Source organism: Mchenga conophoros, linkage group LG11 (assembly GCF_057382185.1).
Source record: "Mchenga conophoros isolate Kocher_MC1m ecotype Shallow Benthic linkage group LG11, M_conophoros_male_GT1.1, whole genome shotgun sequence".
NCBI classification, from domain to species: domain Eukaryota; kingdom Metazoa; phylum Chordata; class Actinopteri; order Cichliformes; family Cichlidae; genus Mchenga; species Mchenga conophoros.
Window position 1 is genome coordinate 8971131 of NC_140536.1, and position 142572 is coordinate 9113702.

A 142572-nucleotide genomic window follows, 5' to 3' on the forward strand; every position below is an offset into this window, starting at 1 on the left:
TTTATATGCTAAGTTATCGCTAAGCTAAGCTAAGATTGGCGAGGCCAAGCTAAGTTTTGGCTAAGCCAGTGTGGGCATTCTCAGTCTACGTAGGGTTGCCAACCGTCCCTTAAAAAACGGAATCGTCCCGTATTTCGAAACAAAAGTACACGTCCCGTATTGAGCTAATAAGGGACGCACTTTGTCCCGTAATACAGTGAGAATCAAAAGTAGTCTATAACTTTTAATGGAATTAACGCTTTGTTTGAAAACATAATTCCCAGCCCCTCTCCTGCTTTGTGACCAATGAGCTGACAGCACACTTTGACAATTCGAGTATGACAATTCAGATTACCGCTCATCTCATTGGTCGAGGAAAGGTCGCTTACGGAGAAAATACTGGAAGACAACAGATGACCACAACAAGAAGCATGGCCAACAGGGAAACAAACGCAGACACTGCGGTGCAAGTCTCGGATGACAGTACACCTAAAGCTGGGCAAACACTGTGCGATTTTTTTCAGTCACGTTATTCAGCTCCTGCTCAAACTGCACGATTGACTCGCAGGGGTTAGAAGTTGGTAGGTCACGATGCAGGTCTCACACTATACGACCCGATGCTCTGATGTGACCTGAGTGCTCACACTGTGCCTCCATAAAATGAAGGTTATTGTCATGTATTGATATGGCTATGTCTTAAGGTGATGACCTTTGAACCGGATGTTATTGTCCGGAGGAAGCCCCGTTAAGTGGCCAGTTGTAAGATGGACAGTGTTCAATAAAGCAACATAAAGACATTATGTCCTGATTCAATTCGGAGTGCTCTGCCTAATTTAGTAATAAGGTGGGCACACAACAGTTATAACAGAAAATCTGTCGCTCGCTCTCCCTCTCTGTCTTTCACTCACACAGACACACCACCACCATCAACTTTGCTAAATTGCTAATGAAAAACATTAATCAGGCAGCTGTGATTGAGCAGCAATGTAAATCCAACTATTTTCACGGTTGTTGTGGTCGTGATAATTTTGTGATGCCACATCGAAAAGGCTCGGATGAGCTTTCCAAAGTTCTACAAGTTGTGCCTCCATCGCTTGTGTCCAGATCACAGGCTGCACAGCTGTGCTGCTCCATCTTTTTCACCGACGTTTACGTGTTTGTGCGTGAGCAGTGTGAGCACCTGTGGTGACACCCTCACGAGCGATTGATGATCAGGAGCTGGTTGTGAGGTGTTAATCGCTTCTCGTTACCCCACGTATACTACACGATGCACGATGAAGGCCAAAATCGGGCCGATCACCAAATCGGTCGCACGACTCAAAGATCGTCTCAAAATGGGCCAAAAATCGCACAGTGTAAGCCCAGCATTAGAGCAGCAATGTTTGTTCCCCTCAGAGAAAGAAAAATAGGCTGCAAAAGTACAGGGAGGAATGGGAAAAGGAAAACACCTGGCTGGAAAAGTGCACGATAACACCTATAAAGCGCACTGCACTGTGTGCCGGCGCACTTTTTCCATAGGCATGCTTCTAATGGTGGGCACATGAAGAACATGAGGGGCGTGAAAGCTCGGGGAACCCTTAACCAATTTTTTGTCCACCAGGCCACGGCAGAAGCAGATATGGTATGTAAACACTGGTTTATTTTTTTTAAACCCTCTGGTTAAGGTTAATATGGGCATGTGCGGTGAATATCAGCGCTATGTGGCCAGAAGTGTGATAATATAATTTATTTTGTGTAATAAACAACTGCAAGGATAGGTGATTACAACAAATAGACGACTAATACATAAAAGTAATACATAGATGAATAATGATGATGAGTTATGATGCGTAATCATGCACAGCAAATCCAGCATGTCCAAATTAACACTGTCAGATTTGATTTCAACACTATTAAAGTGTCTATATGGGTCCACACCAGAGAGTGTTAATTTAACTCTTTTTGGAGAGTTGGTACGTTAACTCTGATTTAGTGTTAAACACCAAATCTGTCTGGAGTTGATAATTTAACACTTGGTGTTAAGAGTTTATATATTAACTCTCAAAGAGTATTTTAGTTTAACTACGTAAGAGTTATCTTCTAATTCATTCTAAAAAGTGGGAATTTTACTGTTCTGAACTTCTAGAAATTTCTTTTGGAAATAAACATTTACTAAAAAGATGCAATGGTTTTTGAAAAACATTTATTCTGAACTGTGCACCACAATTTCAAAACATTTTCTGAAAGACGTAACAGTGTACATGTTCTCACTTTCATTAGAATTTTGTTTATCAAAAGGTCTGAGCTGGTAAATGCAAATAACAGCATTCTCATCACTTATTTCTTCAATACAATATGCATGTCCTTCATTCATCCCTTTGTGGAACTTCAGCGCACTTCTGCTCTCCCCCATATTCCATCTTCACAAGCATATCCTGTGCAGAGATTGAATAAAAATTAGTTGACACTAATTAATGGCACAAATAATCCAGTAAACAATTGCAGCACAGTAAAAAAAAAAAAGGAATCCTCTTTGAGCCATTACTTGTGTAAAGTATTTTCCCAAAAGACAAGGACACAGGCAACAGGTAATACTGAACTAAATGTAAAACCTCAACCTTTTTCATTTTTACCTAAACCGTGTGCACAAAACTCTGGAGGGATCTATGCTAACGTAGAATCGAGTCAGGACGTCTGCTACTGCTGTTTGCTCGCTTTTTGTTTGTTTTTTTATGGGCGATCGTTTTCAGGCTTCAAGTAGCACCATTATACCAACATTTCACATTCTAGACATTGTTTTAGGTGTATTTGACCAAAAGTTTGACTGAAAATTCACATGCAAGCTTTTTTCAAGGCTGTGGTATTTGCCCGCAAACAATACCTTTCAGCTAGCTAAAACAGAATATTATGCTATCAGCGAGCAACATGGCTAATGCCTTTCACACAGCTTTGTCTCAACTCCAAAGAGCCACAGAAGTAAAAGCTCATAATAATAATTGAAACAATCTTTGAAAAAATGACTTACCAAGCACGGCAAACAACTCAAATATGTAGAGCAAAATGTTCTGAAACGGCTTCACTTCAGCTTCGATTGGAGCCGTGCTGGGGGCGGAGTCTGTGAATTTACTCTGTTGGTGTCATAGCCCCTGTGGGAGTTCAGAGTTAAGAGGTCAAGAGTTAATGTTTCCATTGTAACACCTCCAGATTTGACATAGAAACACTCATTTTTAACACTCGATTTTAACTACTATCATTTTACACCTCAGAGTTACATTAAAAAAATGTGACTCTACTTAGAGTAAAATTAACTCTACTTTTGCAAGGAGACTATTAACACCAAAAAATTTAACACTTTTGAATTTGCTGTGTGGGAACAAGCGGGTTTACAAACAGGAGCAGCTGATTAGCATTAGAAAAGCTGAAATAATATCTCAACTGAAGCCAATTGTACTAAATGCACTATATGTGCACTGTTACAAGAATATTTTTGTTCTATTGCTTTCTATTAATTTATATAATTTTAAGTTAAGCAGGACAGAGTTCTTTTAAAGAAAGATTTACTTATATTCTCAAAGTTAAGCATGACAGGCTTCTGTTTAAGAAAGAGACCTGTTTTACTGTGTTAATGTTGTCATTTTGAGCTAAAAATAAATGGCTAAATGATCATCACACCTGAATCACATGATTAGTTCATTACCAGGCCTCTGGAGAACTTCAGGACATGTTGAGGAGCTAATTTATCCATTTAAATCAGCTGTGTTGGTTTGAGGACACATCTAAAACCTACAGGGACACCAGCCCTCATGGACTGAGATTGCCCACCCCTGGGCTAGACTAAGCTAAGTTTTAGTTTGAGTTGGTGATTTTTATCATGTTTATTTGCCTCATTTTACTTTATTTAACATCATAAGTAATGGAAAGATGATTACATCTTTCCATTTCCATCCTACTACAAGCAAAGGCCATCAGCGTAGTAATAAGGTCCATAATAGAAGTATGTGGCTGTAATATGTTATGTAGCCTACTAACGTGATTATTGGTGTTTACATTAGATTGTAATCTGTGTTGTTTTCTTCATTCTGTTTTGTAGAACCACACACACATACACTCACACACATTGTCGGCGTGCTGACGCCTCTACCGATCCTTTGAATCTGACCTGGTGAAAGACCACAACGACTGACTCAACAAACGACTCGAGACAGACTCCTTCAATTCATCAACTTCTTTATTTCAACCCCTGCGCAGGAGGGAATCAGCTCAGCATGAAGCATCTTGCAGATTCGAAGGGCAGTTCTTCGAACCTTATTTACCTCCCACCTTTCCTGTTATTCTGTTATCACGTTCACCTATACGTCATGCACAGTTTCGATCAAAACAACTTCTTCCTCATCTCTCATCTTCTACCTTTTCTTTTAAGGTCTTGCCCTATCTTTAACCCCTTTCTTAATTGCATATCTTAATTGTGCATGTGTGTGTGTGATGTACATGTCTCTGCCTGCAATGTGTGTGTGTTCCTGTCTGTACTGTGGGAGTGTGTGTGGGTCATGTCAGTGTGCGATTCGTAGGTGTCAAGTGTGTGTTGCGCCAGGGGTTTATGCTCTCCTCCTTAGTTCTGCTTTTCTAGTCTATACTTATCCAAGGTGTTAAACTGTTCTTCACACTGCCCTTTTGCCCCCCTCTTGTCTACAACTTTTGTACTATAAGTATCCCGTCTGTGCATCTTGTTCCTGTAATGTTGCTTCAACTATTCTTGCTCCTAAGGTCACACAGAGGCCTGCTTAAACGTATAATGCTGAAAAGTATAATGCTAAAAAGCTATATAATGCTATATAATTCCACAACATACACACACATATGCCCACGTATGCAAGTGTTCCACTAAATCTGACAATTAAAGCAATGGAAGATCATCACCTGGCTTTGTCATTTGCTTTGAGGGTCATACTGGCATTTAACCAGTGTGATCACCACCACAGGAAACTGAGCTCTAGCATCAGAAATCAACATAACGGGATTATTTTCAAAATCAAGTACTTTCTTCTTAAAAATTTATTTTGGAATACTTTTTGAATTAGGGTTTGTAAAACAAATTGAATTAACCAGTATGTATTTTCTGTCTGAAAACTGAATTTTGACAGTGTAAGACTCAACAAATGAAGAAGACATTGAGAGACAGTACACATAGTCACAGAAAAATACCATTCGTGTTTTTTCAAAAAAAAAAGTTGAGAATACCGCCTGCAGAAAAAAACATTATATATCTACATCAGTAAATATCAAAACACTAATGCCATCATTCAAAGTACTATGCAGAGTTGCAGTGCAGCAAACCACATGATACCAGACCAGCTCAAATGCCCCGCAGCTTTAGATATGATTTTGATAAGATGGGTGCTGCAAAAATGAAGGCTGTTGGTCTGTCTAATAACAGAGCTGCAAGGAAGTATAGAGGAAGTATAAGAGGGCAGAGAGTTGAGGGTTTGCCTCCCTTTTCCATATCCTATCTCTGTGACATACAATTTTGTGCTGTTTATGTCATTGAAGTCTATATCAGTAAAGATATAGACTGAACATTAAATATGATGTGAAAGTGCCAGTATAAAGCTGCAAGCTGTTTAGTTTGTCTCTGATTTTTGAAAGAGCGCTAATGAATCAATCAAGCATGTAAAATGTCAAAAAAAAAGTTTTGGGGAAGTCACAAGTGTTTATTTGGACAACAAAAAAGTTACTGAAAAAATTAATGTTAATCAGTTTGATGTTATTTTAGTGAAGTTAAACCTAGGCTATTTCTGATTCATTGGTGTAGAGGCAAAAGAGAAACTGACTCAGGACACAGCCCTAAAATCTAGTTATAAATAGTTCTAATAATAAGTAGCTATAAAAACTTTTACAAGAATTTTGCCCATGTGTTCGATTTATGTTACTAAGCAGGACATCACAACTGTGGTCTGAAACAGGAAATGGTTTTCAGTTTGCAAAGTAAACAGTACATTTGCATTATGACTGAAACTAGCACTGGCACAAAACAGACATCTCGACACAGTATAGACTCGACTATAAATACACTAAGAGTTTTCTGTGGAGAACAAGCACAACAAACAAAAGGTGAAAACATTGACACTGACATTAAAAAAATTAAAAATTAAAACAGAAAAAAAAAAGAGAGAAACCCAGGACGTCAGAGATATTGTAAACGACACTAAGATGTCAAGATGTTGATACAGAAATTAAACAAAAAGAGGCACAAACAGGAACACTTAGGTGACTATTGCTGGGAATAATAACACCTGACGTAAACCAAAGCAAGAAATATCATAAAAATTAAGATACAACACTAGAATAACGATAAAATAGACACACAGGAATCAAAGCTTACAATCAAAACAAGAATATTAACATTTCAAATGGAAAAACAAAACAACAAAACGCCAATTATGAGGTATAAGCTATCTAAATACAAGCTATATAACGAAGAAGTCAAGACAATCTGAATTGCCCATGGTATCGATTCAAATTGTCCTCTGGCACAGTTATAGGTATTAGTTGCTACTAAAAACAAATAAAGCAGTTGGAAGCAACGGGCTGAACCATTTTTAAATTAAGTGCGGGGGGGGGGGGGGGTATTATGCAATATATTAGAAAGATTATTTTATGACGACACATGCCACCACAGTAGATCCTCCCCTGATTAGTCTGAGTTATATTAACCAGTCAGTTTGATCAGTCATTTTTCTGTATTCATCAACAGCCAAACAGGAGCACTTCACCAAAGGTATGCAATCTTGTTATTTTGTACAACCATAAAATCCATGGTTATTTTCTATTCAGGAAAACACTAATCTTGTAAAATAAGCTAATTAACTAATATTGGGTAAATTAGCTAAACTGCTTGAGAGCACTGATGTGAGGACTTCACTGTTTTTTTCTGTCATAAATACAACTTGTCTAAAAAGCCTCAGACAGTGGCAGTGCGGTATGTACTTGCTGTAAAACTCCAGATATTATCTGTTATGGTGCATTTAAACCAAATTTAGAAAGTGGTTTTAGTTACATACTATGTCTACCTAATGAGGAGAATTTATGCAAAATCGTGGTGAGTGAAATAAATATAAGCGAATGTTTGTATTAAAATAGTTCAGCTTTTGTTTAAAAAAATTGTTTGGGCTGTAACATCAAAAATGTCTGTCTGTTTTTATGTGAATTAAGCGCATACAATGCAAAGGTCCAAAATGACCAAGGTATTGCGCTTCTTCAAAGACTACAATGTACCTCCTCTACCATTTAAGGTGTCTTTATATTTTGAGATTAGGATGTAGTTTTTTGTTTTGTTTTAATTTTTTTAAGTAGTCTGTCAGGCTTCGTTGAAACACAGGTGTGTCAAACGAACTGCAAGCCGGCTATATACAATTACATCTGTAATGATAACAGCAAAGTATCATGTTTTATGTTGTTAATACTCCTAGACTGTAGGGGGAGCTAGAGAGCTAGAGGGAGTTACCTCTGGGCAGAATGTGATGGCAAAGCGTTGTTTTACATTTACAAATACCTTCTCTTCAAGTAATGGTGTCATTCTTGAGAACCCCCAACAACATAAAGAAACAAGACAGCATCCAGCCCATGAGATTATTTCATGTCAATTATTAATGGCCAGTTTGTATGTGGGACTGCTGAAACCATGCAGGCAGGGACGGGTATTTATTTTGATAAGCAAATCATGCAACCATTCACATACAAAGACAGAACAGACTCATACCATTTTGTGAAAAAAGGCAGGAAGGCAGACATTCCAAAGACAAGTGTAGTGGTACAGGCCAGGTACACAGAGAGAAGGGAATTTTTTTAAATCCAAGCACATCTGGAAAAAGTGAATATGCAGGACTGTGTGCATGTAGCATAGAGCCATGGCTCAGTGTCTGGGTGTCTGGCTTCTAAAAGGCCTGAATGAGCACTTGAAGCCATTTATAGTATTGACTTGTTTGAATACAGTTTAAAAAAAACCAAAAACAACAACAACAACTGGACAGTATGGGTAATGAGTTTTAGTTTTAGATTCCTCAGCTCAAGCTAGTGGTAGTGGCTACTTGAAGGGAAATTGATAGCCCTATATATAGTCAGTCTCTGATTCAGAGGAGGAAGGAAAGGTAAGCTGTGTCACTGAATCCATGTGCGTTTGATTTTTGTTAATTGAGTTAATTATGAAGGGTTTTAGCAAGTTTCACATGTGATGGAGGTCACTGTAAATATATTGCTCATTCCACTTTCCTTATCACTCGAGTCAGACTATCTTACATAGAATTGGGTACTAATAAAGTACTGCATTTCTTTCATAGTTATAACTTGTCTACAAACTCTCAGAGAGTGACAGTGTATGTTTTTCTGCCTAATAGTTGAAAAAATGCAGGTGTACCGTTTAAGGTGTATTCAAACCAAACACAAAGGTCATTACAGTTCATTACAAGAACAGATGGTGATTCATTTGTGTCATGCTGCTTCATGAAAATCCATCATCTATGGATTTTTGTTTATTTACACCACTGATTATTTTCCTGCACCTTTTATTGATAACTTGAGTTAAAAACAAGCATGTCCCAGTCATCCCCATTACTTTTTTTTTGTAAGCCCTGTATCATAATTATAATTTAGTTTGAGATATGCAATCTTATAACAAATTGCTAATAATAAATTAGTTGGTATACCTCTTTTTTTCATGACTGCTCTTAAATTTCTTCAATTACTTCTTGGCTCACCTGAAATCTAGACCTTAATCTGCCTTAACGTTTAAATCTGTAAGTGAATTCATTACTGTTTATGTTGATTTAACTCTAAGGTCTGATATGGACAGTCTTCATTTGTGTCATAACTTCAGCTGTACTAGACTCAAGCAGAAATTTAAAACACACTTGTTCACTTGTTTTGTTTTTGTTCTGTTGCTGCAGGTCTCAAAGCAATGATTGCAATGACCCCAGAAAATTTCAGTCCAAGCAATACAAGTGCCGCACCTGATGTAGATGAGTCTTTGGATAACTTGCGTCAGTCTTTCAACATCATATCTATCGCTGTTTTCTCCCTGGTCTCTCTCCTCGGTCTGCTCGGGAATGGACTGGTTATCTGGGTGACCGGGTTCAGGATGAAGAAAACTGTTAACACAGTTTGGTACCTCAACCTTGCTGTGGCTGACTTCATCTTTGCAGCATTTCTGCCCTTTAGTGTAACATTCCTGGCTTTGCGGTTTCACTGGCCTTTCGGTAATTTCATGTGCAAGCTGGACGCCACTACAATCTCTCTGAACATGTTTGCCAGTGTCTACATTCTGGTGGTGATCAGTGTGGACAGGTGCATGTCTGTGGTGTGTCCTGTCTGGACTCAGAACCACCGAAATGTACGCAACGCATTCTATGTGAGTCTGTGTGTTTGGGTGTTGGCTTTGTTTGTCAACATTCAATTTTTTTTTTTCATGCACACAGAGGAAGTGTCTAAAAACACAACTTACTGCTTCAGCAGTGTTGAGGATTTTAAATATGCAACACCATCTGTCTTTCATACCATTTCAATCACCCACTTCCTTTTAGGATTTGCAGTCCCCTTCACTGTCATTGTCGCTTGTTATGCTGTCATCATCCATCGTCTCAGGACAAACCGCAACCTGGCCAGCCAATCAAGTCGCCCCTTTAAAGTTATTGCTTCCATTATCGTCACTTTTTTTCTGTGCTGGGGGCCCTATTACATCATTGATCTAATTCAGCTGGTGGTATTTATTCCACCAAATGAAACATTTCACTATGCCTTCCGAATTGTGTTGTATGTCTCCGAGAATTTGGTCATTCTTCACTGCTGCTTGAATCCACTGCTGTATGTCTTCTTGAGACAAGATTTTAAGGCTGAAATACGAAAATCCATCCTGAATGTGCTGGAGAGTGCCTTCCAAGAAGAGGAGACACGCTCTCCCAGTGACATGAAGTCAGTGAACACCAGGCAGAGCAGAGAGAAGTCAGATTTGATTACTGAGGTATAAGGCTGTATATGATGTATTTTGGTTACTGTATTCTGTACTACTTATCCAGCCCTGGAAAAGTGGATGAAGATGGATGGATTCTTTTACTTTAACTAACTCACAAAGTCTACCATTCATTTCTAGTTATTAATAATCATTTTGTTTTGTTAATATCTTATTATGAGCTCACCACTGAGTTCTTACCAATATTATGTAAACATTTACATTTTATATTAAATATTTGGCATTTCTACAGTTCACTCTATTCATTATTATTATATGTGAATGTTATATAATTATCATGATGTTACTATGCTAAACAGTCTCTCTAATAGTTTCTTTCTGTCTTTCAACTTTTTTAGGAATGTCAATAAATAATGACAGTAGTGATCATTCTTGCTCATATAATCACTGTTCTTGTGTTGTGTTATAAATATACTTTGATATGTGTATCAGTAGTATTAAATGAACACACAAAGCATTGGATAATAATAACAATATTTAATCATATGCAAACAGCTAAAAGACATTACAATTATAATTTGTGATATATTGAGAATAGGAGACACATCAACAACACACCTCTTCCAATTAATGGCTAATTAATATTATGCTGAACACAGTCCAAAAGATTCAATAAGCCACATCTCAGTGGCTACTGTCAGTTTACTGTTTTACTATGATAGCCAAGTGGCTAAAGGTAAACAGAAATTTATCACTATCCCTACTAATGAATATTCTCTTGTTTCAGGATGCATAATAAGTGCCATTATCCAATGACACATCTGCTTAACTCTATCTTTTGCTCGTTTTTCCTCCTCTTCTTTTCTTTTTTTCTAAACTGAGGACCTGCTGGCTTTGACCTTTTCTTGTCCATCTTCCATTTGAATATTATGAATGAAATGTGCTCTATTTGGAAGCAGCCCGCCCCCTCCCCTTTTGGCAGGTTGTGTGTGAGACTTAAGCACAGCAGTAGCAAGAAGGCGCACCGAGGGATCTCACATTTACTTTTCGCGTATATGTGTGTGATAGAATTTAGAAAACACATCGGTGCCAATTATAAGTCTATATCATAATGTCTGTTATTTTTGTATTTGGTGGTTTGTTTTTATTTCCTTTTATTTTGCAAGCTGGTTTTTAGATGCCACTTCGGCCACCCAGAGAATCCCTGGCCGCTTCGCCCCTCTCCTCCCTGCACGGCAAGAGCTCCTCGCAAATGGAGGGAGCTCTTATTAGAAAACCGATCGGTGCCTATGCAATCCCCAAAATGCGCTGGCTTGATGTCAAGGCAGCATGGGTGCGAGCAACTTGTTTTGTTAATGCCCACCATGATGCCACCTTGATCAATAACCCATGTCGCCCATATCAAAAACTGCCACTGCATGAAGTAAGCCATAGTGAAGGGAGCAGTAAACAGTCTAGCGCAACCTAGAAGTGCAAGTGCCTGTTCGATTCTAATGAGAGGGCTAATCAGAAAAAGACCTGAGATGATACACAACAGCTAAAAGTAGGGCCTTTTAGACAAATAACTATAAGACGGTAATCATAGACTGCTAATCCAACTAAAATAAGAGCAGTGGATACACTTCGAAAGGGAAACAAAGACTTATGTTTGAATGAAGGTGTTGAATCTTTCCAGCCAATTGCTTCACCAAAGGGCAGATCACATGAAGCCCGGTTCAACAGCACAGTACTGACACCTGCTGCTCATTCGATTTACAGCAGCCCTGCTCTGATAATACATGTGGACTCGAGTGGATATGTAATGATGTATCACTTGTAGAATACCCATATGTGTATGTTTAATATAAATACACAAACAGACACACACACACACACATCTACCCATCCTCTCTGAGAATGATTAATGTTATTAGTAGGCGATAGCATGTCAAAATGTTCCTTAACTGCTGACATTATCCACCTTTTTGGTTAGAAGTAGAAATAAAAGGAACTAAGCCATGCTAGACACACTAAAAGGATAAAGAGAAGCACTGTTAAAGGACTGAGTGGGCTTATACACACACACACACACACACACACACACACTGAAGAATGGTGCACACAATTCAAATAGCAGGTGACAAAGTAAATACCAAACACAGGAGACAACTAACTAGCAAACTAAAACAGGAAATGAATGGCAATAATTAAACAGGGAACTTGGATAAAAAAGTAAACATAACATGAGGAAATGGCATTGAAAGAAACAACAAAACCTTAAAAGTGGGAAAATACAGGGGAGAAAGGATATCACAAAACTCGTGGAATTAGGTACAAAATGAAACTAGACAGCAAAAAGGGACAGAATTTAAAAGAAAACCCATCTATATAAACATGGTGAACCAAACAGGGAATATCAACTAGAAAACAAAACACCATAAACACCAAACAATCAGCAACAATTCAAAACTTAGGCATAAAACCTAGTGCCCATGACAGACTCACTCTCCACCTGCATTTCTGCATTTCAGTTTTCCCCTTTTAAACTGTTGTATAAATGGTGTATAAAAGCACTGCTATTTATACACTGTTAGATGTATAAATAGCTGGGGGGGAAATGGCAGATATGCGTTCAAACGTTCTGTTCAGGCCAAACAGAAGAAAGTTATGAACTGGGAGTCTACTCCAAAAAGGATATTAAGAAAGCAGCAGTAAACGAGCAGAGTAGGTACATTTTATGTTTACATCAGTCACAGAGACCAACTTCAGAAAGGACTATTAGACCTCAGATTCTACAGGGACACATGTGAACACGTGTGAACAGGTAATAACGGAGAGCAGACATTAGTTTATATTGCAGACCCTTTGCGATTACTCAAAATACCAAACAACTCACTGTGTTACAGGGGCCACAGTTCTTTAACTTGATGCCAGTCCACACTCAGGACTTTGAGAGAAAAAGAAAGCGAGAGAGAGAGAGAGAGCGAGAGAGAGAGATCATGTGACAAATGACTGAGCCTAGCTTGCTGAATTGCGATGTGAGACAAACCCACACACACCGAGCCGGGCTTAATCGCATAAACACACCGTATCTTATGACTGCTGGTAGCAAAGCCTGAACATCAGGCGGGCGGGGAAAGATCCAGATCCAGTGCTGTGCTGATTGACTGGCTGCTGCTGCTGCTGCTGTTACCTGGGGAGACAAGAGGGAAGCATCGATGCCTCCGGGTCAGTACTCGCTCATGAGACTGGACCTGTTCTCGCCATCGGGCCTCCTGCACTGAGATAATGAAAGGATGGATGGACGACGATGCGGCGGGGACAACAGAGGGCTGAAGGATGCTGCTGCAGCGACTCGCCGGGATGAGGAGCAGCATCACAACACGATGAACTCGCCGGAAGAAGCGGGAGCGGATGATCTGTCTCTGGAGGAGATACTGAGGCTTTATAACCAGCCCATCAACGAGGAACAGGCATGGGCGGTGTGCTACCAGTGCTGTAGAACACTGGCGACGGAGCACCGGGGCGCTGCCGCCACCGGAGCATCATCAGCGGCTACACCGAGGAGGATATCCGGACCGGGGGGTGTTAGGATACAGAAGGACGGGTCTGTGAGGGTGGACCACCAGGGCTGTGAAGGTAAAATATTATTGTGCCTAGAGCTACTCAGATCTAGGCCAAACCATCACTGGTCTTTTAAATAATATACGTGTGTTGTTCCAACACGTTCTAGTATAATGTTAACAATAAACCTAAAAGAAAGGGCCCCAGTGAGACTATTATAGAGGTGCGATGCAAAAATATCCTGTAAATAGCTCCGCACATGTTTTTGAGCTCACACGTGAAAGATTCATAAGTGTGTGTGTGTGTGTGTGTGTGTGTGTGTGTGTGTGTGTGTGTGTGTGTGTGTGTGTGTGTGTGTGTGTGTGTTTCCTGACCAGGTGCTCAGTTTGCATGTCAGGATTAGTCCACAATCTGCATCATGTAGCACCAAAACAACCAGTACTTAAGGCTCCATGACCTGATCTCATCTGCACAAAGACATACCATCACAAACCCCCGCCGCTCTCTCCCTCACGTGGCTTCATGCGTCTCCGCTCATTTTCACTGTTTCCTCCTCAGCAAACACACGTGTGTGGGCATCATGTGGTTTCATCTCTTTTATTTATTTATTTTTATGAAGAGCCCGTCAGCCTGTTTTGTCACCTCGTATCAGATCAGTCTGTTCATCCCGCTTCATCTGATTAAAGCATGTGATTACGAGCCGAAATGCGGGCACTGATCAGATCAAGGCGTGGACTGTTGCCCTGCTTGTGCCTGAACAGAACAGGGACCATTAGTGATACATCACCCTTGTTTTTTTCATTTAGGTCTTGGTTATATTTAGTTGTTACTTCTACCTGTGGGAGCCACATTCATTGGCTACAATTAATGAGAGGCAATAAAACAAAAAGAGCTAGTTAGAGTTAAAGCAGTGTTAGTGCCATGCTGGAAATATAACAGAGTCAGAGAGAGAGTAGTAGCAGTGTGCCAACTGAAAAACCGCTGTAATATTCTCAAGCTACCCCTACGGGCCTTTAAAGTGTGTCTATAGTGTTGTAATCCTGATGTTATTGTACTTTATGGTGGGTCATGTGTAACATGAGGCAGAGTTAGTGTTTGTGGATATTTTTTCTAGCACGGTCGAGCTTTTAAATTGAGGGATAAGCCTGGAATCCAACCAAAACAAAACAGGTGACACTGCATGCTATGTGATATTTGTATTGCCTTATTCTGTGGGTGCGTCTGTGAACATTTGCTTAAACTAAGCACCTGATGTTGTTAGACTAAGAGCTGGTGTGTTCATGTTCGTCTATATTTACATTTGCCCAAAGAGTGCAGAGCAGACTGACTTAATGCCTATCCATCTCTGTCTTTGTAATTGACTACCTGAGGGCCTGAGGGAAGTGCTCTCAACTCAGCTCCGACGTACACACACTGTTACACAACCCTGCTGAGTCAGTGTTATGGCCTTTGATTCAATACATTTCACATCCTGCTTTGTCTTTGAGCAAATCTGAGAGGCTCAGCTGTGATGCTCGTGCTGGTTTTGGCCTGTATGTCTATATGGTTATAGAATGAATGGGTTATTTTTAGGAACATGGATGCAACCACTGGAGAGGGGAGTCATCCTAGCCTTTATTCCTCTGTTGCCTGTGTACTGTGACATCATGCTGCAAATAGTGGCTGCATATCAATATGTTTTTTGGATTTGTTTGTTCTTGTACTATTTTTTAAGTTTGTCAGAGAAAAGTAGAGGGTTATTTTTTTTAAATATATACCCCTATGGTTCTTCAGATGATCCCCAGACTGCTTTATTGGCTCCGCCTACATACATAACACACCAAATGCTTTCATATGAACGGATTTTGAACTTATCGAGTGCAATCGCATAAATATTATTATGTAACAGTTGTTAAACGGTTTTAAATGGTTAATGTAGGCTATACAGTATTCAGCATTCTACTTCTACTCAACTTCTACTGTTTGGAGTCATAGTTGGGATTTTCATTCAGTTATCCATTATATTCTGTAATTTTGAGAATGTGTTTGCATGTTTATTGATTAATAGAGCTAAACTGTTTTACTAAGTGCTGTGCTTTTGTCTTCCTAATGCACAAGCTTAATAATCAAAGCAATTCATGTAAATAATGAGATAAATGTGTGGTAAAGGTTTTAAAGGTTAAGGACTTTTGAAGCTATCATCTGCTAACATGGGTTCAAGTTAAATCCTAACACAGTTTGTTTTAGACTCTGTTGCCGTTTAACCCACATCATGTCTGCTATGTAATACAGCATTTAACCAGGCCACCTGACACTTTTTATTACATCTCAATGACTGTAAATGTTTTTGCTCATGCCTGTTAGAAATAGATGGAATTTCATGCCAGTACTCTCCTTGACTGATTCATCTTGAAGGCACATTTGATTGTCTGCTCATTTTAGATGCAGTTGACACATCTTCAACTCAGCAGCACGGCATTCAAATCTACTGATGCGAGTTAAAGTTGTGGGCTGATGTCAGTGGTGCCATGATGTTGCATTCCTGCGTATTACAATACAAAACAGGGGTTTGTTTAGAGGGTCATCTGTTTACAGGCTGTTTACTCATGATGTAAAAGCTCTGCTGATGTAGCCGGGAGAAATGCTACATTCTTCCTTTTGAAGGGAGCGCATTCATCCAACGCGGGTTCTCGACTGGAGAATTTTGTCGTCACTGGTCATGATACTCAAAGTGATAAATAAGTTACAGCTTAGAGATTTTGTTGAAATTGATTCCAGCTTGCATAATGATGGCAAGAACAAAGAGGGCCAAAATCAGTTTATTGAGAAATCAAACTTGTTATCACTGATAAATAGGAGTTGCTTGACCACAGAGGAACTGCATATAAGTCCCAAGTGCTACATATTAAAAATCCTGTGATGATACTTTACTCTACTGTAAAATGTGACATCTGAAACAATAACACTGGTGATTATTATGCCCCAAATCTATACAACAAATAAGAGTAAGACAGATGAATTAATATTATTGTCAAGCAGACTAACATCTCATCTCACCTGATGCTTGGACAGTTTGCCAGTCCATAGGGATGGAGAAAACTGTAATGCACGTATCTAATCAGTCAATCACTGGTCAGCAATCTAAAGTATTTAGACATGTAGATATGGTCAAGACAGCCTGCTGAAGTTCAAACTAAGCATCAGAATGTGGAAGATCACGGATACAAGCGGCGGAAATGAGCTTCCTCCAAAGGGTGGATGGCCTCTCCCTTAGAGATAGGGTGAGAAGTTCTGCCATCCGGGAAGAGCTCAGAATAGAGCTGCTGCTCCTCCACATCGAAAGGAGCTAGCTGAGGTAGTTTGTGGCATCTGACAAGGATGCCTCCTGGGTGAGGTGTTCCGGACATGTCCCACCGGGAGGAGGCCCTGGGGCAAACCCAGGACACGCTGGAGAGATTATATCTCTCGGCTGGCCTGGGAATGCCTTGGTGTTCCCCCGGATAAGCTAGAGGAGGTAGCTGGGGAGAGGGAGGTCTGGGCTTCTCTGCTTAGGCTGCTGCCCCCGCGACCCGGCCCCGGATAAAGTGGAAGAAGATGGATGGATGGATGGATGGATGGATGGATGGATGGATGGATGGATGGATGGATGGATTGATGGATGGATGGATGGATGGATGGATGGATGGATGGATGGATGATGGATGGATGGATGGATGAATGGATGGATGGATGGATGGATGGATGGATGATGGATGGCTGGATGGATGGATGGATGGATGGATAGATGGATGGATGAAGCACTGTGAGATAAGAGCACTAACAACTACACCACTGCACCAGTAATATTATGTTCTCTGAGAATTTCTCATCCTTGATATTAAAGACGTAAATCAGTTTTCGTAGTTGGTTGGAAGTCCTGTCAGTGCTGTTTTATTCCTAGAAAAAGAACTTTTGTAGCTGAACCGGGATTTGTAGCTGAATAATATGCTACCTTTCATTTATGCATCAAAGTTCGAGTACCTCATGCTTCTTTGCTGCTCATGATAACAGTGCTTTCTTTTTTTAATCTGCAGGTAAATACAGCCCTTGCACAACAACAGAGGTGAGTAACTGCACTCTAATACTGCTGTTGTTGTTTTTATTTCATCATCACACACTTGCACATGTTTTGTATGTGGATGTATTTACTTGTTTATAGAGTAGCAGGTGAATAGAATTTGGTATCTATTTTTTTATTTGGTATTTATATATGTTGTGGAATCCGCTTGTTGAGTGGAAATAAATGATAAATAAATTAAATTTCAAACGTGTTTTAAATGAGCGTACTCACACAAAGTGATTACTTTGGGTGGAGTTAGTTTGTGAATATTGTTTGCAGTTGATTAAATCTGAGACTTGAGCAAATGCAGATTTTCTGGAACACAACCAATCATTCAATTAGCGAGTTACTTATGAAGAGAAATATGTGGCTGTACGTACAAATAATGGCTTCTTGTCCACAATAATGACATGATAATCTTTTTAAATATTTACTCTTTGTGAATGGTTTCATTAGCTACTTACAGTAAGCTAGCAGTCAGTCACAACAACAGAGATATCATTCAGATTACAGTGCGGACACCCTGTAGGATTATTTCAAGTGTCAGATAGTGCTATGGTTGAAACTGTCGTAAGCCCTGGGTGTGTGTTAATCCTAATGTTTGCACTGCCACTGCTCTGGCTCCCCTGCCTCTAAAACTAATACCTTTAACAAATGAAACAAGTTCAAAATGTGCTTTCATTTTCTCAGTAAGGAATGGATTTCACTTTAGGCTTTACAAAGACCTGAACAGTCCAACAAAGCAAATACCAGACTGTCTCCAGTCTGAGGTATTTACACATTTTTTGCATGTTCAGCAGCGAAATTGTGGTTAGTGTCCTGATGTCATGACAACCGCTGACAGCTGGGCATTTTTTGATACAGGAATGAGATGTGCTTTTTAATACCTTGAAGTAATTTCAGATTTACAAAACTATTTAAATTTTGAGAAGAATTCATACGGAAAAAAACGCACTGCGAAAAAAATGGAGTCGACATCATGCTATGATGAGCCGGTCCTGATAGAAAAAGGATGAAACTAAGATTCTGGGTTTATCCACTTGTCACGAGCAGGGAGAGTTTCGTGGTTTGTTGTTAGTTTATGAGAAATTAAGGAGAAAACTTCTGTGTTTCATTTGCATTTAATATCTCTGCTTCTAGGTATGTGACTGCAGAATTATTAAGGGTGGTCAAATCATCTTTTTCATTGTTAAAAAATCTATATAAACTTGTGAGGCCCAGTAACGCCATAAGCCCTGAAGGACAACTAAAGACTAAAGTAGATAGAAGAGCAGTGCTCTGTCCTAGAGAGAGAAATCAGATCATCATTGGTCTACCTTAGGGTGCAAACCACAGGTAACACTGAAAAAATAGTAGCCAGGTGGTGAAAACATAAACTAGGGTGTTGATCTTGGCCAGTGATGTTCTCTCCAAGTGTCCTTGTAGCTGATGATGAGACCTCAGCTCGAGGTATCAGGATGAACTCTTAATCGTATAGGTCCTTACTTTCTGTTCTTACTTTCTGTCAGTTGTTGAAAAGGCGTGCTGGACATGACATCACAGTACAGATGGATAATGAGCCTTGATCGCTGGTATTAAGAGGCAAAGTAATGAATTATGAACCAAGCGAACAGTTATCATCAGTTCTGATGTGGAGGAAAAACTGAACATTCCTCTAAATTAACCTTCAAGCAAAAGGAAACTGTAGTATTTCTTTAAACTTTAAAGTAAACTTTGTAGTATTTCTGTAAGGTATTACTCGACAAATGTACCATTACATAAATCTAGGTTTATTACAATGAAATAAAGAAACAAAAGCTAAAATAGCTTGATTTTTAGTCGCTATAGGTAAAGCTTGTGTAGCCTCACTGCTGCCTCACAAACTCCTGTAATTTTCCAAACTCTGGGGTCTGTGTACAGTTTTTTGTTCTAAATCTGCAGCCGTTAATCCAAAGCCAGGGGTTATTTTCTCAGGAACTGAAAATCTCCTGAAGATCGACAGGACATTTTACAGAACTGTTTTCACAGGCTGAGCAAGACTTACCGTGATGAGTCTTCCAAAGCTGATATGTAAACTGACCGTTTGAAACACAGAGCGGCTGTAGCAGTTATTCTGTTTTGGTTACTTTTACAGTTCATGCCAACAGCAGTTTGACTGTCAAATATGCACACATGATAAATACCTACAAACAAATGCATGTATATATATCATTCCCACTGCACTTAATGTACATGTAAAAAAAATATCTCTGTGACATGTCTTCCAGTGTATCATACTATGTGAAGTCAAATTTGTACACAGTAAAAATTACTATTATATAGTATTTTATTGATTCTGCATTTTTAGCAGTTTGGGGTTTTTATTACTTTATTTTTCTTACTTACTTTTTTATTTTATTATTTTCTAATATATCACTAATTCTCTTTTCCTTTCCTTTCCTTGTGCTGCTGTAATAAATTGAATATGGGATTAATAAAGTCTGTATCTACTGTATGTCTGTCTATTCTACCAACCTATTTCCTCTTTCGGCTGCAGAGTTCCCAGCTGGCTACTCTGATTGACTAGTTAAAATGTCACCCAGCAAGGCCTCCTCCTTTGATGAGCGCTCTGGGAGAATGTTCACCCTTAATTAAATGTCTTTGTAAAACTGACAGTGTGCACTCTCACTGCACTATTATCAGCTGCTCTTAATGATCGTGATAATAGCTTCTGGAAATGTCTTACAGTACGGAGGGGTTGGCGTCTCTGCTATTTAGTTTTAGGAACTGTTTTGTCACTGCAGTTACCACACTTTTTCGTCCCAGTTTATTAGAGATAGCGCGCAGTAGCTTTCAAGGCGTTGAGGACTTGGATTGCCGTGTAATAGAGCTGCAATAACAGATGGACTGTCAGGAAATAACCCGAGCACATACACATGCAGTCCGCTGTAGAAGCAGTGAATGGGAAACTGTATAGACAAATCCCCGCTAAGCAGCTTTGCACCACAAATGAGTTCTCACAATGCAGTGTGTGGCAGAATGGATCAGAAAGCTACTGCAAGTTGGTGGAGCTGCTTGATGCTTGACAGGACTGAAGGCGTTCTGCTATAGCATGCAGTGTGGAATTAGCCCAGAGCTAGCTGAACAAGAGCATATGTGTGATGAGCATTATCTGCACACGGCTTCAAACAGCAGGAACTCTTGCAAATGATCTGGCTGTGAATGTCAGATGATTTGCTTCTCTTCATAGCCAGTGAACTGGATTCACCGACACGGCATAAGGCAGCCTAACGCTGTTTGCCTGATAATCAGAATAGATGAGTTCACTAAAAATGGATCATTTTTTGTTTTGGAGTTGCAGATATTTTGACATAAATATGATGATTATGTGCGCCAGCTTTAGCAAAAAGGCTGTTGTTGACTCCTCAGTGGAGCATCCTAGTCCTGTGACTCTGTGTAACCTCAGGCATTTGTGGATTATGCTTCATCACATTCCCCTCTGCCAAAGTTTAACCGTGCATACCTTGTGCTCTTTCAAGTCCTGAGCTTTAACGCCATGAAAGGGATTAGAGTTTAACATCACATCCAGTGTTTAATGTAAACAGAAAATTCAGTCAGATGTTATGTGTCTTTTCTCTGCGAGTTTAATGTTCATTTGCATTTACTCTCCCATTAAGGCTTGTGCTGCCATGAAAGAAGAGAAACAGACAGCATAAAAGTAGAGGCAAACTACTAAGGGGGAAAGAATGTTGTGTGGTTCAAAGGTTTTCTCTGTTCTATATGTGAACTCACTGGGTTCTACATCTCCAAGAAAACCAAGGTAATTGTTCCCAGTCATATGATAGTCAGAGCCCAGAGCAGCGTGGCCAGGAAACTGGATAAAAATTATGCCTAAGAGGAAAAAGCCTATGCTTCGACATATGACGTTTTGTCATCTGCACTATTTCTTATTACTCAACTTTTATGTAATCATGTGAATTTCACTGAATTCACTTGTTTTAAAATAGGTTCGATGTAGAGAACTGCACTGACATATATTATTATTATTATGTTGGTCAGTATCAGAAGCAAAAAAAAGTTCAGATTTCTGTTGTCAGACTTTGCAGGTGTGGCAGACATGCTGCTGTGGTACAGCTTGGACATGCCACCTACAAACTAACAGTTTTAGTTTTCATCTGATTTCAGCCATGCCAATATATAATGTGTTTTACACATTATATATTTTGTGTTACTTTTTTGAAGTAATCTAGTTTGTTACTTAATTACTCACTGGAGAAAGTAATTTGTTACACTTTGCATCACGTTACTTTTGTGTTTGAATTACCTGAAACAAATTGTTAGTTAACAATATAAACCTTAGACTTCAGTTCCACATGCCAACACAAATCCTTATCCTGATGAGGACACATATATGATCTTTTGCTTTTAAATTTCTGTAATACGTAGATAAAGGTGAAAACAAGCCCAAGGAGACTGAAGTGATCGCCACTGCCACTGCTTTTGTTACCTGCTGAATTTGAGTGATGGCTGCTGCTTAAGTGTCTTACTCAGCTTAATAACAAGCTAGCTTTTTAAAAATCGATTTGCTAAGTGTGCAAATAACTGAAGAATGAATGTAGTACAGTAGTTACATTAGTCTGTTACTGAAAAATGTAAGGTGACCCAACACCGGTCTTGGAAGACCCGCAAGTGGTCTGAAAAGAAATAGAGGGATGTAACATCATTCAGTGAACCACTCATATTAAAACTGAAATACTCGATGACTATTGAAAAGGTTGCCATGGTCTGGCATGTTGATTTCCCTCGTATAATGAAGTATTACTATTTGGTTTCCCTCTGACCTTTTAAAACTAATATTAATAAAATAGATTAGACACATATTTTTCTTTCTGACAGCAGAAAGGATATTCCACTCAGCCCCGACTCTATATCACTAGCATGTCACTGGCATGTTGATGTTAGCAAGTTGCTCAAAATGTAGCCATTAAGAAAGGCGTTGTTGGCATCAAAATCATGATAAGTATATTTTTTCCAAAGAATGAGTAAAACATGTAAGCTTTAACATTTGATGTGCTATCTTAAGGCTTTTTAGGTGACACAGTTCCCTAACTTAGAAGGAAAACAGGACACTACAGCACAAAGCACCTGTTATCTTTGCATTTTGTGCTGTTCAGCAATTGTAATAATTCAGCAGCCAATAATAAAGGTAAACTCCTAAGAAAAAGACCCAAAATAAAGACACTCTCTTTTCCCCAACTTAAATATACAGTCTTCACTTGTGAAGTAGAAGTTGGTGCACATTGTGCATAGCATAACTTTATGAGGGAGTGATTAATGAGAGAAATGTTCGATTAGAAAATGAAATAGTGGACCCTATAGGAGATATGCCAGTAGGATGGGTAGAAGCCTCAGCTGAGGCTGTAGCTAATGTGAGCTAGCCCTGAGATCAGCTGGTGTGACTGTGACTTCCTGGCCTGGAACTAATGCTATACTTGATTTCAGTCATGACGATTATAACCAAAAGGAGACTGTTGTCTTTATTTGCAGTTATTTATTATTGAATGGTTTAGGTCTTTTTTGAAATGTTGTTGCTATTTCGCACTCATATGTGGGCCCTATGTTTGAAACCCTTGCCCTAAGAACACCATACCAGGCAAACCCACGATGGCTTTGTAAAATAAAATGACACCAGGTGGACTGTCACTGATCCTAAATTCCACCTGTCGTTGTCAAAAAGGTATATGAAATAAGCTTTTATGGTACAATTCCTAACACAATATTCTGAAAACACTGAAATCGACCGTAGTGCTAGTAATTAGTTTTTAAAAATAAAGGATTCCCAGTTCTTGTTTCCTGTTTACTGCCACAGACATGACCTAATTTCTCTGCTCCCTCTAATTAAGAAATCCTCCAAATTTCAAAGGCTTTACTAGGTAATTAGACTATGGCCCTTTGCTGAGTGCTTTTGCATATTAGAGAGCAGAGCTCGCACATTTCAGCCGTTGTTCAATTTGTAAAGCTGGAACTGGTGTTTGGCCACCCAAAGCCAAATATCTCAAGCTAGTGTGAGTCACTGTCTCTTACAGCTGGTATTCATTGCCACATTCATAGGCATTGTTACCGCCAGCCTCCTCTCCATCTGTGGTCCTTCCTAGCCTTCCTCAGTCAGACACTGTTGTCTTGAGTTTGTTTTTACCTGAACTGGTTATTCACACATACATGTCTAACTAAATTTGCTACATATTAATAAAATGGATTGAATTGTGTGTATTGATATATGGTGCTGAAAATATTAATTGGCTAAGTGGACTGTTAGTTAACTTTATTTTATCTCCAGATAGGAGATGTATGTTAACAAAAAGGAGTCATATTTCTAACAGAGACACAGATCATAGAAATGTAAGCAACTTTAACAAGTTAAGCTGTGATATACTGGACTCCAGACTGCAGGAACCTTTATGTTAAAACAGTGAAGAAGTGGCAGCAGAAACCTGGTCATATTCACAGACATACATCAATAATGTACTTAATTAGGACAGAGGCTAAATGTTTCATGATCCATGTAAATATAAGGGTCTGTGCTCGCATCATATCCTGCTAGATGTTTGGTGCTTGTATCTGAGGTCAGGTTCTATACAAAGCTGTAGCATTACTCCCCCTGCTTCCTCCTTTCCATCTCATCATTCCGCTTGGTCGCCCGAAAGCCTGGGAACCATTCAGGGAGACTTTAAAGTAGAATGGAGACATGTTTGCTTTAGCCTCACAGTCACAGGGACAGCTCAGGTTTGTCCATTAGTCGCAATTTGTAGTTTATTATTTGTCAAGAACGTGTTAGTCTCCTTTACCTTAAATGATGAGCTCATTTTGAAAGTTTTGTTTTTCAAGTTGCAATTCAAGGAAAAGTTCGAGAGAAATTACATAAATTTATAAACATATTATTTTTAATAAAGAGGATTGTAAAATACTGGAATATCTGTTTGCTCTGTAATGCCAATTTTATGCCAAGGATTGTTTAGATTATTTGTCATAATTCTCTGTAACCAAACTTCATTGCCTGGTTTTCTTACAGCCTATAAAGATGAGCCTTTTGTTCTTTAAATGAGCACCATTCTGGTCCTGATGCTGGTTTAAACTAAACACCCACTCCAGCAAAATACAGAATAATATATCTCAATGTGAGTCCCTCGATGCTCTTAATCTTTGCTGTGAAGAAAAAAGTGTGATTGAATCCGCTGTAGTCCGTCTTGTTCCATTTAATCTCATTTTGCAGATCAAATGCTGTTTCAGACCTTGACTGAATACTTTAAGGCGTGGCTTTTTATGATGGAGGAGGAGGAGATAAGAAACAGGAGCCTAAAAATCCACAAACTGAACACGTACTGTTAAAACATTATTGAGTAAAACATACTGTGGGGTGAACTATGCATTGATAATTGGTTAAATCGGGGTGTGGGGTGTGTTCATCCTGGGTTGAATATGTCTCATCTGTCAGTGGGTGTGGGCCCAGGTGGAGCTGAGACAAAGAGGTCGCATTCATTTCCCCCTGAGAAAACTCAGCCATTACCCACTGATGGGGGGGGGATGTCTCATATGACTCCTCCTTCCATGAGCAATCATTGATTTGCCCTTGATCTTCATGTCTACACACACACACACTTGATCCTTGTGCCTGACCTTTCTACTGCCCCCTTTGACCTCTCAACATATCATTTTCTGTTTTTTTATCTGTTTTTTTCCTCTTTTCCTGTCTCCTGATATTTGACCTCCCCTTATTCCCTCTGATTTCATCCCATGTCTTTCTTGCTGTCTTTTCTCTCAGTGTTTTGCTTTGGTTTTTGCCCCTCTCAGTCTTGTCTAAGTGCTCAGGGCTGCAGAATAATCCTCTCTGTGATTTCTCACTCTTTTATCTTGGCTTTGGCAATGTCTGCTTTATCCACCATGACTCCCCAATTCCAGGAAAACTCAAGCGCACCATCTCCTGACCTACATGCATCAGCCTGAGAAAAAGAAAATAATATATGATTTTTTAAAGTAATTTTCTGTGATTTTTTAAGCTTTTGCTGCTGTTGCCACTGTTGGTCTGACAAAAGCTATTCACCTAGTAAGAATTTTTTGTTTAATTTTGTTTAAACACTCTAATGTTTATCCTTTTTGTCAAGTGTGTATTATTGTTGAATGAGGTAAGGTCACAACAGGCTGATTCTTGCTAAACCTGTTAAATATTAATGTGTGTTTATTGCTTGTGTTTACAACCCAAACATGTGATGAAGCCACAGAAAGTAGTATAGTGTCTTAAAAGTGTTTTGATTGGTTTGCATACAGCTGCATAAAGGTTATTGCTCTCTCATTCACAGAAACGTTCACGTAAATGACCAGCTGAAACTGCTCGAATCATTAATTTTACACTAATATACAATTATTGTACATAAAAGGTGTAACTCTTTATGAAAAAAGACAATTTATTGTTCTCGCTGACGTGGAGTATTTTACAGTCATTTCCAGCCAATAGAGATGGCTGTTTAAAGGAGATGAAGCCACTTTATGCTACACACACAAGACATGGTAAGAGGCAAGCAAGCAGCTAGTTACAGTCTTAGTGACTGATCATATATCATCTGCCTGACAAACATGAGGTACTGCAGGTTAAAATGGGAGGAGCTTAAAAAGTAGCCACACCCTAAATAAAGCCTGCTTTACTGTTCTTTTTCTTTACATGGGACCAGACTGGGACCTGACTGTATGCATATGATATTGATTGTGCATATGATCTTCATGAGGGAGTGTTTGTGTGGTGACAGAGGAAGCTGTCTCTGCAAAGAGCCGTGCAGTCAACACATCACACGTGTTCCGCTCAGGCCTGATACACTAGAGGGGATCATGTTGAATAACAAAGGGACAAATCTATATTTGTTTTTATTATGTGACAAATAGTTAACAGTTATAAAGAGTAAATGTATAATAAAGAGTATCATTTTTATTATGATCTTTATTATCAGATACAACATATTTATAGATGAATTTTATTTTAAATGATCGAGGCATGTTAGATATACAAATGTTACATTTTATTTATTAATGAAAACAGATGATTCTAATAAACATATAGACATGAGTTAGTAATAGCATATAAACTAGTTGTTTTTGTCTTGCAGGTGATCGAGTCTCTGGGGATCATGATTTACAAGGCTCTGGACTACGGGCTGAAGGAGAATGAGGAAAGGGAGCTGAGTCCTCCTCTAGAGCAGCTCATTGATCTCATGACTAACATGGCTGAGGCTGAGAGGGAAGCATGCCTTGACGAAGGCTACGAGGCCACAGAGGAAGAGGACGAGGTGGAGGACTCTGATAACGTCTCTGGCATTCGTGGCTACAGAGATATTTTCAATGTAAGCAGCTGGTGGACGCTAATATGTATGTTCAGCCACTGATGGCTGGTGGTTAAAAAGGATACTGCCAAGAGATAAAGTAATTTTAGTTAATAAGTGTTAAGTATGTAAAAGTAATCCCCTCAAAAGCAGAGGCTTCCAGCTGCTCTGCATACTGATATACTAACAGTTTCTCTGAGCTGATATCTACTCCTCAAAGGTCATCTCTGCAAGGCACCAAACGGCTAAGAAACACAGGCACACAAGCACTATGTACAGACGTTGGCCAATTAAGAGAAAGCTGTCTTAAAGTGGGCTGATACTGTAAAAGACATGAGCTAAAACAGCTTTTTTAAATAGTGGACAAAGTGGTCACCCATGAAAACATTAATCCTATAGGGCAGAATGGAGGTGCAGTAGTTAGTGCTGGGTAAGAGCTAGAGGGTCCACCAATCAGCTATTATTGTTATTGTATCTTTATTTCACACATACACAGTACAAAACGACATATACAATTACACATACTTGCATTTACATCTACAAATATGAATATATATGTAAATACACACACGTATGTGCTCAGACAAAACAAAAAATGACTAAATGACTCGGGTAAAGTTTGTAGCATGCATGCTTGTTGTTTTTGTCTGCTTCCACTTGTCTTTGCACTAGGATGATGTCGGCGTAAATGTGCAGTCATATTCGTTGTGTTCCCACTAGTGTAAAATAGTAACGCGCATTTTCTTGTTAGTAACTGTAACGGCGTTGTAACGATAGGAATAGTAATTAATTAGATTACTCGTTACTGAAAAAAGTAACGCCGTTATTCCCATCACTGTCAGTCACATATAAAATATTTTTTGATCAAGGATTCCTGCAACAGCTGGGAGAAAACAGAACTTAATGATTCCAGTAATGGAAGACGTAGGCGATGTAATTCCCACTTAGAGCAGGTAATCACTCGTTTGCAAGTGAAAATCCATAATTCCAAATCTAAGGAAAGTGAAATAAAATAGTAATCTCTCCAAACAGACATGAGAGGTGTAAGTGTTTGGAACTATACACACTTATAAAACATTTTCTCTACTATGTGTGAAGCTAAAACAGTTCTCCAGTTCTTGAGGAAAACATCATCTACCAAGGTATTCCAGGAACAGATGCAAACAAAGAGGGCAAGTGTTTAGGAAAAATTAAACTATTAAATATTCAACATATTAAACTCAGCAGTGAAAGCAGAGCTCAGAACCACAGTGCACTCGGGCTGCCAGGCTCATCTTTGCTGGGAGGCATGCATCTCTGTTGTCCAATGGAGCAGAGTCACTGTGTCAGTCCTCGCATGCCTGTGCACTGTTTACGTAATAACTATGTACCCAGTCACACACACAAGTGCACACATGCACACCAACACTGCTCTCCAAGGAGATGCATGGGAGCGGTGTGGCAGTCTGGCCTGTGGCTTTCTAGCTGTCAGTTTGAATTGTTTTCCCCCTGAGACCATTCACCCCCTGTGCTCCTTGGTTTACCTTTTGTCCTACTGTACTAACCCCCGATGACACTATTTTAGATTAGAGCCATATTTATCCACTCAATGGAACTGTTTTGATTTTGTATTTAAAAAATATGAATTTTATGTACACTTAACTGAACCCATTATTTTCTGTTACTCCCACACTTATTGGCAGGTTAAAGTTTCTAAAATGAGACAGTTGTCTGGTGTTTTCCATGTTTAGTGAAATTTTTGCAGTCTGGACAAACGGATGCCAAGAGCATGCAGAGCGTTGGCCAAAGGTACCTTCTGTTCCTCTGAGAGAAACAAGGGCATATTTTGTCATCGCTGTGTGTGTGTTTGTGGAGCAGCAGTGTGGCTGACCTCAGGCAGAGCTGTCTTGTGAATTGTGTTCATCAGTCAATAACAGCTGTTTACAAGTGTCTTTTGGTTGGTATTTTGCTTTTATTTAATGCCACTGAGATCCATTAGCTAAGTGCTAGCTTGATACGACTATCTATACTTCATTTAAAGCCTAAACGCGTGCTGTTGTTGTAGCCGTGAAACCAGCAATCAAAATAGTCAGATTAATTATTGTCATTGTCATGCCAGCTTTTGTTAGATTGCTATACTTTAAATTATCTGATCTAATACAATGCTTTGCAAAATAATAGCTTGTTATTGTCTTAGCACAAAATCAATCAATTAATAAAGTCCTAAATGACCTGAAAACCTGATCAGGCTGTCAAATAAACAAACAAATCACAAAGAAAATCTTGAAACTTAATGAAGTGAATGTAAGAGCGTGAAATTTAGAAATGAATTGTGTGTCACCGAAAATGTATTGTTGATTGTTGTTTTTGATTTTCTTTCAGTGCAGCTGTGTGAAGTGTGAACTGAAAATCCTTTTGCTTCCTCTGTTTTAGCTGTGCACAGCTCATCTACCCAGTGTGTCAGATGCGCCCAGTCATTACCAGGCAGTGTGCCGAGCCCTGTACACAGAAACCAGAGAGCTGCGCACTTTCTTGGAGAAGATCAAGAGTGCCAAAGAGGTAGGGTCCTATGATAAAACAGATCAGGCATAACATTATGGCTATCTGCCTAATATTGTGTGAGTCCTTTTGCTGTCAAAACAGCCCTGACCCATCGAGTCTTGCTGTGGTATCTTCACCAAGATGTTAGCAACAGATTCTTTAACTCCTGCAAGTTGCAAGGTGGGACTTGTTTGTCCAGCACATCCCACACATGCTCAATTGGATTGAGATTTTGGAATTTGGAGGCCAAGATTTCAAATATCTCAACATCTCAAACGTGTGGTTGTGTTCCTCAAACCATTTCTGAACCATTACTGCTTTGTGTTACACATTATCCTGCTGAGAGAGGCCACAGCCATAAGGGAGTATTGTTTCCATTAAACAGTGTACATGGTCTGTAACGATGCTTAGGTAGGTGGTACGTGTAAAAGTACCATCCACATGGACCCAGAAGAAACACTGCCCAAAGCATCACACTGCCTCTGCCAGCTTCCTTTCTTCCCATTGGTGCCAGGTGTTCCTCAGGTTAGCCACAGCCATGCACCCGGCCAGCCATGTGATGCAAAGGAAAACGTGATTCTTCAGACCAAACCTGTTACGGCCGAGAGGGCCAGGCAGTGGGTGTGGACTCAAATGCAGACACAGAGGGAGGCAAAACGGGCGTGAGCACAGAGTTTATTTACAGAGCTGAGCGAAGTTACAAAACAGAAAACTAAGAATGCTATAACCTATGCATGCTATGAACTGTGAAAGCTATGAGCGGAAAACTGTGAGGCAAAACTGTGAACGAGAAACTCTGAGGGCTGGATTCCACAGAGGGATCCAGGGAATGGAGAAAGGGGGCAGCGGCTTGGAGGGAGGTGTGAAGTCACTATGATGAGAGGAGGAAAGTAGTCAGTGGTAGTCTCAATGAATCACAGCTGGAGGATTAGGCTATGGTGGTTTGGGCTTACGCGTTGCAGATTTGGAGTGTCAATCGAGGAGGGAGTGTCCAGGGGGTTCCGGGTGAGGAGTGTCCAAAGCAGATCCAGAATAGGCTTGGAGTGGGGAGCTGAGCAGGGAGGCAGGCAGATGGGTCCTATGGCGAAAAAGGAAAGAAAACACGGTGAGGAGAAAAAACAGTAATCCAGAGTTCTCGCAAGGGCTTGGCGGCCTAGCACTAACATGTGTTAGCAGAAGATCTGGCAGGGGTCTGTCGTGAACGCTGGTCTTATATGCAGGTGACTTGATTGGAACCAGGTGTGGAAGCTGATTGGAGTCTCCGTCTGAAGGTGGAGCCCAGCAGAGTGGAAACACCCCGTATTCACCCGGACCATGACAAAACCACCTTCTTTGATTGCTCCGTGGTCCAGTTCTGATGCTCTCGCGCCCATTGTTGATGCTTTTGCTGGTGTACAGGGGTCAGCATGGGCACCCTGGCTGTTCTGCAGCTATGTAGCCTCATCTGTTACAGCCTAATTTGATGATGGACTGGCTCACAGATTTCTTCATGCTCGGAAGCTAGCTGTCTGCCTAAGATGACTGATGTCATGACAAATTGTGCTGTGTCCAAATTAAACAAGAATTTCCGTCAGCCAAAAGTCAGAAAGGCAATAAAAGACAAAACGGAGGAAAATCTGCATAACTTAAATTTTTAATGATGGATAATAACGTTATGACTCACAGCTAATTATTTAGCTGACCACTTGGCTAGCCCTGAGAACAACTAACTAACTATTGACAGAGAAGACAATTTTTATGTAACAACCATAAATCTTATCTTAAGTATCAAAGATTCTTATAAACCACCTGAATGGTTTTTAGTTATATCACCATCACTAGGCTTGACTGTAGCTTACAATACACATGAATGTGACTCACAAAGACATGAAGACAGTATGTGTGTGAAAGCCCTGTTTACTGTGTGACAGCGCAGAAGGCAGTCAGCTGATGCAGAAAGGCATCCGTGGGAATGGCTGGGGAAAGAGCGAATGAATTAATATACATGCGTGCTCAACCTACATTACTCATACTGTGATATAACCACAAATGATTCTGACTCACAGCTTTAAAAATGAAGATTTTATTGTCTTCATTTTATGGGCCACTCATTAATTCTAATATACATGAATACATGGAATAGAATGAGAACAGAAATAAAACTACTGATTTCCTTATACAAGAACAAGCTATGAGGTTACAAAGTAGCAACACATTTATGGTGACGGTGATGATTAAGAGCAAAACACTTGCAGTAGCAATTTTGATATAAACTGGTAAGGCAAGGGTGCTGTGTGCGGGTGACATGCCATGTACTGACACCCTCCCAGCTGACAGGTTGAAGTGAGCCACCATGAAAAAAATAGTGACATGTTTGTCGTGCATGTCAGACATAGATGACTAAATCTGCAGACATGCTGACTCTCAGTCTTCCAAGAGCGCTGAGTTCAGGTTCTCATAGCTAGCCTTCAGCCTGGCATGATCATGAAAACAGTCCTATTGTAGTGGCTGGATGGTTTGCACCATAATATTTTAACAAGTTGTTCTCATACCACCGAAGATTAATTCTCTCCACAGCATTTTGTTGGTGTAATGCCTGTTGTAGGCAGGGATCCTGGCAGGTGATTTCTAATAATGTTCCCTAGAGATCGATGATTAGCAGGTTTGCACAGACACAATGCAGATCTTTCTAAATCTTTCTAAAGAAAAGTCTTTGAGAGCAAATGTAATGCCAGTTGACAACGTGATTCTTTTACCAAAGATGTCTTATTGACTCATTTTTTTATTTCAAGTCATGTCTCGTTGCTCTGTTTTTATTTTATTTTTCTACCCAACCATTAAGATCACAGGCAGGAGTCATTGTGGACTTTGTTTTCCTTGGGAGCATTTTGGAGCTCAGCTGTGGGTTGGAACAGTTTCCTTAAGGAGCTGTGTGCATGTGTTTGTACGTCTCACCTCAGGGTTCCTTCCTGCTATGCACTACTGCTGCTGCCCTTTCACTGCACTGTAATGCAGCTGAATGAATACAGGGGAGGATTAGGTCAGTTACGCAACTCTGAGGAAAGGAGAGTTTTATTGCAGAGTGGAACAGGCTAAGACAGAAACTTAAATTTGAGGAAAGTTGGGGGTTGCAGTAATTGTAAACTGAAGTTGTTACCATCGCTGTGTTTGTCATTTGTTAAAACTCAATAGCATACAGACGTATTTCTTGTAGTCAGTTTTTTTTACGTGCCAAAAGAACTAGAGTCCATTGTATAGCTTTGCGATGGTTCTTGTACCACATAAAATGTTGTACCATTTATACAGAACTCATGTGTGGAACCTATAATGCTAATGCTAATGAATGAGCTTTCCATCAGCCTCAGCTCTACTTTTTGTTTTGTGCTAATTAACAAGTTTAGTAATGCTAACACATATTTAAAATAGTTAAAACTATGAATAATATACCTGTTAAACATCACCTTAGCATTGTCATTGTGACCACCTATGCCATTCTTCTCATGCAATGTCAAAAGACCTTAGCATGCTAAAGTGCTAAAGCAAGATGGTAAACATAACATGCTAAACATCAAAATGTCACCACAAATAAATTAAAAAAGTTAACATGGTAAACAGATTTTATTAACAGTTATTTACCATAAGTAAGATTAACAATTCCAGTAGCAGTTATATTTTCAAACCCCATATATATGTGAGAGGCACTAGCAAGTGAAAATCTGCGAGCCACTTCAAGGTACACTCCTGTCTAATACCCATTATACTGTTTTTTGCTAAGACATTCCTTACTAGCAGTGTTGCCAACTTAGCGACTTTGTCGCTATATTTAGCGAGTTTTCAGACCCCCTTGGGCGACTTTTTTTTCCTAAAAAGCGACTAGCGACAAATCTGGCGACTTCTTCTGGTGTTATTGGAGCCTTATTTATGACTTTTTGACGTGAAAACGCGTATCGCTCTTACTCTCAATAAGCAGCGGGTGCTGCCATGGGCACCTTGCCCATGCCAAAGCGCTCACAGGCGGAGGATAGTCCTCCCCCAGCTGCTATCAGGGCAGGAGACGTTCAAACCTATGCGTCCAAACTGCAAATGAATCGCGCAGGAACGAACAGTAAAAGAACTGACTGTAATGCAGTCAGTTCTTTTACTGTTCAGTTGTTTTGTGGACCACAAGGTTTTAAAATATTTATAAACACACACACACACACACAAAGTAACTCCACCAGAGTGCCTATTTCGGGTCACTTTTGCCGGTCCAAGCCCGGATAAAGCAGCAGGGTTGGAATTGTGACATTAAAAAACAATAATTACTAAAAGATATAAATTATAAATGGATTTAAGACGTTTTTTACTGACTTTATCTCTCTTTCACGATGTTATTTCTCTCTCCAACAGCGTAGGTTGCAATTACATTAGCATGAACAATTATGCAAATTAGGCGATGATGTCATTTAGCGACTTCTAGCGACTGTTAGGACAGCCAATAGCGATTTTCCTTACTGAGGAGTTGGCAACACTGCTTACTAGTGTCCTTTGAGGCAAGAAAAATAGAATAGGATAGCCAACTGTGCAGGAATACAATCTAGGCTATTCAGCAAATGCAACAGAGGAAGTCAATAAGGGGCAGATTTAATAATGTGTTGCATTAAAAAAAAAAAATACTATCAGTACTTACAAAGAGAGCACAGTGACAAGTTTGCATGTAAAAGATGGGAACTCACAGATTTTTGTGCTGAAGCTGTTGCAAATGTTTTTTCAGGATTTTCTTTCTTAAGGCAAAAATGATGGATACATTTGCAATATGCACTTTACTGTTTATTGCTCAAACTTTTAGCACCAAAACAAAAGCATGTCTTATTTTGTTTGTGCTTGATGGTGAAATTAACTGTGATTAAGTAAAAATGATGCTATTTTAGCTATTTTGGCCCGTTAAAGAAATTTGGCCCTAAGAATTAATAGTAAGCTGATATAAGAAGCAGCAGCATAAAATGAGCGGCATCTGCCATTTCCCCTAATGACATATAGATTCATCCCTATTTAATCTAAACACATCAATCAGCGTTTAGTCCGTGTACAGACTCGTATACCTGCTACCTAACTGTAGACTCTCAGTAATTATTCTGTAAAGAACCAAATGTGCCTAAATTCCTTTCAAACCCATTGTCCTGTTTGTGTGTTTTGGTGTTCTTTGTTAAACACATTTCAGAAAAGTCCATCTTCATCCAACCACTGCTACCAGACATCGCTGCCAAATATCTTTCCACAGACATGCCTCCTGCTGCTGAACAGCAACTGAATTAGTGGTGATTCACAGACAACTTGTGCTCCTATTTGCTCAGGGTTGCGTGCTTCTTGTCAGCTGTTAAGAGAGAAAATGAATGAATAATATCAACAGAAGGCAGAATTACTAAGGTTTTACATGCAGTTGGCAAATGCCCTGAATATTTTATTTTGTGGCCCCTTTAGCAGCAAAAAGGTTTCGTTCACATTGTGGATTACTTTTCATGATTTAATTAATGCAAAACACGTGGAAGAAGCTGCTCAAGTGGAATGGAAAATATGTTGCTTTGATCTGATCTGGAGTTTTGCTGTCCATCCAAATGAGATAATGGTGTTTTACAGCAGTTGAACTAAGCTGTTGTTATGCTCTTCACTGGCTAGATTATCAGTTATTTATTTTGATGGGCTATCATAAAGCATCAGGGACCATCTTGTTATCTTTTGATTGGAGTACTGTACGCACTGTAGACATATTGACTTGTGATGCACCAAAAAGCCTGTTGCGAGTGATATTATGTAAGCAGTCAGTCAACACAGCTGTGCCCCCGTAGGATGATGGTGAATTCTAATTTCCCCTGTGGCCTGAGGTTTTAACTCGGCAGTCAGCTGGGCAAACTCCCGTGATTGTCTTACCAAACTTTCCCCTCCGGTGACATGATCAGGACAGCATCACTGCAAAGATTAACCAGAGGAAACACATTTTCAGTCTGTCTACTGCTTTTTACAAGCTTGTTATGGTCTCATCCTGTTAATATAAAAGTTAAAGGGGAGCATTAAAGGGGACTTGCTTCCATACTTCATACTTCTTGTGTCTAATGTCTCAAATTATTAAATTATGAAATTATAATGTCTTAAATTATTATTATTTTCCAATAATAATAATAATAAAGATATGCATTAAGCTTACAGTTCTTACAGCTTGAGTTTCTGTGAAACTTTCCAGTAAGAAAACTATGATTTTACAGAGGGGGATCTTTAAAAGTCTGGAACTAATAGTGAGTGTTTGAAGCCAGAGACTAACATCAGGAGCTGCATAACAGGCAGCATGAGAGAAATAAAGATTTGTGTAGCTGTGAATTCAAAGCTATTTGAGTGAAGCCACTTAACAGCTTACATATGGGAACATGTCTTGTTATTTACCAAAACAGCACTTTTTATATTTGATCTTGTTCTTTTTCACCAGAACCTCCGTAAGATGGAGGAGTCATCAGAGGAGCCTGGCCGAGACCTGAACGAGTTACAGAATGCTGACTGGGTATGCAATGTTCAACCTTTGGCTGTAGCCTCAAATGTTCACGTGAAGATATCTCCATGAATTCATATATCACGGTAAACACACAGTAATCAAAGAACTTCTCAGGAACCATGCTGAGATTGATATGGCCACTGCACATGATGATGGCGCCCTGTTTCCCTGTTCTGTGTGCAAGCAGAGGCTAGCCTCTCTTTTCTACACTGGGTTCCTCTTTCACTAGTTCTTCTCCTCTCAGGCTCGATTCTGGGTTCAGGTGATGAGGGACCTGCGTGAAGGAGTCAAGCTGAAGAAGGTGCAGGAGCGTCAGTACAACCCTCTGCCTATTGAGTACCAGCTCACTCCCTATGAGATGCTCATGGATGACATCAGGTCCAAACGCTACAAACTACGTAAAGTCATGGTCAGTGTCAAAACACGTGTTGCAGCTTTGAAAATATTACTCGAATGCTGCACTCAGTGCTGCACTGTTGTTTTGATCCAGCAGGGAAACGCTTGCTTCATGAAAATCATAAGGTTGCATTGATTATTATTGGATACTGTATAACTGTGACTTTCACTAATGTGATGAAATGATGACTGCATACACTCATAAAATGCTATGTTACATTTAATGGCATCTAGTCAATGGAAATTTCACTTGATTGTTTTAGATTCTTTTTATACCAAACATATTTTCCTTAATGATTTAAATAAATAAACCTTTGATTTTATATATTTCAGCTGCATTTTACTCAAACATGGCTTCATGTTTACGAGGGCAAATAATCCCTTTTTTAGTATACTGTTGACTTTTGTTTTTAGTCTTTTAAGGCTTCAGTGTGATACCTGAAGTTGTTGTGTAAGTCCACATCTAGAAAACACACCACCACAGTTCAAATCATTTAATGAAATGCTCCAGAAAACGGTACCATAACGGGTTGCTTTGGTGTAAACTTGCATATGCATGACTTTACTCTTCCATTTGGCATTATTCATAGCAAAACTGAAAACTTCAAATAATATTTTGTAACTATTGTGATCGCTGATTAAAGTCTTTCTATTTAGCAGTGAGGAGTTGCTGCTTTTATATTAGAACCATTATTGAATATTACTAGTTTTTTGACTGTCAGATGACCCAAGCATGATTAAACTTCTTGGGCTCTGAGAACAACGTTGGAAAATTTGACAGCCTTGATGATAATTAAAAATAATCATCAATCTCAGCCTTATGTATGTGGTCTTGGGTTTGGTTGTCTTGCAACAGAAAATTTAAAAATGTCCATATATACTTTTTTTGATATTGTGTTTTTTTTATTATTTGAGTTTGGATTATTTAATTTTTCCATCCATCATGTTCTCCATCTAGTAAATGACCTCCTGAAAGAAGCAGCGTTTGTCTGAGCTAATATAAGCAGACCAATTGTTCCTTTGCTTCAGGTCAATGGAGACATCCCACCAAGATTAAAGAAAAGTGCTCATGAAGTCATCCTGGAGTTCATCAGGTCCAGACCCCCTCTCAATCCTGTGAGTACTAACAAATCTGATTGATTTAAACATTAAAACTGAGATTAAACCCATAATCCCTCTACACATTTGCAAATTAGTAAACACTCTGAAAAAATAAGGATTTTTAACAAAGACATTTCCTGCTTCTAACCTGGTGTTATTTGTGGGAAACACTGTGACTCTCATGTCAGGAGATGGTTTATAGGTTGATTTGCTGTTGCTAAAGCCAAAATCATCCCGATGATTAGACTTGACTATTTCCACTACATGTGATCGACTGTAAATTCAGACTCTGTAAAGCACACGGGTGTTCACGTCTCACTGCAGCCTGAATTTGGAGAAATAATGGATTCTGTGCTGATATCAATCTTGCAGCAGGATTAGCAGGCTGCTTTTTCAGCAGTGCTCTCATCTCTCAGCAATCAGGTGAACAATCAGTCAAAGTAGACCGGAAGAGGCGAAGAGAAGCAGGCCTGCGGGCTACAGCCCTGTACATTTGTGTCAGTGTTGGTATGCTCCCTTTTTCACTCTGTGCCACCCATCATCAACCCACACTACTTAGGTGTCAGCTCGGAAGCTGAAGCCACAGACTCAGCCTCCTCCCACGCTGCACGAGCGGATCCTGGAGGAGATCAAAGCAGAGCGGAAACTTCGCCCGGTCTCTCCTGACGAGGTCCGCAGAGGAAGGCTGGGTAAGGAGGTGTCCCACTTCATTGTCCCTGCTCTTGGTATCTTTTAGTCCCGTTAGTGCACACTCACGTGCACACTCCCATACACATGCAACCATACTTCGCTCTAAAATTTTAAGACGTTTTAAGCTGAAGTATGGATCTGATGCCTGCACCTCAGAATCACATAAGAAGTGTGCACTAGCTTCATTACTTTGAGCTGTTTCTGTTCTTTTATATGTTCCTACTTTGTGCCTATGCTCTGTGCTATTGTAGCTGCTGCTGCCTAACCGTTCATATTTGTGTTGCAACTAATGCCTATTATTGTTTTGTGGCTTATATTGTTTGCAACAGAGTATAAGTCGTATGCCACAATAATGCTAAGTGTCTGCAACTTCTATTAACACACTGAACCCAGTACTGTGTTGTCTGCAGTGTCTCCCCATTGGCTGACTTATTCAAAAATCCTCTTATTGCTCGTCATGAAAGCAATGAAACCTTTGGGATCTGAAATAAGACAATAAGCATGCCATTTCAATTCTTTTCTCACTAAATACCAACTTCTTGTATGTACAGTAGTAAGTCTTGACTTGATGTGCCTCTATCACAAACAATAACTGTCCATGACGTTTCTCGTTGCAGTAATTCGGCCACTTAGCATGTCTTTCAGTTTTGACGCGTCAGGTAAAGTCTCCCTCGCTGCTTACCTGGCTTTTCATCACTTTCTGTTCCCCGCTTTGTTGTGGCTGCTCATCTGTTCTGTCAGCACGAACAAACACACAGACACAGATACACACTTTTAATGCATCAATCTGCATATTGTACACACATTTCATGTTGTGCTTCATCGTTTGGTGATTGCCTCCTTTGGAGGTGAAAAATGGACCCGTGGGACACTGGGCAGTAGGAGGATGCTGATGAGAGCGAGGTGACATGAGTGGCATGCTGAACTACATCCACAGGCCATGCTTTAAACTTGTTAACCTTAAAACCAGGGAAATCAAATGAACGTTCAGACCAATTTTTTGCACGTTGAAACCTGAGGCAAAGCTTGAACATGAAAATCTCGAAAACCTTTAAAGATAAAAACCTCCTGAACCTGTCTGAGTATTGGCTAGTTAAAATATGAGGAAAACAAACAATCGGTCCTGTAAAGTCTCATATTTTAGCACACACTGATCTCAATGTGATCTCAAATATTAAAAAAAAAAGGTCTTCATGTTCAAACTTTGCCTTATATTTCAGTGTGCAAAACAAAAGAAAATTCAAAAAATAATAGAAAATATATGAACAGATCATTTAAAAGAAATCTTGAAAAGTATTTGATGTGACTTTATCCTACAGACCAGCAAAAAATGAGCTTATGTTCAAAACTCACTGCCTTTCATTTGTCATAAAAGGAATCTTTACTTTGTGTAATACATGTCTTCGATTGGAAGAGATTACATCGCCTCACAGCCAGACTGAGATATTTAAAGTGTTTAGAGGTGCTACAAAACAAGAAGAATTTTATTCACAATGTTGCTGTTTTGTTTTTTTTGCATGTAGCGTTCTGAAGGAAGGATGGTAAAATTACATCACTGCTTTCTATACAAACAACATCTTCTTCTTTTTTTAAAAAAAATACTGTTGGCTGTTAAAATGATTGCAGCCTTGAGGAAACAGTTTATTCTAGTCAGTCTTCATGAAATTCCTGTACCTCCTGAAAAATATTCCTGCTGTTGCTTCTTGGGAAAAGTGTCACCTTTTCCAAGCACTTAGTTTCTTAAAGGTTCCTCTATAATGTGAAACTTCAGTAGAAATGAGCTGCCAGCTATCTAATCAAGGGTTGGCAAGGAACAGCCAAAAGCATACGTGACACCGTCAACGTCTCCAAGAATCTATACAAAAGAGTCTTTCGTGTGCAGCAGTGACTTTGCAGAATCGAGCCAGTGCACAGGTGGACCGGTGCGCAGCCTCATGCTCTGCACAGCATAGTAAAATATATAGTCTAAGATGACGAGCTACAGGCTACCAGCAGTGGAACATGCCCAACACTGTCTCCAAATTTGGAGATAGTGTTGTGATTGCGATGAGGGAACAGTGCTCAGGTGGCCAATTTAGAATAATCCTGTGCTCCACTTTCTCTCCTACTGAAGCCAGTGTCTCTCAAAACAGCTCCCTCATTTGTGTTGTCTGTTGACCTGTGTAAAACCTTCCCTGTATAATCACTCATTCCCATATGATGTGACCATATTGATAACTCTGTACTTTGTGGGGATTTTACATTCCCGCTGACAAATTAATGAGTATGGCTAAGGGGAAATAGATTTCATGAGATTAAATGCTGTGATCACAAGTCTCAGTGAGGTATCATGTCGCTGCGCGCAGCGTTGGGCCTTCGTGATAGCTTATTGTTTTAAAGGCAACGTGAGCAGGCGGTGCTGCTTGGTTCTAATTAAATTGTCATTAAAATGTGACATTAAGTATTTTGTTGTAGTTGTGCATTAGTTGAGAAGGTTGATGCCACTCTCTCTGTGCTTCTGTTTAATGCTAGAGTCAGCAGGTGATTAGATTAGCAACAAGGGTGTGACTTGGGTAATTTGATTGGCTCCCTGGGGTCCCCTACAAAAAATTGAAAGGAAAATGTCAACTTAATCGATCCGTAATGGGAGTGATGTTTCAAATTACATAACGCTAGAATAAATTACATAACGCTGGCAAAGACCTGACACAGAGGGTAGCTGTTAAGAAACCATTCTTAAAGAAGGGAAACTGGGAGAAATGGCAGGTAGGTTTGCCAAATTATACAAGGACTGGACTTAAAATCAGTAGAAATAAGTCTGATGAATGAAACTTGAAAATCTGACATTTTCAGGAGGAGGGACGTAAAACCGCGAGTGTTCATAGTTATCTGTAAAACACGTTGGAGGCTCTGTCATGGTTTTGTGCTGCATTCCAGACAGTGTTTTTAAAATCTTGTTAAAATTGATGGAATTACAAAGAAAAACACCACAAATTTTTGATCCACCATCCAATACCAGCTAGAAATTGGCTGACAGCATGACAATGATCCCAAACAAACCAAACTCTCAAATCAGAACTCTTGCATGGTATGCAATGCAAGTGTTTGTTCTATTTACTGCAAAACTACACAGCAGATGTGCTGCCCCTCCCCGAGCCTGGTTCTGCTGGAGGTCACTTCTTGTTAAAAGGAAGGTCTTTTACCCCTCTATCTCTGAGTGCCTGCTAGTAGGGGACCAGTCGATCACTGGAGTTCTCTCTCTCTGGAGCCTATTCCATCTACCATACAGCGAGAGCTGGGCTACACCCTGGTCATGTCGTTGATCTGAAGCATGGCTAAGATGCTTAAACATTAGACATAAAAAAATCAAATGAAACCTTAACTGAACTGAAAGCTGTGGTCTTTATGCTGAACTAAGCTGAACCATCTTGACTTAGCCAGGCAACATGAGAGTGATACTAAACTTCTTCTAACCCACACAAAGACAGATAATATGTTAAAAACCATGTCTATTTTAAATCATTTTATAGACAAAATAAAAACATTTAATATCAGATTTTGCACTAAATACTTTAGAATCAAAATGACTCCTTTGTAGGGTCAGTATTTTAACATTGAGCAGTTATACGTTTCATGATGTAATCCAGACAACAGACCATTTCCCTGTAGCTGTACACGTACACAAAGTATCCCAAAGTATTCTGTCAAACACAAATCTGTTTACTACTTCAGTCACTCCATTTTATTTGGATATAAACGGCAGGTGTACTGAGTGGTCAATTTACTTGTAGCCATCTTATTAAAGGAGGTCTCCCTTTTAGGTTTCGGCAAAACTCGCAGTATGCCGCAGGATTTATTCCGTACTGGAATAGGTAACGTATGAGCAATGCTGTGGTTTGGAAGGCCATGTTTGCATTTTAACCTAATGGTCTTGTCTGTTTTGTCTCCCCCCTGCCCGCCAGCTTTAAACTAATATCTCCTCTTTTTGAATATGTGAATGCTGAGACTTGGGTGAAACAAAGAAAGGGTTTAGAATGATGGCTGAATAGAGAAAAACTGGTGATGTAGGTTCTTAGGAATCTTTGGTCATAAAAAGACTGGGCAGCAGGAACAGAGCTCGTGTTGAGACGATGAGCTCATGTGGATGCTTTTCCCACAAACAAGAGGCTGAAGGGAGAAAGGAGAGTTTCAGGGTTCCCACCAATCCTATCAGCTGTGTTTTTTATCTGTCTCTTGCAGCACTCGCTTGTCTGCTTTTCCCATACTCCCTGCCTCCAAACCCTCTCATCAGGTTGTCTTTTTGCTTTACCCAGAAATTAGTCAGAATCAGGCAGCTTGGTATTGTAGGTGGTTGATTTTAATGTTGTCTTTTCTACTTTTAGACTTTAGCCAGTAAAGAGTGTCTGTTTAGTAAATTGGGAAATTTGGTTTCAAGGACTTAGCTTTCCCTAAAAACGTTCCCTGGGGGTTGATATGGGAGAGAAGCTTTTTTTTTAGGAGTCCACAGTTTAAATATTTCATGAAGAAGGCATCCATGCTCTGCGTGTAACACCGCCCTGCTCCTATGCTTCCCCTTAGGAAAAACTTAACCTTCGCCAACCTCTTTAACCTTTCGGCGACTCTCAAAACTCAGTCCTCTGTAACATCATTCATTGCATCCTTTCACCTCACCACCCACTGAAACCCACTACAACTTGAAAACTCTGTTCCCCCATATAACAAATGGGATAGTAAAAGAAAGATGCAAAGTATAACCTGTTTGGATACAAAGAATCCAGAGAGGATGTGTTTTGGGTTTCGTTTCAACTGCTGTGTCTGAATGACACTCTCCTGTGTGGCTCTATGCAGATGAGTTCAGCCCACGTATGGGCAGGAGGACATCCAGCTCTTTGTCTCTCACCAACGGATCTGGATCACCCAGAGTCGAACCCTCTGGATCTCAGTCAGTTCCTCAGAGAAAGCGGCTCCTGAAGGCTCCCAGCCTCGCTGAACTGGACAGCTCTGACTCTGAAGTGCGTTTCTGTGTATTAGAATTTTATTTTTCCTAGATGCATTTACTTTGTGCAGAAAAAGTGACGACTGAAGTGCATGTGTATTCTGTGCATTCAGGATGAGATTGTTGGACGCAAATCAGCGAGCAGCTCCAGCGTGGCGACATCTCTGATGGATGACACTTCCCCAGAATCTGTGCTGGGGAAGAAAAGTGAGTCAGGAAGCCTTTCGACGCCCCCTGCCTCCTTAACTAAGCTATCTGCTGGCAGTGATCGATGGCTTTTAATCTTGCAGCCTTGCCAGTCACGTTTCCCAAAGTCTTTTCATTTGAAAGATTATTTATAATCAGTAGGTCTTGAGCTAAAGATTAACCAATCAATTGCTTCTTTGCAGTTAAACTTGCTCTTTTTTTCTCTCTCTCTCTCTTACGTTCTATCTATGAACACCAGCTCCACCCATGTTCCTGCCCATCTCCTCTACACCTCAACCAGAGAGGCGTAAGACCCCCCAGAGAAGACACTCTATTGAGAAGGAAACGCCCACAAATGTCCGACCGTTTCAGCCGCCCTCCAAGCAGAGCTCCAAGTCCCTGGTGAGTCAGAGCTTCGTGTATCATTTAAAAATAAACATTTGGAAATAGGATTCAGTTCAGTTCAATTCAGTTTTATTTATATAGTGCCAAATCACAACAACAGTCACCTCAGGGCGCTTTATGTTATAAGTTAAATACACTACAGGGGCAGCCAACTGTCACGACTGATTGGGGGGTTAGGGGAGAAAGACAAGACAAACGACACACTTTGGAAGAGAGTCACAACTGGACCAGATTGAAATCAAAAACAAATCTACTAATGCGTTAGTTTCAAAGGATATTCCATCGATTGCTGTTTTGACTTGTTCCAGTGGCTGTCAGTGTCCAGTGTGGTCAAATAACTTAATAATCAAAAGAAGCAGAGGGAGAACGAGATAAGTACGTAGAGCATCAAGATCTGTAGGGAAATGAGGAAGGATTGAAACTAAACACACATGCTGTCATCTCTCTTCTGTTTGCCCCTTTCTCAGGATTTCTTCCCTCCTTCTTTTACCAGAACCATCGAGTCCCTGTATCTCTGTTAAATTGCAGGCTTTCTGTTCTTCCTCCCTCCCACACACACACACACACACACACACACCTCCACCTTCTCTTGCTCAGGTTGGAATCGAAATCTCACATCACTCCTGGATTCCCTTCCTTCTCCACCCTTCTCCCTCTACTCTGTGCCCTTTGTGGAGCTCCAACCCTATCGAGGTGTTTGTGTTGGGGTTGGTGAAGACACTTTTTGCTCTGTGCAGGAAGGTTTACATCCTTCGAAGAGACTCGGCCGAGGTTTGCCCGTCTCCCATCAGTCTGTCCCGTCATAATAACTGTAGCTGCTCATCCTCCTAATTCTTCACTAGATATCATTCACCTAGAGCAGGCTGAGGACATTGCTTTGGATATCTAACACAGTGGCTCAAACGTATAGCAACATAGAACTAACAAAGAACTGTCAGAGTGTTTACAGAAAGTAACAGGAAAGACGAACATAGGATCAAAGATCTCTTTTTTTCATGTTTCTGAACACTAAAAAGTGAATTTGAAGTTTCCTCTCCTCTGTGTTTCTGGTAACAGAGAGAAATGGGAAGAACCACGGTGCGTTAACTTGTCCTTCAGCAGTCAATCAAGGATTCATAATGTGCGACTGTTACAAAGGCCCTGAGGATGCCCTGAGTAGCAGACAAACACACCTTGTGGCTACAAACATATACAGCCTCCCCTTACAATAAAACCACAGTCATCTAGGAGTTCCCCTTATTTAATATTGCTCTCTTTGTTCCTTGAGTTCCATGTAGACATGGTCAAGACCACATTAGGTGCCCCTCCTATGGGCTAAGAACAGGAAACTGAGGGCCCAATTCACACTGGCTCACCAAGATTGCACAATAGAAGAACAGGTTGGAAAAACGGCACATGGTCTGACGAGTTTCTGTTTCTGCTGCCACAATGTCTGTATAAATACTTAAGCCTGCTGAGGGTGTAATGGTTTGGGGGATATTTTCTTGGCACACATTTTGCCCCTTAGGACCAACTGAGCATTGTTTTAATGCCACAGCCTGCCTGAGTATTGTTGCTGACCATGTCCATCCCTTATGCCCTTATGAGTGTATCATGTTCTGAAGGCTGCTTCCAGCTGGATAACAAATATAAAAAGAAATTCTCTTTTTTTAGCCAGTTCTTGAAGACAATCATTGCACGCTTTGTGAACACTATTTCTCGGCACTGCTGCAGGAAAAAAGTGTTCACTGTTTTTCCCACATCACGATTCTACTCTGAGCTGCCGTTTCTTTCACTGAACAATGAGGATATTTTTATGACCCAATTGTAGCCCGGACCCACTCTCAGTGCTCTTAAAGGTGCAGGAGAGTTGTGCATGTGTGTGCTGAATGAAAAACACTGAGTCCTGTGTTTTGAGTCTGCTGGGTCCACTGACTGCTGTGCGTATAATTCTTGTTGTTGCTGCAGGAGGAGTTTTGTTTTCCTGTGGAGTGTCTGTCTCTGACGGTGGAGGAAGTGATGCACATCAGACAGGTGCTGGTGAAGGCAGAGCTGGAGAAGTTCCAGCAGTACAAAGACATCTACAATGCCATGAAGAAGGGGAAGGTAATACATCTTTTTATTGCCTAGGCTAATTCTATTATAAAGAAGTAATCTCTCTTTAATAAACAGGGATTACTTACTCTTTCTAAATGAGCACAGTTAAATTATAACACCATAAGTGGGTTAGGGAAACAGTATAACTTTTATCCTGAGAAAAATGTTTTTTTGGTTCCAAATACCTTCTTTATATTTACTGCGATCTCTATATTTCTGTTGCAGCTTTGCTTCTGTTGTCGAGCCAAAAGGTTTTCCTTCTTCACCTGGTCCTACACCTGCCAGTTCTGCAAAAAGTAAACAATTTCAGATGATTATCTTCATCTTTTTCATTAATACTCTTCTGTTTATAATTATTTAAGGATCTATGGCTGCTTTCGTTTATTCCTTCTCCTGTAACTTCTGTCAATCGTCTCTTTGCAGGCCTGTGTGCGCACAGTGCTGCAAAAAGGTAAGGCACGTGGGATAAATAAGTCCTCTTCTGCAGTATCACATCTTTGTGCTGGTGACAATAAAGTGGACCTCTTTAAAATAAATAAGTAAATAGTGTAAGATACTTCCTAATGTGGCAAATGGTGGTCACTGATCTTTGGCTAATTGCTTCCCAATCAACCAAATTCAAACTGACGACACTCTTCTCTCTTGTTTTGCATCATTACTGTGCTTCCATACGCATTGTGAGGAAGTTTTATCTCTTTCATACATGCCTTCCATCTCTGACAGATGCGGCTGCCATCCAAACCTTATTCCAGCTTGCCCATCTACTCCATTGGCTCCACCAACACTCTCCCCAGGGAGAGAATAAGTGCCATGGCTTCTGTAGGACAAGGACTGTCAGTGGCTGGAGCCCCAGGTCCATCTAAACCAGGAGGGGCTGCTGCATCCCCCGCTTTGAAAGAACCTGCAAAAGGAGCATCTAAAGGTCCCAGAAAAGCTCCTGGGGCAGCGACAACAGCAGCAGCTGCTAAAACTGACAAGTCCTCCAGTAACCCACAGCGCCACAGCATCCAGAAGACTATGTCTAAGTAAGAGCTATGAACAACACTATTCAAACTAGAAATAGCAGTGCAACAATCAAAAGGAGGAGATCATACATCTCGTGTTCGTCATCACAAACTGCACACACAATGCAAAGTAAAGGCCTTGTTCATTGTAGCTACTACTGCTTGGTACAGCGTGTCCTCTTCAGTCAGAAGATTTGTTGGGTGTTGCTGACATCTAGTGGATAAAATTGCAACTACCACATCAGAAACTGCTTGGCTGATTGTCAAACTTTACCAAATTATTCAGCGTCCTTATCAGAAAAGCAGCAAGACAATCATGAAGTTTGGATTTAATTTACCTGTATTATCATGCATGACTGAACTTTTCATTAAGTCTTTTCAGGATGAGTTGTTTCATGTGTTTTTTTGTTTTTAAACACATTTAATTGATATCCCATGGATTAAGTTAGCTATGAATGCACATTTTAGATAATTTGAAACCAAAGCTAATTCACATTGTTAATATATCAAAACAATGTTGTGTTTCGCTCCCGTTCAAGCCGAGCTCCTCTTCTGTTTCTGTCTCTGTAGGTTTTCGAAGCACGGCTCTTTAAAGTCTCATGAAGAACTGGAGCTTCCCCCAGAGCTGACGGAGGACTGGGCTACCATGGAGGTCTGTGTGGACTGCAAGAAGTTCATCTGTGACATAATCGCCTCCAGCAAACACAGTCTGTCACTGGCCACCAAGAGGGCTCGCTTAAAACGCAAGACACAGTCATTCTACATGTCCTCCCCTAAAGATAGGGAGGAGTACCATCCCTCTGAACGAACAATCAGTGAAATCTGAAACTCTGTATCTCTCCTTCTGGCTGCTTCCAGCTCCAATGGCACAACACTGGATATGATCTTACTGTATTAGTGGACGTGAGTCGGAGAAGGCTGCCTGAATGGCTGTAAGAACCTTGGTGGTGGATAGTGAGGTTTCTGGCTGCTGTGTCCTGATCGTGATCAGCTTCTCTAGACAGTACTGTAGATCTGCCAGTCTTTTTTGTGTTTTTTTTTTAATAATATCATCAATATATCAGAAATACCTTTAATGTGTGGACACAGGCATTTGACTCAACAGAGACAAAGTGCAAAGGGGACTGACTTCCTTCCTCCATGATGGTGCCACGGTCTGCTCCACCTAAACTCGCGTTCACATAAAAAGCACAAAACAGAAAAGCGATCGTATTGTAAACGAAGAGTGACGGTCATCAAAAAGAAGATAAAACTGTACATTTTGTATGGGCTATAATTTAGTTTTTTACATGTATGTACAGTAAATAATTACTCGATAAAATGTCACCCTCTGTTTTCAGTTCAGACTTTTGCTGATGATGCTCAGGGAGACTCTCACTCCTCTCTGCTATTGACAGCGCTCTTGAAACCATGCTTCCTTGAGGAATTCAAGCTAAATTACCCGTTTTATTTTCCTCCAAAGGTTGCTACACAAAGAGAAATATCACCTGCTTTTATGTTGACTATAGTGCCAAATAATAACTCCTTAAATAAATATGTCACCTGATGTAGTTATTGATTTATGCAGTGGTCTTGCTAATGGAGGAAGACCACCTCAAGCGCTCCAGTCTCTGTTAAAATGAAATATTCATGTGTAATTAGACAATGATCAAAGTTCTTTAAAACACTCCTGTCATGCTTTTTATTTTGCCATCTATAGATTGTTGTAATATATTAAACATTGCCACGCTTCAAATACTGATACCAGCCTATGTCTAAATAATCTCTCGGAGTCAAAAGCTCATGCAAACGTTGTGTTTGTGAGGGGCAGCCAATCAGAATAAAGTTGATCTGGCTCCATCAAGGCCCAGTATATGATAAACAAGGATTTTAACAAAAATATAGAGATTAAAATAAGCCCTCTGAAAAACAAAGAAAAACATTTATCAGTGTTTAATGCTAATAAATATTATAAATGTACTTGATCAGATCTGTGCAGGTGGTTTCGATCAGGGATAAGTGACAGCAGTGTGGTGCTCCAGTTATTTAGTTTTGCCTTTCTCAGAAATATCTTATCAAAGGTGCTTTAGGGGGGAAAAAGGTCAAAACACAGCTGAGGCTATGTTATTGAGATTTCTAGTCCCTACCATTAACTGGTAAATGCCTTTTAAAATCTCTTAAACTGCACACCACTTGGTATGCACAGATGTCTCTAAGGTGCTTTTTTTGTTAATTTGTGTGGTATAAATAAAGCTGATTTGAACTTTTTCAAAAGACAAGTTATAACATTAATTAATTCTCCAATCAGTCTAAAATTATGATTTCACCACAATCTATCCCAGCTTACTTTTGTGATGAACCAGTTTTGATCAGTTGTGAAGTTACGCTTGCACCCTGACGAGCTTCTATAGGCAAAAATCTCCAACTATCATTAAATACCGACTTGGAAATGGAAGCATTTGAATGACATCACCTGTTTCTAGGCAGAAGCAAAAGCACAAGCAAAGTATCTTTGATTAAAGGGAATCAAAACATCTAACAAATGTTGAGTTCACCTGCGATCCCCTCACTCCTACTCAGAGGCTGACTGAGGAAAAACACAATTTTAGGACTGTAACAATAATAATAATAATAATAATTTCAGACATTACTATGACCCAGATGGTTCAGATTTGCCTTTAAGTATTTTACCTGAAATATGTCCATTACAGCATCTTTTCAAAACATACCTTAAACTGATGCAACGCTCTTGCTTTCCCATGAATCAAGTTAATGATTTGTTTCTGTATGTTTGCAAAGATGAATCATAATACATAAAATAACAGCACGCTGCCCAGCTTTCAGTCACTCAGAGTTAATGTTAATACAATGCCTTTATGATTTCTTTTTTGTCATTCATAGTCTCACTGGCAGAGAGATATAACTTCCTCATAGCCCGGATGTTTATTTTACACTTCATCGCATTCCACGTCTTTTCATATTTTGCCTTAAAAGATGCCTTTTGTTATCGCTCTCATCTGTTGAACAGTCGTCTGCTGTTACTGTACATACATCGTTTCAAAGGGTTTGTTCTAACGTTCAGGTGTGTTGCCTCAAAGATGACAGTGCTGACAATGAGACTGCTGTAGAGCTGAGAGGGAAATTGTCCATGTGTGAAGAACAGGAGGGCTGCGAAGTCTTCAGAAGAAACCTCTCGGTGTGACAGACAGCATCATGCATGTACTACAGTGTAGCTTGTACCTTCAGTCTGTATTACCTTCAAGCTGTAACTCCCTGCAGAGAGTGCAACAAATGACAAGTATAAACAATAAACTGTAATGCAATAGCTGACCACAGCCTCATCATTTATTTATCCTCATCATTTATTTATTCATCTTTTATTTTAAAGTATCCAAAAACATAATGCCTTGTTTTTTCAAGTGTCTCCAAGTGTCTAATAGAGTTGGTAGGAAGTCTTTATTCAGTCCTGGATCATAATTTGATACCCATGAGGGTTACTAACGAAAAGAATTCAATTTCTTTTTAACTATAAAACACCAAATCATAAAACACAACAACAACAATAATAATAATAGTAGTAGTAGTAGTAATGGTGTTGTAAATAGACAATCAGAAGAAGGGAATTGTGTATATTTTGTATAATTTTGTATGTTATAATCTTTTATAATGCCTGATTGACCGGGGGAAAACAAGTTGTTCCTTTAGATTTTATTTATTAATGAATACATCATTTGAAGTTAACAAAAGGAGTGTTAAACAGGTCTGTAAATGTTTTACTCTGTCAATAAAGTTACAAGGGGAAAAAAGTGGCATTGTTACCATAGTAACATAAAGCCTGAACTTTATCTCCGGCTCTGGTTTCGTGTTAGAAATGGTTACTGGTATTCACAAAGCGAGAAAGAGAGAAGTAAGCCACAGTTTTTGCCTGGTACCCCTGCCACGTTCTTTGTCGTGAAGCGGAAATGTTAGCTAGCGCCGAGCCTAACGTTTAGCCTTCAGACACCAGTGCCAATGTCTCCGAGGTTCAAAGAGCTTGTGGTTTATTTCCGCAAGCAAGCTCTTAGACAGCGCCATGCTAAAAATAACCCATCTTTAAGAGTGTAACTTTGAATCTATCTGTTCATCGCTGCCTTCATTTTCTACAGGATGTGTTTATCCAGGATCCAGAGTCTGAGACTGGTAGCAGTACTGGAGGACTGTTCACACCAGCTGGAAATACTGGGACATATTCTCGCAATGCGGATACGCAGGGAAAGACCTGCACAGGTGATTTCACAGTATTACCACGATAACATCTGTCAACAGCTGCCTGCTGCTTTGATCTAGCAGTGTTGTGAAAAACTGTGTTTTGGGCGTTATTACATGACTGTGTGTGTGTGTGTGTGTGTGTGTGTGTGTGTGTGTGTGTGTGTGTGTGTGTGTGTGTGTGTGTGTGTGTGTGTGTGTGTGTGGTGCAGGAGAAAGCCAAGCTCAGGAAGTTGACAAGGGATTGGTAAGAAGCACAGAACACACTGAAAACAAACAAATAAACAAAGCCATTATTTATTCTCAATAATTCATCTCACTGCAGTGAATACATCTCACAGCTGATGTCCAAGCTACATTTGGAGCTGGAGGAGAAACAGTGTTTTAGCTCTCTGCTGCAGGCTGTGGAGGAAGTCGAGCAGAGGAGAAGGGATACGAACATGAAAAGGTTCTTCTTTGAATGATTTGCCAGTAATCCTGACCTTGGTGGTAAAAAAGAAGGGGGTGTTCTAAATAGAGGACAAGGAGAAAAAACACATGGAGAAATAATCAGCATCTATAATGTAAGTCACTCTCCTTTCAGGGAGGAAATGAAACAAGTGGACAAGAGAAGACAGACTCTTCTGAAACAACAAGAGGAGCTCCAACAGAAAACTCTCAAACTGCAGGTAAGAAACTGACCCATAGGGAACAATTGTGAATGAATAGCTGTAAGGGTCGAAAAAATAAGAGTTCAGTAATCCCACTACTTGGTCTCCATCCGGACCTGTATCTGCAGGTCATACACCATGAAGCAAACAAGAAAGATCGTTTGTTAAAGATGAGAAGCAAAGAGAACATTAAGGAGAACGACACTGGGCTGCAGCTCAGGAAGATCCAGAGTGAGACCAGTCAGGCTGAGGTACTGCTGGAAGGGCAGCTGGAGGTAGGTCCAAATATAAGACACGCTCGGCTCTACATTTTAGATTTAAAGTCAAATGTTTAATGACTAAATAATCACCTTCATTGGCTCATCCTGTCTCAGCTGCTGAAGAAACAGTTGAAGGAGGAGGTGAGAGTTCACGAGGAGTCTCAGAAATTCCTGCTGAAGCAGCATGAGGTTGGTGAAGTAATACTATATGCAGCGTTGTGCAGCTGTGTGGCTTAGAGGCTGTACTTCAAAAAGGAGTTTTTCCTTCCCACTTTTGCCAAGTGCGTGCTCATGGGCGGTCATGTAGTTGTTGGGGTTTTCTCTGTATTATTGTGGGGTCTTTACCATACTGTATAAAGCACCTTCAGACAACTGTGTTGGGATTTGGTGCTACATAAATAAAACTAAATTGAAATTAATTAAATTAGCTTTGGAGCAGTTCACTTGAGATCGCTCGCTATTCAAAAGAAGATTTCCATCTGCTGTAATTTTTTCCCTGGTATTTTATCTGTATCCATGGAGAGCACAAGGAAGTCGCTAGCACAGAACAGGGTAGGCATCGATGACAACAAATATGACATTTGTTATAGATAAAGTCAGAAATACTATCACAGAGAGACGCGGCGGCGGAGTTGGGTTGCAAAGCAGCTTTGAGATGAACTGTGTCAAGGCTAAAGCAGCTTGAATAACTTGAATTCGCCATGTGATTGGATTCATAAGCCATCAGGAGATTTAACTAAACCAACACGCGGCCACGTCCAGATGCCTTCCTGACCGCTCCGCTCCGACTATCCACTTTTCTTGTTTTTTACCTATTTTTTGCTCTGGTTTACATCCCAAAATCCTCTAGTCTTATAGTATACGACAGCGGATCACTTGTAAACATCGGTGCCAAGGTTGCACATCTAATCTTGGACACTTTTAATCCTGACCCTTCCTGGCCGCCAGAGATTCTACGCGGCACGGAGAACAACAAAGGACGGGCCGCTCATCCGAGGCACAGAACAAAGAAGCGCCGGGGAAAACGCGCTGGTATTAGGAACAGACTGAGACAGCAGGCGCATCGCGCACCACTGCCCAGTATCCTACTGGCCAATGTACAATCCATGGAGAACAAGCTCGATGACCTAAGAGCAAGGGTCACCTTCCAACGTGACATGAGGGACTGCAACATTCGACTCTGCATTCACCAACGAGCTGAATCGGTTCTACGGCCGTTTCGAGGTTAGCCAGGCGGCTAATGCTATCTACCGCCTGACTACCGAGGACAGTGACGTCATCAGCGAGAGACCGGTGACCAGCATTGCGGAGCATGACGTCCGAGCGGCACTGAGGAGAGTGAACACAAGGAAAGCGGCGGGGCCAGACGGCATCACCGGCCGTCTGCTGCGCTGCTGTGCTGACCAGCTAGCAGGTGTGTTCACTTACATCTTCAACGAGTCCCTGGCGAAGTCTGTGGTCCCCACATGCTTCAAAAGATCCACCATCATCCCTGTGCCCAAGAACAGCAACCCCTCATCCCTGAACGATTACCGGCCAGTTGCACTGACCTCGGTAGTAATGAAGGTGTTTGAGAGGCTGCTGAAGAACATCATCTCCTCCTCCATCCCAGACACCACAGATCCGCTGCAGTTCGCCTACAGATCCAACAGATCCACAGAGGATGCCATCGCCCACGTCCTACACACCACTCTCAGCCACGTGGACAAGAAACAGGGTAACTATGTGCGAATGCTGTTTGTTGATTACAGTTCAGCGTTTAACACAATAGTGCCCTGCAGACTGTTCACAAAGCTGAGGGATCTGGGACTTAACAGCCGTCTGTGTGCATGGGTGTTGGACTTCCTCACTGGCAGAACTCAGGTGGTGAGGGTGGGCAGGTGCTTCTCCAACAGCATCACCATCAACACAGGAGCCCCTCAGGGATGTGTCCTCTCGCCACTGCTCTACTCCCTCTACACTTCAGACTGTGTGGCCACCCATGGCTCCAACACCATTGTGAAGTTTGCTGACGACACAGTGGTGTTGGGTGCCATCTCCAACAACGATGAGACGGCCTACATGGATGAAGTGAAGAATCTGGCATCGTGGTGCCAGGACAACCACCTCCAGCTGAACGTCAGCAAGACCAAGGAGCTGGTGGTGGACTTCAGAAGGAGTCAGCACAGAGACTACAAGCCCATCATCATCAATGGAGCGCCAGTGGAGAGGGTGCAGTCCTTCAAGTATCTTGGTGTCCACATCTCCTCAGACCTGACATGGGCTGCCCACATTCAGGTCCAGACCAAAAAGGCTAGGCAGCGCCTGTATCACCTACGACAACTGAGGAAGTTCAGGGTCTCTCCAAAGATCCTCAGGATTTTCTATACAGGCGCTGTGGAGAGCATCCTCACACAGAACATGACATCGTGGTTTGGGAACAGCTGTGTGAAGGACCAAAAAGCTCTCCAGAGAGTGATCCGTACAACAGAACGCTGCTGCAGGATTGCTCTCCCCCCGCTTCAGGACACCTACACCAGGAGATGCCGGACTAGAGCAGCGCAGATACTGAAGGACCCGTCCCATCCTGGCAGCAAACTCTTCCAACTTCTGCAATCTGGTAGAAGGTTCCGCATCTTCCGGGCAAGGACAGAGAGACTCAAGAGGAGCTTCTATCCCCAAGCCATCCGTGCCCTAAACACACACACCCGCCTTCTCACATCATCTATAATTGACTGAGACAGGACTCTTCCAGACACTAAACCAAGGAACAATGTACATTTCAATTCCTTTAATTTTAAATATGTTTATATTGTCTATCCTGTAAAATAGTCAGATGTCTATTCATATTAATGTACAGAATTCACCTGCTTGCTGCTACTACTGCACATTCACCCAGTGTATATACTATATGTATGTATATATATATATATATATATATATATATATATAATGTTCTTCCTCTACACCCCCCCCAATTTTTGCACATGCCGAGGAGCGTGTCAGGCTACATTTCACTGTGTGTTATACTTGTATAACTATGCATGTGACAAATAAAGAACCTTGAACTTGAACACTGTGCTCAGTTTTTTTTTTTTTGTGTGTGTGTGTGTGTGTGTGTGTGTGTCCTTTCAGTTTCTCTAAAACTAAAAAGCTCTTTCCTGGTTTGTCGCTTGTATGGATTCATAGTTTCTGTGGTTTGGGCTCATCTTTATCAAGTAGCTGATCTTTTTGTGTTTGTCATTCTCCAGAAGACTGTTTATCTCATTAATTTGATTGCTGATAATATGGTGAACCTAACTTTGCACTGTTGCTGATCAGGAGCTGCAGCAGCTGCTGCATGAGCTGCAGAAGCACACAGAGCAGATGGTGCAGGAGAAGAGCAAGCAGCTCCACAACATGTGCTTCAAAAAGGACCTGAACTTAGACAGGCTGGAGGACATGAAAATGAAGGTTGGCGGCTCACGGTGCTGAACAGATGCAGATGCTAATTAGTTCGTTATTAAGTGAATGTCAATTACTTCCTGATTTCAGTTCAAGGAGATGGAGCAGATGGTGATGGAGGACAGGGAGGAGCAAGAGAAACTGTACCAACAGCAGGCACGGATCAGAGCTGCCACCAAGGTAACAGTATCCAACACAGTTCATGCTCTTTAAGTTCGGTTGTTCTCGTATTCAAGAACAACGCTAAGGAATACGAGGGTATTCAGCAGGCAGAATGAACATGGACTGCGGCATATTCATTCCCAACCACGGCAGACGGCTGCCCCTCTCTGAGTCTGGTTCTGCTGGAGGTTTCTTCCTGTTAAAAGGGAGTTTTCCCTTTCCACTGTTGCCAAAGTGCTTGCTCATAGTGGGTCATATGACTGTTGGTTTTTGCTGTATGTATTATTGTACGGTCTACCTTACGATATAAAGCACCTTGAGGTGACTGTTGTTTTGATTTGCCGCTGTATAAATACAACTGAACTGAATCCCTGTTTCTGTGCAGCTGCAGGCCTGGTGGAGAGGCTGCATCGTACGCCGAGGACTCTGCGGTTTTAAAAAAGCTGAGAAAGGCAAGAAAGGGAACAAGAAGGAAAGAAGGAAAAAGAAGAAATGACTTTTTGATAGTGCTGCCGAATGTCATTGACATGATCATCTGAATAAAAACAAACACTAATGCAGTATGTGAAGTCTTTATTATAAATATAATAGCAGTTACCGTTACAACAGTTAAAACTCATTCATTCATAGTCCTCTTACTCAGTTTTATGTACATAACAAAGTCACAGTTATTTTATATTAAGCAATATCAAATATAGAGACACAGGAAATCAAAATTACCTCTGGTAATAAATACTACTAAATAGTCTACTTTTAATGACCATAGGCCATACATTTTAACCCAAGCCCATATCATGACGTGACAGACATAAGATAACATTTGGTAAATGGCCTGTATTTGTATAGCGCTTTACTAGTCCCTAAGGACCCCAAAGCACTTTACACAACCTGTCATCCACCCATTCACACACTGGTGATGGCAAGCTACATTGTAGCCACAGACACCCTGGGGCACACTGACAGAAGCGAGGCTGCCGGACACTGGCGCAACCGGGCCCTCTGACCACCACCAGTAGGCAACGAGTGAAGTGTCTTGCTCAAGGACACAACGACCGAGACTGTCCAAGCTGGGGCTTGAACCAGCAACCTTCCGATTACAAGGCGAACTCCCAACTCTTGAGCCATGATTGCCCCCGATTAGAACATTTACATAACAAACAAAAAGCTTTCCCTCATGTCAACTAAAAGAGACCAGAGCGAAAAATCAACAGTCATGATGGTCAAAATGCCCACAAAACAGCTCTTTTTTGTGTTTTATAATAATAAACTGCTTATCTGGCAGAGTTTTTGATTAGCAGAGACATTGTTACCTCTCACCTCCAGACTGAAAATGTTTGCCCTGATACTAAGCTGAAGTTATAATCGTGGCTACAGTGTTTCTTGAGTCTGCATGTGTGTGTACATGTGGCACACTTGTGAATCTTCCGTTTTAGCTGGACGGCTGGCTCATATCAACATGCATACTGTTGTTGTCTCCAATGATGGTGTAGCTGACGTGGGAGCTGTGGATGCTGACACTCGGATGCTCTTCTGATGGAGGAAGTGGTGGCAAAGCAGCATCCTGTGCTGACTCCTGTTTCCCACCGTAGCAGCTAAACCTCATCTGACCTGTAACACAACTCAAATTAAAAGCTTGCACTTCACATGAGTGCAGTCGGCATAGCGTATTTTAAAGAGATGTTCAGCTGGCCAGGCTTTGCTGTTACACACCTTTCATGTGGCGCTCAGTTTCCTGCATGAGAGGCTGACACTCGGCCACTGTATGGGTGCCGTTTCCAATGACGCAGTCAATCAACGTGGAGTTGCTGATGTTGACGATCAGTATTGTTGACGGCGGACTCTGAAGGGCCATTGCTGTGTGACGGGGAAAGCAGGAGAAAAGGGAAGAGAAAATGAGAAGTTGTTGATCCATAGTGATGTCACAGTTTTAAGTTCCTGAATGTGCGGCGAACGTCAAAAAAAAACTTCCATCACGCATACAATTAATATGTGTAATGAACCGCAATGCAGTACGCCTCCAGGCTCGTGAAAAATAAGTAATGGAAAACATAAAGATGGGGAAAAGGGGAAGCAAAAGATTTTACCAAAAAAGATTTAAGGAAGCCAACGTTTTATTGAACATATAAAGTTAAAATGTTACCTTGAATGTTTTTATTCTCCTTGGGCTGATGAGTTTTAGCTGTAAAGGCAATAAGAGAGGGAAGGTTACTTTTTTACTAATGACACATTATCTTTCCAGCTTACACAGACAAACTGAAAGTTCATCGTGATTATAACGACAAAACACAAATAAACAGATGTATTCATGCAATTATAGTTATGTAAAGAATAAATGTAAAATCTACCTCCAATAAAGTCATTTTTGTTCGGTTTTGTTTTTGTTTTTTACCTGAGCAACATGTGACTTTTTCACACATCACAGGGTCAAAAGGCAGGCAGAGCAGCTGACAAGCCCTTATGCAGCTCTTCTGCACCGCTCTTTGCACCAATTGGATCACGGTGGCCACGGTGGAGGTTTTAGATGGCATCACCTGGAGGGAGGGGGCACAAAAAAATACATTAAAAAAATATGAGTATGGATGACATGACGTCTTTTAAAATGAAAACGTGTTTTTCTGCAGAGGCAACTGAGTCGGCGGTTTTTTCGTCTGCAAACCACATCCCACCCGGACAGGCCACCTGTGTATTATATCTAGGTCACGTGACGTCTTCCCTACAACAAGTCGATGAGAATTTTCTTTCTTCACGAACAAAACACGGAAACCGTGCTACATCCCAAAGAAGTTTTAAACTTAAGCAAAACTACTTTAAAAGTATTTCCCCCACATTACAAATAGTGAAATGAAATACATGGTATTCTACAATAGGACATGATAACTTAGAAGAGAGGCATACTCAGATTTCAGACATGACATCCCGCCCGTTATTGAAGCAGAAAGCTCTAAATAATCTCACCTGATTTAACAAGCTTCCTTCTTTCGTCTTTGCAAAGCTGTTGTTAATAAAAGGAGACAGTGGCAGAGGGTCAGTGCTATCCATCTTTCGCCAGTTTGTGATACTGTCCTTGTGAGACGCGCTCGTACTCACGCCGACTGATAAACCGTAGTTTGGGAAAAGCCCCTGCGCATGCGCACTTTAACTCGGGGTTTCCATGCCGTTAACTTCAGGTTCAGAGGGGTTTCTCTGTAATGTTTGTATTGCTGTGGACATTATTCTGTTACACTTTTGTGTTTTATGTGATTGTGATGAGACAGTAACATTAGAGATGCTGTTAAACACTAAGTTAAAGATTTCCTTCTTTATTTTCACGCAGATGCGACCTTCACTAAACCTCGGACTTTTTATTTTCCCCTTGAAATCCAAAACATGTCCTAATGATTTATTAACAAAAAAGACACGATCAAATCTAAATTACTTATATTTTGCACTGTAGCATCGAGGCCGATAGCATGAAATGATGCAACTTCGTGCAAGTAGGTTTTGGTTTGTGGTTAGCCTGCTGAGGCTGCTAGCAGGGTAGCCTAACAGAGAAATCTTTTCAATGTGTGAGTGAAATCTTTTTAAATGCGCCCAATAAAGTCAGATATCAACCATTTGTTCTTCTAAATTATGGTATTACATGAAATAAGTATAGTTATAGATGTATATAAAGCAGATAAAGACTGTTAACAAGATAAACAATAACCGGTCATTCTCATGAGGTAATGGGGCATCCCCGCACACGCATACTGTTTCAGTGGCGAGGCAAACTGTGGGCATCTACCGTAAGCTAATATGGCACACAGCAACAAAGACCCAGAAATTAGTGTAATATCACGAATCAACTTTTAAAATGTTTTCTTGTAATGTATTAAAGCTTATTCTAGCCCCCATGTCCGATTATTATATAAGTAGCATTTACCTGTCGAAGCTGGGCGGGTTAGAGCAGATGTTTCACAAGGCATATGTCTGATTTCTAACCCCTTGAGAGTATAAAGCTACTATAAAAAGGAAATCTAATCATCATTGCCTTAAATATAAATCGATGCCTGCTACCCGTCATGTAACCTAACAATGACCACAAACCCCTTGTTTTGCTTTTGTCAGTTAAACATGGCTCGTCATAAACTTGACCACAAAACTCTAAAATTGGTTATTGCATTACAAGTAAGATGATATCTTTCTTACATCTTTCTCCATTTCTGCACACCTGTATACATCCAGGACACAGACGGGCAAGGAAGATTACTGCAGGGGGCTGCAGTCCATCAGGAGGTTGCAATCTATCGGGACCAGAGATGGGCAGTAATGCGTTACAAGTAACGTGTTACTGTAATCTGATTACTTTTTAGAGGAATAGAGCAACAGGACCGCTTAGTCTTTGACTTTATTTATTTTCTGCTGTGTTTTACTTGCATCTATTTGAAAGAGTGAGTGTAAACACAAAAAATATTTTATTTTATGTGCTGGAATGTGTAGAAAATAGGTTTAAATGTTAAACTAATTTATTCAAGTCAGAGAATGTTGCATATAATTAAATTTTTGCTTGATGCATAAAGTTAAAAGATTAAAACTGATAAAACAAGTTAAAAAAAGAGACTTTTCCATTTGATTACATTTTGTATGATGGATTATGTAGAAAAAGTAGAATTGGGCTGAAAGCTCTATCACTTTATCACCTATTCAGGTTGAAAATCGTGTTTTTAAAAAGTAACTAAGTAAGTAAGTAATTAATTACTTTTGAAAATAAGTAATCAGTAAAGTAACGGGATTACTTTTTTGGGGACGTAATCAGTAATTAGTTACTGATTACTTTTTCAAGTAACTTGACCAACACTGATCGGGACCAGTACCTCAGGGCACTGAGCAGTTGGAGTAACAATCTTAACAAACTAACAGGCCTAATAATAATGTCATAAAGACAAGAAAATGCAAACAAAAATGCGTTTATAACCAAAAATGATATTGTTACTTATTAATCAAATAACAAACTGAAATAACAGTCCTTATTCACACATAATAATCGAAGAATATAATATTTCCTATAGCCTCCTTTGGCCTTGACAGCAGCTCGCATTCTTGCTGCCATTATTTTATGTACTTTTCACAAGTTTCTTTGCTTCCTTCTTTTGGATGAAACTTTTTTTGCGATCCATCTTTAAGACCACTAAATTCCAAATCTGTTCAATAGGATTTAAGTCCAGACTTTGACGTGCCCAATCCATCAGTTCCAGTACTCCAGATTCCGTTGAAGTATGCTTGGTGTCATTGTCTCGTTGGTGTACGACCCAATCAATTCCCTTATAGAAGGGTTTCCATGTTTCCAGAAACTTTCCAGAAATTTTCTGAACGGTAAATTTAAAAATAACATGGATAACAACAATAATTATATGTTATCATTAAACATATTGTTCTGATTAAAGAGCATCTGCATACAGGTGGATTTTGTATGTATTGAGCACCATAATCTGTTTTTCATTTTTGTACCACTGTTTGCACCACAACGCCAAGGCAACAGAGGCCATTCTGATTTGTTTTATGAGGCTGTGGTTGCTAGGTGAACCAGAACCCTAGAGGAAGTTGTTGCACTGTGAACTAAGTGTTTTTCTGTCTGGGGGGCTAGAAGAGGTAAGGGTTTGTAGATATGCTGAATATTTATTCTAAGAGTAATCATTAAAACTGCATTTGTTTTCCTTTGTCTTTCTTTTTTAGCTAGAATTTGCTTCGTAAAGTCACAAGCTATGGCTCAGCTAGCTCGTGCACAAGTAGCTCCGAAAAATGTCCCAAAATGCAAATAGCCCCTTTACTCAAGTAATGCCCACATTTTAAGATTGTAAATTCTGATAGCCTGAGCTTGAATTGATGACATTAACTTGGCATAGTTATTTCTACTACAGACAACAACCGTGCCATCAAAAATTTATGCTGCAGGAATATCGTTTATGTCAAGCCTTCTTTTTGTTCCTGCGGGATCATTTCCGACAGTACTTGAAAGCAGCATGAGTTTATTGAAGCAGCCAGCAGGCGCAGTCGAGAGTCCAGATAAGTGGAGAGCAAAGAGCGCTGCTTCCTGGATGGGGACGAGAGGCAGGAGAACCGAAACTCAGACACAAGCAGAGAGCAGGACAGGAGAGAGCAGGAGGGTTAAACATGATTTAGATTTTCTTTAATCCCGCAACGCACTTGGAGGAGGCGGTATCGAGACGGTCGCAGTGGCATTAGGCGTTGACAGCAGGTTATTACAGCACCAGACTGTGTTATAACACATGTGTCTGTACCACAGTAACAAGAGCACTGCGGCTGTGGATCTGGACTCAGACTGCTTCTACGCCCAGTGGTCCACAGGGAAGGTAGGTTCCGCACCATTTGTACCTGTACTGTCCACCCTCAAAGCTGTTCATTAAGGTGGTATCATAGAAAAAAGCGTATGAAAAAAGCGCTCTGTGACCTGTGCTGGTCTACAACCTTGACACAGCTGCAGATGTCTCAGATTTCACGTGTGTGTTTGTGGTTGATCGCAGTGCAGAAAGACCAGATATCAGCAGTCTGGGAATATGCATGCACAAAGGCAGCCTTTAAATCATATCTGTACCGAGCACACTTGTGATTAACTGGTGTGCATTACCATCAAGGCTTACATTTTCCCACACTGTCATTTCCTTCTGCTATGTTTCAACTTTATGTGCCATTTTATTCTATGCACCACCCACACACACACACACACACACAAACACAAACAAAAACCCCAAAAAGACACACACACACATGGTGTGATTGGAAACGTACAAATGATGCCATATAAATTCTACTACCCCAGTGCACACTCTCTGCTGTCTCCTTCCACAGAACAGTGACAGTCTGTGTGAAAGCAGCAGCAGCTTTTTACCAGGCAGATCTGGTTTTTCCGTTTCTGCCTCCCAGGTCAACAATGATGCTTTGATCCCCACCACCTCACCCCACTTCACCCTGCCCTCAATGTCTGGAATGCCATTTAGACCTTGATCCGTGAAGGGTTTTAATCGCTGAATGGCCAGCTTCCACACGGAAAAAGAAAGCAATTGCACACAAAAGCATTCTAATTAAGGAAGTGCTGCAACAGTGGAGATTCGAGGTTGAATGTGAGCTTTTGGATTACAATCAGAAAGGTTTTTTTGTGTGTTTTTTTGAAGGACAGTTCTGAAAGTAAAGGCTTTGGATTAAAGATTCCGGTTGTTAGGACTTTGCATTGATACTTATTTAAATTTAGGTGCAAAGTAATCATTTGTTCCACCTTACACTCGCTGTGTGTGCAGCACTGAAAACATCACAATTACTTTTTATCCATGATCTGAAAGGCAGATGACAATCACAAATGTGATTTATCAAATTTTCTAAGATATGAAGCCTTCCGCCTGATATGTTGACTGAAAGTTACCCAGGTAATCTTAAATTCTAAACTTTGAAGTTGCTTCGGGATGAAGGCTTCACTTTGTTAATAATGCTGAAGTTTCCATGAAGCAAGGCTAGCAGGCACGAAAGCTGTAATTTCCCATGCGAAACCACAGGGGTGGTTATGCTCAGGCAGGACAGGACAGGCTGACGGCATTGTGGGACGATGACTGCAGCCGGCTCAGCACGTCTGCCTGAAAGTAGTGCAGGAGAGCAGACTATGACTGTGCAAAAATAGCAACGTGCACAGAGCTCAGCATGCCCAGCTATCGTGTGTGTTACCAGGGAATGATCATTAACACACTACAAAGGAGGACACCAGTGGCGGAGTTTGCTATATTGATTGAACGGCTCCAAAGTTTCCAGCCAACATTGATAGGCTGCTGAAGCAGAGAACATCATGTACAAGATCACGTGTGATTTCAGCAGCTGCTCAGGCTGCACAGTGTGTTTTTTAACGCCACAGTTTCCTGTGTGAGCCTGTTCTCTGTCCAACCACTGTTGTCCACGCGATTAATCTCAAATCCCAGATTATGGGGTTATTATTTCTCATGCTTTTTGGAACAGGGCTGAACCAAAAGGGATTTTTTGGAGGGTGACTTGAGTTTCCTTTAAGTTCAGACTAGAGTTTTACTCACCTTTGTCTTGCTGTCCTAAAATAAGTCGTCCATAATTATTTTTATTGTTTTCATAAGCAAAGAAGGTTTGCATTGTGGCTTTGTAGATGGTAATATGTTGGTATTGGCTGGTTAGCCAGTTCACTAATTTGGTCCAGACTGAAATCACTGGGAATCTCACATGTCATTTAGACTAATAATAATGATGTGATAATACACACACTGAAAGGCATTTCAGAGAATAAAATACATATTTCCTAGTTTTGTTTTGTTTTGTATTGGGTTTTTTTTTTTTGTCTTTCTCTCTTTGTTAGCTCAGAGAAAGCTCTCTCCCATTTGTGGCAGTGGGCGCTACAGAGGGTGTCACCATAAACGCAAAAACAAGGTCACCATGCTGCTCCTACAAAGCCCGATTCAGAGGTTCAGCTTCAACTAAATACTGAAGCAAAGACGACGTGAAGCATCACCATTCTCCATCCATCCCATCCATTCGCTTCCGCTTATCCTTTTTCAGGGTCGCGGGGGGCGCTGGAGCCTATCCCAGCTGTCATAGGGCGAGAGGCAGGCTACACCCTGGACAGGTCGCCAGTCTGTCGCAGGGCTAACACACAAGGACAGACAACCATTCACACTCATTCGCACATTCACACCTAGTGACAATTTGGATTATCCAATCAACCTATCCCCACAAGCGTGTGGGGCATCACCATTCTGTCTCGGCTAATTGCTTTTAATACTTTTTAAACTTAACTACAGTTCAGAGTGTTCAAAACCACCTTTCCCCTGATGTAATTTAGTCTCTTGAGGCATTATGTTCACAAAATCCCAACCTATAATTGCACAAGACTTTGCCGTGTTTCTGTAAAGTGGACGTGACAGTCAGTAGCCAGTTCTTCCTGTCAGGATAAATGAAGCGCTGCTCAATAACTGCGGGCTTAGTAAACACACGCCTTGGACTCTGGACTTGAAAATGGCAAGAATATATGGAGACACAACAAAGGATAATGAGGCTGTTTTCATATTACTGTAGCAATAACACATACTGTAACTCAAATTTGCTTCGTACATCACGCAGCTTTAAGCTGTGAGTAATCGTCACTCCTTTAACAAAACAATCACAGGGCATTGCTGCAGGCATAGCTGAAATCATCAGAGTTGCTACATCAGTTATCAGAATGGGATGGCGGTTTTTAGAAAGAGGGTGCAGTGTTGTCTGACAGGGAAGGGAAAGCAAAGAGTTACACCCATACTGAATAGACAAATAGATTAGTGCTGTTTCTGCTTTTTAGGAACATGGAGGCCATGGCTGCTTTCCGTTCCCAGCAGAAAGGCTAAGAGAGGCTTGATTCGTCCTCGTGACTTCTTTTCCTGCCGGCCGGCCTCGCCTCGTCATGGCCAGCGGGAGTCCCACCGTGAGCCGGGAAGCCCGGGAGTCAGCTCCGGAGACGCCCGAGGCTGCCGCCAACCTGCAGGTGTTCTGCAAACTGTGCCTCAGCGAGCAGCCATCGACAGCCACCACAGGACTGCAGAGCTGCAAGTGCATCTACTGCACAGCGGTAGGTACAGATGATGCATTCAGGTTTTTTCAGGAGCTGCTTCTCATCGTGTCCAGGTCTTCATTTGAGTCAGTGACTCAGAGTGCATGTGTCAAGCTATATAAATATATTTATTTCATTTCTCATGCGTTTAATCATTTCCTGCAGGTGCTGAAAATTTCAGGACAGTGATCCAAAACCAGCTTTTTACAATTTGGGCAATTTAGGCAAATGTCCGGCGTTTAAATTACTTGGAATGAGATTTTTTTTTTCTTTTTTTTTTTTTATTATTACAACACCACTTCCTCCTTTATGACCGTATACAGTAATAGATCCTTTTATAGGCAAATCTATCACACTTCCATTCCAGTAAAATTATGCTGATTTCAACACAGGGCTGTCTGTCTTTCACATTTACCGTCTTTGAATTGTCCATGGAATTTTTTTTTCTCATGTGCTTTATCGCTTCGCTCTTTGTTTTTAAACTCACAAACTTATCCTGAGTTTCAGTTTCACTCCTTCATGTGAGATGATGAGAAGCGCTATCTTTAGATAACAGAGCTGTAATATTTATAACAGGAGTGCAAAGGTCCGCTGCTGCACTGTTCTGGTCTCAAGCGTGCCTGCCTGCATATCAAAACGGAGCCAGATAGTGGCAGGTGTTAATCTCTTTCCAAGCTCGCTGCATTTGTCAGAGCGGCACGCACAAGGTCGCACAGATAAACCTCACGTACATGCGCAGGGTACGACACAGCGAGGGAAATTGATACTGAAACACGTACTTATCTTTAGTATAAAAATGTGAACCATCTCCTTCTGTCTGCTTAAAGAGCACACCGTGTTCCTGGTGTTGTTCCAGCTCTGTTTGTGTGATCAGTGCTTCATGCTGTGTTAGGGCTGTATTCACACAGGAAGCACAGGTTTGTGCTCATGCAAAAGTTTTTCTTCTTTAAAGAATTTTTTAACTTTAATTTTTGAAAACAGCACTGCTTTTATGAACAGTGCTTCCACAGTTTCTCCTGCCTTACTCAATGTCATGGCTTGGGCAACACATGACTTTTGACTCTGTGAGCACTCGTGAGGAAGCTCTCTATCTGTGACATTTCAGCTGCCCGCTTTAACCCAACATCTTCCTTTCATTTCGTCCTGAGTAACATTGTGGCTCTCTGAGCTCCTGCACTTGTTTCAGATAAAATGCTGCTGGCGAGCATATGACAGTTCTCCCTGTCTGATTAAACGTCCAGTCTAATGCCCTATTGTCCTTCTTCCCTCTCCAGTGTTTGCAGCAGTATGTTCAGCTAGCCATAATGGAGGGTGGGGGGGCACCAATCACCTGCCCCGACATGGCGTGCCGAAAGACTGGAGTGCTGCTGGACTCAGAGGTACGGCCTGTGCAACAATGCACATAGCAGAAAAAATGATGAGAGGAGATAAAATGCAAACATGATCAGTGATCTGCGTTTTTGTTGTTGCACATTCCTCGAATGTCCCAGGTTGGTGGTTCAACCGGTTTGGTTTCAGACATAAAGGCCATTGCCGTACTTCTCAAGAAATAGGAAGCTGGACTTTCACGCTTGTCTTTTTACAGTGTGTAAATTGTGTAAATACTGCACATCCACCCTTAATCACAGTTCTGAAGAAACTAGTTTTGGTTTCAGGGGTGAATCGCTATAAATGAAATGACGTCAGATGGAAACATTAAAACAATACATAGTAAACGTATGGAGGCTGAAAATGCTGACTCAAAACCACATGAAAAGTGCCCCTTCCTTAATCTTCTGCTAATCAGAATACAACTTTATTAAGACTCTTGTGCTAGGAAGTCCATCCTTTAGTAGTGTTTTTCTGGAAAATACTGCAAAGTGTGTCATTTTTAACAGCTTATGAGTTTTAGAAAATAATGCTGCAAATTGCAGATGACTTGAAGCGTCAGATTGTCAACTATGATGGTAAACAACCTCATTTTTATCTAGAGCACCATGAAAGATTTTGGTTTTGAACATGTTATCACAAGCTTCAGGAAGTCTAGTATCCAAAGTGCTGTTTTTTCCACATCTCTGAAATCTGCATCATAAAATCTGAGTCAGTAAAATAATTGAAGTACCTCTGTGTGATTGCAGATAGCTGCTTTGGCAGCAGCAGGTCAGGTGGAGCTGTATCTGCGTCTCAAGTTTGAGAGAGGTAAGCACTGTTGTGTTTACATGCTATTGTCTGATGACAGGCAGGTCACACAAACAGTCCCAGCCAGTATTTATCTTAACATGCCTGGCATATTGTGAGGCTTTTTTTGTGTTCTGTTTAATTCTGGTACAGTTTTAGCCTAGAGGTTACTTAAATTCTAGCTATCAAACAATAAAGGGGTTACTACTATAAGACACCCATGTTAATAATCTGTTAATCTGAAGAAAAGAGATTCTCAGTGGAGATAAATTGTGTACTACTGGTTAGGTAAATGTTTGTGAAGGCAAACAGCACCTCTGTGGGAAACACTGTTGACATTTATAAGCTGCAAACAAAGGGGTAGTTTGCTGTGCAGCTATATTGACATTTTCTATTTGCACAGCAATAATACACTGCAAATCCAATAACAGTTATTGTTTACTCCGTCCATAAATCATAAAACTCGTGTTATTGTAAGAACAAAAAAGTGCAAAGTGCAGTCGGTCTTACTACAGTTGTCCCTTTTGTTATGATTCATAGTGAAAGCATGTGCTGGGAGTGTAAAGGGTTTGAGTCAGCTCACAGTGATTGCTTTTGTTTTGTCTGCGACACGTCACGCTCATTTTCTTCAGAAAGGGAAAATCCCATTCTTCACAACTCCTCAAAAGCCTGTAGGAAAACTGTTGATCTTCAGAAATAACCAATCAAATGCTTGCATTGTTAGATAGAATTATATGTTAAAGGTGAAAATGTTTGTTTGATGTTGCTTGATGATGATGGAAAAAATATTTTGTAATGATAAAAATTACTCGATAATTAGCAACGATTACTTAATAACTGCTTCATAATTGTGGCGAAAACATCTATTAAAGGTAAAAGTAGCTGATCGTCACAATAAATAATACTTGATAATGGTGGGAAAAGGTAAATAATCCTGCCCAAAACAATTTGATAACAGTGGAAAAATCTGTTTATTCATGATGACTCACTCTCGTTGGCTTTTTACCCCTCAGCCTTAAAAGACTGATGGGATGTTGTATTTTATTTTGAAATTGATACCACAGGTGTATATTCTAGGAGGCTGGTACTATTGGCCACCACAGGTATTTTAAAATACTATGTTTTTTCTATGCGAGTTTGTCACAGTTTGTTTTATTTAATTAGTGCTTCTGCTCCTTTAAAAAAAGTTTACAGTGAATAATAACGATCGTCCTCTAGCTGTGATCTTTGATCTGAGCCACTCCAAAAATGTTCTAACCACTGGAGCTTTTGATTATCTTTTTTTTAACTCTGTTTCCTGGCATGTGGCTTTAATGCTAGTGATACTGACAGAAAGAGTTAAATTACAAAATCTTGACTATGTGCCTCATCCGTTCTTTTCCTCTCCACAGGAGTGAAGCTTGACCCCAGTAAAGCCTGGTGCCCGGTGCTTGAATGTCAGGCTGTGTGTAATGTGGAGCAGAGCACCGAAGGCCACCCCGCCGCTGTGCCCTGCCCGACCTGTCACACCGTCTTCTGCTCCGGCTGCAGAGGGCCCTGGCAGGATGGCCACGCTTGCCCCGAGCGGCAGGCCATGATGACGCCTTCTCATCAAAGCAGGTCAGTAAAGCCAGCCTCTTGGTCCGCTGCCCACTGCCTGCAGCCACAGAGCTGCACTTTGGAAATGATACTGGGCTAAAAGCTGGAGGAGGGTATTAGGTCAGGACACTGAGATAGACTTGCTGTAACCAAACTGGTGAGCAATGCATGATTGCACAAATCAGTTGCCATGCATGTGATGAAATGACAGAGGCAGATGAATTTTTCTCTGACATTACGTGGATTACATTTATTTTCAATTGTGGTGTTTTACACCATGAGGAAAATCCCAGACTTTCCTTTGACATAAAAGACCTAACTTTCACCGGTGTAGGATGTTCACAGCACACTGAATGAATCACACAAGTGATGGGTAGCTCCTCATCTCTCTGTAGAAACCCTTTGCTCTATAAAAACATTATTTCAGGATTAATAACTTAGTGTGCCTCAGAAGCGTCCCAGTTGAGCAGGGACATTACTGCGCCGCGCTGAGCTGTGACTCTGCCAGACTGACTGATGTCACTGGGGAGTCACTGAGTTATATCGGAATTCCATTGTCTCTGTGCCAAACAGAGGAGGAGGAGGATGGGCACCGATCCAATTACCTCACTGTACAGCAGTGAAGTGATGATCCCTGCGCTGGGGATGAGAAAGATGAGTTAAAATCCACTTTTGAGTCAAACGTGGCAGCATAATATCTGGGGGGTTTTCAGCCTGCAGAGGCTTTCAGTAGTTTTTACATTTGCATTTTATCTTATATCTTATAGTTTTATTTCCCAAAACAATGCTCAATTTCCTCTTTTAAAACAAGGAACTGGTCTCTGTCTCCTGCTGACTTTGTGTTTTTGAGCAGATTTGTTGTTTGTGTTTTTTGCAGTATTATTTTCTGACATCACATGAGCTGCGATAGCTTCTGCTATCTCGTATTAATCAAAAACAGGGTTTTTTGAGGGCTGCATGACATCTAGAATGAGAGAGATGTTACCTTTAGCGCGTTTAAAGAAACGGCCTTGAGAAATATGTATTTGTAAACTCTTAACCATAACTTCAAGACTCTGCTTCCCACTTTACATTGAATAACAACCCTTCACCTTTGCCTCTAAATAAAGATTGCACGCACTGCCTGGAGGCCCTCGCGGCATTAACGGCATTCCTCGTGTGTGCCTTTGTTCCAATTCACAGGACACGCTCAGACAGTGACTCTGACATGCCCATCAAGCAGTGTCCTATGTGTGGTATCTACATCGAGAGAAACCAAGGCTGTGCACAGATGCTGTGTAAAAGCTGCAAACACACCTTCTGCTGGTACTGTCTGCAGAATCTGGATGTAAGTCTCCCCTGCTAACTAAACAATAGCTGTGATGCATTTTTCTTTTTTTCTTTCTTTTTTTCCAAATTCAAATGGAATATTTCCTTTGCTGCATAGTCACCTGTTCACGTCTTTGCATGCATGTGTATGTTGTGTTTAAATGCAGGGTGATATCTTTTTGAGACATTATGATAAGGGGCCATGCAGAAACAAGCTGGGACACTCCAGGGCCTCGGTTATGTGGAACAGAACGCAGGTGAGCCCAGTTGTAAGGCAGCAGTGCGTGGCATTTTGTGATGTTGTTATTGTCTGAATGGATTAGACCACAGAACCACCTGGTTGTTGTATACAGGGACTGGATTTGAGTCAAATCATACCAGCACATAACCTGGATTTTGGACTTCAACCCAGCTCTCAATCACCATGAGACATGGGACATAATTACTGTCTTTCAGTTTATCAGCTGCTTGGTTTATTACTATATATCACTTTAAGAATATTAAAGCCTCACATAGTTTGCTGTTTACGACTTCTTGTTTTCCCACAGTTCATTGAAGAAATCCTTTAAACTCAGCAAATCCCTAAGCTAATCTCAAATTCCTGGCCCATAATGACACCAACTATGCAACAAAAAGATTACAACTGCCCACCAGACCTACTTTCCTTCTGCTTTCTCCTCCTCTAATGCCATTATCACATGATAAGTTTGCTTGGGATCTCCAGATTGCGTCTCGGTGTGTACAGGTTGCTAAGTATGTGAAGAGCTGAAGTACAGCAGCGAAGTTGTTTCGTGCAAAACAACTCATTATAGAGCTGGTTACACCCTTGCCTAACAGGTCCTCTAAGTATGTTCACCTTAAATTATTTTTCCACCGCTGCATTTAAGTACTTGAGTCTGTTAGATTTAACCTGCGATGTTTTTTGCCGACCCTTAGTGTAACTACATATCCAAAACAATGTTGACATCGGTATATGACATGTATCTGTGGTTATTTAACATGTCACATCCACTACCACAGCTATTACTGTCTGCCCTGCTACGGCAGCATACAGTCATCCAAAGAATTATTGAGGTAAGCTGCTGAGGTTGACTGATAAAGATTGAGTCACAGTTTGGCATTCCTGTTCATCTCAAATGTGCTGTATCTGATTAAGTGGAGGCCATGCCTTTTCACTCCAAAACATGTCTCCACGGACCTCAGCTTGTGCATGGGAGTGTTGTCAAAGGGAAACAGAAAACCAGGAAGTCCACGAAGATATGTACATATATATGTGTGCCTTATTTGTTTACACATACAGGGATTATTCATATAATGGTATGTGTATCAAGTTTACTGAATGAATGATTTAACAATTTAACATGAATAAAGTCTATCAGGTTTTAACAGTTACAGTAATTTAAAACTACAGACTGTATATAAAAGAGGAACTTTGTTAAAACAACATCATTCGTTTCTTTTAGGCTTCACACTTTGAAACTTCAGCGTTGCATTTTAGCCGCCACGGTTTTATGGGGTCAAAAGTGAACTTAATGTGAATTAACGAGTGTTACGTTATCTGCAAAGTTAGCAAGCTTAGTTAGCAAAATACACTCATAAGCCACACAGCAAGCCCTAGTATTCGAAAAGCGACTGAGTTCTTTAGTCGCTTTTCTTGACAGTTGAAGTCCTGGTTCTGTCTTGCTGGTAAATGTAAGTTCACTTTCATTAATTTCATTTTTTTTAAGTCTCCATAGTTCCCAAAAGTTCAGTTGTGTTTACCAGCTGCCTGTTAATGTTTTCTGAATGTTTATTGCTGGGTAGGTGATGTAAAGAAGGTTTGCACCAGAACTGAATCTAAACAGAAAATGAAGACAGTAAAGTTACAAACTATAAAACCAAAACAGGGAACTGAACAACTTCTGTAGGGAGAGTCAGATGATGAATCTCTGATGCCATTATGACCAAGTCCTTTGACACAGTCATTTGACCCAGTGCTAATAAGAAGAGTAATTACAGTATTTATTGTTGTGTCTCTGCTCAGGTGGTGGGGATCCTGGTGGGAGTCAGTATCATTGTGCTGGTGACATCACCTCTCCTCCTGCTGGCCTCGCCCTGCATCCTGTGCTGTGTTTGCAAGCCCTGCAAAGGGGACAAGAAGAAGAAGAAGAACAAGAGCAAGAAGGACCTCAGCCAGTCAGACACCTCCACATCATAGCAGCTCCCTGCTTTCATCTGCCCGCACAGGATCACTCTGCTAACCTCATGAATGCCAAGGAAAGTTTAAGCGCTGCATGATGGGAATAAAAAACACTCATGAACTAATGGATTACCTTTTTTTCTTTTTTTTTTGGAAGCCCTCTAAGTGAGCGGGTTTTCCGGACTTTTACATTATGCCTCAGTGAGAGGGCTGCTCAAAAATCACTCTTGAATCACGAGAGTGCATACTTTATATGGTGGGTGTGTAAATGTGAGGAGAATGAATGTAAGTCACTTGTCTAGCCAGTTTTCAGAGGCACAACAAGATAATTAGGAGACAGCAATAGGTGTGAATCTCCCTCGACAGGGCTCTCTTTTTCTCACCAACACACCTACACAAACACATACATGCAGTTTAAAGTGCAAAGCCACCCTCATGTGCCAAATGTCATGAAGCCAAACCAGAAGTGTTGGGCGCTCAAGTGCCTCGCTCTACAGTGCCTGGTGCTTGGTTCGATTTGCTTTGCCTTTCATTCTGTCTTATGCAAATAATTTTAGCGTTATGGAAATGGACAACCATCAGGATCCTGCATGGTTATAAACGCCGCAGTGATGCAAAACATTCTAAGGTGTTAGGAGAAGGCATCTGGAACCATGTGTGCACTGTATAATCTTTACTCATACGAAACACGATAAGGCTTCAATGGTGCACAGAGAGAACTCTTCTTCTGCAGATGCTTGTTGTTTCCACCTGGCGTATGTTCCAGACCAAAGGCTCTAAAGAGGACAGTGTGTACTTTTCTAAAGTGTGTTAATATGTATTCATGGGGAATGTGTGTATGGTGTCATTTCTACATTTGTTTTGATGTTTCGGCATCAAATATTTTATAAAAGCGCCATTGTAAATGGAAAATAAACACGATGAACTGAACATGCATTGGACAGTGACTTTGACGTTTATCATTTCTAGCCCAAACAACCCAAGGTTTCCTAGCAGAACACTGCACTGTAAGATGGTTTAAGTTATTCGCTTGTCAGTTTAATGGTATAAGTGTGTACCATAAGAACTTTGACCCATTATCTGGTCTTTTTACATCGTTGATATCTTGTAAATAGCATTATGTGGCTCTGCTCTTCAGCTGCTAAACATGCTGTGCATCTAGAGATGCTCTTCTGCTTCCTTTGGCTGCAACAACAAACGCAGATGCCTGATCAACCAGTCACATGGCAGCAACTTAATCCATGTAGTCATGTAGCCATTATCAAGACAACTTGCTGAATTCGAACTGAGCAACTGCTGGGATTTTCCTGAGAAACCGTTTTCAGGGTTTAGCCAAACTACTATTCTCTTAACAGTAACACAAATAACTACTTCTTACACCCAAGGTATGCTGAAGAGAGCATCTCTGAATAGACAACACATTGAACCTCGATAGGCTACAGCGGCTCACTAAAACTGGACAATAGAAGATTGAAAAAAACATTGCCTGGTCTCACGAGTCTCAATTTCTCCTGAGACATTCAGATGGTGGGGTCAGAATTCATATCACAAAGCGGACTTTTGATTGAACATAAGTAAGAATATCTGTGATTTCAACTTTGTACAATTGTAGTGTCACACACCAAAAGCAATGTCATGCAGTGTCAGGGGTTAAAAGACCACATGACTCGTGCAGTTAGAAACACAGTATATATTTCATATAAATGTAAATTCAAGAGGAAATGGGTCAAAGTTGTAAATTAAGTTACCCACAAAAGCAAAGCTAGGAGCTAGGAGAAACAGCGACTGACTTGGAAGTAGGAGTCACGAATGTTGGAGTGGACAAAACCACTCCAACATCCATGGCACTCAAAATGAAGGTGAGTGTGAAGATCACAGGTCACCCCACTCTAACCTTAGATAGAAGAATTTGCTACAAAGACCCAACTAGAATTAGAAAACAGCACAGGGAGTAATAAAGTGAGTTTAGCGGCGTATAAATGTGCGGGCAGTTCAGGGTCGACCCAAAGACCGAGGTAAATGTAGCAGAGGCTAAACAGGTTACCTTCAAAGGGATTTCAGTGGCACCCTGTGTGTGAACAAGAAACTGCACTCAGTTCAGTCTGAGAAGCTAAGTGGGCATTTCAGGCAGAACATTTCCACGTCACAAGACCAACAAGAGATGTAGAAAGACAGTTTGCTGTTAATGTCATATGATTGGGGGGGTCTGTGGTCAGAGGCGAACCCACAGAGAGGAGTCACTTGATGTTTTTGATTATTAGGCATAAACTGATGGGGAAACAATAGCATGGGGAAGGACATTTTTTTCACAAGATTAAAGCAAAGGCTGAGAAAGAAGAGCTACGGAGGATAGACAAAAGTCTAATGATGTCAAGACAGAGTTGGATCCATTTGATGTGGTGTCAGAGAAACCGAGCAGAAAGAAGGCAAATAATCATTTAAAAAGATTAGACTGCGTATATAAAGGAAATATGTTAGTCAGTCAGAGGCAAACAGTGGATCCTGAGAATAAAATTTATTGTTTAACATGAAAACCTGATTTTTCTCTTTAGTAGACAGATTTTCTTGTAAGTATAAAAACAACTTTTAGGACAGTCTGCAGACTTGATAAATGGATGTCTTTGTACGAAGCAGAGATGCTTTTTTGTTTTTCTGTTTTTTGTCTGATTGACAAGTTGAGCGCACAGTAAGGAAAAACAGATGTAGTGTTTCTGGTGTTTATAAGAAGCAGACCGTGGTGGCAGCATAACTTTATTGCTGACTGCAGCACACAGACACATGTGACCATTGCATTGCTTCTCTGCCAATTATTTTTTATTCCTCTAGTGTCCACTAGGTAGTGTAATTTTTCACACAAGACACAACATTCTTGTGAATATAACGACAGATTATATGCCCATAAGATTATACCGACGCACTGACACACTTGCAACGACATTGCTACTTCAGAAACTGTTATGCTGCACAAAACTTCATGGTATTGTTTTGCAGAGTTCATTTCTCTTAATTAATCTTGAAAATTAATTAAACAGGAAAAGCAGCTGCTTGTTATTCCAGTACTTATTTGTGCACATGCAAGCTATAAATAAACACAAAATGCTTTGCCTCAATTATCATCTGTCACAACTGCTGTAAACTGAGACTCATTCTTCTGCACTGCTGCTTTCTTTGTGTGATCATCTAAAGGCGCAAAACAAGCACCACTAGGAGGCAACAGCTCAGCAGGTAGATCGTTTGGTAAATGGTCTGTATTTGTATAGCGCTTTTCTAGTCCCTAAGGGGGCCCAAAGTGCTTTACACAACCAGTCATCCACCCACTCACACACACATTCACACACTGGTGATGGCAACCACCCTGGGGCACACTGACAGAGGCGAGGCTGCTAGACACTGGCGCCACCGGGCCCTCTGAACACCACCAGTAGGCAACGGGTGACGTGTCTTGCCCAAGGACACAACGACCGAGACTGTCCAAGCTGGGGCTCAAACCAGCAACCTTCTGATTACAAGGCGAACTCCCAACTCTTGAGCCATAATCGCCCCAATTTGTCCCATGATCGGAAGGTCCGGGGTTCAAATCTACCGAATGGCTACCCTGAGGTACCTGAGCAAGGTACTGTCCCTACACACACCGGGCGTTAGATTGGTGGCTGCCCACTCCTTAAATACAAAGAGTAAGTTAATAAACTATACAAAAAAGCACTTGTATTTCTGTCTGCTGCTACCATCAAGCATCACTCAGCAAAAAATAAAACAAATGAAAATCCATCAGGATTCTTCTAATATACTTCACTTTTGCCTTACAGTCAGTAACATTTTCTGCATCAGTTTTAAACAATCCAACTCTCAGATATGTACAGAAAACCCCAGGTGCAAGTCACTAACAAGTGCTTTATTAGCTCTGCCATACATAAGGCTACCAAATTTATACTAGCCCTGCCAGAAGCTAAGGCTACCAAATTTTAAACTATACCTTCACAGACAAAGGTGTCATAGTTTCTGTATCCTGCAGTAAACGGCGTTGTCAGGTACCAACAGGAGTTCCTGTCATTGTCCCACAATGAGCGCCCAAAAGACATCTTGCAGAGTCTTCTGTGAGGACTAAAAGTGGAGTTTAAACGTAAAGTTAAAGGAGCTGACTCGCTATGACTTTCCATTTCCATTCCTATGGAAGCTGATGCCTCATGTGGAGAATGCTGACTCCTAGTAGTTCCTGTCCACATTTCTCCTGGCTGAAGAGCTGAGCCCTGAAGTCGATGGTTAGAGACTTCTCGGGTTGTTCATCAGCTCTCTATATTTTTTCACACCTATTTACCTGCTCAGGACAGATCTCTTCCCTGTTCCTCTTTGTGGTGGTGCTGATGCCTGAGGTTGAGGGAGCAGCCTCTTCTAACCTCTGAGTGACTGAAGGTTCTTGGTGTAGAACATGTTGCCCATTATCCTTTACATGTTACATGTTGCAAGTAGAACAAGTACATGTGGAGCATCGACAAGATGGTCACAGCAATCTCATAACCCTGCCAAAAAATGTCTCATGCTAACTGCTGTATGAGAGAAGACCAAAATTAGAGCTCTCATCCTCATTTAGTGAGTAATATCCAGAGTCCTCACTGAGCCAGACATCATAATTTATGACTTCATTGTCCGCATCTCTTTCCATTACGTGATCTTACTCAAAATTGTCATCAAGGAGTGGAAGGATACCCTCAGGTTCAGCTTCGATCTGGACTTTTCCATCCTCAACCTCAGCATCTTACTCGCCACCTGAAGAGATGTCGACTGATCAAGATCAATAATCCTGATGAATTCGATGAGGCTACCTTCTGCAGGATGATGTCGTTTCCTCAACCTGCAAGTAAACACACTCATCTGCTATTATTAGTTCGGGGATTTTCAATCATTGGCAAGTGCTAAAGCATGCCTAAATTTCATCAGAGTAATAGTAGGAATAAAACTACTGTAAACTTGTCTGTACAAACTTGTCTACTGATGACAGTATAGGTTACAACAAAAACAGGTTTAAATGTCCAGTTCTAGATGTTACAGTGCAGGCACACAAAGGTGTTGCATGCTTCAGCAGCGCTGCTCGTCATTAATGTATAAAACTTTTGTAGCTGTAACTTCATGATACATATCTGTGGTGCTGATTTAAAACACATTTTACCTGAAACATTGGCAAGCAAATGTAAAAATTGCTCTGATAATGCGAGGTTATTTATGTGACTTAAAAAGCGTTTGCTTATCCACCTTTGTTCTCTCAACAGCACCAAGAACATAAGCTAATCACTGGAGAATATTAGCTTATTTTAGCTTTTTAGCTAATTCTAGCCACAAGTCAGGTGATACATCACTTGTTGGCAGCCAAGGAGCTGATGTACTTTATTAGTTTCCTATTTTGGTTGAATTCAGCGTCACTGTGTGTTTATAGTACAGCACAGTTCCACTGAGCAACAATGATGTTGGAGGTAAATGTCTATAAATATCTACCTGACTGTCATTATTTCTGTAGGAAATAGGGATGAGTAAAGCTACCATGGTGATAAAAACTAATATTTGACTGAATGGGATTTTAATCCAGTGACTGAGTCCACATCCCTCTGACAGAAATGAACATTAAACTTATTTCTGTAACCTGGTTGTTTTCTTAGCCAGTTTTTGTCTCTGATGCAGATTGTTTGGGGTTTTTTGTTGTTGTTTTGTTATGTTTTTTGAAGAAACTGCTTTTCAGATACATTTTTTTTCTGTGCACTCTGGCATTCTTCCTGCTGCTGCCATTTAATGGCATGCCGTTGGGCAAAAGTGTGCCACTTTCAGCAGCAGTGAGGGCGACCTGTCATGTCATATGTTTAGTCCACCAATGATTTCTCAAGTTTCATAGGATCTTCTCACTCTCCTGTTAGTTCTACGATATTTATGTTTTCTCTGCACTTTCAACGCTGGCTGAACTGATGGTTACACACTCACTCATCCTTTATGTATGAGCAATGAACGTGTAAGGAAAGAAAAACAAGATTTGGAAGCACTGTGTTGCTTGGATTATATTTTTATTGTCTATTATTATATTACTATTGGCCTATGAATGTGTAAGCATTTGCGCTATAGTGGGCTTCAAGTAGCAGTGCTAAAAAGATGGACGATGGATACCTTGCAATTCTACCCCTCCGGGAAATGCAGATGTTGTAATGTTTCCAATTTAAGAGAATATGAACGCTTCTTGTTTGTTATTCCCACTCCCTGCCAGTTGGTGGCGGTAAAGCACCATTTCGTTTTAGCCATCAAAAAGAACAAGTGGTTTCTGTAGTTGTTCATGTAAAAAAAGGGACGGGCGGATATAGTAGAAAGAAAAATGAATGAATTTGTTTCACTAATTCTCTTTACAGGTTATAAAATTTACAACTGCCACTTAAAATGTGCAAACCTTCATCTGCAGCGATGATGCGGTTGTGTTCTGATAATCCATCCTACCTGACAAACCATCCTATCCATTGCTTCTGCGCATGAGCTGCGCATGCGCACAACACAAAACCGGAATTTTCAGGGATAGCGTCCGCCTGTAATTTCATGCTACGTTTTTGATATTTGGAAAATAGGTAAGTATTGATACTTTATTGCCGTGGATACTTGATTTTTTTAAGCCATTGTGAATGTTTGTTAATTTTAAAGTGAACGTGCTGTCTGCGTTTTCCACAAAATTATCGAATTTGCAGCTTCGGTTAAGTCTAGTTTCAAGTCATGATTTAAGCTTGTACACATATGATGTTATCTAGAAAGTTAGAAAGTTTGCAGTGCATTCTTGCTGAGTGATAAGACCGTTATATTCTGTTAAGTCTACTTAGGTAATGTGGTTATTTAATAGGTTAAATTGTATGCATTGTTTGCTGCACATATTGAAGCTCAAAAGAAAATGTCTGTTTACGTTTGTAGATATGGAGAAGAAATGGGAAGAGATATACTCGTTACTTTCTGCTGGGTCCTACCCTTCAGAATATGACAAGGCCCAGAGGCAAAACCTCAGAAGATATGCCTCAAAATTCAAACTGAATGGTCAGTAATTTTTTGTTAATATTAACAAATCACATATTTGGTTAAATACATTGTAAATAGTTTTTTTTCTGTAGATGGAGAACTCTTTTTTTTGGAACCAGAAGAGTAGTTAAAACCATGGACGATGCCAGGAGGATCTTTCATGAGTTTCATTCATGTCCAATAGGAGGACACACTGGCATACAGAAAACGCTAGCAGCAGTGTGTTCCGGATTTTACTGGTTTAGTATGACGGTTGACATTAAAAATTGGGTATGTATTAACTGTTTGTGTTGTAGTTAAATAGTGTTTAAAATCAGCAATTTTTTATTAGCAACTAAAAGACAAACAGTACATTAGCAAAATAGAAATAAATATGTTTAAGTAATTACATTAATAACCTGTAGACCTGGCAGAGATTTTAAGACATCCATATCAAGTACTGTTGCTAGATTGATTGATTTTCAGAGAAAACGCCATTAAGTAATTTTATTACATAAGAATAAAAACTCATACTTTATAAATATTTTATCTTAAAGATTCTGGAATGGGACCAGTGTCAAAAAGATGGGAACCCACTGGCTGCTGTGCAGCCGTTGCAGTGTATTAAGGTAAATATTATGCCCCTTTTCCACTATAGTACTTTATACTTTATATAGGTAAAAGTTCATAGATGACATTATAAGTCTGTGTGACTAAAATGTGTTAGAACCTAAAGCCAGGTATATAATTGTTCAAGTAACCCTGACATTTGTCAGCATGCAGTCTCAAATGTCTTATTTTGTACAGATGTACAAGTGGCACTTAAAATGCACTCTATATCCAATAGTTGCATCACTTTGTGACCATTATGAAGTTTTTTTGACTCATTAAAGCTAGATCAAACCTTGACCAGTGAATGAAAAATAAATTGATGTCCAAATGAACAGTGCGCCCATTTTGCAGTGTGACTGTGAACAAGCAAAACATGTAGATTCAAATTCAAAGACGATACGGGTCGCCACATTCGGATGTAATTATATATATCACTGTTTTCAAATAATATGCACTGATAATAGTTAAGGTAATTTTGGTATTGCACGAACTTTTGCTGAATCTTGAAAACCTGTACATGTTCAGAGGCCGCGTAGTGGAACCAACGAGGGAGGAAGACAAAAGAAATTAGCGCCTGCTGGCAGGGCTCGTAGTGCGGACCGAAAAATGGCAGCGCAGGAGAAGTTCTTTGCAGGTAAACAGAGATTTTTGAAACGGTAAAGTGTGTGTGAGGGAGGGAGGCCAAAAGGGTTTATAGACCTTAAAGCTTAGTGTCCTGCTGCAGTCTGTGGTCTTTTACCACTCTTATATGATCTTCACTCTGAGTTAAATAACTTGTTTAAAAATGTATTTCTTCCCATCTTCCCAAGATGAATAATAATAATAATGAACTACCAGAACAGAGATCACAAAGTACTTTGGCAAACAGACAAAAGGAATACTCACAGGGAACAATTTAAACAAATAGACGATGCCTGCACACAGATAATTAAAAAAGAAAAAAACAATTAAAAATGTAAATAAATCAATGAAAAGTTAGATGCAGGCAATAAGAAAGGTAACTGAAATATGATAACAAGAAGATAAAAGATAAAATGGAATCATGTAAAAACAAGTCTGTAAAATGTGTTTTACATGTGATTTGATGGCAGTAACTAAATCTGTGAGCCTTTTTATCCTCAGGCTGGTCTTTCCAAAGTTAATATTGAAAGAGCTGTCACTCCTTAGGATGTTTTAAAACAAATATTAAAAAACATGTTGCACAGGAATTCCCAAAATCCAGTATAAACCCGATGCTGGACCTGGTGATGTCATGTGTTTTAAACACTACAGTGCAGAAGAGGTAGGTGAGAGACACACACACACTCACACACACACACAGATATGTCAAGCAGACTCAGGGGTAGAAAACCAAAGTGGGCAAATAATTGGAATTTGATGTAATTATTTCTTGTTTGTTATTAAAGTGCGACATTAATAATGGCATGCTCCAGGACACACTGTTTCAAAATCCAATTAACTGCACAGTACAACCTAAACTGCTTTATCTATGCAGATGTTTTTAGTCGTCTTAGTTTGATATTGGAAAAAATCATAATGTCAGCTGTACATTTTTGCTCCGGGGCCACTCAGGAGGTTAATACAATAACATGCTGACCTAACTCTGTTTGTGTCATGGTTTTGACTGCACAGTTAGAGTTGTGTAAGGCTGTGTGGAGCTCGGTGTTCCTGTGTGCAGGTGCTGATGGGGAGGACGATGGAGGACTGGTTGAGGTTTTCAGTCTGCTACTGGCACTCTTTCTGTGGACCGGGTAATGTTGCGATTTAGCCAACACTCGTGCAACTCATTAAACAGTCTGAGGGTCGATGGTTACAAATGTGTCCCGCAGGCTTTGACTCATGCACACATACAGTTTTACTTTTCTCAGATCAGCACATCTCCTTTGTAATATTGCCTTGTTTTCTGTTTGGTAGGTGCCGGTCCTTTTGGAGTTCCAACCCACCACCGGCTCTGGAATAAAGGGTCTCCTATGAAATCAGCCAGGAAGCGACTCTGTGCAGCCTTTGAGTTTTTCACCAAGCTTGGAGTGAGGCTTTTAATATCTCAGAGCTGACCAGATCACAGTATAATTCCTCATTGACGTCTGTTTGTTTTCACAGGTAAAATATTACACTTTCCATGACAGGTAAGAAAGCTGAAGTTATCTTGATTTCACCCTGACCTGACAAAGTTCTGGTGGAATGTAGAAGAACATAATGTACCATGTTTATGGGGTGCATGTAGTTATACATTGAATTCATGAAAATAGCCAGTGCAGTCTGGGCTGTAGTTTTCTTCAGATATACTTAGAACTACCAGGATGCTTTGATTAGGCTCAAAATATGGTTGGAACTTCATCCATGTCACAATTATGGACAGACACAAACTCAGCTCTTACATGGCATGGACATCTGAGTTTGGGAATGCGATAACTTGAGAATGAGGTGAGATAGGATTTTCACATTCATTCCAAAGCTGCATCTACTAACAATCAGAAGAGTTTCAGTCTCGGTGGCCTTGAATTCAAGGTCAGAGGTCAGGTTTTCTCAAAATGACCTAACATTATCTAATTTATACTGTAGGTGCATCTACGATGAGGCTGAGGGGTAGCACTGGCAGCCACCAGTATTTTTGTAGACCTGCTTCTGCACACTACCATCATGATTTTAAAATGAAAAGGTCCTGATGTGACTAAAGTGCAGACTTTCAGTTTTAATTGAAGGGTTTTAACAAAAGTATTGCATTAACTATATGAGGATTACGAACATTTTTATCCACATTCCCTGATTATCTACAGTATAATCACCTCATATGCTTTTATTTCTACATGTTTTCTGCGACAATTTTATGTATAATTGTACGGTCTGGGAGATAAGAGGGTATTTTCACTCAGTGGTAATAGTATCTGTATACTGTATTATTCTGGTGCTCTGAAATTGAGTGCTTAGCCCTGTGCCCCCGACAGAGACATTGCCCCTGAGGGCTCCACGCTGGAGGAGTCCAACCGCAATCTGGATGAAATAACAGACCTGGCTCTCAAGCTACAGAACCAGACTGGAGTGAAGTTGCTGTGGATCACCTGTAACCTCTTTACTCACTTAAGGTTAACACTGTAGTCATACCTTAAACCTCACTTTTTTCTTTTTTTGTTAAACCTGAGTTTCAGGAGCACAGAAAGTTATGAATGGTTCAGTCAGTTATGCAGATTTCTGTCTATAAACATCGTACTACAGGTACATGAATGGTGCAGCCACTAACCCTGACTGCCATGTGCTGGCCTATGCTGGTGCTCAGGTGAAAAAAAGTCTGGAAATCGCCAAGAAGCTGGGTGCAGAAAACTTTGGTATGATGGATTTGATGGTTACGATCTTGTAATGTTGTGACTCTTCTGTGTAAGTGGCGCTTTAATCGGCACATTTTTGGCTTTTTAGTTTTTTGGGGAGGAAGAGGTTTCCACTCCATCCATAACACTGATGTTGCTGTTGAACTCAATCACATGGCCATCTTCTTCAAAATGGCTGTCAGTAAGTGTGCACGTGAACAGCAGACAGGCTTTGAGTTTTGAGTTTGTCAGCTGTGTCTGTTCTGTTTCATGTCTGCGTGTTTGTCTGCAGACTACAAAGAGAAGATTGGGTTGAGTTGTCAGTTTCTGATTGCGCCCCAACAAAAGGAGCCCAGCAAACACCAGTATGATTACGGTGAGGCTTCCAAAGCTCATCATAAAGTAACCTAAGCCAATACACTTCTTCAGTGTTGCATCTTATGTCTGTTGTTTTCTGTAGATGCAATGAGTCTTATAGGATTCCTAAAGCATTTTGGTTTGGACAGTGACTTTAAGTTAAAAATTGAGCCCAACCACACCACTCTAGGAGGACACGATATTGTCATGGCATCTGCGTGAGTCACTCTCTTGTGAAGTAACCGAAATCTAACTTTGTAGCATGTTCATGCTTTTTGTTTGTTTTGTTTTTTTAATCATTCTTGCTTGCTGGTGCACAGTTTTGGGATGCTGGGATCGATTGACTCCAACACAGGCTATCCTTACCTGGGGTGGGACACAGATCAGTGCCCCCTGGACATCAGGAACACCACCTTGGTCATGAAAGTAAGCTAACTAAATATATAACGGTTTATTTAAAGTGATGTTAGTCAATATAAGTTAAGTTTGCTATATTTTAGGTGAAATTTACAAGATTTGGTAAACTGCAGCAGTTGGAATGATTAAATAGGTGGTTACACTTTCTTGATGCCTCGCATGTACAACAATATACAACAAATATAAATCCAGCGATCACTCTTCCTTTAGAGGTAGTGTAGGTTGGTTGGGGTCCAGTAAAAATATGTATTACTATTAGCTGAGTCCTCTGTTCACTAGCTAGCTGCTGACTGGAAATTTCTGTCAGGCAGGCACTTTTCTTCCTTCCTCATTAGGAAAGTGTAGAAAAAGTCTTTAGCAGCTAAGTGCTGTGGCATGTTTATTGTTAGCTAGGTAGTTGCTAGCTTTATAATCTGATTTGTGCTTGGGAGATGGCATACAGTAATGCTCATCAAAAGAATTGGTCTGCCTGCCTCTGATAAAATGAAATTCTAAGTAAATGTTGCAGACTGGACAGAAGATGACAGTAATTTGAGAGCTTATTAGGTTGGTTGTTGATTTGGCTACTTGGAGCAGTAGCCAGTGTTTTTTTTTTTGTTTTTTTATCTCTTTCAGTGTTGCCTGGCTACAAGTGAATATCTGATGATTGCGATCCATATTGACCGTTTAGTGTGAAACTAAAGCCTACTCAAAGATGATTGGTCAACAGAACTCTGGTCACTTACAATAGTATATTATTAGAAAATGACCAGAAAGCTTCCAGTACCAGAGATTATCTAGTGCAGTCTGTGTTGAAGCTTGGCATGTGCATTACTGGCAGTGAGCCTTTTTCAGATAATACATTAGTACTGGACAACAAGCCAATACTTAACATTAGCTATGCATTGCTGGGTCCCCACAATATGACATGTACTCTTTATGTCTAAATCTATGTGAGCTCAAAACAATAAAAATTCTAAAACTGCACTTTATGAGTTACTATGGCTAGTTTAGATGAATCAATCATTAATCTAGCATCTGTTAGAATGATGCTAGATTAGATTAAAACAAAGCTTGGCTTGGATGAAAAAGGATGAATTTTTAGATCAATGGTTTCACTGTTAATAACATTAGATGAGAGATAATCGAACTTCCTCGTTCCTCTGTGTGTCCAGGTGATTGTTGAACAAGGCGGCCTGCATCCAGGAGGATTGAACTTTGTTGCAAAGGCGCACATAGAGTCCACTGACCTCGAGGACCTGTTCATTAGTCACATCAGAGTCATGGACGCCTTTGCAAGAGGACTCAGGAACGCCGTTCACATCATTGAGGATGGGGTTATTGCTAGTATGATGCGGGTATGTGTGCAGCTACTTGAGTGTAAAGTATACGTTAATAATATTAATAGGAAAATGCAAGTTATGTGTAATGTTAAACAGGAGCGGTACTCAAGCTTTAGTCATGGCCTCGGACAGAAGGTGGAGAATGGTACTGCCACCTTAGAGGAGATGGAGGTAAGACTCAGCTTGAGCTTATATTTAAACTGGAGTTTATATTTGTAGCAACTCTACATGATGTGTCTTTTTGTTATTTCAGGATTTCATTAGCAGAACGGTGAGCCAGAAGTAACATCAGGGAAGCAAGAAAAGTATGACTCCGTCTTTAACCACTACATATGATCAAAACACCTCTGCATATGCAGCATTGGCCGTCAGGTGATGCCTTACTTGTAGGAAAGCCCACTCATTTTCAACACTGTACTTTATTTAGTCCTGTCATGCATTTGTAGTCACGCAAACTTTTGAAGTGACACTTAAATTCAATAAAAATGTTGTCAATATGTGTTTGAGGAGTTGTTGGCATGCGTTATTATTGTCATACACTGTTATTTCATGGTTTCTATAGCACAGTGTGTACCTGGTGAATTTACATTGCTCAGATATATTAATCATTGACTAACAATTTAGTCATTTTATAGATTCAACACTAGTGGAAGTAATATTCAGAGCGTTTAATCACACAAAAATACTAAAATCACACAACAAAAGTATTCATAAGTCTATAAAAACAAAGGCCCCTTCCAGAGCTGAAGCTAACAGCATAAATACCTCTTACCTGTTATGTGTTGGTGTAGTTTATGGACTGATCGAGTAGTTAGTTTCTTGATTAGTTTGAAATATTTAAGAAAAAAGGAGTGAAATAGACACTATTATTAGTCCCAAGTAACACCTTCAGACAGTTACAAGGACATGTTTTAATTAGCAGTGTTTAAAAAAACACTTCTAGTGAGAAATGCAGCAAATGATTTAGAGGCTGGAGTTATAAAATACTGCGCATTTCTGCATGAAAACAGACTTCAATAAAGATCTAATCTAACATATGCAGGCTGACTTAGGTGTTTACATGTGAGATGAAGGCATTTTAACTCAGACTGTGTTGTATGTATTAGAACATCACACTTTGTAACTCTTCATATATTTTTTCTATATAATTTGAACTCTTACAGACTGAAGCAGCTTTTTAATCCTACCCAAACAAACACGACTCATTATCACAGCTTCTCCAGCTGTGTGATATCGTCGATTTGATTGATCGATTGATTGGATGTGTATTACGTAAACAGCGCTGACAGCGCTGTCTTCAGTAAGAGCTCTCACTCTGCACCTTTTCCCGGATAACAGGGCGTGTGATTCAGGGTTTAAACCTGGACTGTGAAGTACCGCTTTGACGTGAAGACGGTCGACGTTAAAACTCTCACTATGGTGTGTTTTAGTCCAGGCTAGTTATATTTGTGATTTACTCCGTACTGGCGGCTTTTCTTATCTGCTCGGGTCAGAGCGCGTGGGCAGCGGTTATGAGTGACGCGGAGCAGGACTCCTGTCCCACATGAACACTCTTTGCTCCCACTCAGCCTCTGAACTGTAGAAAAGAAAGAAAGCGCACCTTTTCCACTGACATCAAATCATACTACCATCCTACTGGACCGCCGTCCAATCAGCAGGCCAGAAGAGGCCCGGTGCCGGCGTGATCAACCAATCAGCTCGTAGCGTGAGCTCTGCTCACCATCACGTCTGTCCTGATTGGAGGGCTGAGCAATGGGAGCGGCGGAATGTGAAAGCAGCCAATCGAAAGTGGTCCGTGTTTGTCATTGTCATAAAATATTCAGCAGCATCACTCCGGCTGTCTGTGACCCGGTGACCATGACTTACAAAGATACCTGCTGGTTCCGGGCTCACTAATTTACTCCAGAGGAACCTAAAAAAAATATACAATACAACAATTATTATTTGAACCTTTTTGTCAGCCTAAAACTTTTTTTCTTCTTCCTACTTTTGAACTTTAGCCTTAATTTACTTTTTTGTAAATAAAAAAAAAAAAGAAAAAAGATGTGGACTTTCCTGGGAATAGCAAGCTTTACGTACCTTTATAAGAAGTCCAACATGGTGTTGAGTTTTGCTCAGAGAGACCTTGCGATGGTTGCAGCCTTATTCTTCACAGCCGGCCTGCTGCTCTCGTATATCGCCTATTTTCACGGCCAGAAGCTCCGAGTCTCTCGGGTGCTTAATTTCTTCCTGAGCAGCCTGTCTTTGTTACCTGTTATCAACCACTTAATCCCCCAAACTGCAACGCCGAGGAGCGAGAAAACAGAGAAGAGCTGCAAGAAGGTAAGACACCTCAGCTGGACTCCTCCAGGTTTAATTATGGGAACAAAGGGACACACGGGGTGATAACAGTCAGAAAACTAGATTCATTTTCTATTCAGGTCAACTTATGTTTTATAGAGAGAGTAAAAAAAAAATCACAGAGATTTAACACAAAGTCGGTTAAACTTGCTTTGGTACTCATGAAGAAGATCAGCAGGTGCCGGATAGGGAATAATCCACCCCCCACCCCACCCAAAATAGAAGAGTTTAAAGGTGGTGGCCCAAACCACTTCTCTTCTTCCTCTCCAGACTTGTTTGTTGCTAGTGTAATTGTCACTGCTGGCGGAATAATAGTGGGGTTGCACAGGTAGCCCAGAACCTTCAGGATGGCAAATTCATACGTGCCTCTACAAAAAGGTTCGCTGTGTCCCCCAGAACAGCCTCAAGAATGTGGATGAGGTACCAGGAGACAGCCGCTGTTGGGAGACTTTTGGCCTGAGTTTGAATCCAGCCCCCACTGTCGTGTCATTTTGTTCTCAACAGATTACACGGTGTGAAGATTTTCAGCCTGTTCACCAAGAGCTGGTGTTTAATTTAAGTGTCCCCCTCCTTCTTTTTTTGCCTCTTTTTTTTTGTTTTTTTGAGCAGCTGTATTGAACTCTTCCCCCCCCTCTCTCTCTCTCTCTCGCTCTCCCGAAAGCCTGGAAGTTTTGAAGTGTGTCCGGTCAGAGCTTATATGACTGTTTTACACCTACATTGAAAGTGTGGTTGTTCTTAGGGCCGGAGAACAAGGAACAGAGTGGAAACGGGCTCCTCTGCCTCACTCGGTGCCTCAGCATCTGGCTCACCTGGGGAGCGGGACCCGGATGTGGTGATAGTTGGGGCAGGGGTTTTGGGCTCGGCGATGGCGGCCGTCCTGGCCCGGGATGGCAGGAGTGTTACGGTGGTGGAGAGGGACCTGAAGGAGCCGGACAGGATAGTGGGGGAGCTGCTGCAGCCTGGAGGATATAAAGCACTCAGAGAGCTCGGACTGGAAGGTCTGTTACTTCACAAGCACTCACCTGTATGACAGTTTAAGCCTTTCGCCTCGGAAACTATTTTTCAAAAGCAATGAGGTCAAAAGCCGATTATTATTTCTTTCTTTGTGGCTTTAAAATATTTATCATGCCCGTCATATATTTTTGCTTTGCTGTGTTCCCTGAGTGGGCCTCACTGAAAGGTGATATCGCGTATTTCCATACACCTATCAGAATTAAGCAGTAAATTTAAGGTAAAGTTAAGTGAAGATAAAGTTTCACGTTATCATAAAATGTTTCATTTCTTAACCTCCTAAGACCGAACTCTTCCATGGCATGCATTTTTAATTTCTCTTTGATATTTGGGCTGATTGGGACCTGATGAATGTAAAAACAAAGAATTATCAGATTTTTTTTAAACTTAATTTTTGTTTCTAAGATAAATGAGAGCCACATATGAGGATATTTGTTTAAAACTTCGATAGAACAGTAGTATAATGTCCTTGTAAGTGGATATCAGGCCCTTGTAAACAAAAATTGAGCATTTTTGAACCAAAATTGAGTATAAATAACCCAAAATGTGATGTCCTCATAGGGTCCTAGGAGGTTAAAGAAAAGAAAAACAAAGCATAACATGGTTCCAACACCAATACTAGCGCTGATACTAGCGATATTTGGCTCGATCCTCCCACCTTTTAGCGAATAACTGTTAAAGACAGAAGAAGATAAAGATAAAAAACTTTTCATATTTCCCATTTGATCTTCATTTAGTCGTTTTTTCAGCACTCAGCATGATGTTGGCTGGTTACTTTTTGCTGGGGGTCCGTCTAACGTTGTGTTTGGGGCTCCATCTTGCTGTAAATGATACTGTTAGAAACTTAAAGCTGCGGCAGATATTTAGAAAAAGCTGCTGCTTTCCCCTCTCTGTTCTAAACGCACTAGTGTAGAGTATGCATACATGATATGAACTTTTATTAATAAATATAATCCAGCAGCTCCCTCAAAGCTTTATGAAATTATACTTGGAGCAATACTTCTAGATCTCGATGTCACTCTTTAAGGACATCAAATGTATCCTGTCAGTAACTTTGGACTTTCAGTGCGCACCAGTCATTTCAACCTGATCCTGTGTTATTTGACCCACCGTAGCCACTTTTAACCTTTGCGCCGAGTCATCTGTGGACTAAATAAATAGCGAATATGCGATGTGCAATAGTTATCTGTTTCTGTGTTCGGCTTCAGGTTCAGTGGAGGGTCTGGATGCTCATCTGGTGCACGGCTATGTGATCCACGACATAGACAGTGGCGCCGAGGTGGAGATCCCCTACCCAGAGCAGGAGAAAAACATCCACTGTGGCCGAGCTTTTCATCACGGCCGATTCATCATGGGCCTGAGGAGAGCCGCCATGGCCGAGCCAAAGTAAGCAGAGTCACGAATAAGAAATATTTTAGGTGCCAAGTGGCTGATATGAACAGAAGAATATAGGACCTGCTCTTCTGTCCTACATGATTGCTCTGAGTAATAATAAGAATCTTGGTTTACTCACTGTATGTCTTTATACACAATGACAGACTTTCAGTTAGAGAGATTTAACATTCAGCTAAATCAGAGACACATATTGCGCTTAAGGAGTCAGTCTTTACTTTTCTATGATCTCTCTGCTCTGTGGGCAGGAAAGTCCAGACGTTTCTAACTGTCTAATTGCGCCCCCTAGTGTCACATTCATAGAAGGCACCGTGACCAGTTTGCAGGAAGAGGACGGCTGCGTAACTGGAGTCCAGTACAAGGATAAAGAAACTGGAGACATCAAGGTGAGAAGAGGGAGCTCAGTGGTACCAGCAGAACTGTTAGACACCGCCTCGTGTTTCCCTCTTGCCTGCTGAAAGAAATACCGTATTTACATCAGAGGGTGTGTGATGACTGTGTGTCCCGCAGGAGGTCCACGCGGCTTTGACTGTGGTGGCCGACGGCTGCTTCTCCAAATTCAGAAAGAGCTTGGTGTCCGGGAAGGCTCGCATCTCCTCTCACTTTGTTGGATGCCTGATGAAGGTACGTGGAGCTCAGGCTGAAAGAGTGACGCGCTGAAATGTGTTCTGTTACTGATGAATCCTATTCATTTTTTTCCCCAAGAGTATATTTTTCAATTTTAAAACAAGAATTACAAATCACACAAAGGTGCACAAAACTAGAAGAAGATGAAAAGCAGTCTGCAACCAGCTGTAAGAAACTGTTGTGACTGCCTTTCCATTAGAGCTCCCACAGAAAACTGAAAACAACATCCCAGAACTGTAAAACTCATAACCAAAACTTTTAGGGGTGTAGGGTGGGGTCATGTTGGCAATCCATGAAAATATGGCATACATCCTCCCAAGGTCTTCAAGGTCAGCCCAATGATTTATTGGTTGAAAATCAATGCAAAGCCTTATTACTTCAAACCTTTTACATTTCATACCTGCCTTTCTTTCAAGTTCACCACAAAATATGTTATATTTTTAAAGACTGTATAGTAAAGAGAAATACCTAGTTAGTTAGCATTAATATGTAGTATAATAATAATATATGATAAACAATAATAATAATGAATCCACCACTTTTCTCTGCAGGACTGTCCGCAGTTTAAGGCAAACCACGCTGAGCTGGTCCTGGCCAATCCCAGCCCAGTGCTCATCTACCAGATCTCCTCCTCTCAAACCAGAGTTCTCGTGGATATCAGGGGGGAGATGCCTCGTAACCTGCCAGAGTACATGGCTGAGAAAATCTACCCACAGCTGCCAGGTGAATGATAAAGAATTTATTTATTCTTGAAGGGTTGTGTCTTTGTGTGACAATCCCTGATAAGCAGAGAGAGAAGAGAGAAAAAAACACTGCTGAGTGACAAATGAAGGTTATGTGGAGATCAGAAGAGTCAGACCGTGGTGCCAGAAGCAGGAAACCATTCAGAGTGCTGCTGGTGAGGAGAAGGTGCGCACCTCCCAGGAAGCTGCAGTCGACAGAACTGACATTCACGGTGTGCTCTGCTATTCAGCTGAAATATCAAAGCCACAGTATTAAAGCAGCCACCCCAGTAACCTTGACACAGGTCCAGCTGGAATGCTGGAGTCAGGCTCACTGATGAATTGATAAATGTACATTCAGAAACCAAAAAAAAGCTTTTTCTTTTTTTTCCCCTGTGCATGTGCGCAGCGTGCACCTTTGGGCTTTCATCCACAGAGCTGGCTCACTGACCGACCTCCTGCCTTCTCCCTTTCTCTCCTTCCTTCAGAGCATCTAAAGGAGCCTTTCATGATGGCGCTACAGAACGATCGACTCAGGTCCATGCCTGCCAGCTTCCTACCGCCCTCCCCTGTCAACAAGCCAGGTACTGAAGTCTTATTGACTGACTGATTTCTGCTGGAAGTGGCCCGAGGTGTGTTTGTGATTTTGTGATTATGTATGTTTCCGTGTAAGGTGAAAGAAACAAAAGAAAAGAGCTCTTTGGACTAATTAACAGTTCATTTGTATTTGAGGTAAATAAGGATTTTATTGACCTTTTAGGAAACAAGTAGAATCCGGGGTAAGAAAGGCTTAACTTAGAGAAACCATTTTTTTGGAATGCGTCAAAGAGAGACAAGTATAACTCTTAAAGATGTGCTTCGCTTCCAGCTGAGATGTTTGCTAAAGTGCCGAAAATTAAAAAGACCATCTGGAGATAAGATTCGAGACAAACAGCTGTCTGTTGTTCGCAGGCGTGCTCCTCCTGGGTGATGCTTACAACATGAGGCACCCTCTGACGGGAGGAGGGATGAGTGTTGCTCTTAATGACGTTCGCATCTGGAGGAGTCTGCTGAAGAGCATTACCGATCTATATGACGACAGGGCCGTGCTGCAGGTGAGCACACATTTGCTTGCTGTAACTAGAACACCTTTCCCCAAATTCAAAGGATTATTAAAAACAAAACAAAACTGTGTAGTGTAAAAATAACAGAAAGCACATTCATTGATTTGTTTTTTCTAAGTCACATTTTGTGTGACTGCAAGCCGCAGCTATATTTATGCTGTCAGATTTTCTGTGTCCTTTTATTTCCTCTGCTGTTGGTAAGAAGCTGCAGCCCAATGTGTGCAATATCACACTTTTTTCCCCCCCTCCTCTTCTCAACAGGCAAAGAAAAAATTCGACTGGGAACGCAAGTCATCACATTCTTTTGTGGTGAATGTGTTGGCCCAGGCGCTGTATGAGTTGTTTGCAGCCACTGACAGTGAGTGTCTGCCTGCCTCCGTCTAATGGCACATGAAAAGCACTGATGGAAGATAATAAATGTTGGCTTTTAGTACTAAATTCAAAATCTGCATTAATTGTACTTTGGATTCTCATCCATGTTTTTCCTGTTATTCAGATTCTCTTCATGAGCTGAGAAAGGCCTGCTTCCAGTACTTTAAGCTCGGTGGAGAGTGCGTTGCTGGGCCTATTGGACTCCTCTCAGTGTAAGTGCTAAACGCTTTCCTCCACAGCAAACCAAACTGAACAGAAGAGTTTGACATTTGCGGAAGTTTACCTGGTTGCCTTCACTATCCCTATTCAGTATAGGAATAGTGAGACTTGTGACATGTGACATTACAACAGGTACACTGCTAGCTTAGCCTAGCATAAAAGCTTGTTTCTGCTGTCAGATCCTCCAGAGCTCACACTGCATCTCTTTCAACTGCTGCTGGGAGGTAGTTAATGTCTGATCACATAAAGAGTTTCTCATGTAACACCCAGCAAGTGTTTACATATACTACACATTTATCAGTGAGCTTTAGAGGAATCTGTGTTCAGAGAGCCATGCTGGCTTTTTCCTCACTGCTTCAATTTTGTTTGTCTTTGATAATTTTCAAAATCTAAAAGCACTTTTAGATATACGATTTAGGGGGTTGTAAGTTTGACTTTTTTCTTTTTTTTGGACAGATTGTCGCCCAAACCCCTGACCCTTATTGGACACTTCTTTGCCGTGGCGCTGTATGCAATCTACTTCAACTTCAAGTCTGAATCCTGGAGCACCAAACCCCGAGCTTTATTTAAGAGCACAGCCATCCTGTACCGAGCCTGCACAGTCATGTTTCCTCTCATCTACTCTGAAGTCAAGTACCTGGTGTACTAGAAATAAACTGCGGGAACACTTAATGGGCTCAACTGGAAGAAAAAAAGTTGACTTCCTGCTGAAAATGGCACTTTTAGCCAGAATTGTTCTCTTGATGATTTTCTACAATATTCTTCTGCCTTACTGAAGATGGTTCTACATAATGCCTTTTTCAGCTCTGCGGTAGCTTCGTTTTGTGCTCACCCACAGTCTGCCCTGTCTCCCAAGAGGACCGGGGACTACATTAGTGACAGTTATTCCTGCCAAACCTGAATTTGATGAAAATACATTGCCTCTTTTTTTTTTGATGATGCGGTGTTTGGGTAATTTGGACAGTATTTAACGTGAGAATCATTCTGCTTCACTTGAGATCTACTGCACTGATGATGACAGTGTCCTACAGAGGATGTTGTGGAAATTGCCTGTAAATTGCACTTTAAGTGAATCTAGTGTTGTGCCTGTTTTCGTGGAGGAAAAAGTCTAAAGACTGTCAAACTTTGTCTTCTACTGTTTCCCCTTTAAACAAGACTGTTGCTTTAACCTTATTGTTGTAATGCGGGACGTTTTATAAGACATTTATGTTTCTTTACTCTGACTGTGCAGCTATTTGCCAGAAGATTATAATTTCAGAACCCAATAATGATCCCCAAACTGTTTTACTCGTGCTGGATGTCCATAAAGACCTGACACAGCACGAATGAATGCCTCGGGGGACATTTGGATTGTGTGGGACCTGAAACATCAGGAACAAGTATGAAGCATGAAGCTCAGGCATTTGTTTCCTCTGAGCTGACGGACAAGGAACTCGAGAAGATTCAGCACTGCTGTTTACCCGTGTTTGCCCGTTTTGTTGAAATAAATCAGGACACAATTTTGTCAGTGTATCATTTTTACTGCAACTTAATTTGTTTGTCATTTTTTTTAATACTAAGATGTCTAATAACAAAAAGAGTGACTATACCAAGGACACAAATGGACACTATTAACTGTGATCAGTAGGTGAGGCTCACTCACAGCTGCAGGATCCATCGTAGCAGCACAGCACTTAATATCCATTAGAATATGATGAGGTTTTCAAAATTAAAATGGTGTCACATTTTATTTTATATATAAACGATGTATAAATATACAACTGTAGGGAGACCAAACCAAGTTTTGTTTATTAAACCAGATCGGAGGAGAGTCCCCTGTGATTTAAAAATACTTGATATGTAAAATTAAAAACTCAAAAACACAGAAATGAATATTGGATTGACTGAATTGGTCAGTCTAGTTGCATAACTTAGCTTTAAAAGTATTTCTCCCCGAGTAGCTGCACCAGGTAACACTGAAACACGATCATGACAAGACAAAGTTTATGATTTTGCATTCAACACGTAGCAACTAATAATCTGAAACTGCATGAGTGTCATTACCACAGTGGCACACTCCAGACAGCAAACACCTGCAACCTTATCCTTATCAATCGGTGCAGCCTTAACCACACGAAAGACAAAAAATTAAAACAGAAAACAAGGTTAGAACAATTACTTCAGCTTTATTGGTATTTATACATCACTGGTACATCATAGTCTGGTGAAAGAATTGGAAGAATTATCCATATTATTCTTTGTGACTTTCCACGAGGACACGAATACTGGCGTGGAAGACCAGAAAGGGGGCGGGAGAAAGCGTCACGGCAAGGGGAGGGTCATGTAATGTACACGTTCCTTCACCCGCCATCATCTGTCTGCATACCTACCTGTACCTACTGGGACTCACCTGGCGGCCAAACGTGAGGAGCAAAACCGAAGCCTGCTAACACATTTAACCACATTCAACCCTTCTTCCTTCTTCCATTGTGTCATTTTTCCTTTTAGACACAGTAAAAGGGCTTACCCCTGTTGATGTAGGTAGCAGCAAGCTTTCTATTAACAGTTAACATCTTAATGATCTATTTAATAATAATAAAAAAAACAAAAGGTACTGTACAACTACTGCTAAGAAAACCTAAGAACCTGGCCTTATCGCTTTTACACCAGATTAAAGTGCTAGAAGCAACCCATCAATCCACACTTCTATATATATATATATATATATATATATATATTAGGAACAAATCTACTATTTTAACATTAATTTACAGGGTAATATACATTATATAGTAACAGCTGAAATATCAGCACAAATATAATCACTGTCACACTCAACAGCAAAATATATATATATGATTATATAAACATATATAATCATATATACCAATATATAATTGTCATATATGCATGTAAAACAGATAAACACGTCTCAGGCTCTTCAAACGATACCCAGAAAAAGCAAGTGTGTATCAAGACGTAAAAGCTTTACAAGTCTTCTCTCTTGAAAGAGTGACAGGCGGCGACGAAATTGCCACGACCTGCGGGTTATTTGAGGTCACAGGACAGTTATTTTGCATATTCCACAAATCTATTGCAACACGTTACTGTCTACAAACAGTACAGCCAGCATCCTGCGAGAGGAGCCGGTGTTAGCTGGACTCACACATACACCCACTGAACAGAACATTACGACGATGGGTGATCTGATTATAGCTATGTGCTTTCAGATGGTGTGCTATGACAGTGAACAACAGGAGGACTACAATACACGATACTCTATAAGTTTAGCCTCAGAGGACAACCAAAAACTGTACTGTACTGTGAAAACACTACCCCGCCCCAAAAAACTACACACACACAGCAAATATTCTCCCTTCTCTGAGTCGAGTGTCATCGTATCCTGCTGCTGATGTGTTTTGTATGCGCGTGTTTACCACAAATCACCACTTGTACTGTTGACAGTCCGCCATCGCCAAGAGGAATGGAATGTGTTCAGGTTGCGTCTCTCCTAACTTTGTCTCCCTTTGTCAAAACTGAGAGCACAGTGAGTAACGTCCTACCGAACCAAGGAGATTTTCGGGGGTCTGATAGGGTGCAGGGGGGTGGGGGACTCCTTGAGGTTCCGTAAAGGTCTAATGCACAATGTGGGGCACCTCTCTCTTCTTGCAGCAGTCCCAAACCTTAGCCACCATCATCTTCACCACCTCTGAATGGAGAGGAGCTCCGACGGTCCTCTTTAGTCATCCCCGCCCCGATTCCCTCCCGTCATTCCTCACATACAGCCTCATATTAGCGACACTTTATTCACTTCCCCCTACTCTGCAAAGATGCTGCACAAGGCTGTAACAAGATACACACAAAGGTCATTTTTCACAAAGAAAAAACAAAAAAGAAAAAGAAAGAAAAGAAAAAGCTCTGTAATAACTGCAGTAGTAACGCACAACAAGCATCCAATAGCTGGCTTCCAGCCTGGGGAGCCCTGGTGATGTGCAGTTAGGTTTGGGACGTTGCCATTGTTCTATAGGACTCCTACTCACTTTTTTTTTTTTTTGCCCTGTTCCAGGACTTGTTTTTCCCCCCTGTGTTGCACGGTTTGATTATTCAAAAGCCCAAATCTCTATGTCCTGTACATAAAAATCCTCTTTTTTTGAGAGCATAGGGTTCCCAAATGTTTTACAGGAGTGGCTCCTGCCGTGGTAAAGGTCTCCGTCCAGCCACAGGCCAAACTCCCCACTACAGAAGAAAGAAGAAAATACATTAGACAACTTCAAGCCATTTCAGGATCAGCAGTAAAAAGCCTGCGTTTTATCTCAATTTATGCTTTTAACTTGCAGGTGTAAGTGTACTGGGCAAAGTACCAACTACTCAGTGTGATAGCTAACAAATGGCACATACATATACAAATACAAACTTATATTACTGATCGTCACCATGACATCAATTATTTTAATCAAAACAAAAGAACGTTTTATATCTGCATGTGATCTTATGAGCTCCGCAAAAGTGCAAATATCTTAATAACACCATTCTTCTAATGCAGTCCACATTTCTGGACATCAGCAGGCTTGTGTCTACTTTATGTCAATCTGAATTTAAATTTGACATGCTGTCATATTTAATTATGACAAATATGTTGCACCAGTGGTCTGTAGATTTCTGGCTCACCTTCCTCCACCAAAAGCTAAGGAGTCCATATCCCCTTTGATAAAGAACATGTTGTCACCGGTCCACTTGTACACCTGCCCATGATACAACAGAGCACATATTAGAAGATACTGTATGACATATTCAGTGATGATATAAGAGAGAAAGAGAAAATGTAAACTAAAAAACACTTATACAGCATATACATCATATTTAATTCTGTGTCTGCTGCTGATGTATGAAATAATTTGTCTCACAAAGCTTTAAACACAACACAAAAGCATATAAAGGTTAAATACCCACCGTGCTAAGTCTCCTATATACACAGCAGGCAAACATGCCTGAGCGGTCCTTTGGAGTGGTTTTTACAGCCACTTCCCATATATAACACAACCATTCTCCTTCTAGGTCTTTGCCAACTCATGAGGGAAATATTTGGCTCCTTAGCTGCTAAATGCTTCTTTCTGTTCACCAACTACTTGCTGACTGACTGGTGCTGAACAGGGAGTGTACACTGGGTTTTAACAGGGCTTTTGCACCAAAAACAGCTGCCTGCTAAAACTGGGAGTGAAGTTACAGAGAACCAAAGCAGTAAAGCTGGTGGCCAGAGAGCTAAAACAAGCTGCTGAAAGCTCTGCAGAGGTGGGGAGAACTGCAGGGTGTGTCGCTATGAGCAAATGCAAACATTAGTTCTCCTCACTCCTCCATTATTGGAGAAGAATATTCATTCAGAAGTGCAAAAAAGTTACAAAATCTAACAGTGACAAAATGTTATACCTCAAACTCTGGATTAAAGGTGAAGAGGAAGGTCTCTCCGGTGCCATAAAAGCCATCGCTGACCTTAAAGGGCTCGGATGCCAGCGCACCAAACACCTGAAGTTATTAAAAAAAACAAAATGACAACAACAAAAAGGTGATCAGTACCATAACAATGTGCCACTGTGGTTAGCTTCTTAAATTTGGGCGCGTACCTGGCCGTCGCTGTCTTTAATGACCAGGAGCACCGGGGTGTCCTGGGCCTGCATGGATCTGTACAGCGTCTTAATGCTCATGCCGTGCTTTGCAGTGCCAAAGACCAGCGTCCATGGGTACCCGATGGTCCGCGGAGGGAGATTCCTGGCAAGCTGTGTGCGGGGAAAAGAAATTTAAAAATACAGAGATGAAAAAGGAAGGGAAAAAAATGAAAGAAAGAAAATGAAACACAGAAAGGCCACAGCCACCAACGCTCAATTACATCTGCGGTGACCTTTTAACACTCTCTGGCGTTTAAGGAGGAGTAACAGGGCTGAAAACAGTGAGAGCAGTCTCAAGAGAAAGAGAGGCCCAGCAGACCCTGAGAGAGCACGCTGCCCTGCTGCTGACTGACTCGAGGATTAACGGCGGCTGTGGTGTATGGGGAGATAATGCCGACAAGGCGCCGGAGGAGCGGTACAACTTATGTCTCATTTTAATGGACAGATAAAACAGACACTGACTAAAACATGGAATTAAAGTGACAACTTTTTACTGCTATACAGAACAAGGACCTTTAAATGTTCTGTTCACGCTCAAACAATTCCTCAGTCCCTTTTGGCATTTTTCTTGTTGGATCAGCACTTGCTCCAGTGGTGGAGCTGCAGCAGTCATATAATCAGCAGGCTGGGAATGAAGCCACGATTAGGCGAGGCCTGACTCAGCTCACCTCTGCACTGCTTTGAGCCAGGCCTGAGCCCCGAGCTCTGTCCGCAGGGTGATTAAAGAAAGCTTGCATATTGGCACTCTATTGGTTAATAAGCCAAGTGGGACTAATTTGGAGCTCTGGGTGTGTGTTAACTTGCAGTGCCTGCAAGGCACACAGTACACCTAACAACAACATGAAAGGTTGGTGACTTGGATGTCTGTTTCATGCATTTCTCTTTCATCTTTGTCACCGCTTATTTCTAACTCTTTGCGTTGGCAGGATTAACAAACCAAATCTACCTGAAATCATCCGGAACACAATAAATAAAAGAGAACATGTTGATTCCTGCTTTGAATGAGCAAACTATCCAGTTCATGTTTCAGCGCCTAATGTAAAGCGTCCTGATTTTCAAGTGGCTGTCGTCCTGAGATCACAATTTGTAAGTTAGACCGCCATGAAACTTTACACACGTACTTTACAGCTTAATCAATACTATGATACTGATAACATTTATTAAATCAGCGTTTTTCATGGAAGGAATGTAACATTAACCTGAGGAATGGCCAGGTTATAACCAGTCAAAACTAATGAGATTTCACTGCTAAATCCTCACAATAACTTTTATGTTAAAATTCTTATCACCTGCACTAGGAGTCTGGACCTGTACTGACAATATATATTAAAGCCAGTCACCAGCTGGTCACCTGCTCATTTTTACTGGTTACCTAAATTTTAGCTTTAGCATTTTAGCTAGAGTTAAGAAAACATCATCTACTGTGGATCCAACAATTATTTTTTAGATTCTCATCTCTATATGATATTTAGAGAAACAACAATTGCAAGTTTATGTTACTAATGTCCAGGGTGGAAAGAAAGCTAATCTACAAAAGAAGTCAAAGCAGCAGTAGCTGACACCCAAAGGTATATTTTAAGGCTTTCGTGTTAGTGTTTAGTTTTCCACTAACTGACAAAGCTTTGAATGGACAGCAGTACTCTCTGTGATGACATCATAAACATTGTAACAGGGATATCGTACAAATGTTGGTCACTGAAAATAAGCACTTGACAAAAATCAGGCGATTTGTTTGTCGGTGCTGTTGCTTCTGCTCAGTGTATCCACCTACCCACCTAACAAATGCTACTAAACTTATTCAAGCAGTGAATGAATCCTTTTCCCAAACACACAGTTGGAAATCAAGACTGCAAGGTAGCTCTATGAACTGATGACTTAATTTGTTTGGGTGCTACGACATTTTGAAAGTAAAACAAATCCTCAGTTTTTTACATGTCAGATTTCCAGCCTGACACAACACACAGGCGTCTCACAGAGATTTAAAGACTAAGATGAAGAAAAAAAACAAACAAAAACAAAAACATTTAATGCTAATCATTATCAAATCATAAGAAATTTCTAAATATTCTGTGGTTTCCATTTTGTATCTGTAAAAACAAAAACTAAAAAGCTTACTGCCAAGCCTACTGGGTTATAATGAAAACAGGGAATCTATTATATTCACTTTCAACATACACTAGACAGTGGGACTATTTTCATCAGTTGACACGCCTGTGTATTTACAGTAACAATTGCACAGGTAACACTAACATGGAATAAAAGACAGCATCAATGTTCATTATAACAAAGGAACAGGCTACCCGGATAACAAAAGAGGAACAGGCATGTGCTCTTAGTTTTGGATTGTTGTTGGAAAAATATTAAGTTTAGAATACCGTCAAGTTGCATGAGATGAGATTTTCTGCAGCAGCACTTACTTTCTCTATCTGGTCGGCCTCCAGGAGTTCGCTGGGTTCTCTGAGGTTGGGTTTGAACGTGTCGGGCTCCAGCTCAGTTTTGACCGTGCCATGTTTAGAGTTCACCTCTTCCTTGGTGGTAATCTACAAGCACAAATACTTGTTAGAGATGCACTGACAAGACGAGCTGCACTTCCAAAGAGCTCTGATACTGGATGCGTTCAAAATAGCTACGGTCTTCCAGTTGCTACTTTTCGTAAAAGGGCAATGACATGACCGGCTTTACTAGTCAGGCTGTCTACTAACTTCCAACAGACATCTGTGATCTGCTGAGGCTACAAAAAAATTGGACAGGAAAGTATTAAAAAAAGACAACAACGTAGAACTAGATAACCAACTCCACAAAGCATAACAAGTTCAGCTAAACAGGCTGGGCGATAGAGGAAAGATGGGGAAAAATAGCTTTTTAACTACAACTCAATCTCACTAACAAAATGTACATTTTTCCTCCATTTGGGGGCTTTTCATTGTAGCCGTTGTCCTGCCAAAATTACAAATGCAGTGTTTGCTAGCAACACACTGATAATCCAACAATGTGATGATGACAGCTGAATATCTTCCTGCCACTCTCTGATGCCAGATGACTAGGATCAGTTTGGCACAAGTGGGAGAAGCATTGCAGAGACACTGTCTGGGAGAAGAGAATGCTAAGTGAATAGGAAATCGACCCAATGAATAATTTGCACTCCTATGTTTGACATTTTCTCTGACCAGCCGACTGTTTGGGTTATTTATCTTTCTCAATAACAGAGGCTGATTGTGGAGCACTTCGCCACTGATGACTGGGATGCTATCATGTTTCGGTCCCCATTCAAATGAGGCCTGCCTGCATTGTCCTCAGAGAACATCATTCATCCTGTCAGGGGAGTCTTACTTCAACCCTCTTTCCAATTCGCCATCTCTTTGTTCTGCAGTCCTTCAATGTCTCTCGATTAGTCCTAAGGCAGGCTGCGCTCTTTACATTCAGCTCATTTGAGTAGTACAGGCAATTTGTATTTTCGAAAAAAGTTCTACAATAAAACCCCATCTGTGTGTTTCCTGTATACAATCTACATATCCATATAGAGCTAGCGACACTGATCTACCAGACTGATCTAGTGGAATGAAGACTAAAAATGTTCACCGAGTCTAAAAAGAAGCCTGACGCATGAAGATAAGGCTGCTGTGACGTGAAAACCTCATCGCTACGAACAACCTGTCTGTAATGGAATGATAAAAACTATTTTCAGTCGACTGCTCAACAAGTTATTGCCAATGTTTGGCGTCTAACAAGCTTTGAAGAGAATATGTGAGCTGAAAGTACTACATTTATGTTTATTTAAAGCAACAGGGGCATCAGGAACAGGAATAGCAGCAGCAGCAGCAAGTAAAGCTTCAGTGGGGAGTCTAAAATAGACCGTGTTGGTGCAGCAGATTTGGGCAGAGTGAAGAAAGAGGGGGCAGACGGGGTTTGGTCAGGGCACCTGGAGTCGTTTGCAGAGCGAGCGCAGATCTTCGCTGTTTAGCGCATCGATCCGACGGTGGTACTCCGTCAAAGACACTACCTGGTAGTACAAAAACAGGAACAGGTGGAACATAAAACTCTGCCACTTCTAATGCTGACCATGGGGAGAAAAAAAGTTGAGTTTTGGAAGTCAGTGTGCGCTCAATGTACACTCCTCTGTTCCAAGAAGGTTTGTGTTTGAGCTTTGAATAAACAAACTTAACAAAATGTTTACTTTGGGTAAAAGAGAAGGGGTTGGAGTCTTTCAGAGCACTCAGTCGTTTTGCATGTTTGTGTAACGTAATCAATAAAACTTTCCTACTAGATTGATTTGGTTATATTAAGTATTAACTTGAACCAAACATCGCTACACTGGAAAGGAAAGCACAAGCAAGAGAGAGACTGAGACAGAGCAGGAGTGAGAGGGCTCCTTAGAAGTTACACTAGATTTTGGATGTGTGAACATACAGTGATAACAACAGAAACAGCTGTGGTCTGACTGCTGCAACACGGTTTGCTGGAAATCACAATCCACCAAACTACAACTCAGACAGACCAACACAACACAGTGACCTACTAAGCATGGCTTCATTCCAACAAAGTTCCACCCAACAGACAGCTGCAGCCTCCAATAATCCACTATGTCTCAGCAGAGGGAAGAGACTCGTGTGTGAGATCACAAACAAACAGTCATCTAAACACTCTCAGAGATCTCTCTTACAATCATGAACACCGTGAGAGCCTCTTTTCATTAATTTTTCACACAGCTTAGATAATCTTCTAGTCACCTCGTTGCTACAAGTGTAAATAACTTTTTAGTAAGAGGCTACCTTTATACAAGTCTCAATAATGCAGCAGGAGTGGTAAAAGACAGCCCTCATAAAAAATGCATCTCTGCTAACCTTCACCTGCAGCTAAGGGCACTTTGGTAAGACTGAACCTGAAAACGGGCAAGCTAGTAGCACGTTAGCTTGGAGGGGCTGCGGCAGACTCAGACGTGACTGAAATGATGACCTGGAGCGATCAATGTCAGAGGTAACAATAATTAAAAAAAAAAAAAAGACAGGTCAGTGATTGAATTTTACCAGTGTGATAAAACAAGTGGCTAAATGAAAGGCAGAAGTACGGTTTATGAAACTGAGGGAAAAAGTCAAATAGCGTAACTTTAAATAAACAGGGGTATGACTACAGAGCTGGATCCTCCATATGTCACCTGGGTCTGGAAACTTTCGCACCCCGTACAGAGCAGCGCACATCCTCGCTGGCCAAAAGAGACAGACAACGGATATGAGCTCTGTCCTGACTGCCAAACAGTGGTCACATAGTAGCCACTTTGTTAAACACCAGTCACTAAACTGCACCGGGTCAAGCTAAAGGGCTAGCAGGCTAGTTAGCCTTGCTAGCGACTTAGCGGCATGCTAATAATAATAACAACAATAACAGAAAGCAGGGATATACAATGGTGTAGACAGAAAACATGAAGTAAGCGACATACACAGGTGTACTTAGGGGTCAGCTGTTTCTCTTGCTCCTTCACCCTCCTAGAAAACATTTCCTGTCGAACTGGGCGAGGTTAAAGCTGGAAAGTCATATTAGTGATCCCTTAAGTTTTCCCAGTGTAGCCCCGAGTTGGTATTGAGCCTGACAGCCCGCTTGACTAAAATAGAAACACTTTTCCCCCCCAAAGGGGTCTCTACTCCGTGTGAGTTGTGTGACACTGCTAACATCCAATAACAACACGGGTTGGGAGGAGACCCGGTTTCCTATTGGATAAAAAACGATGATGCCATCCCCTAACTGACAAAATTTAAAGATACAGTACAGCAATATTTCAGGAGGTATACACTTGTATATTTTAAAGATTTCTGAGTGATAACAAAAAGAAAACATTAAAGTGTATTACATATATTATAAAGTTAAAAAATATATATTTAACTAAAACAAATACAATTAAATGTAAAGCTGCTTTAAAAGTCTGTTTTGTCAGTCTTGGATTAAAAACAAACACAAAACTACTAGTTGAATATCCATAACATCGCGCTGTGAAAAAGACATTGCTCAGGTTCCTATTTACTGATTCTGTAATGGATCGTGTAGCCTCTGTTTGCCAGAAGCCCAGGGAGAAACAAATCAGTCCACTTTGTTTCCTACATCATTTATTTACATTCAAAGTTAAATGTACCCCCATGTATCAAATTCTTCACACAATGAATTCATCCTTTCATTATCCACAGGGCTGTCTGAAGTCTCATTTGACCAAATCTCATTCACTCTGCAGAGGCTAACAGCCCTCTCCTCTGCACTTTCTACTATCACTTCTGTAAATCTAGACTAAAGACACTATGAATAGCAAGTTTTGCAAAGAAGGAAGGACTAACATCTGTGCCACTTTTTTTTTTGATTGGGGGGGACTTTTAACAACTCAAACAGCACGAGCAACTCATAATGGTGTTTTTGCCATTCAGCAAAAGACATTGTGAAAGGCTGACAAACAGGAGTGACAGTCACACAACATGTGGTGAAGCTACAATACAGCGACGGAGAAGAATCAACAATTACACAAACATGCAAAACACTTTGGTTGGAAGTTCAGAGAAGCGCAATTCCAAGCAAAGCAAGTGTTCACACGTCTTGAAGAATTTACACGTGATAGAAAACAGACACAAAAAAATTTACAGTTAAACCAAGAAATGTGCAGTGGTACCCAGAGGTGCAAAATATAGAAGCAGAATACAAAACTGAGGCTCAACAAGTACACATCTCAAATGGTAGCACACATTACGTTTACACTATGCATTGCATAATGAAAGCAAATTAATGTTATTTAACATTTAATTTAACATATATAACAATAAAGAGCAATTTTAACACATACGATCGTTTGCTTCACAGGATATGGATTAAAGCACAGTGGAGAACTCACTTAATCCATGTCCGCTTGGCTCATGACAACACAACATGTGCACTTTTAGTAAAGTGAAGAAACTGTTTTAGCTGTGTTGACCTTACCTCCCACTCCTTGACGTTGAGATCGGTGATGGGCTCATGCTCATTTGTTTCCTTCACCTCATTCTTCTTGACAACCCTAAAGCCAGGCTCCTGTCCCATCCCTCCGACCCCCTCACCGTACATGTCTGGGCTCCACTGCATGAAGAATACATACAGGTGGTCTGACCTGCAAGAGACAGTCAACACAACATTCACATATTATTATCCTATATGGCAAATGTGTTTGCTAACAGCTACTTACTTTCATATTATGGGAACCGTGCTACACTAGAACTTATCTGACGTCCTTTTTTTTTTTTTTTTTTTTTAAGTGGCCACCATCTCTTGGAGAAGACGACTGGATTCTTAGCTGCTAAGAATCCGGTTAGTTGGTGTCTTTGCCATTCTACCATGTAGGGCAGGTAGTATGGAGCAGATTTATCGGAGTGGGTGGGGTGCTTTTTTAAGAGATCAATGTAAGCCATATGATTGAACCAAAAGACTAAAGTTACACGTGCCAAAATAAAGGAAAGCAAAACAAATCAAAAAGATAAGAGAACCTGCAGAAGTTGCAAAGTTTTTCATCTTTCACTTTACATGCAGTGACACTCGTCCACTCTACATAGACAGAGCAGCTTTAAGTAGAGACATCAGTGGTCAGTCTCTCAACAATGTGGCAACCATTGTGCCCCCTCCCCTCTCATGTTGGAGACAGAAGAGCTCGATGTCAACCATGCAAACAACTGAAAATATCAAATAACACATGAAGAAGTTGCAAACAAAAACAGGACACAGCCTTTGTTGTGCACTGCTCGGGTTGGTATAGAGAAAGAGCTGTAACAGAGACACGCTGTTGGGCTCTATTCAGTGCTATAGTTGTGTATGGTTCATTCAGTACCCTCCTTTTCTACCAACAGCTATGCAAAAACACTTAAAGACACATCATCCAGGTCGCAGCACATCTGGGTCAAACTACAAAGAGACTAGCAGTGTATAATGAAAAGCACAGTTGGCAGCTATTGTTGTTATTGAAGAACACAGCAACACCTTAGCCTGGTTTCAAAAATTAGTAAGTGGCATGTATTTTAATACCAGCTTTGAATCTGCCATATCCCTGGGCGATTAATCATGAAAGTAACGAGCATCACAGCAAACTTGTTGCTATCAGGTGGGGAATAGTGTAGCTAAGCATTAAAAAAACAAAACAAAACAGGGCTTTAACGGGCAAGATTTTACAAGTTCAGAACGAACAATGATGGCAGGGAAGTTTCTGCACTCAAGACACTCAACACATTGCATGATGAGGCCATGATTATGGTACCATGACTAAATAAAAGAGACAGGCCTGTTTATCTGACTCAAATGTGATTAGCAGCCTGGATGAGTGCCACGATGCTGCAGTAAAACTATAGAAAAATACTAAGAGCAGAAGTAGCTCTGTGCAGCATTTTTGTCTCCTTACTTTTAAAAGGAGTCCTAAAGTATCCACAAACCAGCGACTCTGCAGTCCAGTCTGTCAAAAAAATGACCCTTTTTTTTACATTTTAAAGAAAATTGACTTATTAAATGAAACTATTAGTTCAATTGGGATTAACACGCCAAATAAACCAATTACAAGGAATTGGACTGGAAGCACACAGTTTCTTGTGATATGTCGCCTTTCAGTGTGAACCGCTCTAATGTAATTATGACTACTGCTGACTTGGCAGGAACTGTACATCCACACTGATCTTGGAAAAACTCATCAACAAGCCGAGGCTATTTTCAGCTGACGTGAAACATTACAGATTTCGGGTCAGGAAAAGTTCATGAACACATTCATGGGTATTCTGAGAACACAAATCATGGGCTTTTAGAAAGAAATAAGACAATCAGTCGCGTGTGTGCCCCTGCGTTTCCCTGCAGAGTGAATAAATAATAAATCACCTTGCTGTCTAGCACAGGCGGCAAAGGGAAACGGGCACAAGCCACAGTGGGAGTTGGATCTGACACTGAAAGCATGTTTGATTGGTTTCAAATATTAAAGGCAGTGGAGGTTAGGTGGCTGAGCTATTGTTGTTTGTTAGGGATATAAAAGGATCATAAAGGCTCACTTTACATTGTTTCTATCTCAGATACTTCAGTATTAGCTGTACGGTTTTAAAACCTGTTATTTTGATTACTATAAACCTCATAAACTTGCACTGAAACACACTGTGCTAAGCAGTAGCAGGAGGTGTAGCAGAGATACTGACCTTTCCTGCGGCACAGCAAACCAGTACTCATGCTTCTTTCCCAGCTGGGCGTACTGCTGCATGGAGGCGCTGGCGTTGGAAACAAATGTCTTCTTCATAGGCTTCCCCACTCGCAGACACAAGAACTTGTGAGAACGATGCTTCCGCCTCTCAGCCGACCCTGTACCTGGACAAGGGATTGATCACATGGTCATAGCATACATATCTTAGCGTGGCTAAATGACTGTTTATTCTACCCTAGCTCTCATTCTTTACTTGAGTTTTAAATGGATCAAGCTGAAAAGAAATGTGTTAGCAAGAGTTAGAGTCAGGTCAGTTAGGCTTAGTTAAATATTCTGTATCCAATGACATCTTACAACAAAATACAGCTGCCTAACAAAGTCGCACACTCTTTTTATTAATGGCCTTATTTATGTGACCTAGTTTTCTGTCTTTTATTTACTGGTTACTTCAGCTGGCATTAGTGATTTTGTGGCAGAAACATAGCAGATGACAGAAATAAATAGAGTGGCACACTATAATTGATAGTGACACTGGGCTTCTGCTCATGGTGCATTATCATTGGCCTATTATGAGGCCACAGCCCTGCTAGCCCAATGAAAAGGGCCAGTGTAATATCACCACGGCAGTCATATGGTACGTGCTCCCGATCGGACAGTATGTAACTGGGAAATGATGACAGAAAATAAAGATACATTTTTCAAATGCATTAATTTGATTTGAATCTGCTTGTTTTGGTAGCCGCTGCTGTCACTTGTGTGGGCTGTGCTAATGCACACAGAATAAAAGGGCAGCCCTGCTGAGATGCCCGGGAATTAGAACTGCTTCTGCAGCTCAGCTCTGTGTGCGACAATAATTGCCAGGGAGAAAATGGTAAATCTTTCTCCCACTGTCTCGTCCGCCTTCCTCTCGGGGAGAGAAATCTGCTCGGAATCACAAGTACGTGTTCAGCCAGAGTGGGTTATGTGGACACATGTGAGTCAGTGATAGAGACAGACTCGAGGCCACTGTCGGATAACGAGACTGCTGCTGCAGTTTTTCAACTGATAATTGTCTACATTTTACAATCCATTTTCCAAATCACAGATGATTTTTTCCGAGGATCTCTTGAGCGCTTAATGTATTTCCCGACTGACATATTGCTGCAGCAAGGTAATCCATCACAGTGAACCCTCAGCTTCCTTTATAAAAAGTTACAGAAAGTCGAGCACTACATTTGCAAGCTGTCTCAAAAAAATACAGTGGCTCCTGTTGAGCTGCCCGCACTCTAGACAATAACGTTAAATAAAAGCAACATTTTGTTTGCTTTTGAAGGCGAGGATACCATAATGAAACAAATGGAAAGCAGCGGCTGCCTGGAAGGTCATGCAGCATTGGAAAAACTAAGTGGGTAGGAATGTTACGTATTTCACTTCTTCAAGGCTGTTTTGTGTTGCACTTTATTATTTCTCTGGCATTTGTGGCCACAGAAAGAGATATTTTGTTTGGTGTGGGGAGACTTGAATGTAGGGAACAATGGCCCTGGAATTTTAGCTCAGTTATGGCACTAGCTACTTACAAAATATGAAAACCTAAACTTAAGAAAATGTATAAAATTGCAAGTATCATTAAAGCTTTTTTTTTCTTTTCTTTTTGACAGATGCTTTTTATAAGTTACCAAAAGGTATTTTTGATGTTTGACATTGTCAGAACATTAGTAACCTATTGTATTATGCTTTTATCATGCCACTGAACACAATCATATTGATTCCTCCTTGTGGAGTTTGTCTAAATGAATGTGAAAGAAAAACTAGAGAAGGAGGTGAAAATGAATAACGCCTCTGTGAATGCCATCTCAGAAGGTGTTTTGATGTTGGGGTTTAATCGTCACTGTGTTTCCCCTTTGAGGGGGCAGGTGTGTTTGTGGCATTGTGCCGTTTGATAGGCTTTAGCTTATCGCCAAGGAGGAGTGGCCCGGACCACCAAAGCCAGAGATCAAAGAGCTGAATAAAGCCCCATAAAGCCTGGAAAGCTCCACCAAGCTGATACCAGCAGAGACGATGCCATTTCCCTTCGTCTTTATATTCCAATTACTAGCAGTGAGGCAGAGCAGAAACGGAAAGGTTATCAGGAACTAACACGAGAGAAGCGATTCAGAGGCAGGTATTGAGCAGACAAACTCACTTTGATAGTGTTAAAAAAACGTGGATGCAGAGGTGCAGCTAAAAGACAACATGAGGCCAGATTCATGGTCTGAAATGTCTTGCAGCTGCAGCCTCAGGTAGAAATGATTCGTTTGTCAGCATGTGTGTTTACCCTCTGCAGAGTTCTGCACACCGTCCCTTTGCGTCTGCTCTGCATCCTCCTTCTCCTCCTTGCCTTGTTGCATAGTGTCTGTTTGGGAGGCATCTGCACCCTGGTTGGCATCCACCTGTGGACTGGCTGAGACAGAGGTGGTTTCTGTGGCACCAGTGGTGGCTGAGCTTTGGGACCCTGGGCGAGAGTTGCTGCTGCTGGGACCCTGGGCCTGGCTAGTGGTGCTGCTGGTGGTGGTGTTATTGGTGGTAGTGGGTGTGCTTGGTGGCTTCTCTACGCTGTGTTGCTTGGATCCCATTGGGGACTGGTTATCGTTCTCTGTGGCAGTTTCTGATGGATTGTTCTCTGCTTTCGACACAGTAGGTTCTTCCGGCTGGCTGGCCGAGCCACGGGCACTGCCTGCGGTCTGGGAGCTGGCAGCCTCCACCTGGGTGATGGTTTGCACAGACTCTGTGGAAGCGCCAGACGATTTGTCTAAGCGCAGATCCTCACTGGATGCCTGCTCCTCCTCCCGAATGGGGGACAGCTCTGTCTCGGTGAAGACGTCTTCGGAGAACGAGCCCTCTGTGCTGCGTGGGTCTGGTTCCTTCTGCTGTGACGGATGTCTCTCTGCAGGCAGGGGCTCCAGGTCACTAGAAACATTAAGCAGAACATCACAAAGTTCAGCATGCAATCCACAGAGGGATCAAATCTTTACACAAATCCTGTTTGACAGACTGGGGCCATTACGTTTGAAATACGGGTGGCATTTCAAGTGTTTTGGAGACCCAGGCTAAGGAATGTCAACTTCTGCTGCGTCTTTTTGGTCAGTGTTTCTAAAGTTTGTGTCCTTTAGCCACTTCTTGATCAACGATTACTTAAAGTGAATCTACAATTTGATGTGTTTCCCAAATAAAATCTCACTGAAATCTAATATTCACACACCATATTAGTAAATTCAGCAACAGGTTTCCTATAACTGCTCTTGTTGCTATAGGTTGTAATGTACTAATGAATGAGATTGAACTCAACTGGATAGTAAATTATGATGCGATCTCCCATCATTAAACTGATTTTGTTCACCATATTTGTGTCATGAAAATTCCCAAAGAGACCCTTGGTTAATCATTAGCCATATCCTGAATAAATAAATTGGTACAAATAAAAAAAAAGTTCTGTGTCTCCTTTTTGGAGAGGTCAAGCGCAAACAAGAAACACTTGTGTGCAGCGTAACCAGCACAGTGTGCAGAAACCCATCCTGCAGGCACTTGTTGCTCAGCTGTGTAGTAGAGAGGGGCAGAGGGAGAGGAGACAGAGGCGACAGGCCACAGCTGAGAAACAGCTGGGTCTGGCAGAAAAACCAGCCATTTGCCAGCATTATAACTGCTCCACGGGCAACAATCAACCAACTAAATACAGCTTTGCCCAGACCCTGCTACCACCAGAGGAAGCGTGGTGTTCAGGGTGGGAGAATAGCTCATCAGGGCTCATAACGCTGCAAAATATTTATCACTTAACTTCAGCAACACTAAACAACCAAAGTAAAGAAAAAACCCAAAACAGATTAATCTGTGGGAGGAAACACAAGTGAATCGTTTGAAGTGGCTGCTTCCTCCCTGCACTGAGAGGTGAGCAATCACAATGTAGGAGGGCAAAGGCACACTTCATTAACCCCGCTGTAATTGCCGTTTCCTTTTTATTTTGGCGTGTAGGGGAAAGGAATTGTCGGTTGGCTGCTGATGCAATCTGACTATGGGTGCAGCAGAGGAAAAAACATTGATTACAGCGAGGCTGCTGCATTTCTGTCAGGGTGAAAGTAAGAGACGGACGCGTGGAAGATATTAACTCAGAGTAAATGAACAGGGATTTATGTAGGAGGAAATCAGAGTTAGAGGCATTTATGGCTGCATATGCTTTAAATAATGACATCTGTAGTCCACAAGTCAGCTTCTAGTACAGCACAGCCTGCGCATACTGTACGTCTGTGTTTTCTCTTACTCAGGGACGGTCTCTCTGATCTTGGGGTCAGTGATCTCCTTGCAGATGGCAGCAGACTGCACCTCCTCCAGGGGACACATGATGCCGTACTCCTCGCACCCGTGGGCCTGTACCAGGGGGTCCATGCGGTGAGGGTCGAACATAATGTTGTTGGGCGTCACCAGCAACACCCCACTAACTGCGCCCTGAAAGCAACACAGAAAATAAAGGGAAAAAAGAGGGGTGGGTGAGGAGATCCATCACACCCTTTTTTTATACATCAAAGGAAGCACTTAGCATGTTATCCAGCATGAAAGATAATCAAAAAGCACTCTGCAATACAAACAACCAGAGGCCGAATCCATTTTAGACCACAAATGTCCTAAATCAAGTAGAATTATTGACTGCCAGCGCTGACCACTTCAGTGCTTTCATTTGGTACCTGGGAGTGAATCAGCTGCAGTTCGATACAATGGATCTGTGTGTGTGTGACAGGCTGTGTGTATTTCATACTACTGACCAGGGGGTGTGGGTGTTCTTAAAGGTGAAATTTTTCTTCCCTGCTGTTCAGTTGTTTTTATTCACACTAATATCACAGCTCAATTTAGTCAGAAGAACTGCAAACACTAATTAAATTTGCCTCCATCACATTTAGAGCAGGGGCCTGGAATGTGAGGCAGGATTTGGGCTTTAGTAACGTTACTTCTAGATGAGCCACGGTGCTGCATACCTGCATACCCAATCACATTTTACAAAGGTACCACCTGCTGACCAATCATCACCTGACCTGGAAGACCCCTCTATAGTTTCTAGAGACTGTCAACAAGTTTTATGCTTTTCCCTGATGCAATGTTAAAGCGTTTTTGCCCTATAAGCCTTCATACAGTGATATAAACCTAAAAGAGAACAGCTAAACCTTGATCATGTTGAATGCACTTTTTCTTTTACACATTTTAAAACCACCAGAGATGCAGGTGAATACCGAAAGGCTGTCTTACACAGTATAAAACACAATAATTGACAGAATAGTCAGTTGTAATCATAGTCAGATCTTCAGTGTTGTCAGCTTTTCTTCCTAGCTTTAAATAGCCTTAAATAGTGGCTTGCACTTTTCCACTCAAATGTCTCTTAAGCATTTAGCCCGTGTTGTGTGTTTAACCTCTTTATATTTTTCTAATGTTGCAGTTTTCTCTCTTGATAACAACCTTGCATGTGGCTGCTTAGCCTGATTGCTGATGTTAGGGGTAAGTGAGCACAGATAATGAAAAGATATTCTGGGTATGTGGAACTTGCTTCGTAATCCCGGCCCCAGAAGACAAAGAAGACATAAACACACTATTTAACCGTACTGGAGACCTTTTAAGAGCTTGAATTTAGAGAACACAGTTTACAGCCCTTCAAGGAGCCGCAAACTCCCTGCTTATAGACCTTCTGAGCAACATTAGCCATTATCAGCTGAATTAAACTACAGTGAGCAGGAGAGACACTTGGCCTAATGTGCTGCTCCACAGGGTTATTCATATCTGCCCACACATGTGCCCACATCATCAGTATTTTCTATACTTTTTTATGTGCTTTTATTACAATTCATCTGTTTTTTTATGTTGGAAATAATAACAATAATAATAATAATCATAATGGAAACAACCAGGGAAAATGTAAGTAAATGCAAACACATTTTGGTGTAATGACTCTGATGTTGCTGAGGTTGTTAAGAAGGGCACAGCAAAAGCAACTAGAAGAGCAAAAGAATATTAAAATGGACACAATGACTCACAGACAGAATTGCACATTTATTTGATTCTGGTATGTTCAAGGGAAGGATTTGATATTTTCTTTGCTTAGTTCTTGTATAATTCTCAATTGTTGGCTTGAACTCTTAAAAAAAGCACTTGACCCTTGCACTGAGTAACTATACAATGGTGGTGATTAACAACAACTTCACTGAACATCATTTTCTTTAAACTCGTCTGATACTTTTGACATCTTCTGCTATTTTCTTTCTGAAGTACTGACCTCCTGCATCTGGCAGCTTGCAAATTTAACTTCTCGCCAGCACACCCACTTCAGACCTCTCGCTTCCTACTTATACTTTTGCTGTCAGCAATTGTGAAGTTGTGAACACTTTTAAATGGATGCACTGCTCTTTATATTCATAGCTCACCTTGCCATCAGTGATGTACTTGCAGCTGATCTTGAGGAACTTCTCTGTGAGGGCTTCTTCCTCCTCGGACGTGGATGACACCACTCTGGACTGGCGCAGGGCTGAAAACACTGGAGGGTGAATGGCTTCTGGTTTGGGAGGGCCATCAGAGTCCTAAAGGAAAGATGGGTGGTGGCACAGAGGGGAAATATCATGCGTTAGACTGCTTCTCTGATTATAATGTGACCTTAAAGCAGAACTCTTCGGGCTTAGCGCAAAGACCTGGGACCAGATTAGCAAAAAAAGGTGTTGTCCTCTATTGATTGTTTTCCACTTTATAAGCAGAGTTGTATCTGTTTAAAATGTGCTAAGACTTAAAAATAGGGGTGTGGCCTCTTCAGTTGGTAGATGTGCCAATACAAGGTGCTGTAGCTGACTGCTGTCTGCTAGCCTTCACCTCAGCTAATCTGCTTAACTGGACCTCTTGACTCTTTGCTGCCTTTTGAAGACTATTAGTGAAATGATCTGCTGTGTGGTACAGACTATGAAATTGGTGGTTTTTATGAGTTACTAAGCACTACATAGCAGACATGCATGCCCCTGTGTGGCACAAGTTAGTCGATAAATTAACACTCCACTCTCTTGTCCATATACGGTCACCTTTGATTCCAGCCTAAAAAAAAACCAAAACCAAAACCTGGTGATGGCCAAAATGACAACGCTGAGGCTTAAAAATCCAGATATTTGTAGTTGACATCATGGTGGCTTCGCCAATCTTTTATATAAAGCTTGGACTGGTATACATGAATACGGTCTCTTTCATCAGGACTGTAATCATGTTGTCCAAATCTCTAAATAGGTTTCAACCAAGGAGACCATAAATGAAGAACAAGCATAGCTCGCTTCACTTGGAAATACATGGTGTAACTAATCTGTGCTTCGTTTCATCAAACTAATGTGTTTGAGTCCCTAAATGTATTATCTATATATAAACGGATATTTTCTGCACAGCGGGACAATCAGGTTAAAAGAAACCCAGCGATGAGTCAAATGAAAGCACCTCCTGTGTGCCTTCACATCACACGGGGTAATTATTTAAAAAACATCAATACGAGACTAGAGCTTTAATTACACACAACCTGATGTTTAGTTAGTGTAATTTTTATTAAAGACTAACATGCCCTTGAGTTAAGAGTGATGGTTACTTTTGTACAGTGGGGCGCAGTTTTAAAGAGAGCAAAGAGAGGCTCTTATTTTATTTATAAATAGATGGCAAAAACTTAAAAATACCCTTCACATGAAATCAAATCAGCATTCAGCTCTTAATATTGTACAGTCATGAAGTGATTATCAGACAGTAGGCCTTTCACCTTTACTAGAAAGGAGCAGCTGTGTTTTGAGCTTCTTGACAATTTAGCATTTCTAGGCTGTCTCTTTGTGCCTGTTTGCAGTGATCTTTGAGCGCTCTGTCATCTTTCTCATTCCTGTGTGTAGTACTTTTGCACATCTTTATCTCTCATAAGTAGTTTTGTATCCATTCAGAGTGATTCTATGTATCTCAGCATCCTTTGATTCATTCATTCATTTCATTAAAGTAAAATGTAAAAAGCTAAATGTCAGCCAATACAGAAGTTTAGTCCAGGGCTGTGTGCAGGCTGTGCACAGTAGTCTTGTTTAGTAATCCATAAATGACTCCAATACCCATCACCTTCTCCACAGCAGCTTCTTTACTCGTGCAATTAAGCCGAGGCAGTTCATGTGTAAAAGAGTCTACGAGAAGTAGAAAGTGGTTGTCTGTGGAGTGGAAAGTAAACTGAAGTTACCAAGTCTCAGAAAAACAAGACACCAAGCATGTATTTCAACATATACCCGCCTCCTGCATCCAGCCCCAACTGTAATAAAAAGGGATAAAATGTATAAAGGTAAAGACAGGGCTTTAATGCTAACCAGCAGACATGCGGAGCAATACATTAATGAAGCATTTGCAGACGTAATTAAATAAATATATTTTCCTCATAACCGCACATTATTCTGGAGCCTGCCAGATGGCACGCAACCAAGAAGGAATTTCAGTTATGTCTCAGCTACATTGGTCCTTTATGTAGTACAACGACATATACATTCTAAGGCAATTTTATTAGTGTTCTTTATTTACACCATGGTTAATGCAAACCACCACAGATGGCGTGTGTGTTCGGCCGGAAACACGAGGTGAGGTGGGATTGGTGAGTCTACCAGCTGCCTGTTGCCATGCAATGACCGAGCCATGGGGAGAGAGTAACCGGCGTGAGTCCACAGGGACAACTGTTAGTCTGATTAACCCCATATCATTGTCTGCAGGAAGGACTGTCTGAGCTGGGCAGAAAACAGCAGCAGAAGCAGTGGACACAGTAGCTGCTGTGGAGAAATAAAAAGGCGAGGAGGTAAAGAATGCTGAAGGCAATGAGGGGCGCGATTGGAGTGAGGACGAACAAAAAAAGAAGAGCTGGACGTAAGAGGAGTGTGTGGGCGTTATCATCAAGGGCGGATTTTGACCACGAGGGGAGGGCGTTTAGAGCCGGTGGCGAAGTGAAGAGCGATGAAGAGCTACAGTAGCAGCGAAGTGAAGAGCTTAGAAGAAGAGAGAACCCGGGCCTGGAACAACTGTCTGCTGTCCTCCTGACATCCACCCCCACACCTCTCCGTCTCCCAGTGCAGTCGACAAACAGCCTGCAGCTACTGACCCACACCAACACAAGCAGCCCAGACACTGGCAGCCAGGGGACGGCTGAGGGGGCCGGCCAATCTGTTACAGCCAAAACAAGCATCTCTGAAAGAGGAGAGGATGAGAGGGACTGAAAAATTTTAAAAGAGACATAAACAGTAGAGGTCGGAGCTGAAAATGAAAAAACGACATCAAAACAGCAAATAAATCGGATTCTCCGATCTGCGGGAGCTTCTGTTGTGGAATTTAAGATCTGAAGCGCAGCTGTTGAAATGAAGGAAACGTGTGGGAATTTAACCAGCTTGTCATCCACTTCAACTCAACACACCTACACCTACACAACTGCACTTCATCGCTCCACTTTCCAGGCAAGTCACTTCCTAGTGACTCATTCAATCTGGCCTTCCTGTTTCAAGGTTAAATATGAAAAGAGTAGGAGGCATTTCCACTAAAATAGACCAACTAGAACACACCTGAGCGTACATGTGGTGCACACCTGGGCTAAAATGAGCAGATGCAGATGTCAAAACATGTCCTCCTGCACAGAAATGCGTAAAACAAACAGTCTCGCATAGCCCGTCATTAACTCTGGCATGTCTCAAAAAGGGGTGTTATGTGTCGGTAACAAAATTAACACCCATCGCACATCCCACACAGTCCACATGAGACTGAGGAATGAGAAGGCATGCTCGCTGTCCAACAGCTGAGACCAGTTGCTCACCAGGCAATATGAGGACAGATAATTAAGCTTTTGTGCTAATTTGAGAAATGTTTACTCATTTGAGGTGAACAACAAGCAAGCAAATACATATAAATATCATAAATGCAATAAAACAGTAAATAGTTGCTTGCTGTTGCTGGTGTGAGGATGTGTCCTTAAAAGTAAGCAGGACTTTTTTTCTCTCCTTTCCTACAAGTCTGTACAGTGATTAAACATTGGGAAACGATCATGTGATCCAAGCATCCAATCATGTTTGATCACATCTAACCAAACTGCCAACTTCTCCTTTCTTCCCTGTGGTTCCTCCACGACTACCTGCACTGCTCATTCCTTCCTGCAGCATGCTGCTACTGGCTGCATGTTCCGCCTTCTCGCTCCAACACCCCACCTCCAGCTGTCTGCTTCCTTATAAACAAAACTTGTGATAGCACCTCTTAATTTGTAAAATGCACTCGTTCATGACATAATTGTAACCACCACAGATACTGTATTTACAGTGAAATTCAACCCGATAACTAGTCATATAATATTATTTGCAGTTATTGGGGAAAAACAGTGTATTAAAAAATAAATACACACACAGGAAATAAGAGGATACCACCTGGGGGCTGCTTATTAAATCTACTTAACTGATCATCAGGAAGTGCATGCACCTCTATAAAAGCAGATGTTTTAGCAGTTTGCTGGTCAGGAGCATTTAGGTATGTGTTAACACAATACCAAGGAGGAAAGAGAGCAAGAGAGCAATGCCCATTTCCAAGGAAATTTAAAGTTCATCATTCTACAGAAAAAAAGATTTTCACAAGTGGAAAAAAATTCAAGACAGCTGCCAATCTTTGCAGGAGTGTTCCCAGTGAAATTCACCTCATTGTCAGACCGTGCAGGGAGCTACATGAGAGCTACACGTGAGACTCTACAAGCCTCACTTAGCGTTAAATGTTAAAACTCATGACAGTACAATTAGAAAATGACTGAATAAGTAACGAAGGGTTGCGAGAACGTTTCTTTTCTTTAAAAAAAGAACATGGCAGCACAACTTACAAAGTTAGATCTGAACAATCCACAAGATTTTAGGACAAAGTTGATGCTTTGTTGGTGCTTGGTCCAAATGCACAGCACAACATTTGGCATAAACCAAACACAGCATATCAGTACAAACACCTCACACCAGGAGGGGTGAAGACTTGGGCGTTTTGCATCCACAGGACCTGGGAACCTTGCAGTCAGTGAAATGACCATTAACTTCTCTGTATACCAAATTTTAGAGTCAAATATGGGGCCATCTGTCTGACAAATAACGATTGGCAAAAATTAGATCATGCAGCAGGATACCAAGCACACCAGGAAACAGAGACACTGAAAGTACTAAGGTGTTGAAATCGTCCAGTCAAAATTCAGATCTCAACATAAATGAAATGTTGTGCTGAGAAAATTAGCAAACAATTTCATCAGTTTATCAATTAAATTTAGCTTTTAAACAATTTGCCTCATATTTATAGCTAACTATTTCAACTGTTTCCAGATATATGGCTGTTTCAAGCACTTTCAAGCACTACTTCAGGCTAAATATGGGTATCATTTCATTTAAACAGATTACTATTCTGTTCCTAGTAAATGTTCAGATGTTACAGTTTAATATGTGGATATATATTTTAAAACGATCCATCACTTTTTTCTTTTAGGCAAGTTCAAGTTGCATTTTCAGGTTACTCATTTCAAATAAACACTGAGGTAGAAGCTGATTGAACTTGCTAAGAAGTGCAGCTGACAGATCAGTACACTTTTACCTCACATAACTGTAGTCAATATTGCTTTTCTGCTTTCTATTCTCTAATATATGACCAGGATATATTTTTCACTGGCCTCTAAGGCATCCAATATTTTTTAGCAGGTGAGGGGATACTAACCTCACCTGCCTCCTTATTGCAGCCCATATTAACCGTCGGCTTTTTACCAGAACAGTACGGCAAGGCAACAGACAGCAAGGGAGAAAAAGGGAGAACTCAGACAACCTCAGCGAGGAAGCCTATTAAGAAGACAAACAGACTTTATTTGACTGTATTTGGTGTGCTGGTGTCCTGAAGTGACCAGATTCTTAGACTGTGAGTAACATCTGAGGGCAGCGGAAAGGCAAAACAGGGAGGAGTGTTGAACTGAATATACAGGAAAGAAAAGGAGAAAGTGTTGCTAAAGAAGGCCTGATGTTGCTACCAAGAGCTCATCTGAGGGTTTCAGGGAGGTGGACGGAGGGTGGTAAATCTCCTCTGCAGGAAGGTGACAGCGATGCTGGGGACAGGAGATGAATGTAGCTGTGTTAGATGACAGGTGTGGTGGGTTCACAAATCAATATCCTTTTAGTCTCAAACCAGTATTTCTCTTTTCGCCCACAAATAGAAAAAACAACAACAAGAGGCTGTGGCTGTCATAGAAATGGTCTCAACACAGGCCACTGTGAGACAACAAAGACAGAGGCTGTATTGATGAACACTCATCCACATGCAGAGGAAGGAAGCCTGCAGGTGCCACACGGCTATGACCTTGACAGTGACACATGGTGCAAGCAAAAGAAAATCATTCCACAGCTCCACCGTGTGGGCATGGGTGGGTTCTGCAAGAGAGAGCACACAATAGTTGCCTGAAACCAGAAATCCTCAAGTACAATGTGTACTGTTGTTTGTACTATCTAGTACTACAGTCCTTGCTGAGCTGATATAATGAATCTACCAGCATAAGATCCTTTTTTTAAAGTTAATCTTAAGATTGGTGCTAAAATACAGCAGGTGTAGACGGTGCTGGGTTTTCAGAGATTGAAAGACTAATTTTAGATCACGTCAAAGTACAAGAGAGGAAGGAAGGAAGGCGGGAGGTAAAACTGTTGCCAAAAGAGGAAGACACAGAGAAGGTCACAGTAGTAGCTCCACCACCAGGGTGAATAAGTGTGTGCGTGTGTCAGTATGAGCACGAGGAAGGTCTGGAAAGGATAAAGAAAGCACGCCTGCCCACACAGATGACCAGAGAGCAACTATGCCAATGAACCGTTGGCTGCCAAATAATCCATCGACAGTAAGCCTGCCAGTCACATAGTCAGCCAGCTAACCGTGCACACATGCAAGCTTGCATACACATGCATGCACACGAACACACCCAGTCAGACAGCCAGCCAACGATCCATGCCTGCAAGATGTGTTACTTTCTGTTGCCAGTACCAGCAGGCCAGCAGGCAAACCAAGAGCATGAAGACTCTTCAGTGCTGACTGATCTGGCCTTTAGCTCCGTCAGAGAAACACTAAACAATCTAACTGCATGGTAAAAACTTTTAGCTCGCTCACTGAAGCATGGGCGCTGTTGTTAAACAAGTCCATTAAAGCGTATGACTGATTCACATTTCGCTGTAGATACTCTATAGACTTTTGATGTGACACCTGCTATAAATAGCCACTCTTTTCTCCTCTGCTTTCCTATAATGGAAAATGAAGAGTATTCGCTTCAGTATCAGACAGGACAAAACTAGGAACACTAAGCAGTCTAGATATCCGAGTACTGTACTTTTATCTCACCCTCTGTGGGGGAATTTAAAGCATAGACGAGCACCATCATTAAACAGCACACCACCAGCTAACTTAAACTAATAACGTGTTGGGGTTCCACCTAGCAATTTTAACAACCTTAAAGATGATAACGTCACAGCCACGATGTCAGACAGCACCGGTGAAGCTCAAAAGCTTCATAGAGTTTGAGACTTAGCACGCAGAAGCTAGTTTGATATCACGTTAAGCACCAACAGCTTATTAAGCCAGAACATGTAGATGTTGGGAAAAGATCTACATACATGTAGATCTTTTCCCAACATCTACATGTTCTGGCTTATCGCTGCGTGTGATTTTGAGGGCTTATGTAAACTCAGCATTCCCAAAATATACATAACTTCAATATGAATGCATAACACTCTGCAGGCAAAGAACTTTAACAGGGCCTTAATATTTTGAGGCTATTTTGAACATCTAATTGGCTTTTTAAACATCTCGTGCCATATCTGACTCCTTTTCATATCATGATCTCAAAGAGAAAAATCGGAAAGTAGTTTCTCTGCAGGGCACTCATCTTCATCAGGGTTATACCAGCTATTTGCTGCTCGCACTGCCATTACTATAAACCTCCCACAACCATTCATTTAGATAATATCCTCATTGAGACAAGCGTGCCGAGCACCAAAATAGGCTCGTAATTAAAAGATGCTGGGGATTTAGAAGCGGAGGGAGGGGTGGGGGGTTATTAAGGTCCTTCCTTCCAAACGGCACCTGGATGCCACATCCTTCTATATAACTACCAACTAACCCACCCACAGACACACAGTAGTACACACACACACGCAGGAAGTGGAAGGCATTGGAGGATCCAGACAGGCAGATACAGAGCTGACAGATACAAACACGTACTTTTGCTCACAGACAGACAAACACACGCACTGAGTTGACACTTTGAGTGAGGTAACGTTTCCTCCCTTCTGCCTTCCAAGCACACTTCCTCTGCCTGGAGTAATTGCTGCCTAGCACTTGTCTGGGAGAGAGCGAGCTGCTCCGTTCATTAGTTACTCTAAATATCACGCCATCACTTTTAAAGGCTTAATTTCTCTGCAGTCACAGCCCATGTCTCTGATCCTTCCCCCATCGAGAGCCGCAGAATATGCTCCCGTTCTCACTGGCAATGACCTACAAAGATAAGTGGTAAATGGTTGGTTGGAGGGTGGTGGTGTTCTTTTGGCAACTATGGAGAAATTAACGGACAACAGGAGGAAAGAGCAGACCAAAGGGAGAGCGTTTGTGGTGGGAGGGCATCAAAACTCAAGTGGAGTGCCAGTGAACGCGTTGGTGACAGAGACCTGCAGTATCCACGCTCTTACAAAAACGGCAAAACAAGACCGACGTTTCCATGGAGACCGGCAAACAGTAATATTTCTTAAGGGACCGCTGAGCGTTCAGTGGTGCTTAACGATTGGCTCATTCAGATGCTGCAGACACAGTACCCGAGGGAGATGGCTCACACTGCTGGCCTTGAGAGCTGCGAGGCCGGCATGTGTACGGCTGACTGGACCAGACCTGAAGTCACATCAGACGCAAACCCACCTCCAGCTTTTCTACATGCTTTATGCTCAGCTAGTGAAGACGAGAAGCAAGAAGGAAGAAGCAAGAGAGACGATAGCATGCAGATATGGTTTTATGTTAGAAATAATCCCTACTGCTGGAATTAAAGGGGTATTGCAGAGATATCTTTTGCTCTAGTAACTAGCTTAGTTAGCCACATTAATGTCATGTATCTTGATCCCCGTGCGATGCAATTACAGTAGAGAAGCAAACCAAAAGTGCTGTCAGCTTGGATACTAATTACCAGCTCAGAGACCATTTTTCTAATAGCCTCTTTCATACATACACTTTCCTGCGTAAATGCTTGGCCCATTTCACATTTCTGCCTCATGCTTAAAAAAAAGACCACAAGCTGCACGAGGTCAAACATGAATAGAAATAGAACCATATTCGTACAGCACACACGCACCATTCTGATGTTCTTGAAAGAAATCTGAATATACACACACACTTTGATACTAATCAGCCAATCACATGGCACCAACTCAATGCATTTAGGCATGCAGACATGGTCAAGACGACCTGCTGAGGTTCAAACTGAGCATCAGAATGAGTAAGAAATGTGATTCAAATGACTCTGAACGTGATGTGGGTGTTGGTATTTCAGAGTATTTCAGAGACTGCTGATCTAGACTAGCGCACTTGGTGAAAATGTCTTGTTGATCAAGTAGATAATGGCCAGACTACTTCGAGGTGATAAGAAGGCAACAGGAATACCCACTTGTTACAACCAAGCTGTACAAAAGAGCTGAGAGAACTAACAAAATGATGGATTAAAACACAGTTGGAAAAATGTTTCCTGGTCTGATGAGTCATTTGAATGGTAGGGCCAGAACTTTGCTTAAACAAAACAAAAGCATAGACACGCCTTCCTACCTTGTAACAACCCCTCCAGCTGGTAAGGGAGGTTGGGATATTTTCTTGACACACCCTGGGCCCCTTAGGTCCGACTAAGCATCATTTAGCAGTTGCTGTATTGTCTCAGACTTTCTCCATCTCTTTATGACCACAGTGTACCCATCTCCTGACAATTGCTTCCAGCAGGATCGCATACCAGCTAAAAAAACCCTCAAATCATCTCATACTCCCCATTAGTAATAAAACTACAGCTGACATACTTTCAGGAACATGTTGTGAGGGCTAATTATGCACCTGTGATAGAAGAAATCAATGACTCAGTTGATGGATGAATGATTCAGCCTTTTCAGTAGCTGGTAGAATTAATATTTTAAAGATGAATGTGCTCCTAATGTTATCTTTAGCTAAAACATTCTCCTGTCACCTCCAAAAAACCCCAACTAGCTGTGAGATTCATATATTAATTAAAAAACACAGAAATTTGTTTGCCTCTGTTATACTTGCCTTGTGATTGTAAGGGGGCAGAAATGTCCAAGCTTACTGTTGTATCATTATGCAGCACAGCTGAGGTCCATTATGTTTTATTTATAAACAGATGATATTCCTCACTGGGCACACGTGGAACCTTATGGTCTAAAACTAGCGCTTCCAGTGTACTTACTCTCAGATACAATGAAAAAGCTGCAAAAGCAAACTGGTCATCTTTTAATTAAAATTCTGACATAAAATTTGGTGTGATGTAAGAATAAAAAAGACCTTTACAATATAGCCCAATATGTGGTAACCACAGGAAGTGCAGGTGCTAGATTTAAAATTTGGCTTCAATTCAAAAGCTCCATCGCTCAAACTTTGATGTCAGCGCGTCCTTTGAAAAACTTCAGAACAATGGGGGAAAAAAACTCCTGCAGTTAATAGTTTTGTAAAAACCCCATCAACATAATTCCCTTACTAGCCCTCTACAAATACTTTTTGAGATAATGAGGACCGTTTAAGAGCCAAATATAAGAGAATTTTAGGCTTTCCTTCCAGTTCGCATTACAGGCTAATGCGAATATATGTAACACATGTCAACTTCAGTGCTTAGAATGATAAAATACCACACATACGCAGCAGAGGCACAGAGGCTAACACTGTTTCACTGTGTTTGCCAGCACAGAAAGAGTGAACGCTTCACTTTGGGAGGCGATCAGAGTGACACGTGACAAGACTAGTTACCCGTACAGGAAAATGTTCCTAGCATGTGATATTGTGCGTCATAGGTGTGGTCTACATACCGTCACCTTCTCTAAATCAGCTTCTGAGGAGGTGGGAGACAAGGGGCTGATGGGACTGAGGGAAGGGGAGCTTCCGACACTGGAGACGTACTCGGGGTCAGGAACGTACAGAACCTGCAAACACAATCCACGTCTGTATTTACACAAGCACTACATTTGTGCACCTCACACCAAAGACAAACACATGCACGCACACACACACAGACAACAGGTAGAGAATCTCTCACACAGCTCAACAAATGTGACATGGCAAATAACATGAAATCAAGTGAACAGTTTCATGATAATAACACAATTAACACATGGAGGGAAAGTGACAGTCATGAAGGTAAGTCAGTGTTTCGCAATCAGAGACAGATGTAATGTGTGTTTGGTTTCATGTTTAAAAGATACATATTGTAAATGAAGTCCATGCTGATAGATTGTATTTATTCTATTCCGCCCAGTTATTTTAAATTTGTGTATGTCGTATTAGAGAATACAGAAAGGAGACTGATAATAATAATAAGCAGCTACTAGTGATGAGATGCTACCTGGGGTTACTTGGTGAGGTTGGACACATAGTATCGTTTGCAGGTGTTCACAGGGAAATTTTGCAACTTTTGGATTAAGGCCAGCCAATCATGTTAAGGCAAGCTAATTGTGTCTTAGCTTTAGCTCCATATTTAGGTGCAGATTTCTATCATCATGCAAACTATTTTTTTTAGGAAAAATCAATCCCGGCAGGCAGACTTTCTTCTAATGAAGTGCTGAAGTGCTACCTCTGCAGTGACATCTGCACTATGCACTGCAATAAAAACGGTTAGTTTTTTGTGTTAAACATTTTGCACTAAGGTTTTTATTTAGTCGTAAGTCTATATAAGGTTCTTCCAATGTTTGGTCTCAACAAGGGAGGGATTTTGAGCTGAAATCTAGACAAAGCTTCAGGGTAAAAACCATGGAGCTGCTTTTGCTGTGGTATAGCGTCTGTCTCAGCAGTAGACGTAGAGACGAAGGTTCAGTAAGTGCTGTCAGCACCCTACTGTTTGGACGCAGATCAACTCTGCATTGTTTGCCGAGAGCAGAGAGACAGAGACAGAGAAAGGGTGGGATGCCAGCGGGATTGGCGTATGTGGCTCATCTCCATTTGACCGGATTTGATTTTCAAGCCAGGAAATACAGAGACAAAATATCATTTTGGATGTTTGTCACTTTCCCCGTTTAAAAAAAAAAAAACAGATTTCAAATTTGGCTCTATTGCTGTGGAAGGAAACATCAAAGACGTGGAAACTGGCAGCGTGTTTAGCAGGCTAAAGATGGGTAGTTTGTGTCATGTTGTCGGAACTACAGCGTCACTGGGAGACGTATCATTATTCCTTTATAGAAACAAAATAGGTCTTTTGCAATGAACTACATCCTAATGGGACAAGTGATGCTGTAATTAGCAGGCAATTAAGGAGGGATACAGAGAATAGGGATGTGGGGTTAGTGAGTCAGGGAGGGAGAAAGTAGAGGGCTAAACACATGCAGCATGTAATGCTCCCTAAAATCTCCAGTTTTTCCAGCTACATTCAGAAAATGTTTACAGCTCTGCGAATGCATTATGAAATGTCAAAAACAGTCATTATGAGATCAGACAGTCAGTGGGTGGCTGTGGATGGATGTGAGGCTGCTGTAGGACAGTGATGAAGTGATGCAGCTGAATATATCAGTGAAGGCGTGCACGGCGGGTCACACCTGGCCAGGCACCACTGCTCTGGAGAACAGCTTGTTCAGCTGAACCAGCTCGTTGGGTGTGGTGTCAAACTTGAGCGCAATGCTGTTCAACGTGTCCCGCGATTCCACCTGGACCACAAAACAAGAGAGAGGACAGAAAAATCACACTGCTGCTCCGGCTCAGGGCATTTCTTTACAGCTGCACACGTCAGACATGAAGGCATAAATGGGCTCTCATACAGCACTCCTTGCTTTTTATACATATCTCATTCACCCGTTCCCATACGTACACACTGACACACGGAGCACAATACATGATGACAGACGGATAAAGAATATCTGAAGAGAAGAGCTGTGAAATGATTTCTTTAAAGGGCTTAATGTGGCTTCTGTTTTGCATGTTAGATTTTGGGATGCTATGCAGATTAAAGCTGTCAGCTGTTGACCAGAAATAGATTCCCATGGGATGTAGTGTTGCGAGCAGAAATGTGAACTGACACGAATGTCAGCAGCAGTCTTGTGTTACCCTGTGAACCACTCGTGTAGCAAGTTTTCTTCATTTAAAAACAAGAAGCAGTTTTATTTGTTAGCACAGACAAAGACTACAACAATGAATAAAAACAATTATTGTATCTTTTTTTTCCATTTTCTCCATCACTTAACTTAATAGATACTCGAAAACTCGATGCCAACGGTAGGTTTTCTAATCTAATGTTCACTAAACCCCTTCCTGAAAACACTATAATCACAGCTTATCATCTAAGATCTGCTCATTCAAATGTCCCCACAAGGTTAATAGTGGTAACCTACTGTTTAAAAAATGCTGCCTTTTTTTCCCAAGAATTAAAAATAAAACAGCTAAAGCATTATTAACATGATAAACAGGCTCAAGACTGTGTTTGTCCTAGTCCACTATACTGGAAAAAATATGTAGACTACTCAACTAAGCTCAAAGTAAGAAAGTTAATCGCTGCATTATCACACAAATACAGCAGTCTTACTGGCGTTTGGTTACCAAAATCACTCTGAAGATACCCCTGACTGCGAGTGGGTGCAGACCTGGCCCCCATCTTTAAAGCAACCTTTTTGAAGTTTATTGCACATGGTTGCATTAATGTTGGTAGTGCCACGGTCTCTAACCACTGTCTTCCTTAGTGTGACTGCAGCATTACTGTGTCAGTAGTCGACAAGACTTCAAAACTGCTAGCTTAATTTCAAAGATACATAGCATAATTTATTAATAGATTTATATATTCATAAATCTGTATCAGAGAAACAATTAATACCTAAAGCTTTAAAATAAGTATAGTAGTGAAACTGCTGTGCTGCTACATGCCACAGGAATTGCTACTCGAGAGAGAGACGGGGTGGTTAATGTCAGCCTGACGCAAACTTTACAAGAAATCTGCCAAATTTAAAGGTGATGGCAAACTTAACAAGCAGCTCCTCTGCATACAACTTTCATTTTAGCTTCCTCTTAACTCAGGTGTACAAAACAAAATGACAAGCCTTTAAAAAATCTTTTTTTTAAGGTGATACTCCGGCTTCCTCCCACAGTCCAAAGACATGCAGTCAGTGGTTAGGCTAATTGGAAACAGTAAATTGCTCATAGGTGTGAATGCGGGAGTGAATGTGAGTGCGATTGGTTGTCTCCTGTCTGTGTGTTAGCCCTGTGACAGACTGGCGACCTGTCTAGGGTGTACCCTGCCTCTCGCCCTAACACAGCTGGGATAGGCTCCAGCACCCCCCAATGACCCTGACAAGGATAAGCGGAAGCGAATGGATGGATGGAACTAGGAAAAAACAAACAAACATTAATGACAGTTTACTGCGATTCATTACACCCTCACTGAGCTGAATGAGATGGTGGCTGGCCAATGAACTTGCCCAACAGTTTTTTTTAGTGGCTCCAGGCTATCGGGCCATCAGCTATTATGCACCTGAGTTAGTTTTCAACATACAACAGCGACTCAATATCACCAAGAAAGAACAAGCATTACTGACATTATGTTGCGGGGCAGTTAACAGCAGTCAAGATGTTATTTGGCTGCATTTTTTTCTCAGATTTGTTTTTTTTTTTTTTTTTTTTTTTAGGAGATCCAAAATAAAAAAAGATTTACTTTAGCCTGTATTCACTGTTTTATTGTCTCTGATTGGTTACATATCAAAACTAATATCCCATCAACACTGTCACAGACGGACGCACAGGTGCGCACTGTGCAGACTGGGGCTGTTACAGATGCAAGGTAGCTAAATGTGTAAAAGTGCAATTGCTATATAAGAAAGTATGGTTCTGCCGTTATCCAAAAACAATATTTTGTGTTATCAATAACTCAAAATTCAACAATATTCACACTGAATGTAAATCAAATATTACCAGCCAGTGCTCATAATTGAGGAGCTGGACTCAAAGAGCTGCTTTATATGAACAACTTTTATTTATTTTCTAAACAAATCATCCGAAACCATATCAAGCAGGAAAAAAACAAGCAGAAGAAGCTGCAGTGCTTCATGTTATTTGATGTTCAACATCATGCAGGTTGTTGTGCTGCTGTGGCGGCACTCTGTGCTCAGCTGCAGCATCCTGCAGTGTGACACAGGTGCGTATGCATGTCTCTACCAGTTAAAATCCACACAAGAAAGATGTGCACCAAGAGTCAGAACTAGTTAAGCGTCTAACATGTCCAGTGGGAGTTTCTAGCTCCCAAATAAGGATGACAGCCATGGCAGAAAGAGCATGTGGAAGAAAAGAGTGAGCTCGGGGGAGAGAACCCTTAAAAACCAGATAGGCAAGGCTGACTCTGAACTGTGCATAATTAGGACAGGATAATGACACTGTGTGTTTTAGTGCAGCAGTCATGGGACCGACTCGGTTGTTCTTCTTCTTATCTATGGAAACACTCCTAGAAAAGCACAGAGGAATGACAGGCTTCCTCAAATTCCTGACATGACAGACTATTTTCAGGAAGATGTTCCTCCACAGACAGACAGATGTGCAAGCAGAGACACACACAGAGGACAGTCACAAGCTGGAACATTAGTAACATGGAACCACTGCGAGTGAGGCAGTTGCACGTTATATCTGAAGAAGCTCGTCACAAGCAGGAAATACACAAACTTAGAAACCACTAAAAAAAACTGCGTTTCATGAAACACTAACACTGCCCTCTTTAGCACATTCACAAATTGGTGCCACTGTATTACATAATAATATCACAAGATGAAGCGATACAATATACTGCAAAGTGGATATTCTGCTGCACTGCAATAGGACATCAGTATGATACACTCATGTGCAGCTCCTCAGCTGACGGAAATAAATTTGTCTAAGTGTGCAGGACAACATGAAATATAATAAACAGACTTGCAACCTTGGGTAAAAGGCTCTGGGACATCATGGGTTTTACATCATATAGAACATGTTTGTATCCATCGAATTTTAGTTGGATACACCTAGCAAGTTTTTTTTATTATCAGGATTTATTTTCCCACCTTTACTTTTGCTTATCAAATGCTCAAAGAACACAGAAAATGCTTTGACTTTTGCTGATTAAGGTTACACACATTCTTTACCTAATGACATGTACATAAATCATGTTCACTCTCAGTCACCCTGTCCTGTTTCGAGCCCAGAAAAATCCTGAACATGTTTTCTTTGTGCTGCATGTCGATCGAACACTAATCAACTTTCATCAGTGTCAGCACCATGCTTGACTGCAACTACTCTGATTATTTCAATTGGTTAAAAATATTGAAATGTTTCAGTAAAGACACTTCATTGATGATGCAATGAATCACCCACTTAAGAAGAAGCTATTGATATATCGGGCTCCTATCTCCGGAAAGACCCTATTAGAGTAAGTGACAATAAAGTCATCTGAGAAAAGTAGATAACGATGGCAGAAATCCTGCAGAGCTGACTAGCAAAAGGCTAATTATCATAGACGTATAGTGACAGTAACACTGCTGGGTCACTTGTTTGGGGTCCATAGCACAGCTCATTAGCTTTTGGAGCTGATGTACCTTGTGATACTGGTCACTTACTCGTGAGAACATCCTCCGCTACTGAGCGATTAAAAGAGTGTGAGAGAGCATATCTGGAAGCTCAACAATATACAGCCGGAGAGGCGTCGAAATGAAATCTGCGCAGAAATTGTCAGAAATCTCAGAAACTGACAAATTAACTACTGAATCGCTGTTATTGTCTGTCCTGTCCTTACGAGAGCTGGAGTGGAGCCCGAATTAGCCAGGGTTACACTAATCTGGGTTGAGAGAGTGTATGCTGAGTGCTAACCCAGACTTTGGGATTTTATTGTCCTACCTGGAAGGGAACAAACTAATCAGCTCAACCAGGTCAGTCACGCTGCTGGAAGGCAGTCCTCCTGAATCACCAATGTGTGGAACCCAACAAAACAGTACTGCACAATGCATTGTGCAGTATGGATTGGCTCGGTGACAGTCACAGGTTTCACTGTAAGCGGAAATATACCACAGATGATGCAAACCTGCAAAGCTCTCCTTTAGCCTTCTATAACGCTTATTGTTAGCACTCGCTCAGGTGACCCTGAACCCTCCCAAGGCTTTGCTGCAATAGGCCTAGGCTGCTGGCTTCCCATAATTTCATTGTGTCTTTCTTCCTCGCTCACCTCTTTTCACTCTCTATGTGTTTATACACTACTATGAACATAATATTCTAAATTCAAAACAATAATATCTTTCACCAGCTTCAGTGAGGAAGTATGCAGACAATTGTATGTTATACATGTGAAATATGTATCCAAAAGTGTATTTTTGTATGAAACTGTGTATCCAGATCTGCCCTGTTCCACAAAAACATCTTCCTTGAAGGGTCAAAAAGGGAGATACATAATAATACAGTAGTCTGCCGAGCTGAGTCAATCATCCAGCTTTATTAAATGTTGATTTGTTCATTTTCTCAAAAACAAATCAAATTAGAAAAGTATCCTTCACATTTCAAAATGCTATTGGATACCTTTAGATTTTCAGTCCCTGCTCATCACGCCAGATTTAATTCAATCAAAATTGAGATTAAGATAAACGAAAGCTGTACAGCAAACAGGCAGTAAATACAGGAGCAAACAGCATCGAACTCACAGACAGCAGGACTTCTACAAGGTACCAACCAAAGACAAACTGATTAGCTGATAAGCAGGCACAACGTGAAGATAAACATTAAATAAATATGAATATTTTCAAGCTTACAAACATAGAAAAGAAGTATAGTTTCTTTTAGCTGGTAATTACTGAAACATGACCATTTATGTGATCACAGTTTTAATCTATTTTCTGTACCACTTATAGAAACTGTCTCAAACTGCATGTAAACAACCTTCCTAGGTCTTTCAAGAACTGCCTTAAAAACAAAATTCTGGTTAAAAACAATGTGATCATGGTTGATGATTCGCTGAGTAACAGCTTGATAACTTTACAATCATTTTTAAGCAAAAATGCTAAATTTGATGTAAGACTTCGATGCTCAGTTTTAGCAAGACTGGACAGCACAGTGATTACGATTAGTGGTTATCGTTGGGTTTGTACTGCTGATCAAAAAACACGACAAACTGGCCCCTTCATTTTAAGAAATGTATGTTATGTCACTATCACACTATCACTGATTGAATGAAACCACTGAAATACTTGCATATTTGCAGTATTATGAACAGGATGGATGTGGTAACATTCTGGGGTAACAGATGATTTTCTAGCAGCTAGCTACCTGCAGAGCCAGTCGATATCCAGGTTAACAATCCCATTTCTACCCACCGGTGAAATGGGGTAAGAAAGCGTATTAAGTTGTCCAGTGCACTGCGTGGCACAGTGATGCAGTAGTTAGCACCCAACCATCTTTTGGACTGCTTACCTACATACAAACAAAGACAGTTCAAACACGATTGTTGTTCATATCCTATTGCTCAATTTTACCAGAAACAGAAACCTTTCAATACCAAAAATACAGACACTTCAAATTTATTTATAGTTATTATAGTATATAAGTGTTATTTATACTTATATACTATACCCTTGTCCATTTACATATTCATGCAACGTTTGTTTATGGAGGTTATTCTTAAGGTCACTGTTCACTAGCAACAACCACAAATGCAAATCGATGAATCAACAAGCTTGGCCAGACAGAGTTAGGTAGAAAATAAGGGGAAGGAGGGTGTGGTGACGAAACTAGAAGAAGTGGATCTGTGGAGCAAATAGGCATTTACAAATCTGGACTGGAGAAGACTGTTAGGGGTTTGAGCTCATCCCTAAACTTCAGATCAGTTATCTCTAATTAATGTGAACCACACATATCTTACTACTGCTGCAGCACTGCTGCTTGTTAAAATGACAAAAAAGTTATTTCGCTGCCCTCAGAATTGTGTGAACCTTAGTTAAACTGCATCTGCTGTTACACCACCAGAGGCAGGTGTTGTCATAGCCAACATTTGTTGGTAGTTTTAGTAAAGCAACCTTAACGGGAGCACTATGAAGCAACTCCTTGCTTTTCTCTTCTCAGTACAGAAGGTAACTCACTGAAGGGGAACCACAAGGAAGACAAAGAGAGGCTGTGGTGACAGGTAGGTCTCCCATCTTAAAAGTCCTCCCACACAGCTCTGTGATTAACAACTGCTCTTGGACTCCTTATGACAGTAGTGAGGATCCACATGATTTGTCATCTCATTGCCTCTGTACAGAGAGTCTTACTGTTCATTCAAACAACAGCAGCACATTAGCTTGATGAATATGCTGTCTCAAGGAGGACAGGAGATCTGGATCAAGAAGGCGGAAAAGTCTCTGTGACAAGACAGTGACATCCACAGACATGCACTGGTTGTGTATTTATAACGTGGCCATAAAAAGAAGGATAATCCGGTCACTTCAGTATGCCCCAGATATTAGAAATGACTACTGATATGTCATAACTGATCATCAAGCATCCTAGAAATATTTACAACCCTCCATTTAGTGCTTCCATCATGTGTGATGTGTCCTCGGTATTTGGCCAACATCAGTAGAGCTTCTCTGTGTTTTAGTTTGGAAGGTGAACAGTTAATAATCAGCAGGGCTCCTGCAGAGTCAAAGCGGAGAGCATTGATTCTCCCTTGTTGCTATTTGCCGTCTCTTCCATGAATTGTTTATTTTTAGCTTTATAGTTCCTGTTGCCCAGCACAAAGCCAACCTATAGGACATCTACAGCTTCATAAAGCTCCCTTTTTTCAAAGCTTTTCTTTACAATTCTGCAGCATAAGGTCAAATCTTTGGCTTAGAGTGAAGAAACCTCTGTTTGTTTCTCCACAAATAGATATTTTAAAGCCTGTCCAAACCTATGACAGCTATTGGCTCTTGTATCACATTGCTGCCAATCAATACGATTATAAATATCTGATGTTGACGTAAACATCGACAAAGCCAGATGGTGGGACGGTCTTGGCACTGAGTGTGATGTTATAATAGTATGATTCAAGTTTGCTTTTTACACCTAATTAATCACTTTATTCCTGGAAGCCAGTAATATTAGCAGCACAGTTAGCATCATACAGTGACCATAATCTTGTAGGTTTGACCAAGAAAATGAAACCACAGAAAACCGCACAAAAGATGATTTTTCATAGATCATACAAAAATTTCAATGCAAATAAGTATATTAATGACGTAAAAGAAATTCACTGGACTGACATCTGCCTCGAGAGTGACCCTGATATGGCATTATCTATGTTTATTGAAAACTTTTGCTACCTGGCTGACAAACATGCTCCCTTAAAAAGATTTACTGTTAAAAAGAACTACGCATCTTGGTTAGATAATGAACTTAAGGCTGCAATGTCAGAAAGGGATATAGCAAAAGCACATAAGTCTGTCAGTCCACAAGAGTGGGCAAGATATCGCGAGTTAAGAAATCAAGTAACTAAATTGAATAGGCGCAAGAAGAAAGAATATTATCAACTTAAGCTCAAGGAGGCCAACAAGGACAGCAAAAAGGTGTGGAAAGTTTTAAATAATATGATGGGTAGAGATCTTGCTCCGGTGGTGTCTCATATCTACACGGGTGGTACGTTTATAAGTAAAGCCAAGGACATAGCCAATTATTTTGTGAATTATTACAGCAACAAAATAACAAATTTAAAATCTAATATGATCAGAGGCGATCCCACCTTATCACAGTGTCTTATACAGGATGTTATCATGAATAATAAGCAATGCCAATTTAAGTTTGAGGCAGTGAATGTGGAGATGGTAGAGCGCTTATTGATATCACTTCCTGACGATACATCCTCAGGCTCTGATAATATAGACAGTAAACTGCTCAAAGTTGCAGCCAAGTTTGTGTCCCTTCCTATATGTCACATATTTAATAGATCTTTGGCATGCAGCTTATTTCCATTGCAGTGGAAAGAATCGAAAATAATTCCCATTCCTAAAAACAAGAATGACGTTTTTAATGGTGTCAATAGCAGACCTATTAGTCTACTCCCCGTTCTAAGTAGAATTATGGAGAGGATTGTCTATGAACAAATTCAACATTACCTAACAGAAAATCAGTTACTCACTCAGTTTCAACATGCCTACAAACCTGGTTATTCCACCAGTTCAGCTCTTATTCACATGACAGATAACTGGTATAAATATCTAGATAATGGGAATCTGGCCGGGGTGGTATTTTTGGATTTTAGTGCTGCATTTGATTTGATAAATCATGATCTTTTGATAGATAAGCTAAAATGTTATGGATTTTCACCAGCTGCTTTGTGCTGGATGGAAAGTTATTTGTCTGGAAGAAGGCAAAAGGTTTATTATAATGGTTATTTCTCAGAGGGCTGTGAAATGAACTGTGGTCTACCCCAAGGCAGCTGCCTCAGTCGACTTCTCTATTCAGTCTTTACAAATTATTTGCCGTATGTCCTGGATAAATCTCATCTTGTAATGTATGCTGATGACTCCACCATGTTTTATTCAGCCAGTAGCCACTCTGAATTGACAAGCGTATTACAACTAGATTTGCTGAACGTGTTTGATTGGATAAGTAAAAACAACATGATTTTAAACGTGTCTAAATCCAAATCCATGTTAATAGGAAGTAGAGTACGCTTCGTCAACAGCCCACAACTAAATCTTTCCATAGCTGGATCGGTATTAGAACAAGTCATCCAGATTAAATTACTTGGTGTTACCATAAACCACCACCTTTCATGGTCTCAGCACATAAACTCTGTTATTAAGAAAATGGGACAGGGCATAGCTATAGCTAGGAAATGCTCTTTTTATATCACTTCTTCAATTATGAAAGATGTCATTAATGCACTAGTATTATCTCATCTAGAGTACTGCTCAATCATTTGGTCAGCAGCTAATAAGACAGATCTGAACAGACTTCAGTTAGTCCAAAATAGGGCGGCCAGATTAGTGTTAAGGTGTTCATATTATACAAGTATTGATAAAATGCACGATAAACTTTCTTGGCTTTCTGTACAAGCTAAATTATACTATGGCTTACTTGTATTTTTAAAGAAAGCAATACTGGTAAACACACCACACTTTTTTTATGCTCAGTTGCAGTATCCAGATGAAATACATAATCATGCTACACGATTCTCAACTAACCACAATTTAGTAACTCCTTGAGTTAAAAGTAACTTTTTGAAAAACTCTGTTATATTTAGAGCATCTTTTCAGTGGAATAAGTTGCCTTATGCTTTATTTGTAAAAATTGTAGAGGGTAATGTCACTTGTAATGGAAATTGTGTATTTTGTTTGAGTGTTTTTCTTATCATTTTTAATATTTACATGTTTACATTTTCAGAATTGTAAAACCTTATTGTGGATGTAAGAGCCATATTATGTGGACATTTTTGCATCCAACTCATTGTGTAACATTTTATTTGGTGGTATTTGATGGTTTGGGCCCCAGGAAGACTAGCAACCACTGTTGTGGAAGCTAATGGGGTTCCTTATAAATAAACAAATAAATAAACAAATAAACATACATCAGTAAAATGAAATGCATACAGCTCCACGCCTCAGAGACTTCAGCCATCGATCGTACTGTAAGAGAAGCCATCTGTAACTCAATTAAGTGGAATACGACAGAGGACAGTCAAATGTGACCCACTGATAAAGACCTGTTACTGACACATTGACAGCAGGATGAGAGAGGGAGGAAAAGAGAAAGAGAGAGCAATTGCCATCAGGTTCATGGCCACTTAAGACAGGTGGATCCCATCTTCTTATCCTCTGGATCAATACTACCCATTATTCATCTCAAACTGCAGATGAATAATTAAGCTTTCCTACTGGCAGTCTCTCCTTGAGGAGAAGGGTAGAGGAAGGCCACAAAAGCCATCTTGAAAGTGACATCAGTGAATGGTCACCTCGTCGAACGGGACAGAACGAACAGATTCAACAAGCGCAGTTACTCGGCTGGACTAAGACAAATGGCTCCGTTAAGGAGTCTGCTGGCATGTAATGTTAAGTACGGCACATGAGAACAAATCTACAAGTGCTACTGCTAAAGGTCAACAAGGGAAATAAGATGTAATCACAGCACTATAAGCATAAGCTGTTTAATTATAGACATTCACAGGTGCTGGTTGATGCACACAAGTATGCAGGACGTGTGTTTGTGCTCTTTAAATTTTGAATGAACAGAAGAAATTAAAGCGGCAGAACAAGGGTAAAAAAGAATCGACCGCGACGCCATCAAACTGAAAATAAAACTCCAGCGTACGGTTGAATCACCTACAATGCAACATCGGAGGAGCTACTGCTCCTCATTTTATAATGAAGAATGAAGCTCAGCTTTGCATGACAGTTGCCATGGTGACTTTGTCCTTACTACCCTAATGGTATGTGTACTGTGTGCTGATTGTTTGCAGGCCTTAATAAAGAGCCGCAGTAAGTCACATGTGAGAAAGTGACATTATTCTGTTCGTTTTGGGGTGACCCACAGTAGGTTTGCCGTCTCGTTGATTCTTCCCGCTGCTTCAGGCTTTGATGGTCTTTTCACTGACTCACCAACACATATGACACACATGAGGCAGCCAAGCAGAGAGACGCTCACCATGACACAGAACAACCAAAGTGGAGGGAGTGCTTGAGTCAGGATTGTCTAAAAGGAGGTCAAATGGGCCCATCAGTAATTCCTCTGTGGTAGGGACAGTAAAGCTGTGAGAGCTCTTTATGGACAAAACAACCTAAAAACTTTGACTAACCTAGAGGTATCTTATATCTGTGTTTTAATTACACAAAAAAATCCAAAAATATATAAAAAAAATGTTTAACTCATCAATGTGAAATTACAGGTTTTGAATGTCTGTGGGCCAGAAACAAATATGAATACTTATGAAGGTCACATAGACTTAAACATGTAACAGACAGAAGTTGGTTTTGTGTGTGCCACATTTTTTTTTAACTTATGGTTACATTTCAGCTTTCAGTACAGCAGAAAACAGAACAGTGACACAGGGCCACCCTCACTCTAAGTCAAGAGTTGCAATAAGAAAATACAGAGCTGGAAATGAGTCCAATTTCACTTGAATCAAAAATCAGAGTCCAACATGTAGGGTGAGCACATTCAATAACAATGCTTTGATCTAGGCCATTAATCAATCTCCCCCTTTTATCCATCCAACTACTTATCCATGGGTCCCCATCTACTCCACATCTATTCCCCACTATCCCCTCCTCCATCCACACGCCCTTTCAGTTTCATCATTTCTCCATCATCTATTGACTGCTGCTCTCAGACAGGAAGTTGTTGAAAGAGCTCAAACAGTGGGCTCCCCCTCTCTCACCCACCAGTGAATAATGAAATCAAAGTGACTAATTGTCAGGAGGTTGGGAAGTTAAGATTACCACTAATGTGTGTGTGTGCAAAAGTCTCTGTGTGGGCATGCATGGCACAAACACACACCTGAGACTCTGTGTATGACTCATCTAATGTCCCTGAAGTTCTCCAATGCCCACAGTGCTTCCTCTGAGCCCAGCAGAGACCATTAAACCTGCAGACTGCTGATACGGAGTGACCATGGTCTCCATCATTACAAGCCTACACCTTCCTCACATCTGAGTCATGCTATGCCTGCATCACACTATGATTATTCTAAGCAGAATATAGGACTTACAAAGTATGTAAAACACAAGATTTTCTGTAGGTATTTTTAGACAGCATTTTACTAGGGAAAGTCATTTATGGCTTCCTGTGTTTAAACGACACTTTACATCCAAGAGCTTGCTCTCTTCTGCCAAATTAAAAACATTCCCAGAGTTAAGACCACGAGTCTGGTCTACATGACAGAATGCCAGTGATATTATAACTCATCCTGAGGGAAGATTAGGTGTGTAATGACCATCCAACAGTTGAGACATTTCACAGGAAACCACAATTGTTGTCAGCGTGCTCAGCAATCATTTTGACAACACTAAAATTACTGATATTGCTCTTCCAGGCACCATGCACAAAAATTTGGCTTCACTCTCTGCCCATTCTGACATACTGTAAATAAACTAATTGCAATCCATCTATTGGGACCAAATTAATTGAATAACAGACTCATCAAATCACCAACTGACTATGCCATTCACAAGGCCCTAAAGATTCAATGCACTACTCAGCAAATCATGTTGTAAAAGTAAATCTGCGGTTAATACCTGAATAGATCTCAGTTTGTTTTATTGTTTGTTTTCTTTAATCATCTAGATCCAAAACAGTTTCAAATCTATCTGACTGCTCGTGTTGTTGCCAGAATAACTAGATAACCAATTCTGACAACTTTCTTTTTTCCCCACAAATCTGGTATCCAGACAGTCCTTCCCCTCACCACTCTCTAGTGTCACTGTACAAAATATAATGAAAGCTCTGCTATGCCAGTTCAGCTGAGAGCACTTCAATAGACTGAAAGAGGGAGAGGGATGTTCAGGCCAAAAAAATGACCTAAACATGACTCAACATGAAAAAATGATTCCAATTCCTGTTGTACATGCAAGCCTTCCTGTTTGGGACACTGGTTACGATTTGACTAAATTAATCCGTTATATCCTGATATATTGGAAGAGGTCTAAGGAAGACGACTGGAGGGGAGTTTTATACAGTATATTGCCTTAGTTTGCAGACCAGTTTCCTGCTTCCTGGTTCCATCTACTGGAGATGACAATAGTTACTGTAGGTGGAGCCCAGCTTATGCTTCTTACGTCCTTACCAACGTTCAAGTTAAGCAACCAGTTTTAACAGATATGAATTTGTATGCAGATTTTTTTTTTGCACCACTGCCTAGTTAGCTGATTATTAAAGCTGTCAGAATCTGTTCACTTCCTCTTGATGCTTATGTCCAAAATCAAAATCAGGTATAAATGGAGCTAAGCAGCTTAAAATGCTGCTTCTAAACACAAAGTCCAACTACTGTTTACGTTTTTGCATATAGTAAACTGATCACGAGTCAGAAATAAATAAACAATGTATATCCCCTTTTGATTCTGTTGAAGAAAAGGTAATTTTTTCTATAGCGATATCCTCCCCTGACAGCATCCATATCCAAACTGTAACACCATTAGGTGTCAGATGTGGAAAAAGCATACAGGTGTGTATCAGGACCCATATTCCAGCTGGTTGTGGTGGTAAAGGAAGACTGCTATCAGTTGGTTAATGTTTGCTGTACAGATTGGTGACAGGATCTCAAAAATCCAACAATTTCTTAGAAAACCCCCCCATTATTGTACAATAATTAAACAGCACATAAACAAATCAACTTTACCAAAGGAAGTATATAATGGTGAGGTCGGTAGTTGTTAGAAGTGGTCCAAAGGGGTGGACCACTTCTAACAACTTGTAACCATGGACCCTAACTTGTAACCATGTAGACATCAAACAATCTGATGTGGTGCATGAAAATTACTGTGGTCATAAACCACAACCTGTTTTTAATTTTAGTTTCATTTTACTTTCAATATATTAATATAAACATTATTATATTCAGTTTCAAACATACTGCGAGAACAGTATGATTCAATATAAAGTAAAACACGAGAGGCATAAACTGAGGCTAAGCATTGTGCAAAGTGTCCCAGAGTACTGAGTGATTGTTACTTAACATACTCAGTGCACTTTTACCTCATCATGCACCTAAATATGCACTAGGACTTGGCCCTGTCTGAATGCTTTTTGTTTTTTACATACGCCTCTAGGTCCCAGAATAAACGAGAGTTTACTTTACAAAGCTATCATATCAAACAGAAATGATGGTTAAGGGAGCAAATGTAAAACCCGAGTATGCAATAAAAGGGACCAGGAGCTAGTCAGGACACCTAATGGGTCTATGAGGAACTCAGGCAAGATCCAAAATAGCAATCCAACTGGAGCATCCATCTCCATGGTGTGATAAAGTTAGTGTGTCTGGAGAAAAACACTTGTGGCCAGCACTTTTTCTGTTCTTCGTTTCATTTGACTTTGAGTGACCGTCCTCACGGGCAGTCTGTGGAAAGACAGTCCCCACCCTGTCGATAGCGACTCACTTGTGTGCTAGTCTTTGTCTCGCTCTGTCTGTATCTTTCTGTCTCCTCATCCATCTCTGTTGTTTCCAGAGACTTCAAACACTTTTTAAATTGGATGCAGGTCAGCCAATAGCTGGACTTGGCTGAATGAACTGGTGTTATCAGTGTCTAGGCAGATGGGAGCTGCACAGGTGATTTCTCAAAACTAAAAAAAAAGAAAAAAAGAGGGGGGCAGAAAGAAGCCTGTGTGAGACGTAAAGGAAGGAAGAAGGAGAAGAAGGACGGAGGAAGAGGGAGGGCGACTGTATTGATAAAGTGGCACAAACGGAAACTCCTTTTTCCTGTCGGTGCTGTGCAATAGATTATAAACTTATCTGATGGACAGCGAAATACGGAAACATCGCCGTTCCTGCCATCCTCAGAGTGGGAGATAGGTTTAAGATAAAGCCGCTTCTCAATCACTGGGACTGGCGGTCATGTGTCTCTCACAGTGTCGGCAAGATTTGGTTATATCCCCGAGAACGCTGTAGGTTAACGCTCGCTATGAAACTACAGGACCCAGTGATAGAGGAAGACTGCTCACTGCATCCATCACTTTAGCAATAATTTAGTGGGTGGGCAGCATTTGATTAAGATACAAATCCTTCAAATATCTCCCTATTTTTCTTGAATGTCAGCATTTCTGTCCATCTTGCTGACTCTTTGTTGCCCCTCTGTTTATATGAAGGGGCCACGACACAGTGCCCTAGCTCTGACAAATATCCTGTCGTAACCGTTAAGCCTGTTCGAGCCCCGGTGAGGTAAACAAGGCCCTTGTCAATCAGCAGGTCTCAGATGACTGACAGGTTAGGCCAGCCGGTAGAGGTGGAGGCGGTGTTGGTGCTGGGAAATCACACTGGAGCCAACAGCACTGATGGGAACAATAACAGTGGGTTTAGGGTAGAGGAATGACAGTAAGCTCCCTAGCTCCCTCTTCCCTTTCCTTCCTCTCTTCATCTCCTCCTCAGTCCTCAGCAGAGAGACAGACAGATCCACAGCAATCCCACTTCCACAGAGAGAAAGGCGAGGAAAGGCAGTCTGACTGCAGCTGGATTTGAGGGTCATTTGAAGAACACAACAAGGCAAAGCACACACAGTTCCATTTTCAGTTCATGCCAGGGAACCAGAGTCCTCTCTCCCTCTCCCCGTATTACTTCACCAACCCCCCTCCTTTCTCCTACACAACAGCTAAATCAATAGAAATGACAAGGCAGTCGGAAGGTCATTCGTGAGCACAGCGAGCGCTGTGGTGGAATGCTCGCCGATTCGCGGCGGACAGAACAAGTGGAAAAACAAATGCACATCCTGCCAGCGCTCCTGCCTGCCTGTCCTGCTCTAGTTCAGCTGGAGGAAAGAACAGAGCTCTGCTTTCTATACATCTACGTGCAAAATGGAGCTGAGGCTGTATCTTTAACAGAGAATATATTGTTTCCATAA

At 40.9% G+C, this 142572-nt stretch overlaps 8 protein-coding genes and 1 long non-coding RNA gene across 24 annotated transcripts in view; 6 read left to right on the forward strand and 3 right to left on the reverse strand.

The window, feature by feature from the left end:
- Window positions 1-2144: 2144 nt before the first annotated feature.
- On the reverse strand, window positions 2145-3078 carry LOC146563592 (uncharacterized). Its single transcript, XR_014894261.1, has 2 exons — window positions 2984-3078; window positions 2145-2393 (listed from the first exon to the last, which is right to left on the reverse strand). It is a non-coding gene; the product is annotated as an uncharacterized LOC146563592 (long non-coding RNA).
- Window positions 3079-8917: 5839 nt separating this feature from the next.
- Window positions 8918-9973, forward strand: LOC146563593 (chemerin-like receptor 1). Its single transcript, XM_085290274.1, has one exon. The coding sequence runs from the start codon at window positions 8918-8920 to the stop codon at window positions 9971-9973; it is 1056 nt and encodes a 351-aa protein (XP_085146400.1).
- A 2949-nt stretch (window positions 9974-12922) lies between these two features.
- LOC146563594 (protein spire homolog 1-like) lies at window positions 12923-50021 on the forward strand. Of its 5 annotated transcripts, none has more exons than XM_085290768.1 (18): window positions 12923-13534; window positions 17512-17540; window positions 26648-26881; window positions 29273-29398; window positions 35817-35888; window positions 36124-36288; window positions 37305-37391; window positions 37936-38065; window positions 38684-38725; window positions 41867-41917; window positions 42894-43057; window positions 43155-43248; window positions 43487-43629; window positions 45580-45717; window positions 45934-46004; window positions 46132-46159; window positions 46432-46733; window positions 47283-50021. In XM_085290768.1, exons 1-18 carry the CDS (start codon window positions 13192-13194, stop codon window positions 47536-47538), a joined length of 2475 nt encoding a protein of 824 aa, XP_085146894.1. In that variant the 5' UTR covers window positions 12923-13191; the 3' UTR covers window positions 47539-50021. The 5 variants fall into 5 exon arrangements, with proteins under 5 accessions (XP_085146894.1, XP_085146893.1, XP_085146891.1 ...); XM_085290767.1 differs by lacking the exon at window positions 38684-38725 and adding an exon at window positions 44192-44403 and having other exon boundaries at window positions 43487-43651; XM_085290765.1 differs by lacking the exon at window positions 41867-41917.
- A 473-nt stretch (window positions 50022-50494) lies between these two features.
- LOC146563595 (dynein regulatory complex protein 9-like) lies at window positions 50495-55991 on the forward strand. 2 transcript variants are annotated; one of them, XM_085290276.1, is made up of 10 exons: window positions 50495-50598; window positions 50837-50957; window positions 51149-51183; window positions 51262-51384; window positions 51520-51604; window positions 51715-51861; window positions 51961-52035; window positions 55147-55278; window positions 55360-55449; window positions 55817-55991. In XM_085290276.1, the coding sequence occupies exons 2-10, from the start codon at window positions 50838-50840 to the stop codon at window positions 55925-55927; spliced, it is 918 nt and encodes a 305-aa protein (XP_085146402.1). In that variant the 5' UTR covers window positions 50495-50598; window position 50837; the 3' UTR covers window positions 55928-55991. The 2 variants fall into 2 exon arrangements, with proteins under 2 accessions (XP_085146402.1, XP_085146401.1); XM_085290275.1 differs by having other exon boundaries at window positions 51278-51384.
- Window positions 55992-55993: 2 nt separating this feature from the next.
- On the reverse strand, window positions 55994-58509 carry LOC146563596 (uncharacterized). The gene is made up of 5 exons (XM_085290277.1): window positions 58387-58509; window positions 57821-57962; window positions 57572-57610; window positions 57142-57285; window positions 55994-57039 (listed from the first exon to the last, which is right to left on the reverse strand). The coding sequence occupies exons 1-5, from the start codon at window positions 58468-58470 to the stop codon at window positions 56861-56863; spliced, it is 588 nt and encodes a 195-aa protein (XP_085146403.1). The 5' UTR covers window positions 58471-58509; the 3' UTR covers window positions 55994-56860.
- Window positions 58510-60958: 2449 nt separating this feature from the next.
- rnf144b (ring finger protein 144B) lies at window positions 60959-73149 on the forward strand. Of its 2 annotated transcripts, XM_085290770.1 has the most exons (9): window positions 60959-61038; window positions 61694-61760; window positions 64745-65011; window positions 66268-66372; window positions 67111-67171; window positions 68542-68749; window positions 69911-70055; window positions 70204-70293; window positions 72060-73149. In XM_085290770.1, the coding sequence occupies exons 3-9, from the start codon at window positions 64847-64849 to the stop codon at window positions 72231-72233; spliced, it is 948 nt and encodes a 315-aa protein (XP_085146896.1). In that variant the 5' UTR covers window positions 60959-61038; window positions 61694-61760; window positions 64745-64846; the 3' UTR covers window positions 72234-73149. The 2 variants fall into 2 exon arrangements, with proteins under 2 accessions (XP_085146896.1, XP_085146895.1); XM_085290769.1 differs by lacking the exon at window positions 60959-61038 and having other exon boundaries at window positions 61453-61760.
- A 5577-nt stretch (window positions 73150-78726) lies between these two features.
- LOC146563598 (uncharacterized) lies at window positions 78727-85736 on the forward strand. 2 transcript variants are annotated; one of them, XM_085290771.1, is made up of 18 exons: window positions 78727-78805; window positions 79140-79259; window positions 79320-79511; window positions 79778-79849; window positions 80358-80466; window positions 81038-81114; window positions 81511-81583; window positions 81747-81859; window positions 81933-81958; window positions 82778-82915; window positions 83046-83155; window positions 83244-83336; window positions 83427-83510; window positions 83595-83709; window positions 83812-83917; window positions 85063-85245; window positions 85327-85401; window positions 85484-85736. In XM_085290771.1, the coding sequence occupies exons 2-18, from the start codon at window positions 79257-79259 to the stop codon at window positions 85514-85516; spliced, it is 1602 nt and encodes a 533-aa protein (XP_085146897.1). In that variant the 5' UTR covers window positions 78727-78805; window positions 79140-79256; the 3' UTR covers window positions 85517-85736. The 2 variants fall into 2 exon arrangements, with proteins under 2 accessions (XP_085146897.1, XP_085146898.1); XM_085290772.1 differs by having other exon boundaries at window positions 79334-79511.
- Window positions 85737-87029: 1293 nt separating this feature from the next.
- Window positions 87030-94641, forward strand: sqlea (squalene epoxidase a). The gene is made up of 11 exons (XM_085290783.1): window positions 87030-87552; window positions 88310-88568; window positions 89790-89967; window positions 90263-90359; window positions 90484-90597; window positions 91152-91323; window positions 91811-91906; window positions 92274-92416; window positions 92687-92783; window positions 92922-93009; window positions 93473-94641. The coding sequence occupies exons 1-11, from the start codon at window positions 87274-87276 to the stop codon at window positions 93663-93665; spliced, it is 1716 nt and encodes a 571-aa protein (XP_085146909.1). The 5' UTR covers window positions 87030-87273; the 3' UTR covers window positions 93666-94641.
- Window positions 94642-95161: 520 nt separating this feature from the next.
- The window catches only part of oxr1a (oxidation resistance 1a), a 180639-nt gene continuing 133228 nt past the window's right edge, over window positions 95162-142572 (reverse strand). For 5 of the 9 annotated variants that reach the window (XM_085290775.1, XM_085290776.1, XM_085290779.1 and 2 more), the window contains 13 exons: window positions 126625-126732; window positions 124909-125022; window positions 114232-114384; window positions 112089-112273; window positions 110112-110743; window positions 107817-107982; window positions 105604-105769; window positions 102575-102655; window positions 101073-101195; window positions 98614-98766; window positions 98420-98515; window positions 97664-97737; window positions 95162-97231 (listed from right to left, as the gene is read on the reverse strand). In XM_085290775.1, coding sequence (XP_085146901.1) covers window positions 97096-97231; window positions 97664-97737; window positions 98420-98515; window positions 98614-98766; window positions 101073-101195; window positions 102575-102655; window positions 105604-105769; window positions 107817-107982; window positions 110112-110743; window positions 112089-112273; window positions 114232-114384; window positions 124909-125022; window positions 126625-126732 — 2187 coding nt within the window. In that variant the 3' untranslated portion in view covers window positions 95162-97095. The remainder of the gene's footprint in view (window positions 97232-97663; window positions 97738-98419; window positions 98516-98613; window positions 98767-101072; window positions 101196-102574; window positions 102656-105603; window positions 105770-107816; window positions 107983-110111; window positions 110744-112088; window positions 112274-114231; window positions 114385-124908; window positions 125023-126624; window positions 126733-142572) is intronic. The other 4 variants (XM_085290781.1, XM_085290780.1, XM_085290778.1 and 1 more) reach the window with 3 other exon arrangements.

What these genes read in the sequence shown, in the direction of transcription:
- LOC146563593 (XM_085290274.1), top strand. Translation starts at nt 8,918, where the DNA reads ATGACCCCAGAAAATTTCAGTCCAAGCAATACAAGTGCCGCACCTGAT.
- LOC146563594 (XM_085290767.1), top strand. Translation starts at nt 13,192, where the DNA reads ATGGATGGACGACGATGCGGCGGGGACAACAGAGGGCTGAAGGATGCT. An exon ending in ATGCCATGAAGAAGGGGAAG is followed by an intron (nt 45,718 to 45,933) that starts GTAATACATCTT and finishes TTTCTGTTGCAG; the next exon opens with CTTTGCTTCTGTTGTCGAGC. An exon ending in GCGCACAGTGCTGCAAAAAG is followed by an intron (nt 46,160 to 46,431) that starts GTAAGGCACGTG and finishes CATCTCTGACAG; the next exon opens with ATGCGGCTGCCATCCAAACC.
- LOC146563595 (XM_085290275.1), top strand. Translation starts at nt 50,563, where the DNA reads ATGGTTACTGGTATTCACAAAGCGAGAAAGAGAGAA. An exon ending in AGGAAGTTGACAAGGGATTG is followed by an intron (nt 51,184 to 51,277) that starts GTAAGAAGCACA and finishes TACATCTCACAG; the next exon opens with CTGATGTCCAAGCTACATTT. An exon ending in TCCTGCTGAAGCAGCATGAG is followed by an intron (nt 52,036 to 55,146) that starts GTTGGTGAAGTA and finishes GTTGCTGATCAG; the next exon opens with GAGCTGCAGCAGCTGCTGCA.
- LOC146563596 (XM_085290277.1), bottom strand. Translation starts at nt 58,470, where the DNA reads ATGGATAGCACTGACCCTCTGCCACTGTCTCCTTTTATTAACAACAGC. An exon ending in AAAAGTCACATGTTGCTCAG is followed by an intron (nt 57,611 to 57,820) that starts GTAAAAAACAAA and finishes TTGCCTTTACAG; the next exon opens with CTAAAACTCATCAGCCCAAG. An exon ending in AACTGAGCGCCACATGAAAG is followed by an intron (nt 57,040 to 57,141) that starts GTGTGTAACAGC and finishes GTTGTGTTACAG; the next exon opens with GTCAGATGAGGTTTAGCTGC.
- rnf144b (XM_085290770.1), top strand. Translation starts at nt 64,847, where the DNA reads ATGGCCAGCGGGAGTCCCACCGTGAGCCGGGAAGCCCGGGAGTCAGCT. An exon ending in GCGTCTCAAGTTTGAGAGAG is followed by an intron (nt 67,172 to 68,541) that starts GTAAGCACTGTT and finishes TCCTCTCCACAG; the next exon opens with GAGTGAAGCTTGACCCCAGT. An exon ending in TTATGTGGAACAGAACGCAG is followed by an intron (nt 70,294 to 72,059) that starts GTGAGCCCAGTT and finishes GTCTCTGCTCAG; the next exon opens with GTGGTGGGGATCCTGGTGGG.
- LOC146563598 (XM_085290771.1), top strand. An exon ending in CGGTTGACATTAAAAATTGG is followed by an intron (nt 79,512 to 79,777) that starts GTATGTATTAAC and finishes TTTATCTTAAAG; the next exon opens with ATTCTGGAATGGGACCAGTG. An exon ending in TTATTGCTAGTATGATGCGG is followed by an intron (nt 85,246 to 85,326) that starts GTATGTGTGCAG and finishes AATGTTAAACAG; the next exon opens with GAGCGGTACTCAAGCTTTAG.
- sqlea (XM_085290783.1), top strand. Translation starts at nt 87,274, where the DNA reads ATGTGGACTTTCCTGGGAATAGCAAGCTTTACGTACCTTTATAAGAAG. An exon ending in AAGAAACTGGAGACATCAAG is followed by an intron (nt 90,360 to 90,483) that starts GTGAGAAGAGGG and finishes TGTGTCCCGCAG; the next exon opens with GAGGTCCACGCGGCTTTGAC. An exon ending in ACGACAGGGCCGTGCTGCAG is followed by an intron (nt 92,417 to 92,686) that starts GTGAGCACACAT and finishes TCTTCTCAACAG; the next exon opens with GCAAAGAAAAAATTCGACTG.